The sequence below is a fragment of the Panthera onca genome, chromosome D3 (genome assembly GCF_046562875.1).
Source record: "Panthera onca isolate mPanOnc1 chromosome D3, mPanOnc1 haplotype 2, whole genome shotgun sequence".
In the NCBI taxonomy this organism is placed as follows: domain Eukaryota; kingdom Metazoa; phylum Chordata; class Mammalia; order Carnivora; family Felidae; genus Panthera; species Panthera onca.
In genome coordinates, this window is record NC_138350.1 from 72,449,524 (window position 1) to 72,593,702 (window position 144,179).

A 144,179-nucleotide genomic window follows, 5' to 3' on the forward strand; every position below is an offset into this window, starting at 1 on the left:
CTATTTCACCACTAATAAAGTTGTGAATGAAAACATCTATCTCCTTGGTTCTATTTCTGAGTTAGTAAATTTGGAGGGGATTTGAGCTATGGGCTGTGAGTTTAAAAAGAAAGTGGGGGGTGCCTGGGTGGCGCAGTTGGTTAAGTGGCTGACGTCAGCTCAGGTCATGATCTCACGGTCCGTGAGTTTGAGCCCCTCTTCGGTCTCTGTGCTGACAGCTCAGAGCCTGGAGCCTGCTTTGGATTCTGTGTCTCCCTCTCTCTCTCTCTGTTTCTCCCCTGCTTGTACTCTATCTCTCTGTCTCTCAAAAATAAATAAATGTTTAAAAAATTAAAAAAAAAAAAAAGCTTGAATTGACTTATGTAAACGTGTGGCTCTATTCTGTTACCTTCAAGGAAGCGTTGCCCAGTTCAGAGAACACATACATAATGTGGCTCATGGTGAGCTCTATTTTTTGCCCCACCCTATCTGTCTATACATACCTTCAAGACAAGGCTCTCTTCTCTGGGGCTAATAGGAAAGTATTGAGATACTTTGTAAAAAGGGCTGGGTTAACACAAGCATTTGTTAAGACCTGCAAAAAAAAAAAAAAAAAAAAAAAAAAAGGAAATTATAAGTAAAAGAAACATAAGCACAAGAAAAAGCAACAATAAATTTTAAGGTAGAAAGAAAGGGCTGATTCCAAAGCATTAAATAGAGTTACATCTGAGAACCTGATGTTAATGTGAGAACCTACCTTAGCAGTTTTTCCCGAACAGTGGATAAACGTGACTCAGGGCAAGGTGACCTACTGGATCAGGTATTTCGTGCCAGCAAATCTGGTTTGTTGCTAAAGTAGATACAGTTCTACTTTATTGAGTTCAGCACATATGTAATATTTTCATGGCATGCATTTTCTCCTCACACTGTATATCCCTTGCAATGAGGATTGTAGCAATAGTTTGCCCTGGTCGAAAATCAAAGGCTTTCAAATACTCTTGTTTCTTGAAATTTGCCTCAGATATAGAAAAACAGATCAGTAGTAACCTAAAACTGACTTTATCCTTCTCAGTTTAAACTAGTGAGCCAACTAGCGGCACAGACTCAGATGAGGCCATTTGAGAACTCAATAATTTTCTTTTTTTTTTTTAATTTTTTTTTTAACATTTATTTATTTTTGAGACAGAGAGAGACAGAGCATGAACGGGGGAGGGTCAGAGAGAGAGGGAGACACAGAATCCGAAACAGGCTCCAGGCTCTGAGGGTCAGCACAGAGCCCGACGCGGGGCTCGAACTCGCATACCACGAGATCGTAACCTGAGCCGAAGTCGGACGCTCAACCGACTGAGCCACCCAGGCGCCCCAATAATTTTCATTTTTATTATAAATTTGTTATCCATAAAAATACATATAAAATCCTGGATCTAGCCATTAAAATTTCAGTGAGGACAGTGGAATAACTCTGGTGCATGAGATGACAGAAGCCCAATTCTGACAAAAGTTTTGGAGGCCTTCTCAGCTAAGACAATTGTCCTGAACTTTGTACATTGCAGTCTTTTCTCTGATTTGACACCTAGTAATACTTGCTTATTCACTTGAATATGAAGTTGAATTAAATAGGGTACAGAGTGGAGACTTGAATCAGAACAGTCCAAAGATCTTAAATATATAAACTTTGATCCTTGCCACCTTTATCTTTCTTAAATTCTACCAGTGAGATTCTGTTCAAATGGAAGAAGAATAGATCCAGCTCAATGTTCAAGAGGGTATTCTTCCAAAATTCAACACTGTAAACGATCTGTTGCCTATTTCATCCGAAAACTATGTCATTATCCTTTTCAATAATTCCAAGTCTAAATTTTTAGATCAATTTGAATTAAACTTCAGGCAGGACCATTCCACTTTTAACCTGTTGTTCTATGTTAGCATTTTTGTAATGCAATCATTTGGAAATGATCATTGACAGCTTATGTTGTCCTTTTATGGACCCCGAAGCCAGGGCTAATCTGCTTAAGCGTAACATAGATCTTAGTTGTTGATGCTTTTACAAAACCTGCACCTCAGTGGGCAAGAATCATTTCCAGACAGATATTTCAAATAATGTCAAGTAACATTCTAAGTCATCTATAATCCTTGTGCATTTATTTTTGAACGGTTTTGCTCTTCGTAAACTTCTATATTTCCTTATACTCTGCAGAATTGGTGCTTTAAAAGTATTTGGCTCTTGGGATTGTGCTTTTCACAACATCAAAGCATACACTTGAGCAACCTGAGATGTACACCCTGTCTAAGAAGAGTTTGCTAAGATTAAAAAAGCAGTGGTTTAGGAACCAGGAAACCTGGTTCTGTTAAACGGCTCAATGCCTGTGAGCAAGTTTTTTATCTTTCTGGTTTTTAGTTTCCTTATCTGTAAAATGACCCAGTTGAATTGGATAATTTCTATGATCGCTCTGAATGGTTGAACTATAGAGTTTTAAAATATTTGGGTATTTCTTTTTTTTTTTTTTTTAATTTTTTTTTTTTTAACGTTTATTTATTTTTGAGACAGAGAGAGACAGAGCATGAACGGGGTAGGGGCAGAGAGAGAGGGAGACACAGAATCGGAAGCAAGCTCCAGGCTCTGAGCCATCAGCCCAGAGCCTGATGCGCGGCTGGAACTCGCGGACCGTGAGATCGTGACCTGGCTGAAGTCGGACGCTTAACCGACTGCGCCACCCAGGCGCCCCATTTGGGTATTTCTTATAGATCCCTTCCATTTTATCCTCAAAGGAATCCCTAAAGTAGACAAGGCAGGTCTTTAGAGGTTAGATAGAGAAGTGTGTATGATTTTAGATGTGGTAACCAGGGTTGTGGAAGTTTGGTGATTGGTAGAGATTACCTATATGACAAATAGCAGGACTGGAATATGAACTCAAGGTCTTTTGATCCTCTCAAATTTCTGTGTAGGCCACAAAAAGACATAAGAGAGAGCATAACTGTTTGGAATCACTAATTATTGATTGAGACTAATTATTGATTGGTTAGAGATTGAGAAATTAGAGGTGTGCTCTGGGTGGGTAAGTTTGAGGCAGCAGTATGGAGCAAAGTTATCATTCAGTTATGGCCACTCCTTGCCAGAAATATAGAGATAAAGTACAGGGGGCAATTGGGGAACAAAGCCATGAGTAAAGACAAGGAATTGGGAACCCCTCACTGCTCAGCTAAGTAAAATGGGAAAAGTCTTAGAAAGTATTTGAAAAACAAAAGCATATGAAAAACATAAAATGTGTACTGTGTTGGAAAGAATTAAAATTTGGGAAGGATATGAACTCAATGGTTAGATTGCAATAAAAAAAAGATTTATGAATATAAAATTATATGCCAAAATGAGTGATAGGGTTTAGGGAATACATACTGGAATATTAATGGGGTAAAGGGCATGATGTATGGTTTACCCATCTTCAAAACAAATTTTTTTCTCCCAGAGCTACCAAACTAGCTGATCTTTAAAAAAGATTTCCATTCTGGGGGTGCCTGGATGCTCAGTCTGTTAAGTGTCTGACTCTTGATTTCGGCTCACAGTCATATAATCCGTGAGTCGGCTCTGTGCTGGGCATCGAGCCTGCTTAAGATTCTCTCTCCCTCCCCAGCTTGTGCTCGCATGCATGCTCTACCTCTCTGTATTTAAAAAAAAAAAAAAAAAAAAAAAGGAATTATTTTAAATATGAATTAATGGGTTTCAATTATTTGGGGGAAGCTGTATTATATCAGAGGTTCACAAACCAGTACCCATGGGCCAAATCCAGCCTACAGATGGTTTTTGTAGGAACCAGAACAAAGAATGGTTTTTACATTTTAAGATGGTTGGGGAGAAAAAAGAATATTTTATGACTCACAAAAATATTTTTTTAATTTTTTTTAATGTTTATTTCTGAGACAGAGAGAGACAGAGGACGAGTGGGGGAGGGGCAGAGAGAGAGGGGACACAGAATCTGAAGCAGGCTCCAGGCTCCCAGCTGCCAGCACAGAGCCCGATGCGGGGCTCGAACTCACGGACCATGAGGTCGTGACCTGAGCCGAAGTTGGATGCTCAACCAACTGAGCCACCCAGGCGCCCCAATGACTCACAAAAATATTATGAAATTGAAATTTCGGAGTCCACAGATCAAGTTTGGAATATAGGTACGCCCATTTGTTATATATTGTCTGTGTCTTTGCTTACACAGGCAGAGCTGAATGGTTGTGATAGACACCAGAGAACTTAAGCCTAAAAAGTTTAGATATTTACTATCTGGTCCTTACAGGAAAAGCTTGCCAACTCCTGTGTTATATAAATAACTGGTGTAGATTATACATTTCAGGAAAACTCAGTGACTTCTGTGCAAATATTCATTTGAAAAGGAAAGTGACATTTTAGGACAGCAGGATTAATTGGGGCAAGCCCTTTAATTCAATCAGGGGGCAACAATAGGCTGCATTGACTCATTCCTGCATTATAGGTGTAATTTTTGAAGTTGGTTGTGATTGGAGAATTAAGTTTTGCCCCTTCCTATAAATCTTTCCTTTTCCCATTACACACACCCAAAGGAACTTCTACTGTCTACTCTATGAGTCCCCCAAGGGATATTGGCACTGTACAAAGGGCTCTCCCAGAACCCTTTTCTGGGGTGGGAATTCCAGACACTTCCGTAGTACCGTGGAGACTTGAGAGGGTGGCAAATCCTTAGGTAGTGCTCCTTAGATCCCACCTTTTCTGTATAAAGTCGGCTTTAGCTCCACCTCTCCTTTGATTCTCCAGACAGCCAATTTCTGCACAAAGCAGAACAGAAACGTTCTGCTTTCTATTGCTATCTGACACAATTATTCCTGGCTGGGGGGAACATCCTACCCAGTTCCATAAGGATATGGGAGATCAGCAGAGCTTATAGACTGAAAGTATTTGCCGTATTCCTGGTACTTGGCCCCATTCTTGAAGGTGATATGCTAAGCTCTTGTGTGTCTCAAGGTTTCTGTGAAAATCAAAGACTTAATAAATAAGAAAGTGCTTTGTAATGACAATGAAATAATACAAGTGAAAGCATTCCTGAGCTGTGGCAGCCAATATGACTATAATAGTTACTACAGTTATACTAGACATAATTATCATTCACCTAAAAGCAAGCCAAGGTTAGGTTGAAAAAAAAAATCATGAAACCAGTAGTCTTTTTTTTACATTACAAGCACATTACAGATAGTTTAGCTGCCTTAATCCTGATAGATACAACATCCCTTGCTGTTTTCTCTTCCCAGTGGCCCGTGAAGCATATTCATTTGTTAGGGCTGTCGCAACAAAGTATCACCAACCCGGTGGCTTAAACAACAGAAGTTTATTGTCTCATAGTTCTTGAGGCCAGAAGCCCCAAATCAAAGTGTTACCAGGGTTAGTTTTTTCTGTGGGGGAAGAGTGTGTTCAGGCCTCTCTCCTTGGCTTGACAGATGGCCATCTTCCCCCCGGTGTCTCTTCACTCTGTGGGTGTCTGTGTCTAAATTCCCTCTTCTTATAAGGACATCAGTCATATTGGATTAGGATTCACCCTAGCAACCTCATTTTCACTTGACTGTCTCTGTAAAAACCCCATCTCCTATCAAGGTCACATTCTGAGGTACTAAACGTTAGCACTTCAACCTACGAATTTGGGGACTACACAGTTCAACCCATAACATGAAGGATGGTTTATTTTGTGAATTTAGGTACAAAATCCTTTCCTTGAAGACCTAATTCTTTGATGACCCATTGATTTTAGTGAAAGATGTTCTCATTTACTTTCTCAATTTCAAGGCATGTCTCATTTTTACTGCTGAATCCATCTAACCGAAATGGCAAAGAGTAGATAAGCTTGCTCTCCGCACATTTGCAAAGGACGGTAGTGAATTCAAAGACCTACATGTGGAGTTCAGGGATACCCAACTTGGTGTTCGGTCTTTCGAGATACAGATCTTTCCCCGAGAACTTAGGAACAATATTTGAGAATGAAATCTACCACCTTCTGCAGAGCATAGAAACTAAGAGACGTGTGGCTGTGGCTGGAGTCAGTCTGCTGGCTTAGGTAGAAGATGGTGTAAGCAGAAGTCTCATGGTTGGGTGCTCACCTGCGTCAAAGGGAAAATCAAGAAGACTATTTTTATAAGGAACACATATGTGATAGGATACTAACAAATACAGGATTTCAATGTGTTCTGTTAGAGAGCAAACTGGTTAAGAAACCGAAGGCATTGAAGATGACTTTTTTTTTCTTTAAATTAAAAAAAAATTTTTTTTTTTTCTAATGTTTATTTATTTTTGAGAGAGACAGAACAGAATGAGAGTGGGTTGGGGCAGAGAGAGAGAGGGAGACACAGAATCGGGAGCCGGCTCCAGGCTCTGAGCTGTCAGCACAGTCTGACACGGGGCCTGAACTCACAAGCTGTGAGATCATGACCTGAGCCGAAGCCGGATGCTCAACTGACTGAGCCACCAGGTGCCCCCATTAAATTTTTTTTTAATGTTTATTTATTTTTGAAGGAGAGGGACAGGGCGTGAGTGGGGGAGGGGCAGAGAGAGAGTGAGACACAGAATGCAAATCAGGCTACAGGCTCTGAGCTGTCAGCACAGAGCCCGACCCAGGGCTTGAATTTACGAGCCGAGCCGTGAGATCATGACCTGAGCCAAAGTCAGACACTTAACAGAGCAAGCCACCCAGGCTCCCCAAGAAGACTCTTTTTGTGGCTAGAATATCTATAAATCTGAAAATTAGCCTATTTATTTTTAAACATTAAACTAACTTTATTTTCAGTTTTAATAAAAGCGTTCCAGCTAAAATGTTAATTGTAGCAGCTGGCCTTTTCCATTGTTCCCTGAATGCACCCCCAACGTTTAAAATATAGTCTTCATTTACATTTGTCTTGTGCTAACATGTGCCGCTACGCATCTTAATGCAGGCAATTACTGAAAATGTCTTTGATGCAGTAAGACAGGTTCTACCTAATTCTCCTCTTCTGACTCTGCAGGGTTCAATGAAAATCTGGAAGTCAAAAAAAAAAAAAAAAGAAGAAGAAGAAGAGGAAGAAGAATCCCCAAAACCTTTTTATGAAACCTTCCCCAAATTTGTATTCAAGTAGTGACCAATTTAATCATTAGCTATAGGCCTCCCCTGCTACCAACAATTGCTAAATGATAGCAAAAGCTGTGCAGGAAATTATCAGTGAGGCACATACAAGAAACTCTGAAATAGTCCTCAGGAAAGGCTGTAAAATGACTGTTGTCAGCCTCATGCCAGGGACAGTGTGAGGGAGCAAAGGCCAAAATCCGCAGAGTAACCTTTTGCAGTAGCCTGCTTTGCAGCCCATGCCTTTGTTTATTTATGGATGCCTTTCCACTGTGCAAGAGATGGAAGTGTACCTGCTGAGCTTAAATCAACAATAAAAAAACGGTGACAGTCACTGGGCTCCAGCTGAACTGAATTACTGGTACAAGGATTATAATGAGAAGGAAAGAATCTAGCATTTCCTGAACACTCACTGAGTGACTAGGTCAGTGCTTCACCAACTTTAATGTGCACGTAAATCATCCAAGACATCCTCTTAACAAGCATAGTCAGATTCAGCAGGTCTGGGGCAGCGCCTGACATTCTGCATTTTTAACAAGTTCTTAGTGACTGCTAGCTGCTAATCCCCAGATCAATGACGCTGGAGCCTGAGCAAGAGCCTAGATCCTTCATATGTAATACTTTCAATAAACTTAAGAGATAGACATTGAAGGAGAAGTTAAAAAAATTCATAAATGAGGAAACCTGAAATTTGACTGACAGCAAAGTTCTACTGTTAACCAGTACTCGGATAACACCCCACAGGAGCACCGGATGCTTTATTTTATGTTTCAAAATTTGTGTCTCAAATATACCTCATCATCTGTGACATTTGTCAAAAACTCAGATCCTCAGGCCCACTGCAATCTATTAAATTAGGAGTTCTAGAAAACATGCCTAGGAAAAGGTATTTTAATTGGCATCTGGATTATTCTTGTGATCAGGAAAGTTTGGGAAACAACGATCATTCTGGTCACACTGTAGTTTTGAAGACTCAGATAAGGAGCACTGTTGTTCTTTGTTTATTATATCCTGGGAGAGAACATTGTCAGATCAGGCAAAGAAGGACTCAGAAAGCCCTGTACTGCATTTTGATTTCACGGGTGCAGCCCATGCCTTTGTTGGGAATGAAACTTGTTGGTTTTTGTGATGTAAGGGATAGGTTTAAACCTGTATCTTGTAACACGGTACTAAAGTATAGTATCTAATTATGGCCGTTTAATTGTAAGGTGAAAGAAACAAGAGGCACAAAGTTTTCCTTTCCTCTTTATCAAGTAAATGATCTTTGTCTACCAATCCAGTTAAAGGGCATCTATATTCTAGAAGAAAAGCCAACTGAATATTTCCCATTTCCAAAGTCCACAATTAAATTTTTTAGTTGGAACTCTCAGTGAGATCAGAGTGAGGTTGGTTATTTATTTTCGCTTTGAAAGAAGGGTAACTTTGTGTCGAGATTACCCTTGATAAATTTTTCACTATAGTTCTGAATGGTAAATAAACGGCCAAAGAAATAGACTTTTGAAAGTAAACATTGAGTTACTTCTTTTAGATCACTGACCTCTTTTCTGGCTCTTAAAAAACACATTATACCGCAATACTATACTTTATTAAAAGGCACTCTAGGATCTTGATATATGTACTTATGAAATAAATAATTTGTTAGTTTTATACACTCTGTTCCTCACAGAACCTAATAACTTAATAACTAGAAGACCTTGGATTTTCTCATATATTTCTACATATTGAAGAATACATAAGGCCATTTTCAAATATGACATTTCGTCTTAAAATTCACAGAATCTTTCAAATATGTCAAAGGGCTTGTATTATTGAAATCTCACTATGACACAACTTCACTAAGAGTAGAATTTATTGCAGGCTAGGTCAACCCATATAAAAGTTAGACATTTAGAGGCAGCTCAATCTGCGTTCAAAGCCTACAGTGCGCCAGTTACTTAACTTTTCTGAACCTCCATTTCCTTGTCTGTAAAATAGAGACATTTCCTTCTTGAGTTGTGTATTAGACTAGAGAGAGACAAATGGCCAAGCATGTGCTGGGTGACTACTGAATAGTAATTATAAAACAGTATTATTGCTGAACTGCAAAAAGGACTTCCTTTTAATGATTATCACGCACAAAATGATCTCCAAGAGTGAACTCCCCCAGCACTTGATTAGCAAAATTCCTAGATATTTACTTCCTCCACTGAGTCATAATGAAGCCAAATGATATCTACATTTTACTTTTTCAAATTCAACCACGTGCACTTGACAAGAAAGAAAAAAAAAATGGAAAGAGGAAAAAAATTTCCCCCAATTTTAAATTATCTAGGTAATTTAGTCCAATAGCCCACTCAGTGAGCCAATACTCTGGCATAAATAAAAAATGATATAGATCTTTCTCTCAGTTGGTCTTGCTTCCAATGGGTCTCTCAAAGGATGGACATTTTGTGGTGCAAAGCATAATTCTGGTATCCTGAAATGTATGCTTCTGTACAAACTGTTCCTAAAGCAGAGGCCAACAACTGTACTTTGCCTGCTGCTCAACTACAAGAACAATGTTCTGTTTCAAAGCTGTAGGGAAAACCAGCTTTATCAGAATTATTGAGAAATAGTAGGTCTGTCTGAAGTAACGACTTCCTGAGGAATTTTCCCATGCAATTAAAAAAAAAATCCTCTTATTTTGAAATCATTTTAGACTTACAGAAGTTGCAAAAAAGTTACAAAACTAATTCAGAAAGTTGTTGCCTCCCCTTAATTTCTCTAATGTTTAATTTTTTTAAAATATTTATTTTTGAGAGAGAGAGAGACAGAGCATGAGCGGGGCAGGGGCAGAGAGAGAGGGAGACACAGAATCCTAAGCAGGCTCCAGGCTCTGAGCTGTCAGCACAGAGCCCGATGCAGGGCTTGAACTCACACACGAACTGTGGGATCATGACCTGAGCTGAAGTCAGACACTTAACTGACTGAGCAACCTACGCAACCCAGTTTCTCTATTGTTAACAATATAATAACCATAATAAAAGGATCAAAAGCAGGAGACATTGGTACAAAACTGTTAACTAAACTACATAGCTTATTCAAACTTTGCCTGTTTTTCCCCCCACTGTCCTTTTTCTGTCCCAGGAAATGATCCAGAATCTGAACTTTCATTTATTTGTTATGTTTTCATAGTCTCTTCCAGTCTGTCATATTTCCTCATCTTTCTTAGTCTTTCATTTTGATCTGTGCCTCCATGAAGGTAAAGAAATGCGAAGTGAAGTCAGTATTTTTATAAATGTCTTAAGTAGGAACTGATTTCTTAGGTAATGATGTATAAATCCAAAACCAGGATATTTCCTACAGTGGATTATTTATTAATTTGTCACTATACAAGTGAATGTAGCAGATGCCATTAAAGGAACAAGTGCTTTTGTCCTTGGGTAGTTACTGCCTTCTAGTAGGAGTCATTTCAGATGCTGACAGAAGAATGTGTTGGTAGTATACCGTTTGTCTCTCTTCAGATGAATTGCATATTCAGCAATTCTGACTTCAGCGTCTCATTACCACTGATTTCTTAATAATCTTTCTGGCTTTTATTCAAAGAAAAATAAGCTAAAACTTATATGACAAGTTAGAATCATCTCGTGTTGGAAACTCTTTTTATGGAGTGATGATTTTAACAGCAGTAATTATCTGTCGGGTGCCAGTATGTTCAAAAATATCCTTCAATTATAAAAATTAAATGGGCATTAACTGAATAGATAGCATCTTTTAAGTAATTTTAAACTATGGTAATAGAAATGGAAAATAATAGTTGAAACTTAGGAGGTTTAAATTTCTGTAAACATAATTCAGAAGACAGTATTTATCAATTTATACACGTTAACTAATAAAAAGGCAAAATGCTCATTGCACTTTTGAATATCAGCAGCAACATATAAGCTTTTCCCTCCAACTTTACTGACATATAACTGCAAATAAAAATTATGTTTAAGGTATGCAACATGATGATTTAATATAAGTACACATTGTGAAATGGTTACCACTATCAAGTTAATTAACACATCCATTGCCTCACAGAGTTACCTGTGTGTGTGTGTGTGTGTGTGTGTGTGTGTGTGTGTGTGTGTGTTGGGTCTAGAAGACTGTCTTTTTCATTTTTGTGTTCTTTTATTTGTAAAGATTTGAAAAAATATTAAGGTTTATTTAGATTCTGGTTTGTGATTCTCTATTTTTTAAAATAACCTTTTTATTTTGGTATAAATGTCTGTTTAAAGAAAAGTTGCAAAAATAATAGAGAGAGCTCTCACCCCTCATCAGTTTCCCCAGCCATTCGCATCTTACATTACCATGGTACTTTGGTCAAAACTAAGAAAACAACATTGATGTATTTACACAAACTTGAGATTTTATTTGGGTTTTGCCAGTTTTCCCATAAATGTCCTCTTTCTGTTCTGGAATCTAAGCCAGGATGCCACGTTGCATTTAGTTGTCAGGTCTCCTTAGTCTCTTTTAACCCATGACAGTTCCTTTTACCTTGTTGTTCTTGACCTTGATACCTTTTATGAATACTAACCAACTGTTTTAAGTCCCTCCATTTGAGTTTGTCTGAGGTTTTCTTATGATTACACTGAGGTTCTTCTGGGCAACAATTCCATAGAAGTGATACTGCACATCCTATCAGGGGTATATGATACCTACATGATCATTTGGTTGAGGCAGTGACTGCCAGGTTTCTCCACTGTAAATTTACTATTCCCCCCTTTCCATCCTCTGTTCTTTGGAAGGAAGTCACTGTCTGTCCTCCAGCAAGAAGAAGAGATTAAGCTCCACCTCCTGGAGGGGGCTTATCTGCATATATTATTTGGAGTCTTCTATAAGAAAGATTTATCTATACAGGACTTTTAAAAATCTAACATTATTAAGTTAGCCAATTCATATCAAAATAATGCCATTCATTTACAGCATGCATATTTTTTGGTATTTACCAATAAAGCACAAGGCATACTAGGTCCCTGCCCTAATACAATTTACATTCTAGTAGGAGACAGAGATTAAAAACAAGTAAAGGGAAAATAAACAGTTCCATATTTGGGTGTTATAAATGATACTCAGCATGTTGTGAGAGAATGTGATTCTGGGGGAGGCCATCTGAGAGAGTGCGGTTTGGAAAAGTCAGTTAGAGGTGTCGCTATTTGAACTGAGAACTGGAAAAACAGAACAAGCCAGTTATGTGAAAACATTTTCAAATGATAGGGTGGTCTGGAGGCTGGAGATTGTCCTGTGGTTAATTTAATGTGTTAATTTGACTGGGCCATAGGGTGCCCATGTATTTGGTTAAACTTTATTCTGGTTATGTCCATGAAATGTTTCTCGATGAGATCAACATTTAAATTGATAGAATGAATGAAGTAGATTGCCTTCCCCAGTGAGGATAGCCTCATCCAATCTGTTGAAGGCCTGAATAGTGCCAAAAGGCTAAGTGAGGAAGAATTTGCTTTCTCTGCCTGAATGTCACAGAGCTGGGACACTGGTCTGCTGCCTTCAAAGTTGGACTCAAACTGGAATTTACACCATTGGCTCTCCTGGTTCTCCGGCCTTTAGGCTCAGACTGGAACAATATCACCAGCTCTCCTGGATCTCCAGCTTGCTGACTGCAGACCAACATATATCCCCAGAATAGAAAGGGGTTTGGTGTGGCCCAAGTGTAAGGAAAAATGATAAACTGCTATGAGAAGAAGTAGAGAAGAAAAGGTCAAGTGTGCCCCAGTGGAGCCTTGAGAAACATGGCAAGAAAGGGGTTTGAATTTTACTCTAAAGGTTGTGGGAAGCCTTTGAAAGGTTCTAAGCAGGACAATGAAATTATAGATCATCATTGTAGGGCCCACAGTTGGTAAAAGGCAGACGTTAGGCTAAGCCAGGGATAACTGCACGTGGCCTGGACGCGGAGTGCGTTGATGCGTAAGCAGAGGAGTGGAGGGATTTGAGAGCACCTCTGGAAGTAAAACTGACAGACCTCATTATCATGATGTGCTTTCACGGGGTGTTTTATTAATTTAACAGGATAAAGATAACATTATTACTTAACTTTGGGGTTAGATTTGTCCTAGGGAAGGGTGGGACTCCTTCGACTCCTGACACAAAGATGTATGTACAAGGATGTTTACTGCAGCAAAAAATCAGAAATAAGTGTCCATCAATATGGAATTGTAAAACAATGCAGCCACTAAAAAGAATACAGTATATTTTTATGCATGGAAAATAAATGATGTTCAAGAGATACTAATTGAAAAAACACGGTGCAGGAAGTCTGTACAATATGAGCCCACTCATATAAATTAAAAATGATTATCACTATGTCTATCCTATCCTTAGCATTATAAGAAAAGATCTGATCCAATATATCTATATATTGTTAATAGTGGTTAACTCTGTTGACAATGGTTATATCAAAGTGCAGTGGGGATTATGGAGGATTTTCATTTTATACCTTATGTTTTTTGTTTTACTAGAATATTTTAAACAATGGATGAGAATAAAAATGATTTTTTTTTTAAATCAGAGGCACAAGCAGTACTTTCAGGATTAATAGGTACTTTAATGAAGTCTTTGAATCAACTTTAAAAATAAGTCCTAGGGGTGCCTGGGTGGCTCAGTCAGTTGAGCGCCGACTTCCGCTCAGGTAACGATCTCACGGTCCGTGAGTTCGAGCCCCGCATCGGGCCCCTGTGCTGACAGCTCAGAGCCCGGAGCCTGTTTTGGATTCTGTGTCTCCCTCTCTCTGACCCTCCCCCATTCATGCTCTGTCTCTCTCTGTCTCAAAAATAAATAAACGTTAAAAAAAAGAATTTAATAAAAATAAGTCCTATACATATAAATGTCATTTTCCTTTTTGAGTTTATATTAAATTCAAACCAAAAACATGAAGATTATTGATTAAACTAAAATTATTAACATTTCCAAGATGATGCTGAGACCATATTTATTCATTTCCCTCAAATTAACATCAAAAACAAGTAAATGTATGAAGGTTTTTCTAGGTTATTTATTCCGGCAATGCACCTCACAACAGTTTTTGTGGTTTGGTAGAGAAATAGATACAGAAATATATTTGTGAAATTAAAAAAAAAAACATTTTTAACTTGTGATTTATGAAAAGACTATTAAAGCATGGTTATCTCGGAGCATCCAAATTATGGATTGTTATGGGTTATTTCCATTTTCTTCTTATCTCCTTTCTATATTTTCCAAATTCTCCATAATCATGAATTACTTTTGCAATCAGAAAAAGGGTTTCTTTTTTAGAAAATGATTACATTAAAGGAGGTGTCTATCGATTTAATATAGTAAACCTGATCTATTTCAATGTGCTTGCATTTTCTATATGACATCCAGTAATTCTCTTTCCCTCAGTGGCTGAAGTTTGCAGACGTTATTTATAAACGAGGACCAAATGACTTGTATTATGATCACATTGGTCCCCATCTCTCTCCAGAATGACAAAGCAAGGTCCACTGAGCACAACCTGACAAGCAATGTTTTAAATGCCATTACTAAAACAACTACACAGGCTTTTCATCAGACTTCTACAGAACCACAAAGAAAGGTCAAAGCAAAGAGAAGCTGTTAGAAAAACGCCAGCCTCATATACCTTCTCATAGCCACAATCACATGGTATGAAGCAAATATTTTTAGGTTACAGAGAGAAAAATTGAAACTGCAGCTTTGGTGTGCAATGCGATGTACAGAATGAGAGAGAGAGAGACAGAGGAAGGTTTTTTCATGACAATTAAAGTTTTCATGCAAAGGGTTTGGGATCCTGGATGAAAGTTCAGTAAATACTGGAGGACATGCACATTGTACAACAGCGTGTCATAATTATAGTTTGCTTTCAACCATCTGAAGCCTTTATGTGTTTTCTGGTTTTAGCTTCTAAGCCTTATAAATTATTTCTGACTCATCAGCCTTTCACCCTAGGGGCAACTCACAAGCTCCATAAAAATGTAGATATTTTTCTTAAATCTCTTTTCTAGCAAATGCATTTGTTTTTAGCCTCAGAACGTAAATTCCCACAGTGAAAAGCAACTAAATAATACTTGTCTCCCTCTCTTATATCCCCCTTTTTCTAGAAACGTCCATTTATAATTAAAAGCACATATCTGAAGATCAATTCTTCATTATGACTGGAAACCTGAAGCTGAGGAGAGAGCTGGGAACAGGATAGTGTAAACACTACTAGTGGGCCAGAGCGCCCAACCTCGGCCCAACTGACACCTTGGGCTGGCTAGTTCTTTATTGTGAAGGGGTGCCCTGTACATTGTAGGATGTTCAACAATATCCTTGGCCTCTACACACTAGACAGATGTCAGTAGTGCAGAACTCCAATTCCGCAAACATGACCACCACAATATCTTCAAGATATTGCCAAATATCCCTAGCAGACAAAATCAATCCCAATTGAGAAACACTGCACTAGGCTAAAAACCTTACAAAACCAAATTCTCTGTGCCTTTGCCAATTCAAATTGTTCTTTTGACCCTACAGTCAATTTCTACATACCTAACTCCCTACCAACATAAAATACAGACACTCACAAACACCTTCACACTCTTTGTGTCAAAGCCCTTGAACATTGTCTAGAGTTTTGCCTTTGAGCTGTATGTAGCCAATTTGGCTAGGAGGAGAGAAACAGGCAGTGGTAACTTTCCCACCCTTCACTGACATCGGCGTTCATGCTTGTCACTTTTAATGTACATAAGTTCATGGTGTCTTGACTTCTGAAGCTTGAAAATGTCCCCAGTTGTGTTTTTTTTTAAATCTGCTAGTCACACTCTATAACCCCAGGCTCCCCATGAATATTATTTCAACCACAGTTTTATTTAATTAAATATGTTTATTCTGCCTTGAAATTCTCTCACTTTGCACTTAAATATGCAATTGTGATCTAGGCTCAATATGTTTATTTCCTGAAATAATCCTCAATTAGAACCAGCTAATTAAAATAGAGGAAGGGATTTATAGAATAAAAGAAGCACTTCCCAATTCATTCCTCAACAAAGCAACACATATTAGCTCATATAAATTGTATTTTTATGCCTCTTAATACATTTGAGGGATGTTTATTCTCCCTACTTCAAGTTATCTGATGTTTGAAGCACCAGGGAAGACAGAGGGAGTGACTTCCTCCACGGAAGAAACATTATTAACAAATCCTTCTCTATGGAAAACTCTGACAGGTGGATTTACCATTACTAGATTCATAATCTTGAGTAAGCACCTTAGTCTCTGCTGGCCTGTTTCATTTTTGGTAAAATGAGAATGACGATGCCTACCCTCTAGGGCATGTTGAATGAGATCATCTGTTTGAAGCTCTTAGTCCTATGCCTGACATAGAGATGTTTTATTAATGTCATTTCTATGCCACTTCTCTTCTTTGTTCCTAGCACCAGCTAAATAATTTGTGAGGTACAATGCACAATAAAAATGAATGCTCCCTTGCTCAATTATTATTAAGAATTTCAAGATGACAACAGCAGAACACTAAACCAAGCGCAGGGCCCTTCTAAGCATGGGGCTATCTCTGTATTACTGTAGAAGTTGTACACTCAAAAAGCCAGCCCTGGGGCACCTGGGTGGCTCAGTTGGTTAAACCAACTTCGACTCAGGCAATGATCTCAAGGTCTGTGAGTTGGAGCCCTGCGTAGGGCTCTGTGCTGACAGCTCAGAGCTGGATTCTGTGTCTCCCTCTCTCTCGGCCCCTCCCCGACTAATGCTCTGTCTCTCTCAAAAATGAATAAACATTAAAAAAATTAAAAAGTTGGGGCGCCTGGGTGGCTCAGTTGGTTAAGCGGCCGACTTCGGCTCAGGTCATGATCTCACGGTCCGTGAGTTGGAGCCCCGCGTCGGGCTCCGTGCTGACAGTTCAGAGCCTGGAGCCTGTTTCAGATTCTGTGTCTCCCTCTCTCTCTGACCTTCCCCCATTCATGCTCTGTCTCTCTCTGTCTCAAAAATGAATAAACATTAAAAAAATTTTTTTTTTAAATTAAAAAGTAAATAAATTTTAAAAAGTTAAAAAAAAAAAAGCACCAGCCCTGCGTGCTCCCTGAGGGTTTTTGAGGTTCCATTTATCTATTCTACTAAATTAAAAGCCCCTCTTCAGTTTGACAATTACAGGGAAATAAATGTAACTAACCAGATAGGGCTTGATTGTGTGTGTTGTTTTTCAATGATGGCTCACTTTTGCTTAAGCTGTTGAGTGTTACTGAGCCTAGAGCTGTTAAAAAGGAGTTATTTTAATCTGCCATGGCATTTCAGGGGTTTGTATCATTCTCAATATGGGGGAATTAAAAAAAAAATACCTTTGTTGTCTGTAAGTAATTGGACCCCTGATGATAGCCCAAGAGGCACTTAAGGGCCGAAGAGGCACTTAATTGAAAAGCTCTTTATCTACAGTTATAAAACGGTATTCACAAAGAAAGCAGCATAGCTCTAAATATTTTAGATCCTACACTGGAGAGTTTTAGAGAACTGGTCCAGATGTCTAAGGGTAAAATACCCAAAGAGGAAGACTTGGTCTTCAAACCACTGAACCCCAGTTCTGCCCGTTATTCTTTCTTTAAGGATGCATCAGCATGTCCTTTAAAAGGTTTGCAAGTTCACACATCCTTGACAAGTGTCAAGGTTCACTTGTAAGAGCGAAATTCTCTTTAAGAAAAAGGCAAAATGTGTTTGTAAATATATGTATAAATATGTACGTACACACATAAAAATTTCCAAATTTCCTCTTATGGAAAACACAAACACACACACACACGCAGAGGCACACAAGCGTCTTAACAGAAAGCAAAGACGACTATCATTTATTGAGCATCCTCTGTGTGTCAGATGTTTTACATACATTGGAATACTAAACTATATGTTTTCATTCACTTATTTAATCTCTAGACACTCAAGGCAACGGTCCCCCCCAACAGTGGAGAAACCGAAGCTCAGAGGAGTTATGCAACCTGCCCAAAGTCAGAAAATTAGCATGTTTGGAGGCTCTGGTTTGGAAATTTTATCTGATTCCAAAACTTCATATATCACGATCCTATACCCTTTAGATGATTAAGAATTCAGGGATCCAATTTGTCAGTGTCTTTGAATCAAACAACGAACAAAATGCAACAATATTTAACATACTTGCTAATCATGTCAGTTCACATGGCCCCCTTGGTCTTACCATAATTCCCACCCTTTCTCTTACCCCCCATCACCACGAATCGTTCAGTGTCTTAAGTGTTACCAGTTTTGCTTGTGACAGTTATCGAGAGAACAGGCTGGCCCCAGTTAAGATAAAAAAAGTTAAAATTTGTGGCGTGGGACTAACTCCGAAGACCTCAAGAAAAAAAAAAAAAAAAAAAAAAGAGCTGTTTGTGACGGTAATCCCTCACTTCCGGCCTCAACCGGGCGAGAAGCAACCTCAGCACGTGGGACCAAACGATTCCCAGGCCGCGCGTTCCTCCGGGCAACTGGCTGGTCGGCCCGGGCCGCGCAGGCGCCAAGGCCGAAGCGACTGGGGGCGGTCGGCCCCTGGTTTCCCTGGAGACGGGGCGGAAGCGGCCGGAAACTGCGCTGTCGTTGGCCGCGGCAGGATGGAGAAGCTGGGGGTGGAGCCCGAGGAGGAAGCCGGCCGCGACGAGGAAGAGGACGCGGCTAAGGCCATGGACCGGGCGGAGGCGGGGGAGGCAGGCTGCTCGCGCGATGCGCCGGTGCCTGAGGAGCCCGGCGGCATCCCTTGGTGTAAATGAGAAGGGCGGGGCGGGCGGAGGCCAGGGGAGGCGGCGGCGGCCGTTGGGGCGCGACAGTCCCTGCCTCGCTCTGTTCCTTTCGTTTTCACGGCTTGGTAGAGAGAGCTGCCCTTCGTTACCTGCTGTTTACAGCTAAGGACGGGGTCGGCGAATCAGTTTGTTATTCCAGGGTGCATTTGTGATCCCTCAAATAGCCGAAGAGGCGCCGGGGCTGAGTAAGGTTGCAGAAGTAGAGAACCTTGTCGCCCACTTGGCGGAGGTTGGGGCTGTAGCTTGGCTCGGCACCGAAAACGAGGCACATCTGCAGTGGCCATCTCTTCGAGGACCCGCTTTCGGCCTCTGGAAATATAAGGGCTCTACCTTGTACTGCCCAACCCCAGGGCCTGAGGCCAAGGCTCTTCCTTGCCCCCTTCTGCGCCCCCGTTTGACTTTTAATTTTTGGAATTAATTTTAGACTCACAGAAGTTGCAGAAGCGGCTTTCCCTACTGTTAATATCTTATGTCACTTATGTTGATATCTAATGTACATATGTCAAAACTGAGAAGTGAACACTGGCATAATACTGTTAAGTACAAACGCTCTACAGGGTTTGCCAGTTTTTTCCACTTAGTTTTCTGTTCCAGTATCCAGATCAGAATACCACATTGCACTTAGCCTGCCTCGTTTTTAATTGGTTAAGAGCCGGAATCTCCTCTCTCATCCCCCTCCGCACTCCATGACCTGAGCTACTTCTTCAAATTCAAGAAATATTTACTCATTCTTTTAATTTAGCGAGTATTTATTGGTAGTCTGTTATATGCCAGGCCCTGTCCTAGATACTGGGGATTCAGCATTGAACTAGATAATCCTGCCCTCATATGGGTGCCAGATAAAGTCTACTGGAACCCATAGGTCTGGATTCTGCCCTTTTGTATTTAACGATTCTTTTTTTTTTTTTTTTTTTTTTATTTAAGAACATGCCACTTAGGATAATTTTTAAGTTGGTTGAAATCAGCATTAAACTTACCTATCCCTTGCGGTTTAATCTAAACTTTATTATAAATTTCCAGGTGATAGGATTACCTCTTTCATCTTCCATTATCGATTTTTCCCCCTCAAAAGTTATTTCTAGCCTGAGAAAAATACAGTGCACAAAGAAATACTAAGTACACAGGACTGAAGACCCTCCTATAGATGGAGTTTCTCTCGTGTCGGTAATTTTTAGATGCTTTGACACATAAATCTAGGAAGAAACTTAAAATCATTCTTCATTCTTCCTTCTCAGTTACCATGTCTTAAGGGACTGCCAATTGCTCAGAGATGATAAGCAGCCTGAATATATTTTTCTATTTCTTTGCATATTGTGCATTGGTTCATGGTCAAGTGGTGCCAGAAGGAGGTTCTTCATCCAGAGTCATAGTGCATGTGGATCTGGATTGCTTTTATGCACAAGTAGAAATGATATCAAATCCGGAACTGAAGGGTAAACCTTTAGGTAATTCTGGACATTGATAATATTTTCATTTTGTATAAGAGTATTAACTATGTTGATTATATTCTGATTTATTAACCATATTAAAGATTTTGGAAGCAGTTCTTAAGGTACTTCATAGGCAGTAAACTTGGCTTCTCTAGTAGGCGTAAAATTTATAAACCTCATTTAATAAATGATGAAAATGATGAATTTTACACAAGTAGTGTATATAGCCAACTGAACACATAAACAGAAAGACCATAAGCTATTAGTCTTTTTCTCAATGGTTAAAATTAAAAAATGTCTTATTACATTCTAATGACATTTTCACCTATCCAACCACCTTTTGATTTTGACTCTTGAACTGTGTAACATGACAAAATAGTTGGATTTTGAACAGAACCCTAAATACTGAGGCATATAGAGTGTAAATTTTTCCTAAAAATGCAGGTATCTTTTTAAATAAAAGGCAAAGAGGGATTTTATGTGGAGGGTTTACTTGTATATGTTCGCTTGTTTTAGCATTTCTATTACATGTATGTTTTAAGTTGGAAAAGTCATTTAAATTTCCTAAAATTTCTTTTATGCATGTAGTAAGAATTTATCTTTTAGTATAAGTGTAAAGAACAATTCTGGTTCACCAGCTGCTAACCTCTTGTGCCTAGGTTGTGTTTGATAAATCCCAATTCAACCTAGCCTACTTGATTTACTAAAGAAGAACAAAGGGATGACTAGTTTTTGGTGTACCAATATCAGTCTAGGATTTTTAATCCTGAGGGATTCATCATTCATTCTTAGGGTGTCAAGGAATTAGGATTAGGAGCTATAAAATTTTCTGCTAAAGTCATTTCTAATTAGTAGCAGTGTAACATAAGATGCTGTGTAGGTAATGCTTAATAAAATATAGTATAATTAAGACACAGGGATGAATGATTATCTGGAAGTGAGAAATGTGATGCTGAAAGTTTCTGGGAGAAACGGAAAGTAGTCTTTCAGTTATACTCAACAAATATGTGACTATTTAACTTGGGCTGGTAACATATAGTAGTAGTGAGTCCATATAATTTAATTCTGTATTAGGAGACTACTTTTTAAGTTAAGGAATTTACCAGTCTGATTTTTATATAGCTCACTGATGAATCTTAAATCACTACTTTTGACCCAGAGCTTCTATTGTGGAGTATATAATTGGATATGTCACAAATCTTTATATGAAATAATGTTTCTTTGCCTTGTTTATAATATCAAAGTTTTAGAAACAAATGTCTTACGTTGGTGGAGTGGACATAATCTTTTTTTTCTTCTACATGTTTGTGTTTTAATGAACACTACTTTTACAGTGGTAAACAAATGGTCAACTTGTGTAAAGAGAAAAGTAATTTCAGCAATCTTAAGCCACCACTAGTAAACGAGAATTTGTGTAGTCTGTAGATGGTCATAATTTAGTCATTTTTGATAAGGAGGGGTCCCATTAATGATGCCTCAGTGCCTTATCTTTTCTGCAAATTACTCTGGGGAACAGTTTAGTAATTGCAACATTTATTGGGAGGAGATCCTTCATGCTTGTTGTAGGTTGGCACTTATAATAGAACATTGCTTTATAGTCATCGGAAAGTTTTTCTAGCAGAAACCAGTGATTAATTGTACTCAGTTATTTTCATCTGCTTTATTTTTTGGTGAAACATAGCCTAGACCTATATAAAGAGTTAATTCAGTATAAATTAATCTGGTTTCATATTGTCTGAAAAAAAATCCCTAGGAGGATTTTGTTTCTATCTTTTTGCTGAAGACTCCAGACAATATACTGATTTACTTTTAGTTTTTAAATGTTTATTTCGAGAGAGAGAGAAGAGAGCAGGGTAGGTGCAGAGAGAGAGGGAGAGAGAATCCCAAGCAGGCTCTGTGCTTTTAGCACAGAGTCCAATGCGGGGCTTGATGTCACGATTCTTGAGATTATAACCTGAGCTGAAATCAAGACTCAGATGCTTAACTGACTGAGCCACCCAGGTGCCCTGAGAATATACTGATTTATGATATTTTTTGTTAATTTTATTTATAGAACCTTGGTGAATGGAGGCTATACTTAAAAACAAATTTTTTTTTAACGTTTATTTATTTTTGAGACAGAGAGAGAGCATGAACAGGGGAGGCGCAGAGAGAGAGGGAGACACAGAATCTGAAACGGGCACCAGGCTCTGAGGTGTCAGCACAGAGCTGACGCGGGGCTCGAACTCACGGATCATGAGATCATGACCTGAGCTGAAGTCGGACACTTAACTGACTGAGCCACCCAGGCGCCCCAAGGCTATACTTGTTAACTGAATAGCACTTTTTCATTTTAATCAGAATAGATTGCTTTACAATTTAAAATTATGGAATTAGTAAATAATATATTAAGATTTTCTTTAATCCTGTTCAGTTTTCTCATAAAATATTTACTTTTTATAGGGGTTCAACAGAAATATTTGGTGGTTACCTGCAACTATGAAGCCAGGAAACTTGGAATTAAGAAACTTATGACTGTCAGAGATGCAAAAGAAAAATGTCCACAGCTGGTATTAGTTAATGGAGAAGACTTGACACGTTACAGAGAGATGTCATATAAGGTTACAGGTACAGATTATGGGCAGTACACTTTCAGCATTAATTTGTATATGGGATGCCCGTTCACTATATGAATCTGTTAATACATAAAATGCCATAAATCACTTTCTTTTTTGCTAATAACTTTTATTTTGGCTCTTGCCTGCTTTAAAAAATATAGAAGAGGATGACTTTATGTTATGAGTAATCTTGACAGAAAATGTATAGTTGTAAGAAATTTGGAGTCTGTCGTGATTGGTGTTTATAAAAATGCAAGAAAAAATGTAAAGCAAAATTTGGAAATGAGAAAATGGAAAGATATACCAAAGAAAGTAAAATTTTTTTTTAAGTTTTAATTAAATTATTTATTTTGAGAGAGAGAGAGAGAGAGCACGCGAGCAAGTGCACAAGCAAGGGAGGGGTAGAGAGAGACGGAATCCCAAGCAGGCTCTGTACCGTCAGTGCAGAGCCTGATGCGAGGCTTGAACTCACGATCAGTGAGATCATAACCTGAGCCAAGATTAAGAGTCAGATATTTAATCGACTGAGCCACCCAGGTGCCCCTCAAATATTTTTCATTTTAAATTTAAAACCAAGTTTAAATGAATTATGCATATGCTGTACTCTAATGTGCTAATAGTTGGGAGAGGCTTCTGAATGTTTGATTAACATAATTAAACACTGATTTGTTAAGAACTATTAGCAAAAATAATGGGTATCTTATTAATTTTTTCTTGGAATATATATATATATATATATATATATATATATATATATATATACACACACTAAATACTACAATATAGGCAAATTCCTCCATACTAAGGTTTGGGTTTGAATCTTAGAGTTTTAGTAAATTATAGGAACTGTGAAATATATTTGTACTGGCATATCGCAAATATATGGAATTTAAAAGTGTATAAGAACCAGCTGTTTATCTTTTCTGCTGTTGTTTTTGCTTGTTCTTAATTGTAGCAGTTTTCAGATGAATGTGTTAAGTATAATATCCAAAAGCCCTTACAAATATACAAGGAAAAGATACTTCAGAAAAATGGACGAAAGATACGAATAGGCAATTGACAAAAAGAACAAACCCAATGTCCACAATTATGTGAAAAAAGAATACTCAAATTCATTAGTGGCTCAGGAAATTTGAATTAGTAAGATTATTTTATGTCCATCATACTTGCAAAAAATAAAGAATGTGAGAAAAAGTAGAAACATAAAGTAGTACAGCTTTTAAAGAAGAAATACAGAAATGTTTTTTCAAATTAAAGATACTATGTTTTTTAACCCTGTGATATTACTTCTGGCAATTTATCCAATAGAAATAAAATCATGAGAACATATGTACAAAATATGGTAGCATGCTTTGTAATTGGTAAAAATATGGAACAAAAACAAATGCTCATCAGGATGAGAATGGCAATAGAAACTAAGACTTCTCTATGATGGAATATTATATAGTCGTTAAAAAGAATGCATTGGTGGTATACTATTTGATTCCGAGAGATATTCCTTGTTGAGTAAAAGGTATGTGTGTCTATATATAAATAGGAAATGAGGGAAACAAGAGGATATATACTAGGTTTTTAACTTAGTTAACTTCTGGAGAGGAAGTGGCAGTGGTGAAATGGGAGAAAGGGGGAAGAAAAGATAGCTAAGCAGAAAAGACAAGACTGTACTCCAAAAACGTCACTTGTACATCTACGCAAAATTGTGTGTATATGAATATTAAGATAATTTTTAGTGTACACAGAAGAGGTTACACCTTCAGTTGTGCCTCTTCATGTAACTCTTCCTCATTCTTTTCAATACCTGTGCAGTACTTCATTGTATTTTGTTCCGTACTTACTTAACCTGTCCTTTAGGGATATGAAGACAGTATGTCCCACTTTATTCTTATTGTCCTGTTATTAATAGCACCTCCTTTCATTCAAAAAATTTCTTATTTTGGAAGATAAAGTACATGGTTTCCTGATAGTGATAGATTATTAGATTGTTAACTAACTTTCTGCTCTTCCTAATATATGCTTCAGGAGACATTTTCATATAGAAATTCTGTCATACTTTTATGGAGATACCCATAGCGTAAGTTCTTAGAGGTAAATTTCTAGATCAAAGGTAAGTTGCACTTAAAATTTGGAACACTGCTGAATGTTGCACTTGAGGTTTTCCTAGCACATTGCTAGTATACATGGATGTTACATATTCTCAAACTGTAAAGATTTTGCCTGATAGGTGAAAAAAATAGTCATTGTTTTGATTTGAATTTTTCTGTGACTAAGTTTGAACATCTTTTCATATTTTGGTCATTTATACATATATTTTCTGTGAATAACCTATAGGGCCTGATTTTCATTTGGATTGCTCTTTTTCTTCTAATTGGCCTATATTATTTTTTGGAAGTTAAAGAAATTAGCTCTTTGATACCCATGTATTATAAATATATTTCCAATTTGCATTTTACCTTTTAAAATTTATTTATGGTGTCAGACTTATCGGTCTTTCCCTTATTACTTTTATGCCACTGTATTTTTCATCTTTTTCATAATTAAAATGTCATACTGGAAATTTAGTTGGTAAGTCTGACTTTTTATACTGATTTTTTTTTTTTTTTAATTTTTTTTTTTAACGTTTATTTATTTTTGAGACCAAGAGAGACAGAGCATGAACAGGGGAGGGGCAGAGAGAGAGGGAGACACAGAATCAGAAGCAGGCTCCAGGCTCTGAGCCATCAGCCCAGAGCCCGATGCGGGGCTGGAACTCATGGACCGTGAGATCGTGACCTGAGCTGAAGTCGGACGCTTAACCGACTGAGCCACCTAGGCGCCCCGTACTGATTCTTAATTTATCAAGTATCTTGAGAGAATTAGACATGCACTAACATTGGGGCACCTGGCTGGCTCGGTCAGTGGAGCATGCGACCCTTGATCTCAGATTTGTGAGTTAAAGCCCCATGTTGGGTGTAGAGATTACTTACAAATAAGATCTTTTAAAAAAAAGGCATAATATAATAACAGATATTCTGGGGGCACCTGGGTGGCTCAGTTGGTTGCGCGTCCAACTCTTGATTTCAGCTCAGGTCACGATCTCATGATTCATGAGATCCATCCCCACCTCAGCTCTGTGCTGTCAGCATGGAGCCTACTTGGGATTCTGTCTCTCCTTCTCTCTGTCCCTTCCTTGTGTGTGCGCTCTCTGTCTCAAGATAAATAAACTTAAAAAAAAAAACTCTAAGCATGATTTGTGCATTAATAAAAAGTAATTTTGTTAATTTTTCTCATAGTATTTTTTGAGTTGAAGTAGGAACATAGCTTAATAGTCCTGTGCTGAATTTATCCCTGACCTATTTATAACGTATCTTATTGTTTCATATTTTTCTAAAATATGTATACGTTTTTGTCTAGATAGTTTTTTCTCTAATTACAAACTCCTGTCTTTGGCCTTACATGTTTAGTAAATGCATCTTATTTATGAAGTTGCCAGCAAAAAACTATTAACTTCAGAAATGGGATAAGTGATTGATCCCTGTGACCTAATAATAGAACCCATATAATCAATCAATTCAGTGATTCATCAGCTTTGTGCATGATCCTGTGTTTAATTTGCTTTTCTGCTTAGTATTTAAAACCTTGTCCTTTAGTTTTCTTATGTAGTATATATACTTTCGAAAAAATTGCAGAAATTGATGTATGAAATGCAAAAGAATCCTTTTATGTGATCAAAAACATTGTCAGTCTCAGGACAGATAAATAGTTTTCCCTAGGTAGAGTGGAAGTGATTTTTGATGGTCACTGGGTCACATTATCTTTATTAATTGTTTTCTCATGATATTATCAAGTCGGCATCAATAAAATAGAGGTATTTTTAGTATTTATGTAAAAAAGCGATCTGTCTGGAATGACATAGTACTTTTATTTCTGAGCTTTCATATTATAGGACTTTGAGAACCTATGCATTTAAATTTTTTTTTAATGTGTATTTATTTTTGAGAGCGAGCGAGCGAGCAGGGGAGTGGCAGAGAGAGAGCGAGACACAGAATCTGAAGCAGGCTCCAGGCTCTAAGCTGTCAACACAGAGCCCACCGAGGGGCTCAAACTCATGAACAGTGAGATCATGACCTGAGCTGAATTTAGATGCTTAACTGATTGAGCCACCCGGGTGTCCTGCTTATGCATTTTTAAATAAGAAGAGGCTGGTAATTTGTATTCTGCCGTCCTACTGGTATCAGTAGAGATTCAGAGAGAAGTGAAAATTCTTCTCAGTGATTACAGAGTTATTAGTTTTAATCCTAAAAAGAATTAATTGTCCTTTTGAATTTATTTCACATCTTAGTTCACTTCAGTTTAGCAAGCATTTGACTTAAGGACAGGGTATTTGCTAGGTGGTGGACATTCAAATACATGTAAGTCATGGTGCATATCTACCCTTGAGGAAAAAGCTGGGGGATGACTGGTCAAAATCTTACATTGTAGTATATTTTGAAAATTAAGTGACTTTTCTTTTTGATTCAGTAATAATTGGAAGTTTTAAATTGTGTCTTTTTAAAACTCTTGTGGAAAATATAGTGGAATATATTATTACTTGTTTCTGCTTTTCTAGGCTGACTGTAATTTATTCTTTTGACCCACTGTTTCAAGATCATAATGAACGATAAGCATTAATATTTAATGTACTACAGGTATAGAAATTTTAGGTATAGGAGATTGAGCTAAATCTAGTGCTGTGAGCATCTGCCCAGGGAATGTCATTTTGGACTTACTTTGTTGGAAAATATTGCCTTTACTCAAAATGTGGTACAGAAAAAACTCCCAGTTAACTGAGGACTTTTTAAAAGATATTGTGGAAGGGTGAAATCTTTAACATACCTGATGTATTTTTAAGCATAAAATAGTTACATCTATTTTAGTTATGGCCTTAGTTAACATCTGTGCACCACTATTATTTCAATTTAGAGTTGTTGGAAGAATTTAGTCCAGTTGTTGAGAGACTGGGATTTGATGAAAACTTTGTGGATCTAACAGAGATGGTTGAGAAGAGACGACAGCAGCTTCAAAGTGATCAACTTTCAGCACTGACTGTGTGCGGTCATGTATATAATGACCAATGTAAGTCAGTTCTTTCTTTAGTAACTAAAAGTGCCTACATTTCTTAGTGTTCACTGAATTCACTGAGCTTAATGAATGGACTTTATCTTTCTGAAAATTTTATGTCTTTTGTTGGAGGTATAGCCAAATTTCAGTGGTCTGTCTAAAATGATTAAAATTAGGTGTCCCATGTTAAGAAGGCAGAAAATGAGATTTTGGTGATCTGTAGCTCAGTGGTCCATGCACTTTTCATTTCTCTGGCACAGTTTGTGTGTCACTGTTTTTAAGAGCCATACCTTTTTCAGTTATAAGAACTGCCTTGATAGTATATTTTTTATTCTCCTAAAACTGTCTTTAAGCAAATTTTGAGGTAAACTAAATTTGTCTTTTTGCTTGTTCCTTCTATTCCCCCAGGCATCAAGACACTCATGTTGCTCTTTGACTTCCTGATTTAACCCCCATGGAAGCTTGTCCAGGCCTACCTGCCATCTTTTGCAAGCTCATATTCAGTCAGTTCGATAATCTTTGCCAGCTGTTAGCAAGAAAGCAGAATGGTCCATCTCCTTCACATATTAAAGTGTGAATGACTGATGGTGTTTTCAGAGATATTTACATTTGAAAATAAGCTTCAATAAGCCCCAATGAATATCGTAACTCTGCTGGTGACTTCTGTATCGTGCCACATGGAAGACACACTACTCTGCATTTGTAGATTTGCCCTGACCTTCTTGCCCCTATATCTCAGCATGTGTGTCCTCTTAGTCTAGTTCCCTGCCTCTCTGATAGTAAAGAAAAGGAGGTAGAGCTATAGTTCTCTTCTAGAAGAGAACACGAAGCTTTTCATGTGTCTTTTGTACCTGTGCTCTGTTGTCACTTATAAGGACTGAATAGAATAATTTTTAAAGTAAATTCAGTATTTGTTAGTACATACTACAGAGAGCTAGGCTTTATATCCTAAAAAGAAAATGTAATTCTTCATGAATCCTTCCTTTCAAGATTTTGTTAAAAAATTTTTTCTAACCTACAGAAAAGTTGACAGAATAGTACTGTGAGAACACGTATTATACCATTCCTTATAGATACACTCAGTGCTATTTTGCTACCTTTACTTTATCTTGCTCCCCCTTTATTGATTGATGGTTGATTGATGAGCCATTTAAAAGTAAATTGCAGGTGTCGTGACACTTCATCTGTAAATACTGCTGAGAATAAGGACTGTCTCATATAATTCTAATACCATTTTCACCCCCAAGAAAATTTGTTTCTGTATAATTTCCCTACACTTTTCATAAAAGATCTCTCAAACTATGTACAGATTCAGAATTGTTTTCAGTAGCACATCTAGTTACTGTGTGTAATGTTTTGATTTAGGTCTTTAAAGCTGTAATCTTAGCTCTCTTATTAATGTAATACTTTTACTTTTATGCTTGCTTACAGTTAAAAATGAGTAAAAGTTTTACTAATATCAGTAGGAATTTTTTTTTAATGTTTATTCATTTTTGAGAGAGAGAGTGTGAGCAGGAGAGGGGCAGAGAGAGAGAGGGAGACACAGAATCGGAAGCAGGCTCCAGGCTCTGAGCTGTCAGCACAGAGCCTGACACGGGGCTCGAACTCACAGACCGTGAGATCATGACCTGAGCTGAAGTCGATCGCTTAACCGACTGAGCCACCCAGGCACCCCTTAATGATTAACAGATTAAGAAACTTGATCTCTCATAGAAAATTCCTACTGATGGGGTGCCTGGGTGGCTCAGTCGGTTAAGCGTCTGACTTGGTTCAGGTCATGATCTCATGAGTTCAAGCCCTGCATCAGGCTCTCCGCTGTCAGCACAGAGCCCGTTCATTTCCTCTGTCTCCCTCTCTCTCTGCCCTTTCTGCACTTTCTCTCTCTGTGTCTCAAAAATAAACAATTAAAAAAACATTTGTTAATCGTTAAGCACTCCCAAGATGCATTCACTATCGCAGTCGCTTGGAATTCACTTCTGGTAGTTATTTACAGAATTCCTATGAAGAACAAAACAGATGAGTTAAATGGCCGGCAGTATGGTGGTGTTGTGGGGGAGGAGATTGGATGTAGGTTAAGCCCTGTGCCTTTTTAAAACTCATTTCTAAAGAAGAAAATTAAGATTTTTTTGTAGTGACTTGTAATGATATTGGCTGTTTTTATAGATGTAAACCTGCATGACATCTTGCACGTCAGACTCCTTGTTGGATCTCAGATTGCAGCAGAGATGCGGGAAGCCATGTATAATCAACTGGGTCTCACTGGCTGTGCTGGAGTGGCTTCTAATAAATTATTGGCAAAATTAGTTTCTGGTGTTTTTAAACCAAATCAACAAACAGTCTTACTACCTGAAAGTTCTCAAGTTCTCATTCAGAGCTTGAACCATGTAAAGGAAATGCCTGGTAAGACGTATATATTTGAAAAGTATACATTAATTGCATTTCTTTAATTTTCAAAATTGTAGATACATGTAATTAATTCTTAGAGCCTGTATCCTTGGCTCTTGGAGGAAACCCAAAACCCTAATGTTCCCTGGAGGGAATCTGGATTAGGAAATCTAGGAAAGTGCTTTTCTAGTTTCACCTACTTTTATTTTAGTATAGTTTGAATATGATCATGAAAGTTATAACCTGGAAACGTGGTCCTTTATTTCCAGTCCCTGCTTCATATTCTTATACTGTACACTGCATTTGGAGAGGGGCATTGGTCTTTTACTAACTCTGCTTTGGGATTATATAGAAAATATTAGGGCTACAAGGGACCTTGCAAAGCATTTAGGCCAAGTTCTTGTTTTAAAAAACTTTTTTTTTTTTTTTTTAACATTTATTTATTGTTGAGAGACAGCGACAGACAGAGCATGAGCAGGGGAGGGGCAGAGAGAGAGGGAGACACAGAATCCGAGGCAGGCTCCAGGCTCCAAGCCGTCAGCACAGAGCCCGACGCAGGCGAGCCCACTAACCGTGAGATCATGACCTGAGCCGAAGTCGGACGCTCAACTGACTGAGCCACCCAGGCGCCCCTACCAAGTTCTTATTTTAAAGATGAAGAAACTAATTTTCTTGAGGCGGTTAGTGACGTATTCAGGGCATGGGGCAAATTTCTGTCTTTGAAGATCAAATACTTATGTTTTTATAGACCATTAATAAGGGATGTGTTAAACTTAATTTCTGTGGCATTGCTGGGGAATAAGATGTTATAATAGAATTCTGTGGAAATGAATTTTTAGGACAACTGAGCCTTCAGATGTCATAACTTCATATTTTTAATCCATGTATGTGTGATTACAAACATTTTTGTTCATATAGCTTGCAGTTTTCTGAGTCTGCAACAGTTAACTATGTCAGGTTGTAATAAATTAAGGACTATACTGATACAGTCATAAATAACGTTATTACTTGGCTTTATTTTTTGAGTTCTTGGATTTGTTTCTTTTTTTATAGACTTTCTCTTCCTTATTGCCAAATTGCCAGCCCTCTTTTATTTCAGCTGTGAACATATCTGTTATTCCACTTTAAATTTTTTTTTTAACGTTTTTATTTATTTTTGAGACAGAGAGAGACAGAGCACGAACGGGGGAGGGGCAGAGAGAGAGGGAGACACAGAATCGGAAGCAGGCTCCAGGCTCCGAGCCATCAGCCCAGAGCCCGACGCGGGGCTCGAACTCACAGACCGCGAGATCGTGACCTGAGCTGAAGTCGGACGCTTAATCGACTGAGCCACCCAGGCGCCCTCCTGTTACTCCACTTTAATAATTTCCCCTCCATACCAGTTGGCTTTGATTTACTTCTTTTACTGTGCAGGGAAATCAGAAGACTGTAGAATTAATTTTTTCTTTTTTTTAATTGAGAGAGGGGTGCTTGGATGGCTAAGTCGGTTAAGCGTCTGAATTTCAGCTCAGGTCATGATCTCGCAGTTTGTGGGATAGACCCTACTTCGGACCCTACTTTGGACTTCCAGTGGACAGCTCTCTCCCTCTCTCCTTCTGTCTCTGCCCTTCCCCCACTTACACTCTCTCTGGCATGCTGTCCTTCCCTCCCCCCCTCAATAAATAAATAAGTATTTTAAAAAAGAGAAATAAAGGGGCACTAAATTACCTGAGCATCTCAGGTAAGGTGATAAACTATGACTGAGTGTTAGTGCAACAACTTTTGCTAGGAGTTTTGCCAATGAGTAGATTTTTTTATTTATTTGCTTTATGGCTCTTGTATTTGGGCAAGTAAATATTGGCAGATACGACTTGTGGATAAATGTGTGATATATGCAGGAGTCAGATTAGCTAGTAAGCACATGCTAATTAGTTTTATTTAGTGACAGTCTTTCTTTGCATAAATAATAACCATGACTCTTGAATACTTCCAAAATGTTATATAACAGGTGGTAAATACTTCATTTTATCAAGACAGCATTTCTTGGTTATCTCCGTATTCATTATGTTGTACTAGGGTTGTTAGGTTTTGGAAGTGGTTCATTTAAGAGACCCTGAATAGAAGAAGGACAGCCTAGTTTTCAATAAAATTTAATCCTAGCACAATATTCATTATGGTATTGAAAGATGTGTATTATATATACTTGAATTAGCTTTATTTTAAGGAGAAAAGCTACTATAACACTGTGTATTTCTTTTTTGCCTAGGTATTGGCTATAAAACTACCAAACGTCTTGAAGCTCTGGGTATCAGAAGTGTGCATGATCTCCAAACCTTTTCATCCAAAATACTAGAAAAGGAATTAGGAATTTCAGTTGCACAGCGTATTCAGAAGCTCAGTTTTGGAGAGGATAACTCTCCTGTGACACCCTCAGGACCACCTCAGGTATGTGATAATGATATTTATTGTAATTGTTGGCACATTATTTGAGATAAAGATTTCTGGTTTTAGTACTATGTTCTTACTATTCTAATTTGCTTACTAGGTGGAGTACATGATCACTTTCCTATGAGAAGGCTAATTTATTAGATTAGTAAATATTTTTAAATTGAATCTAAGAATTAGTATTTCAGCCTCAAGTTAGCTACCTTGATTAAATGCCACTTAATTTTTAACAGACTTTATTGTATATATTAGCTAAAATATTTCAATTTTTAAGAAATCTTGTTTTCTGAGTAGTCTAATGATTTAAGAAATATAGAGACAGGTATAATCACCCAGTTAACATTGATTGATTTTTTTTTCCTATGTGACAGGCACTTTACTAAGTGCTTTACATACCTTAGCCCATTTAATCTTTACAACAAAGCTTTGAGGTAGGTAGTACTATTATTTGTTCATACCTTTTCCCTCTCTCTCATTCTTTTTTTAAGATGAGGATACTGGGGGCGCCTGGGTAGCTCAGTCAGTTAGGTGTTCAACTTCGGCCCAGGTCGTGATCTCACGGTTAGTGAGTTCAAGCCCTGAGTTGGACTCTGTGCTGGTGGCTCAGAGCCTGGGGCCTGCTTTGGATTTGTGTCTCCTTCCCTCTTGCACTGTCTCTCTCTGAAAAATAATTACTCAGTAAATTATTACTAAATAATTACAATTATCTCTCAAAAATAAACATTACAAAAAAATTGATAAGGATAATGTACTTTAGAAAGGTTAAGTAACATGTCCAAGGTTAAACTCAAATTCAGGTGGTAGGAGATTAAGAGCTTTACTGTAATCATAATCATAGAATAAAGGTTGGAGTTGGTACTAGAGCTTTTTGTTGTTGTTTATCATGAGAGAGAGGGAGAGAGAGCACGCATGCGTGCGCACACACACGTACACACGCATGAGCAGGGGAGGGGAGATGGAGAATCCCGAGCAGGCTCTGTGCTGTCAGTGCAGAGTCCGAATCGGCTCAAATTCATGAACCGTGAGATCATGACATGCGTCGAAATCAAGAGTCGGACGCTTAACCAAGTGAGCCTCCCAGGCACCCCAGGTAGTAGAGCTTTATAATTTTCTTGACTTCCAGTGAGCTTTCTAGTGGAGTACAGTAGTTTGCAGATAAAAAGAGCTCATACAGAAGCAAACTAAATGGCTCAAACTGAGCACCAGAGGTAAATTAGTAAAGAATGTACTGAATATTTGGCATCCACGCTCATAACTGGACTTGCTTATTTGGGTTTATAATAATCCCTATTTGTGCTTCTTTGGTAGTCCTTTAGTGAAGAGGATTCATTTAAAAAATGTTCATCGGAAGTTGAAGCTAAAAATAAGATTGAAGAACTACTTGCCAGTCTTTTGAACAGGTGATTTTCCATTTTGCCATATCATCCTATATATTCTGTGTAAAGTATATAGAAAGTATACTTGATGTTCTTAGAATTTATAGAGTAACTAGAGACCGAACAGTATAAAGAGTGATCATTTATCATTGAATTTCTCTACATTATAAACTGTTGCAAATATAGGGACATATACTCTCAACTAAATTTAATCCGTTTACATTAGTTTTAATTTTAGTAACATTGTGATTATCCTTTGGATCTTAAGCTGCTCATGGTTATCTAAGAGGGTTTTATGGATATCTAGAATCTCTACACCTACAAATTTGTGATGATTGAGGTTAGGAAATTATTCAGACGAACAGTGATGGAGAGAGTAGAAGAACGCTTCTATCTCCTTTGCCTCAGACTGTGTGAAAGAAAATGGAGTCAGACAAAGGAATAGCTAAGTGGGGCTATGCGTGAGCAGGGAGAGTGAGGGCGGTGTGTGCGGGGCACTGGTCTGGAAGGACATGAAAGTGTCAGCTGGGGGGTTAGGAGTGTACGAATAGCATAGCATAAATGGAACAAGATGTTGAGTTTCTGATGCTCCTTTCCTATCATATATCTATTTCTCAGTATTCCATACAAGAGTATGATCTCTTTGCCTCCCATTTCTTTGATTTCTCAAAGTAAGGTGTTAGGGGTCTAGCACTTTTGGGTATCTGTGCTTCTGTAATGACTGTAACTATGACTAGAGAGAAAGGTTTTAGATGACTGTAAGTGTCAGTAAACTGACGAGGGAAAATTTCCTACAGCTTTGCTGTCACCTGCTGTGTGGTTCTCATGTCTTGAGCAGAGCCAGAGCGCATGGTTTGCTGCCTGGGCTGTGGCTGGCTGAATGACCCAGCTCCGGTGATATAACTCAGGCTGGGCCTGTGAGTATGTTGCTGAAACTGGGTCATCCACTTTGCTTCAGCTAAACGGAGGACTGCTGTGAAATGCCGGGCCATTGGCAAGAGTTCTGCAGGTAGAGAAGCCACAGAAATTTTACAGCCCAGAAGAATCAGCCCAGAAATGAGACTAGATGCTTTAAACCTGTAATTACCACCTATGGGTGGCTCAGCCGATTAAATGTCTTACTTTTGATTTTGACTCTGGTTATGATCTTACCGTTGTGAGATTGAGCCCTGCATTGGGTTCAGTGTAGAGTGCAAAGCCTGCTTGGGATTCTCTCTCTCTCTCCCTGCCCCGCCCCCCCATGTTTTCTCCCTGTCTCTTTCAAAATAACATAAACTTAAAAAAAAAATTACTGTGAATTACTGAGAAACTGTGAACCGTTTCTCCTTATCTCTGCTTGCCACTCCCTCTACACCATGGCCCCTTATTTCAGTGACTGAGATATAATACCATCTATGTGACGGGCAAAAAAATAATTGTGTTTGTGTGAATGTGTTTTTTTTCGAGAAGAGTATATGATAACTAATGGTATAGCTATGTAAGAGGTGTAAAATCATGGAATTTTTTTATAACTTTTTTTAATGTTTATTTTTGAGAGAGAGAGAGAGAGAGAGCAAGCTCGAGCACACGCAAGTGGGGAAGGGGCAGAGAGTGAGGGAGACACAGAATCCAAAGCACGCTCCAGGCGCCGAGCTGTCAGCACACATCCCGACTTGGGACTTGAACTCACTAACCGTGGGATCATGACCTGAGCCAAAGTCAGATACTCAACCAACTCAACCACCCAGATGCCTCTAAAATCACATAATTTTTAACCCGTCCTCTGGGCACTAGTTTAAGCTTGCTTAGAATATGACCTTTTCTTAATATGTCTTAATTAGTTATAGGAACCAAGTCAGACTCTTTGAATAATGACTTAGTAGAAGACACTTAACTGGAAGGTATTTAAACTAGTAATGTGTTTACAGGAACCATTTAAGATATCTTATTATTTTAGTAAGGCAACAATCAAGTCTTGCGAAAGAAAAATAAGAGAAAAAATTATTTTTTACAAAAATCCAAATTTTCTAGTTCAGAATTCAATTTGAGTATGTTTAACAATGTACAATATTTGTATTTTGTGTTTGTGATTTTTAATACATTGCCATACATATAAAAAGGAAAATATTATTTTTTAATGACATTTATTGTAGTAATTAGATTTTCTGCTTTTTAAGTGAATTTTGTATCTCATTAAAACTTTTGTTTTCAACACTAAAACTAAGACCATTTGAATGAAACACTTTTTAAGATGCATGTACGTGTACTTATTTTCTTAAATGTGGCATATAATTGGTCTTTCAAGTTATTACTCTAATTTGCCATATAATGGTGGTATTACTGTCTCCTTGGATCTTTTCAGGGAGTGCTTTTTGACAAAATTATCTCATTAAAATTTTTTTCTTTTTGTAATCCTTTTTTCCTGTGTAAAAAATCTGTCATTTTTCATGTATTTGCCTCTGTCAGTGAATGATTCTCTTAGTTTCTTAAATTTCCTGCTGATTTTAATATATTGCTTTTAGTTATGTTTGGATTTGAATTATAAAAATGGCTTGTTATAATTATGTAATTGTATCTTATTTCTGTTCTTTTCTGATTGCCCTCAATTCTGAGTGAGGCCTGAGAGCCTTAACATTTAAGATTTCAGAGCTTTGGTGCATAGACTTGGTGACTATTCAGACACTTGTATTGCTTCCTGCCTAGTTATCAACTATGTTTATAATTGTTACGGTGATACCCTTAGGTTCAAAAAAAAAAAACTTTAAGTAATACTTTTCTGATTCCTTGTTTCCACTTTCTCTTTACTTTTAGAGTATGCCAAGATGGAAGGAAGCCACATACAATAAGATTAATAATCCGTCGGTATTCACCTGAGAATCACTGTAGCCGTGAGAGTCGTCAGTGCCCTATTCCATCGCATGTAATTCAGAAGTTAGGGACAGGTTTGGGATATTTTTCTAATAATTTAATTGGCAGATTGAACTCTTAAAAAAACAAAAACAAAAACTTTGAATTAGCAATATGGCCCAAAGATGGAGAGTCTTCACAGGGAGTTAGTTAGCTATTAAATACCTGCATTATATCAGGAATTTTCACAGAACGACTTTGTTGTTTGTTGTTTTTTAATAGATAATAAAAATAAAGCTGCAGTTAACAGTGTTCCCCAAGTACAGAGAAAACAAAACTATGATAATGCGTTACATGATTCAAGATAACTTCTTTATGGGCATTTAGGTCGTTTCCATTTTTTGGCTATTATGAAAAATGGTGCTATGAACATTTGCATGCAATTCATTGGGCAGATATATGTTTTTGTTTATCTTGGGTAGATTACAGAGAGTGGAACTGCTGGGTTGTATGTTAAGTTGAACTTTTAAGAAACTGCCAAACAGTTTTCTGAAGTGAGTATAAACATTTGTATTCTTACCAAGAATGCATGAAGGTTCTAGGCTTTCATATTCTCTTCACACTTAGTATTGTCAGTTTCTTTTTTTTTTTTCTTTCTGTTTAATTTCTTTAATGTTTCCAATACTAATATTTTTTCCAAAAAGTAGAGGAAACATCTCCATGTATTTATCTAGCATTTATAATTTTCATACAGAAATGGTAAATGCCATAGTGCCATAGTTTTAACATTAAAAAATAATTATTGTAAATTATAGTAAATTATAAAAGTATTCACATACATAATCATTATAAGAATTCAGAGTTTTACAAACTAAAATAAGAGAAAAAAGTAATTTTTTCAATTTAAATCAAAAGTCTAATATTTTAGGACGTTTACTTCATCATTCATTTATTTATACTAGTTGCTTTGGTATACTTTTAGGTTGGATAAGATATATCTTCTCTTTGTTATAGGGTATCTATTCCATTATTTTAGGTACACTTTCTTGAGCAGAATGTATGTATAATGATATAATGATTATGTATATATAATGATATACAAATTATAGCTTTTTGCATGTTAATATAAGTTGGTGTATTTTACTATAGTCATTCTTGTGGCCTTGTAGTAGTATTTCATTGTGTTTTGGGTTTTTTTTTTTTTACTTTTATGGATAATGCTTTTGGTGGTCTATGTAAAAATTCTTTGCCTAACCCAAAAGTCACAGATATTTCCTCCTGTGTTTTCTTTTAGAAATGTATAGTTTTGGGGTGCCTAGGTGACTCAGTCTATTAAGCATCCGGCTCTTGATTTTCGGTCAGGTCATGAACTCATGGTTTGTGAGATTGAGCCCACCTCAGGCTCTGTGCTGACAGTGCAGAACCTGCTTGGTTTTCTCTCTGCCTTTCTCTCTGCCTGCTCGTGCATGCTCTCTCTCTCAGAATAAGTAAACATTTAAAAACCTTAAAAAAAAAAAAAAAGAAATGTATAGTTTTAGGGGCACCTGGGTGGCTCAGTCGGTTGAGTGTCTAACTCTTGATTTCAGCTCAGGTCATGATCTCACAGTTGTGAAACTGAGCCCTGCGTCAGGCTCAGCATGAAATTCAGAGCCTGCTTGGGATTCTCTCTCACTCCCTCTTTCTTTGCCACTCCCCTGCTTGTGCTCTCTCTTAAAATAAATAAATAAACTTTAAAAAAAAAAAAAAAGGGCACCTGGGTGGCTCAGTCAGTTAAACGTCTGACTCTTGGTTTTGGCACAGGTCATGATCTCACAGTTCATGAGTTTGAGCTCCACGTTGGGTTCTGTGCTGACAGCTGGGAGCCTGCTTGGAATTCTCTCTGCCCCTCCCTCCCTCCCTCTCTCTCTCTCTGTCTCTCTCAAATAAACATTTCAAAAAATTAAAAAAAAATTATAGTTTTAAGCTTTACACTTAGATCCACTTTGAGTAAATATTTATGTATGGTGTAAGAATCTTAGTTCATTCTTTTGTATATGGATATCCAGTTGTTCCAACAGAATTTGTTAAATAGACTCCTCTTTCTCTCTTGAATTGTCATGGCACCTTTGTTAAAAACTAACTGACAACAGAAGTGTTTCTTTCTTTATATGCTTAGTCCATTGATTTATATGGTTATCCTTCTACCAGTGCTACCCTGATACTTTGTTGTAAGTTTTGAAATTAAGTAGTGTAAGTTCTCCAGCTTTGTTCTTTTTTGAAATTCTTTTGGCTATACATGATCCTGGGCTTTTGTTTGTGGGAAGATTTTAAAATAGGAATTTGATTTGTGTATTTGTTTTAAGTTTATTCAAATTTTGTATTTATTTTGAGTCAGTTTTAGTAATTTTTAATCTTACAGGAATGTATCCATTTCATCCAAGTTGTCTAATTTGTTGGCATGAAGTTGTCAGTATTCTTTTGTTATCCTTCTAATTTTTGTAGGATCTATAGTGATGTCTCCTCTTTCATTCCTGATTTTGGTGATTCACGTATTCTCTTTTTTTCTTTATCATTCTAGCAAAGGTTTATCTGAGTGAGGCCTTATTCAGGTTTTATTTGTCTTTTCTAAGATCCAACTTTTGGTATCATTGATTTCTGTGTTGTTTTTCTACTTTCTATTTCATGTATTTTTGCCCTGTCTTTGTTATTGCCTTCTTTTTTCTTGCTTTAAGTTTAATTTGCCTTTTCCCCTCTGGTTTCTTAAGATGGAAGCTTACATTATTTATTTTATACAGCTTTATTTTCTAATAATTCAAGTTTAAAATTATACATTTCCTTTTAGTAGTGCTTTAGCTTCATTCCATAATTTTTGTTGTATTTCCTTTTCATTAAGGTCAAAATTACTTCTAATATCCTTGTGATTTCTTCTTTGACCCCAATCTTGTTTAGAAATTTGTTTAATTTCCAAGTATTTGATGGTTTCCCAAATTTCATTCTGTTGTTGATTTCTACTTTAATTTCATATTGATCAGAGAACATATTTTGAGTATTTTCAGTCTGTTCAGATTTTTGAGTCTAATTTTATTGCCTAGCATATGGTCTGTCCTGGAAAATGCACCATTTATGTTTGAAATGAAGAGTTGAGCAACACTATCAAACCATTCTCTGTAACTAAAATGTATGGAAAACTCTACCAACGCAGCATTTTTGAATGACAATTTGTCCGGATATATAATTCTTGACAGTTTTTCCTTCCATACTGTGAATATACTATTCTCTTGTCTTCTGGTTTCCATTATTTATGGTGAGAAAAGAGTTTTCTATTAATAGTGTTATCAGTCTCTTTCCAATCAAGAGAGAAAAACCACACAAAAATTTGCATAGAGAAAGTTTCACAAAATTATTAAACCATGATGGGGAGTGACTCTAAAGGTATAAAGAGAACTCTTTTTTTGTTTGTTTATTTATTGTAAGAAGGAGAGAGAGAGTGCACACATCGGGGAGGGGCAGAGAGAGAGGGAGGGAGAGAATCCCAAGCAGGCTCTGCACTGTCCTTTAAGAGGTACCCAAGGACTGAGGAAAAGTACTCAGGGAAGGACAAACTTGGAAAGGAGAGTCCCCCTACCCCTCAAGGAGAAGGTGTGGTTGCAGAACATTGGATGGTAGAGAAATCCTTTGAATTCCCTGGCCCAGAGCTGGTCCATAGTTACTGGGTGAGGAGAAAACCATCCTCTGATCTGTGGATAGCTGGTGGGCACACAGAAGGAGTTGGGATGGTGGGAGCTTGCTTACTGGTGAGGCAGTGCATGAGTTGGAGTATGCAGTGTTCATGTTGGGAGGGCTTCTGTTACCAACCTTTTAGGATGCAGGCAAGCTGAGGCTAGTGGCTACTTGTGCTGAAGCAATCTGTATTCTGCTAGTGCAAAGGTGGAAGGGATGGTGCCTGCATAGGAAGAGCTGGAGGAAGCAACCACCTAAGTCAAGGCAGTTAGGTGAGTGTGTAGAATGAGTTGGGGCACTTCCTGGTAGGTATGGTGTTTGAGTTGGTAGTGCCATGGTACATAGTCACTAAGCTCAGACTTGGGCTCGAGGTTGCTTAGGGACTGGGCATTCCACATGTGTGTGATATGGCAAGCACTGTTAGATGTGCCCACATGTACTACCAACAAACCAAGTAATGAATGGAAGTAAGAAAAATTAAATGGCAATACATCCAGGAAGAGAAGCTGCCTTTCTCCTTTAGTGGTCTTCTGGTGTTCTCTAATGACAAAACTTAGTATCCTATTCAATGTAGAAAATTTTAAAGAGTCTAAGCATTATCAGAGCAGGTACTGAAGGGTGAATTTGGAGCTGAGTTGTACTGCACTATAACAACAATTGTATTGTTATTCTCCTTCATGTGATGGGTCATTTGTCTCTTTGTTTTTCAGCAGTTTGACCATGATGTGTCTAAAAGTATGGAATCTTTGTGTTTTTCTTACTTGGGATTTATTGAGCTTCTTGATTCTGTAGATGAATTTTTTAATGAAATTTGCAGAATTTTAGGCTCTTATTTCTTCAAAAACTCTTTCTTGCCCTTTTTTCCCTCTCATCTCCTCTGCGATTCTCATTGTGAATATGTTGATATGCTTGATAGTGTCCTACAGATATGTGCAATTCTGTTCATTTTTTCTTCAGTCTTTTTTCTCTCCTTTTTCAGATTGGATTTCTTTTTTTTTTTTTTTTAAGATTTTTATTTTTTGAAGTAATTTCTATACCCAATGTGAGGCTCAAACTTAGAACCCTAAAGTCAAGAGTCTCATGCTCTACTGAGGCAGCCAGGTACCCCAAGATTGGATAATTTCTATTGAGTTGCCTTCAAGTTCTCTTGATTCAGCTATCCAAACCACTGTTGCCCATCTAGTGATTTTATTTGTTTTGATTACTGTAATTTTAACTCTAGATTTGCTATTCGCTTTATTTGTGTGTTTGATTCTGTTTCCTTATGAGATTCTCCTTTCTTGGTAGTCTATCATATTTTACTTTAATTCCTTAAAATAGATTTCTTTAATTCTTTGAACATGTCCATGGTAGCAGCTTTGAAGTCTGCTAAATCCAACTCAAAGTCAATTTCTATCGACTGCTTTTTCCTCCTGACTAGATCACACTCCTGTTTCTTTATGTATTATAATATTTTGTTTGAAAAATGGACATTTCAGATAATGGGTTTTAGCAACTCTAGATTTGGATTTTTTTTCCTGTGGGCTCCCCGCCCCCTCCCCCCCCCCCCCGCCTTTTTCTTTTCTAACTTGTCTGAACTTAAGCCACAGAATCTACCTCCCCTGTGATTTGTAGCCTCTGATTTCTCTGCTTAGCTTTCTTTTTTTTTTTAATTTAAATTAAAAAAATTTATTTTGGCTTCTAGGCTACCCCTGTGTCTACATAGTTTAGTAGTTAGCCAACGACTGGTCAAAGCTTTTGCCTGAATGCTAGAGCCTGAAAGGCTTCTACCTTCTGTCAGTAGATAAGTGCATGGGTTGGAGAGCACTTTACAAAATTAAGCCATTTTCAGGGTGCTGGGGTTGCTCAGTCGTTTGAACATCTGACTTGATTTCAGCGTAGGTCGTGATCCCAGGGTCATAGGATGGAGCTCTGCGCTGAGCATGGAACCTGTTTGGGATTCTCTCTCTCTCTCTCTCTCTCTCTCTCTCTCTCTCTCTCCCCACCCCCCCCCCCCCCCCCGCTGCCCCTCTCCCCAGCTTATGCCCTCTCTCTTTCTCTCTCTAAAATTAAAAAAAAAGAAAAAAAAAGTGAGGCCATTTTCAGCTCTGCCTTAGGGGCTTTTATTTTCTGTAGCCCACTTGCATGTTCCGTGTATGTTGGTTGCCATTCTGTTCAGTCCCATGTGGAGAGCTTGGGCCTTCTCTGGCCTCGCCTTCATGTGCATGCAGTCTCCCAGTCGGCTGGGTTGGGAGGAGAGCTTATCCAGTCCCTCTATGGCTCTCTCATTTCCAGATCTCCTGGGTAAATTTTTGGCTGGTCCACTGATGTTTTTGCTCATTCCAGTCACAACTACAACCTCAGGCTAGAGTGCTATGCAGTTTCCCCATTTGTTTCCTACCAGGTTTATTCACTTCACTGGGCTTCTGCCTCTGCCTCAAATCAAGTCTGTCCTTTCTGGCAACAGAGCTGCTGGCTTTCACAGCCAGCCTCACCTGGCAGGATTGCTGCGTGAAGATATGAACAATCCCAGCCAGTAAGGTTGCTGTCTCGTACTTTCTTATCTAAGTTCTCAGTTCATTTGCCTTTCATTCATTTCCAGACCCTCAAAATGGCTGTTTTGGGGAGTTTTGTTCAGTTTTGTTTCTCCAGTTTTTTTAATTAGAGGGAGAAAAAGCATGGTGGGGGCGGGTGGAGAGAGAGAGAGACAGACAAAGAGAGAGAGAGAGAGAATCCAAAGCAGGCTCTGCATTGTCAACCTAGAGCCCGATGCTGGGCTTGAATTCACGAACCTTGAGATCATGACCAGATCCGACGTCGGGCACTCAACTAACTCAGCCACCCAGCCACCCAATTTTGTTAAGTTTTATTACGATTTTATGGGGAAATTTTCTTACCTCATGACACTTCCATAACCAGAAGTCCTGTATTTCAAATCTTTTGAAAACTTTAACTCATTTGGCATTTTGTCTTAGTGTTTAGGTTGGCTCAGTTTAGTATATAATGTCAAGGTGTTTTCAATGATATCTATTTAAGATTTTAACTTTTTAATTGAAGCAGTATACATTAGATTAAGCTTTTAATATTGATTACGATACAGTGTGCTTAGATATTGTCTTGTCAAACATTTTATTTAGGAAATTATGATGTGATGACTCCAATGGTTGATATACTTATGAAACTTTTTCGAAATATGGTGAATGTGAAGATGCCATTTCATCTTACCCTTTTAAGTGTGTGCCTCTGCAACCTTAAAGCATTAACTACTGCTAAGAAAGGGACTATTGATTATTATTTAACACCATCATTATCGACAACTTCCCGCTCTGGCAAGCGCAGTTTTGTGAGTACACTGTTTGATTTGTGTGGTTAAGTTACAAATCTAAGTTTGTGTTCCATGGATACAATTTAGAAATTCCTCCAGATAATATTGTTCAAATGACTTACTCGTATATTGTACCCATTACATGAGCATCACTGGATAAAAGAGAAAACCACTATGGAGGTTCCTTGTTTTGGGAGTGTTAACTTCCAAAAGTTTGGAGCAACCTTTCTCCAAAAACTGCACTACGGATAGCCATAAGGAACTAATAGCAACAGTCTGTCATCATGAAAGACTTAACAGAAAATCGCAAGATTCTACTGATGAGAAAATTACCTTTCCTTTTGACATTGATCTTGAAATTTTCTATGAACTACCAGAAGAGGTACAAAAAGAGGAATATGATGATTAGCTAATATGTGAAAATATTTCCAGATATTGGCAATAAAAAAAAATTATACATAAGCTACCAGTGTCCCCCCAATGTTTTGCTAAAGTATTTACATTTTCTTAGTTTTAAAATTATATTAAATTTTGATAGCAAGATTGATATAATACAACTACTGATTCTACAGTTGTAGAAATTAAGAGTGTGGCAGTAGAGAAGCAGAGGCCAGTCATATTTTCAGGTGACTAAAAACAAAAGCCTATATATATGGCCATTTAGCACACCTCTAGTTACTAAATATGGGATGTTTTAGAAAATAATCATATTTTACTAAATTGTTCTTGCTTATAGTTAACTGTTAATTTAAAATGATTTTATTATTTTCTTTGTTTTAATGTTTAATTAGTATAATTTCAGTAATATTTTCATTTACATTTAAGTTTAAAATGAGAACAGAATACTGTTACAGAAATAATGAATTAGTACCCTCTTCAAATTACTTTTTTCCTGTGGCCCTTTTATTCTCTTTATTAACTGAAATTTAAGGAGGTATTTATTTTTTGCTTCTTTAAAAAAATTTGTTTTTAATGTTTATTTTTCAGAGACAGAGTGTGAGTGGGGGAGGGGCAGAGAGAGAGAGAAAGCACAGAATCTGAAGAGGCTCCAGGCTCTGAGCTGTTGGCACAGGGCCCGACGTGGGGCTCGAACTCACAAGCCGTGAGATCGTGACCTGAGCTGAAGTTGGATGCTTAACCGACTGAGCCACCCAGGCGCCCCTGTTTTTTACTTCTTAATCTGTAGAATCAGAATTGTAAGACTTTAATTTATAGTGGTAGTAGGTAAATATAAGTGGAATACAGTAAATATAGTGTGCCAGATCTCTTCCTTTACTATTTTGTTGTATTGATGTTTCCTGAGTTATATTTGACTGTGAATACATTTTCATGGTGCTCAAAACTGGAGGGAAAATTTAAGTGAAAAACTTTACATAGAAAAATTATGCAAATTAGGGGCACCCGGGTGACTCATTGGTTATCCAACTTTGGCTCAGGTCATGATCTTGCCATTCATGGGTTCTAGCCCTGCATTGGGCTCTGTGTTGACAGCTCAGAACCTGAAACCTGCTTTGGATTCTGTGTGTCCTCTCTGCCCCTCCCCTGCTTGTACTGTCTCTCTCTCTCAAAAATAAATATTAAAAAAAAAAAAAACTTAAAAATTTAAAGACAAATTATGCAAATTAGAGCTGAAGATGTTTTTTGAATTTTTATGTAAATGTAAACAGTGTTAACATTTTAATACTGACATTGGATTTTTATCATAGAAAAATTTTTTTTCTTTCTGTTAAACGTTACACTTCAGAATAGGGATTGTATGAAAACCAGTCCTTGATTCTTTCTTTCTTTCTTTCTTTCTTTCTTTCTTTCTTTCTTTCTTTCTTTCTTTCATTTATTTATGAATGATACTCTTAGGTGAATCATTTATTTTCTAGGCCATCATTCCTTTATCCACAGAATTGGAAATGTGAAAACACGATTGTTAAGATCCTTTCCAAGTTTCCAAACACATACCTATCTTCTGGCTCAATGCTATCTAGGAAGGAAACCTCTCCCTAGAATAGTGAATAAAAATGCACACAATAGTGTGACTAATTATGGTGGATTTATCATCTCTAGTTGTTTGGAACTGGCCAAAAGAATTGAAATTATTGAGTAGGATAGAAACATGTTGGTCAGATAATGGCTATAGTCATGCTTCAGCAGTATGAATATTTAAAAGATACCAGACATCTTAAACTACTGTGTTATCCTTGTGTTCTAGAAAATGAAAGACACTCATGTGGAAGATTTTTCCAAAGACAAAGAAACAAGTTGGGATTTTCTACCATCTGGAAGAATTGAAAGTACAAGAACTGGGGAAGCTCCAGTAGATACTACACATTTTTCTAAAGAAAAAGACACTGATGAATTCCCACTCTGGTCACTTTCTGAAGGTATTGACCAAGAAGTCTTTAAGGAACTTCCAGTAGATATTCAAGAAGAAATCCTTTCTGGAAAATCTGGAGAAAAACTTGAAGGCAAAGAAAGTTTGAGTTGTCCATTACATGCTTCTAGAGGAGTATTATCTTTCTTTTCTACAAAACAAATGAAAGATAGTCCCTTAAATCCTAAAGATCATTTATCCAGTAGCAAACAGATGTCTTCTTCCTGTGAACCAGGAACATCAGGTTTAAGTAGCAGTAGTTGCTCTTCTCCGTCTAGCCAAAAGGATTATTCACATTATTTAGACAGTAGATTAAAAGATGAACAAATGAGCCAAGGACCTAAAGAATCTCAAGGATTTCATTTTTCACATACAAACCCCGCTGTATCTATTTTCCATTCATTTCCAAATTTGCAGAGTGAGCAACTTTTCTCCACAAACCGCACTACAGATAGCCATAAGGAACCACTAGCAACAGTCTCTCATCATGAAGGACTTCCAGAAAATAGAGAGCAAGATTCTACTGATGAGAAAATTACCTTTCCTTCTGACATTGATCCTGAAGTTTTCTATGAACTACCAGAAGAGGTACAAAAAGAGCTGTTGGCACACTGGAAGAGAACAGGATCAGATTTCCACGTTGTACATAAATAAGCATGTTCAGAAAAAAGGTCTAGAAAGCAAAGGAAAGGCCATTGTTCTCAGATCTGGCAGTTTATTAAGCTCCTCTAAATTAAACACTAATAGATATTCAATAATGTAGAAATCTAACATAAGATGTTCCAGATAAAAGCAAGTGTAGTAATGGGAAGTAAATTCTGGCACAAAACATAAAAATATTTATAACAGAAATAATGTAAAATGACCTTCTTATTTCTAAAGCTATTTTATATTGCTTTTCAATAAAAAGAGTATCATGGTTAGTACATTTCCCATAAATTAAGGGGTGGGGTGGGAGATATATGTACCTATATGTAAAAAATAGGCTAGCTAAATCATTGCTATAATATAGCAAATAACATTTTTTTTCTGTGAAATAATGAAATGGCTCAAGAAATATAGCCCATTAGGAAACTTCCAAATGAGAAATTCTGCTGCTATCTATTAAAAAATCAGTTATCTTTGGCTGAAGTACTATGTACTGTTTAATAAGTTGATTTTTTTAAAAAATACCAAAGCAATGTATGTTCAGTTAATGCTTCTGTGTACGCTAGAACCTACTATATTGCCTAGCACATAGAAGGCACTCAAGAAATAATGAATGGTGTGGCAGGGGCCAGGTGGGAGGTTGGGCAGGGGAGTGTACATGTTGCAGAGAACTAGAAGGAACTCTTCATCCAGGTACATTAAGGGGAGGGTGGACCCCAAAAAGGCAGTATGATAGGTTTTTTAGAATGCTAGGTAATGGAAGAATTCATTTCCTTCTGGCTAGTCTTTCAAAAAAAAAAAAAAATTTTTTTTTTTAGTGTTTATTTTTGAGACAGAGAGAGACAGCATGAGCAGGGGAGGGGCAGAGAGAGAGGGAGACAGAATCTGAGGCAGGCCCCAGTCTCTGAGCTGTCAGCACAGAGCCCAATGTGGGGCTTGAGCTCAAGAACCGCAAGATCATGACCTGAGCAAAGTCGGACGCTTAACCAACCGACTGAGCCACCCACGCGCCCCTACTTCTGGCTAGTCTTTAGAGTTTTAAAGTAATGATTAGATGTTTTTGCATCTTCTTTTTGGAGATGAGACTATGGATGTCCTACCTACAGCAGATATATGCAGGCACTAAATTGATAGGTGTCAGTTTTTCCCATTCATTGCTTTCTCCTTTTGTCTGCAAGATTAAAAATTGGGTATATAAGATTGTGGACATCCTGTAATTTGCAAGACATAAGGAAGTTTCTAGAACACACCAAAGTATACCTCAGCACTGATTTAGAAGAGGCCTGTTCTCAAGTTTATAACCTTTGCAGATATAATCTAAAGACAAAAATAAAGTACACAAATGTGAATAAAGAGTAGTGTAAAGGTGCTTTCTTCTAGGTAAGACATTTTAGGTTAGTTTTAGATTCCTTGAAATTTGAGAATTTCCTTACCAAGGATTTTTAACAGGGAGTTTAGGGTTATCAAAAACAACTTGGAGCAAAAACATCAAAAGGTACTCATAAGCAAATATTTAGTACTCTGCATCAAAGACTCTGGAATTTTCTACATGTAGTAGACAGGTAAGGTTGTTACATTGATAAAAAGAATATATATATTTTTAGATAATCCATTTTTTTAAAAGTTTCTAATAATCCTTGTATTAGTTCAGCCAGAAATTATTAGACAGCTAGAAAGGTTTAAAAGAAAAAAAGGCTAAGAAGAGTAAAACACTCTTGGCCAGTTTAAAAAGAACGTAAAGTAATAGTTAAAAGTACACCTTCTGAAGAGAGAGAACGCAGGGGGTAAATCACAGCGTTGCTACATATTCTGTGACCTTTAGTTAGTCTTTCAGCATCTTTGTGCCTCCACGTTCTGAGTTTTTAGGTTATCTTTTATTTCCATCTCCTTTTAATCTTTTAGCTATTCTATATTCTTTTCTTAAACTGGCCAAAACTGTTTTACGCCCCTTTGGTGTTCTCCAGATTTACTCTAATGTTTGGAGATGTGAATTTCCTTTATTAATCTCAGTATGTGCTGGCTTCCTGTGTCTTTGACATCTGTTCTATAAAATTTTTGGCCACTGACTGATTGGACAAATGATGGCCTCTCTTACTCCACCCTTCATGTTTGTTAAAATTTCATCTTGTTTATCTGTGCTGCATTTTGGTTCATTTCCTCAACTTTGTCTCTTGTTCTTTAATTTGTTTTTCAGCATTGTCTGATCTACTGTTTAAAACACTAATGATGGGGGTGCCTGGATGGCTCAATTGGTTAAGCATCTGACTCTTGATTTCAGCTCAGGTCATGATCTCACGGTTCATTCCACACTGGCAGTGTGGAGTCTGCTTGGGATTCTTTCTCTCTCCCTCTCTCTCTGCCCCTGCCCCACTCGCTCTTGCTTTCTCTCTAAAATAAATAAATAAACTTAAAAAAAAACACTAATGATGGCTTTAATTTTAGTAATTATATTTTTCATTTGATTCTTTTTCTCATCTTCCTATTTATTCATTATAGTCTCATATCAGTCCATTTCTAATTTTTAAAAACTCAAAAATACTTTATATTTTTAATCATTTCAGTATTTTAAATCTTTTTAAGTCTAAGTTTTTGGATATTGTCATGTACCATTTTGGCCTGTTTCCGTGTGTGAGTGGCTGAGCTTAGTCTGTGGGAAGACAAAGGACCTAGATTGTGCTTGATTCCCTTCAGATTTGATTTGCATTTGCTTCCAGTGAGTCAGTATCAATCCCTTTGGCACCACAGTAGCCCCTTCAAGGTCCTTCCTGAATGCGGTTGTCTTAGTTTGTCTTATTTTCATCTCCCTGGCCTTGCTACTGTCCCAAGGTTTTGTCTTCAGAGGTGGATGGCAGGCTGCTGTCAGCATTTGCTGTCAGGGTAAACCCCACCTTTCAAATTTGCTTTTTGCCTGATGCTTCCTGATCCTTTCCTGCTTTTGTTTCAGCTCATTGTTTTCCTCCCTGTGATTGTAGGGGATTGAGGCCGGGACATTCTCCTTACATAGTTGAATGAACAATGAGTTAAAAGGTGTGTTTTCTCCAGAATCTAGCGTTTTGTATTGGGAGAACTGAAAGTATCTGTCCCACCAATAGTGCCAAAGTGCAAATCTATTTGGATTTATTTTTTCCATATTGTTTTGTGCTTTCTGTTTTTCTCTTTTCTGTGCTATGCTTTTTTCCCCATTCTTTCATCTTTTTGGATTGCTTGAATTTTTTATTATGTATTTTCCCTTGACTGATTTGAAATGTAAACATTCTAAGTACTCTTGATTACTCTTAAGAATTTAACATGCTTAACATCCCCAAATGGTAAATACATGTACCCTCTTTCCAAAAATCACAAAGTTGTTAAAATATGTTAATTCTGGTCAGATTCCTTTAGTATTTTATAGAGTTAATGTTTCGGTTTGCACACATGATTATCTTTTTTTTTTTCCTGACCTTTTTTTCTTGCATATCAGAAATTCATTCCTGGGGCGCCTGGGTGGCTCAGTTCGTTGGGAGTCTGACTTTGGCTCACGTCATGATGTCACAGTTGATGGTTCAAGCCCTGCCTCGGGCTCTGTGCTGATAGAGCCTGGAGCCTGCTTCAAGTTCTTTATCTCCCTCTCTCTCTGCCCTACCTCTGCTCGTGCTCTCTCTCTCTCTCAAAACTAAATAAAAATGTCAAAAAAAAAAAAAAAAAAAGAAATTCCTTCAAAGTAGAATTCACTTTATAAAATTATGTCTTTAGAACTGTGGATTTCAAGTTGACTTCTTTGGGCTGTTTTAAGATGTTCACTTTTATCTTTGGAAGTCTGTAGTTGTTATTATATGTCTAGCTATAGATTTCTTTTCATCATGTTTAGGATTTAGGTACTTTCTGAATCTCAATTTATATCTTCATCAAATCTAGATTAATTTCAATATTTAAAAATATTGTGAAATCTACATACAGAAAATTACAGAAGTAAGTTAGTGGGTAATTTTTTTTTTAATGTTTATTTTTGAGAGAGAGACAGAGACAGAGCACGAGTGAGGGAGGGGCCGAGAAAAAGGGAGACACAGAATCCGAAGCAGGCTCCAGGCACCGAGCTGTCAGCACAGAGTCCAATGTGGGGTTTGAACTCATGAACCGCAAGATCATGACCTGAGCTGAAGTTGGACAACCAACCGACTGAGCCATCCAGGTGTCCCAGTTAGTGGGTAACTATAAGCAACAACTATGTAACTAGGTCGAGAAATAAAACGTATCAAGTGATCAGAAGTCCAGAGATTTTTTTTGTTTGTTTTTGGTTATGTAACTGAAATGAAGCAGTTTGCCGTAGGGGGTTCATCAAATTGAACACAACCCAAGGAAATGTTGAGAGCAAAGAACTTTTTATTGCTTGTTATAAGTGAGAAGACAGAGATAGCTCACAACTGTCTCACCATGCTGTTAGTACAGGAAGCTTTTATTCAGTGTAAGGGGTGGGAGCAAGGGAGATTGCACAGCCACTTTTGGTTCACTTGTGGATGCATATCATGTCAGGGGGCTAGTGCATACATCATATGTTCAAAAAATAGCAGAAAACTCTGCCCATAGAAGGAGATCGTAGCATTGTAATGAGCTGAATGTAATTTCAGGACAACTCAGGAGGGCTTTTGTGCTGGTCCTCAGCTCCAATCCAGCTCAAACTAGCTCAGATGAGGAGCTATCAGGTGAGACACACCTAGCAAGGGGCTATCAGGTAAAACACCTAGTTAAGCTTCTCCTTGGCTGGAACCTTTGGTTCTGCAAAACAAAACCCAGTAATCCAGGCTTTTGTCCCTTCCCACCTGCCTTCTGCTGATGGCTTTCAGCCTCCTTCTTAGAGTGACTTTCATTTGCATCCTAGCTAACAGTTGTTTTCTTTTTAAATTTTGATATAATTGACATATTCCACATGTACAGTATAATTTTTCGATATTTCTATTACAAAATGATCACCACAGTAAGTCTAGCATCTGTCACCTATTCATAGTTACTTTTTTTTTTTTTTTTTTTGTTTGCCTTGTAATGAGAACTTTTAAGATCTAAGGAAGTCCAGAGTTTTTCTTGGGGTTTCATCATGTAGGGAGGGTTTGGTAAATCATTGACTCTGTGGTTAAACTCCCATCTCCAGTTCCCCAGGCTTCTACCTTCCCTGGATGTCAGGATGGTGCAAAGTCTCACCATTTTAATCATGTGGTTGGTATTTCTGTTGTGGGCTACTGCCATCCTAAGTCTTCCTGTTGGCATAAGCTGTCCAGGGCCCCCCATGAGCCACCTCATTAGCATGCACCATGATGAATAAGAGACACATTGTTTGGGATATTCTAAGATGTTTAGGAGCTCCATGCTGAGAACCCTGGACAATGACCAGATAAGTTCTACTGCAGACTATTTTGAAATAAGTTTTGAGATGTTTTATTGCTCCAAATGTGTCCTATCTTAGTAAATGTTCTGTGTGTACTTGAAAGGAATATGTATTTTGCTGCTGGATGGAATGTTGTATAAGTGTCAATTAGGTTTAGTTAGTGTTCAAGTCTTCTGGATCCTTACTGATTTTTTTTTTTTTTTTTTTTTTGTATAGAGAGAAGAGTATTCAAATCTCCAACTATAAGTATAGATGTATCTTTTTCTCCTTGCTGTAGTATATCAATTTTTGCTTCATGTTATTTGAAGACACATTCAGGGATATTAAGTTCTGATGAATTGGGCCCTTTATTATTCTGAAATGACCTTTATCTCTGATAAATTCTTTGCTCTGAAAACCAGTTTCCTGATAAGAGCCACTATAGTTTTTAAAAAAATTGTTAGACTAGTGTCTTTTCTTATCCTTTTAACCTATTTGTATGTTTATGTAAAAAAATGAGGTTTTGGGGGTTACACAACAGATAGTTGGGTCTTTTTCATTCAGTCTGATATCTTTGCCTTTTAATTGAGGTTTTTGACTTTATATTAACATGACGACTGATGCAGTTTTGTGTAAATCTACCAGTCTGCTATTTATTTTCTACTTTTCCCCATGTGTTTGTTCCCTTTTCTTTCTCTTCAGACTTTTACTAGGATTGAGTATTTTTTTTTTTTTTATCATTCTGTCTTTTATCTTCCTTATTGGCATATTAACTATATAACTCTTTGCTCTCTTAGTGGTTGCTTTAGGGTTGATACTATATATCTCTAACTACTACTTTATGTTTAGGGGCCTTACACCAATATACTTCTGTTTGTCCCCAACTGGCCCTTGTGCTATTGTTACTATACACTTGACTTCTCCATACCTTGTAACTCCATAACATATTTTTATTATTTTTATTTTTGCTTTATACAGTCAAGGGGAAAAAGGCTATTAAATATACCCACATTTCTGGTACTCTTCGTTTATTTGTGTAGATCTGTATTTCCATCTGGTATCTTTTATTTCTGCCTGATAGACTTTAACATATTTTTGTAGTACAAGTCTGCTGGGCATGGATTCTTTCAGCATTCTTATGGCTTATGTCAAGTTTTTATGTTACCTTTATATTTTTGAAGATAGTTTTGCTAAGTATAGAATTCTAATTTGACAGGCTTTTTTCTCCTCTTCTTTAAAGATGTTTTGTTCATGCCTTTTGATTTGGTATTATTTCCAAAATGAAGTCTGCTATTTTCATTGGTTCTTCTCTAAATAATATGTGGTTTTTTGGGGGGAGGAGGAGTAAGGGTCTGGTTGACTTTAAAGTTTTCTCTTTATAACTGGTTTTAAGAAATTTTATTATGATTTTCTTTGGTACAGTTTTATTCATGTTTGTTGTGTTTGGTATTTGTCAAGCTTCTGGGATCTGTTAACTTATAGTGTTTTATCAAATTTGGAAAAATTTCAGCCAGTGTTCCTTCAGATATTTTTATGTCCCCCACTTCTTCTTTGGGGACTTGAATAAGACATTTTCAGGGTGCTTCAAGTTGTCCCATAACTCACTGGTATTCAGTTCATTATTTTTCAGCCTCCTTTTTTTTTCTGTCTCTCTGTTAACTCTTGAATAATTTTCATTGCTCTGCCTTCAAGTTCATGAATTATTTCTTCCATAATAATTAATCTGTTGTTATTTCTATTCAATCCAATTTTCATGTCAGATATTTTACTTCTTTGGGTATCTGGTTTGGGTTGTTTAAAAAAAATTTTTTTTAACGTTTACTCATTTTTGAGAGGCAGAGAGAGACAGAGTGTGAGTGGGGGAGGGGGAGGGAGAGAGGGAGACACAAAATCTGAAGGAGGCTCCAGGCTGTGAGCTGTCAGCACAGAGCCCGAAACAGGACTCAGACTCACAGAGTGTGAGATCATAACCTGAGCTGAAGTTAGATGCTTAACTGACTGCCACTCAGGTGCCCTGATTTTGTTTTTTTTTTTTTATATCTTCCATGTCTCTACTTAATGTACTCAATTTCTAAAATTTGTGTAGATATTTAAGCAACAAGGTTTAATATAGTAAATTAGGGGGCGCCCGGGTGGCTCAGTCGGTTAAGTGGCCCACCTCGGCTCAGGTCATGATCTCACGGTCCATGAGTTCAAGCCCCGCGTCGGGCTCTGTGCTGACAGCTCAGAGCCTGGAGCCCGTTTCAGATTCTGTGTCTCCCTCTCTCTCTGACCCTCCCCTGCTCATGCTCTCTCTCTGTCTCAAAAATAAATAAACGTTAAAAAAAAAAATTAAAAAAAAATATAGTAAATTAGATGCCCGTAGAACCATTGAGTTGCTGAAGTAGTGGGTTCTGGGGTTGGCCTCCAGAAACACATCTGAGAACTAGGCAGAGCCAGTCTGCCAGATGAGTTGTCATTTGAAGCCATTGATGGAACTATGAATTCAAGGAGCTGGAATTAATGTGCTGTCACCACTGCCAGGGCTTGACATCTAGAAGGCTGGAGAATAGTTACCTGCAAGTGTGTCCCAGTAACCAGGGACAGGAAATCCAGAAGATACTGCTGCCTCTGTCATTGATGTACCCACTGTTTGGCACAAAAGAATCCAGCAGGTGGGTCCTTGCTGGCCAGCAGAAACAAACAAACAAACAAACCAAACAAATAGGAAAAATGGCCTCTGCCTCACTCAACTCCCAGAAGACTTCATCCAGTGGGTGTAACCTAACACATATCCAGAAGACCGGTGCAATCAACCCTGGGGATGCATGATTTATTTTTTATTTGTTTTTAGCTTTACATCCTCTTTAGTTAGAAGCAAGGTAGAATGGAGTTAAACCAGCCAATACACAAAATCTGTCTAGTGTGTGTGTGTATAATTGAATTTTTAAATTAAAAATTTTTTAAAAAATATTTATTTATTTTAGACAGAGCATGAGTGGGGGAGGGGCAGAGAGAGAGGGAGACACAGAATCCGAAGCAGGCTCCAGGCTCTGAGCTGTCAGCACAGAGCCCGATGCAGGACTTGAACTCACAGACTGCAAGATCATGACCTGAGCCGAAGTTGGACACTCAACCAACTGAGCCACCCAGGTGCCCCTATAATTAAATTTTTAAAAAGTGGGTTACAACAGTTTGTCTCACAGTGACAGTTTTTTTTATATCGTATTAAAGACTTGTACTGTGATAAAATTCAGCCTGCGGTTGATTTATCTGAACTAGATTTATGTGGATGCAGATCTATGAGGTAGAAAAACTTGAGAAGTCGATAGAATACTTAATCTTCAGATTTAGCCGGATTATAGTATTCTAGTTCAGTGTCATCAACTTTTTTGATGTATCAACCTAGCAATGAAAAGAATGAGTAGTCATACATTCCCAGTATCCGTATATTTAACAAGGGATGCACCAAAGTTTAGCTTTAGCCTTGGTTTTCAGCCAAGTTCAGTTATTTGGTTTTGGGGCTGTTAAATAATCAACTACTTTAACATCATTTGTGGCTTTAGGGAAATTGTGCATGAAACTACTACATGATTATATAGGTTGCCATCATATCTAATCATTGTTAATGATTCTAGTCATAAAAATAAGGCATCAGATTTATTGTTAGCATTCGAATATTCGATTTCAAGTATAAGTAGGCTTTCCAGATATAACCAAATAAAATCTCATGAGCTTCCTCCTGTAATTCCATCAAAGTATAAATTTGTAATTGTTATTGCAAAGTAAATTGTTGCAGTAATTGATGAATATGAAAACTATTAATTGTATGTAGAAAACAGTTATTTTCAAATTATTGAATAGGGAAGGCGATTGATAGGAGGTGTGTGTGTGTGTGTACGTGTGTACCATATTTGTTAGCCAGAAAACATGAAATCTTGCCATTTGTGAGAACATGGACAGACCTACAGAGTATTATGCCAAGTAAAATAAGTCAGGCAAAGAAAGACTAATACCGTACGATTTCATTTATATATGGAATCTAAGAAACAAAACAAGTAAACAGACTCCGAGAAAACAGAACAAACTGGCGGTTGCCAGAGGGGAGGAAGTTGGGGAGTGTGTGAAATAAGTGAAGGAGATAAACTTCCAGTTATAAAATAAGTCACAGAGAGGAAAAGTACAGCATAGGGAATATAGTCAATATTATTACAATAATGTTGGGGACAGATGGTGACTGCTTTTATTGTGAGCACTGAGTAATATGTAGAACAATCAAATCATTATATTCTACATCTGAAACTAATATAACGTGTGTCAACTGTACTTCAATAATACTGTAAAAAATTGAATTAATATGGATATTGAGAGTGCAATCACTAACTTTATGATGAACATCCCCTCTTTTTGAGTCAGCAAAAAAATGTGTGGTTGTTTTGTGGCATTAATTTGGTAACAACTGCTACACAACTTGGTACTGAAGGTGGGAGCTGTACAACAAAATTGTAAATGATATGCTCTTGGCTCTTGGAGAGTAGCAAGTTGAGCAAACCGTTAGCTGAGGCTCGAATAATAGAAAACTACATTAAGCTGTTATGAAACATTAGCTAAAACGGCTGTTTGTGCTATCTTAGAAAACAGGAAATAGGGGCACCTGGGTGGCTCAGTCGGTTAAGCTTCTGACTCTTGGTTTTGGCTCAGGTCATGATCTCAGAGTTTCATGAATTAGAGCCCCGTGTGGGGCTCTGCACTGGCAGTGAGGAGCCTGCTTGGGATTCTCCCTCTCTCCCTCTCTCTGCCTCTACCCTGCTTGCTCTGTGTCCGTCTCTCTCAAAATAAATAAACTTTAAAAAAAGAAAAAAGAAAAAAAATAAACCTGATGAACTTTGGCTTTGGGCAAGGAGGTCTCCAGGCAAAATGTGGAAAGTGCCACCTGGTGGCTTATGGCTGCATAGTCTAAAGTACTACTACACGAAAGAGGTGAACTTTAAAAAGAAAGAAGGAAAGGAGAAAGGAAGAAAAAAAGGGGAGAGAAAGAATAGAAAGAGAAAGGAAGGAAGGGAGAGAAAGAGAAGACAAAGAAAAAAGACAAAAGGAGCTGGTTAGGTTGCAAGCAGAATTATATATAAAGCCAGAGTTACTAAATTGGAAAATAAAACTGTTGTCTTATCTCCAGCCAGCTCAGCTAGCAAAGTCTTAAAGTAAGACATGAGCACACATCAAACATCAAATCAAGATTGTGACTATCAGATATATTTTTTTATTCATATATATTTTTTAATTTTTTTATAATGTTTATTTTTAGTAATTTATTGTCAGGTAAGCTAACACACAATGTATACAGTGTAGTCTTGGCTTCGGAAGTAGATTCCCATGATTTATCATAACACCCAGTGTTCATCCCAACAAGTACCCTCCTCAATGCCCATCTCCATTCAGATGTTTTGATAATACAGTTCTGAGTTGAGTTTAAGGTGTTACTAAGTAGATCTCAAGTGGAAAATAGCTTAAGGGTGTCGTCCCACAGAAACCTGATCCAAAAAAGTAGCAGTGAGAAAATCTAAAGTGTATATTGATACCAGTTATAGATGTGGCTTTGGGATGTGTAAGGGACCCTAACCAGACAAGAAAGCTCAAAAGTTTTAAAGTGTTACTAGCGGGGCGCCTGGGTGGCTCAGTCGGTTGAGCGTCCAACTGCGGCTCAGGTCATGATCTCACAGTTTGTGAGTTCAAGCCCGCGTCAGGCTCTGTGCTGACAGCTCAGAGCCTGGAGCCTGCTTCAGATTCTGTGTCTCATTCTCTCTCTGCCCCTCTGCCACTCATGCTCAGTCTCCCTCTGTCTCTCAAAAATAAATAAATGTTAAAAAAATTAAAAAATAAAATAAAGTGTTACTAGCAAAAACACCAAATGCTTGGCCTAAATGATGATCATGCTATAAAAACATCACTTGGCCTTTGACTTTCTTTGGCATGAAGCAGCTTGAGAAAGTTACTCAGCAGCTAACAAGGATCACGTCTTCAGAAAGAATAAAGGAGACTGATGGGAAAAGAAGCACGTAGAGTAACCAAAGGCTGTGGGGAACAATGAGTCAGGGAGCAGCTCCCAGAGAGCAGTTAGAGATTGGGCTCCAGTCAGGGAACATTTCCGCATTGCCAGAACAGTAGGCCCAGTAGGGTATCGAAATGGTTAGGAACCAGAGACTTCATGCTTCCCTTTCTTCCCCCTTTCCAATGGAACTATTTATTGTGGTTATTCTGTTCCTTTTGAATTATGTGTGTGTGTGTGTGTGTGTGTGTATTGAGGCAGGGGGCAGGTTACTTATCTTTTTAGTTCATAGATCTCTGGATCAAGAGGAGGTGCATCTGGATCTGACATGTATCATGAAATCCTAGACTTGAGGGCTGATGCTGTGATTGTATGAGACTCTGGGGGTCCTGGAATGAGTGAGTGTATTTTGCATGTGGAAGGAATGTGAATATCACCACTGTGGACTGTCAAAAATCAGTTGCATTAATGGTCTCATTTCTATTACCTTTTGACTTTACCATTTGACTCCTTTACCATTTGACTCTACAGTTGGAATAAAAGGCAGGTTCTAGGGGCACCTGAGTGGCTCAGTTGGTTGAGCGTCCGACTTCAGCTCAGGTCATGATCTCACAGTTAGTTCGAGTCCCGCATTGGACTTTGAGCTGACAGTGCAGAGCCTGCTTCAGATTTTGTCTCCCTCTCCCTCTGCCCCTCCCCGTGCAAAATAAACAAACGTTTTTTAAAAGGCAGGTTCTATTTCTTTGCTTATTGATTACAAGTTTGGCCATGTGACATACTTTGCTAATGGGATGTTAGACTTGAACAAACACGATGTTTCCATTTTCTTGGTTTGCCTTCATCATAAGAACATACCTGGTCTAGGCTGCTGGAGAATGAGACAAAGCATGCTCGGTGTCTCCAATTGTCCATCCTTTCTCAGATGACCCACAGCCAATTGCTGGTCATGTCAGGGAGCCCAGCTGATCCCAGTCTAAATTACCCATAGAGTTAACAGATAAAGTCAGTTGTTATATGCCCCTGAGGTTTTTTGATTATTATATATCCTTATTGTGGCAATTGGTAGTCATACAATAATTTATTATAATATACTGGATGAATCATCCTTATCACAAAGTATATGAAGAAAGTATCAGTGAAAAAAGTGGTAGTGAAAACTCATTTTCTTCTGACTCATTAAATCCTCAACAACCTTTAAATGGAGGATAAAAAAAACAATTTATTAAAATGATTATAGTAGATTGCCTCTCAAACCTGTACATTTTATTGTATCAAATATGTATAGTGTCTGCAGGTAGTCTAGTAACAATACTTTACCCTGCATTCTGTCAAACTCTAAAGCATTGACTTCTAAATTCTTTAAGCAAAATTGTAATAAATATTTTTGGATAAACTGCAGACTTATCCTATTATCATCATTTTATGATGATGATAATAGGACCTGGCTTTGATTTGGCCAAAAACATTATTTATTATTGAATAATTGACATATAATATTGTGTTAGCTTCAGCTGTAGAACAGTGATATATTTATATACATTATGAAACAGTCACCACAATAAGTCTAGTTATCATCTGTCACCATACAGTTGTTACAATATCATTGACTACATTCCTTATACGGCAATTACATCTTCATGTCTTATTTCTTTTATAATTGGGAGATTGTACCTGTTAATCCCCTTATTTTGTCCCCTCCCCCCCCCCCCCCCACTCTGGCAGCCATCAATTTGTTCCATGAATCTATGTGTCTGTTTCTGTGTTGTTTAATTCATTTGTTTTGTTTTTTAGATTCTACACATAAGTGAAATCACGTGGCATTTGTCTTTCTCTGACTTCTTTCACTTAGCACAATAGCCCCTAGGTTCATCCATGTTGCTGCAAAAGCAGGATTTCATGTTTTGTTTAGTTTTTTCTTTCTTTCTTTTTTTTTTTGGTTGGGTAATATTCCACTAAGTAATCCTCCATTGTGTGTGTATATATATGCCACATCTTCTTTATCCATTTGTCTATTGATGGACATTTAGGAGGCTTCCATACCTTGGCTATTATTAAAAAAATGCTGCAATTGAACATAGGGCTGCTCATGTCTTTTCAAATTAGTGGTTTCATTTTCTTTGGAAAAATATTTAGAAGTGGAATTGCTGGACTGAATGATAGTTTTAATTTTTTGAGGAAGATCCATACTATTTTCCATAGCGGCTGCACCAATTGGCATAAGGGTTCCCTTTTCTTCACATCCTCACCAACACTTGTTAGTGCAGAATTGTTAAGTTGCTTTTATTTTTGGATGATGATATTATCTTCAAACTTTTATATGGAATTTTTGTTATTATAGATGGTACCTTCCACAATTCCTAGCTATTTAAAGGTAACTGAGATGGTAAAACACCATAATCTATAGGGATAATGACAGGACAAGGAGAAGGAATCAAAGATATAGTACTTATTTCTTTGGTATTATTTACATTTTACCTTAAATAGGATACAAGGTCATTAAATATATTATTTTCCTGTTTGTAAATTGGGGAAAATAGTAAATTTTTTGCTTCCTGGTTTCAAAATCATCTTTCTTAGAATATATGTACTGTATTAAAATGTGTTATTTTGAGATTTGTGTGTTTATGGCATTGGTGTATGGCTAAAAGGCTCACAGTCCTGTGAAAGTACAATCTAAATTGGAAAACAGTGAAAGTGGCATTAGGCACTCACAAAATAAGGCACAATCTGAATCATAGTATAATTGCATCTTTAATTATGTGTTTTGAAAATTTTATTAGACAAGGAAAAATACTCAGAACCCAGAGTTTTAGGGAGACCAACATCCAAGGATTTGGGGACAGAGGTCAGAGACTCCCTTTAGTTAAGCTGCTCTTCAAACTCTCAGTGGGTTTCTACATACTTCTAGCATCTTTCCCACTATGCCCTCTTGTCCCCCACCCCACCAGGTTTCTGTGCATCCTCTTAACGCACAAAGGAAGCTAGAAGGTGATTATTAGAGGAGTTAGTTACTTCACAATGAAAAATCTAATCATTCTTCATGAGAATGGTACTTCTGCATCTTCTTACACTTGAATTTTGACATAATTTTATGTGAAACATCAGAAGCTGTTCAAGCCACACTCCAAAAAGGTGTGTACCCCTTTATAGGTTTGAGATTTGGTATATAATATGTATAAACAAAAGCAGACTTTTTTGTGGGGCTAAATATCTCCTTAACAATAACTTCCATACAACCAGATTAGAAAATCTTGACTAGAGGAATTGCTTATAAAGAGTATTAAACAAGCATTTATAATGTAAATGCCTCAATTATATACTGGTAAATAATAAGATAATAGGTTATTAAAAATCAGGATTTTAAAAACAAATGCTATTGACTATGAGATAGCTTTATAGTTTATGGGGTGCCTGGGTGGCCCAGTCTGTTGAGTGTCTGACTCTTGATTTTGGCTCAGGTTGTGATCCCAGGGTGGTGGGATCAAGCCCTGCGTTGGACTCTGTGCTCAGTGTTTCTCTCTCTTTCTCTCCCTATGCCCCTCCCTCTCCCCTGCTTGTGCTCTCTCTCTCTCCTATATATATATAATATATATATATATATATATATATATATGTTATATATATATATATGTTATATATATATATGTTTGTTCATATATATATGATATATATACATACATCTTATATATATATGATATATATATCTTATATATCATATATATAATTTTATGACTCATTCAATTTTAGGGACTTGGATCGGTTTTTAATTTTTTTTCTTTTATTTTGAGTTTTGAGATAATTGTGCATTTAGATGTAATTAATAAAAAATAATGCAGAGAGATGCCATATTTCCTTCACCCAGTTTCCCCCAAAGTTAATACCTTGCATAACTATAACATAATATCACAATCAGGAAATCTACATTGGTACAATCCACTGATTTTATTCAAATATCATCAGTTTTACATGCACTAATTTATGTGTGTGTGTGTTTAATTCTGTGCAATTTTGTCATATGTAAATAGATTCATATGACCACCATCATGTCAACACACAGAACAAGTTTATCACAAGGATTCCTCCTGCTACCCTTTCAGAGCTACAGCCACCTCCCTGCTTGTCCCCGCCTTCTTGATCCCAAAATTCTAGTTCTGTTTTCCATATCCATCATTTTGTCAGTTCAAGAATGTTATACAAATGGAATAATATACCATTTAACCTTTTGAGGTTGGCTTTTTTCACTCAGCGGTATTCCCTTGAGACCACCTCAATTGTATCAACAGATCTTTCCTTTGTATGGCTTAGGAGTATTCCACATATGGATCGCTATAGTTTGTTCACCCATTAAAGGATTTGTGAGTTGTTGCCTGTTTGGGGCTATTTATAACCAAACTGTTGTGAATATTTGTGTACAGGTTTTTGTTTCGTTTTTTTTTTATGAACATTTGCATTTCTCTGGGATAAAGAGTACGTTTCCTGGGTTGCATAGTAAGCACGTTCCATTTTGTAAGACACTGCCATACTCTTTTCCGGAGTGGCTGTACCATTTTACACCCACAGAGTATGAGTGGTCCAGTGTCTCCACATCCTAACAGTTGATATAATCACTAATTTTTTCTAAAATTTTGGCCATTCTGACAAGCATGTACTGATAACTCAGTGTGGTTATTTGCATTTACCTAATGGCCAGTGATGTTGAATAACTTTTTGTGGACATTACTTGCCATCTACATATACTCTTTACTGAAATGTCTTTTGTCCATTTTGTAATTGGATTTTTTAATACTGTTGATTTTGGAAAGCTCTTTACATATTCTAGATACAAGTCCTTGACAGAAATGTGTTGCAAGGCTGTTGCTTGTCTTTTAATTTTCTTCACAAGTTCCTTCCCAGAACACACATTGTTAATTTTGATTCAAGTCATTGGCTACCGTAACAAATTACCACAAATTTGGTGGCTTTAGAAAATGTTTTATTCTCTTATAGTCTGGAGACCAGAAATCAAAAATCAAAGTGTCAGCAGGGCCACACTCCCTCTGAAGGCTCTGGGGGAGAATTGTCCTCACTTCTTCCAGCTTCTGGTGGCTCTAGGTATTCATTGGCTTGTGGCTGCAAAACTCTTCTCTGTGCATCTCTTGTAAGGACACTTATGATTAGATGAGGGCTCACCTAAATAATCCAGGAGGATCTCATTTTGAGGTCTTTAATTACATCTGCAAAGATCCTTTTTCCAAATAAGGTCTCATTCAAGGTTCCAGGGATTTGACAAGAACATATCTTTTGGGGGCCACATTACAAAGGGGAAACCATTGAAATACATTGGGTTTGCATGGAGGTGCAGCATCCTGCTGGGTCTTGGTGACACTGGGGATGAGGGAAGGGCAGTGAAGTGAATAGTAACCCAACCTTCTTTGCATTAGCTGGCTAAGTCTTGTTGCTGCCAAGTTGATGTGGGAGGGAATGCTCACTTTGCCACAGGACCCCACTGACATTACCCCAGGAAGGATATCAAAGGTGGTTCCAGGCTGGAGGCTTCTGCAGTGCCCTGACTGGAATATATGGAAGGCAATAAGGAGACCCCAACAATGACTATGCCATCCCTCAAGTGCTAGGTTTCTAGGTAGTTTGCCTTCTTTTCACCTATGCTTGAATCTCCCTATGCTTATGTGCAGTCTATTAGTTTTAAAGGGAAGGATTTGGGAGGAATGGATTGTTACATCTTGGCCAGAAACAGAAATTGATTCATGCATTCATTCAATTTTACATTTTAGATACCAGTCTTTATACATTCTATTGGAATTCTTTTCAATTTTTATGTACATGTCTCCAATAATTATCAATTTAAGCAGTAAGTGAAGAAAAAACAGAAAATTTTAACTGGTGATTTATTTTTGAGAGAGAGCGTGCAAGTGGGGGAGGGGCACAGAGAGAGAGACAGAATCCAAAGCAGGCTCCAGGCTCTGAGCTGTCAGCACAGAGCCCAATGCGGGGCTCGAACCCACAGACCACAAGATCATGAGCAGAAGTCGGACGGTTAACTGAGCCACCCAGGCGCCCCAAGAAAAAACAATTTAAAATATATTTTAATTTTTAATTAATGCTGACCTCTGACTGTGTATGCTTTCTTACTGATTCTTTTGCAGGGCATTTTCCAGGGGGAACAAAACAAAAGATAAAAGTACATTAAAGGACACTTGTTATTCACATCATTCTTATATGAGATTAAAAACTATATTGAATGCTGTTCTCTTGTACGACTGTGACTTCTTATTTTCACAAGGTGCCTTCAGTAATTTGTACAAGGATACCGTCTAGCAAAGTTTAACAGTATTTATGCACATTGACTTGGAGGTGAGTGGCAATGACTGCCATGCATGCTCTTCTGTGGCCTCATTTCTTTTTTAGGAAAGATGAGTGGCCGTTAGGATGAGATCCGTGTCCTGATGGAATTCTGTGTGCCTTTATTCCGTCCTTTGCATTGAGGATGAAGCTTATTAAGTTGGAAGGCATGGTTGCTTCAATTATTGATGGGGACAATTTTCCTTTCATTTCTGTCTGGACAAACATCACTAGTTTGGAATGTGCTGGGTTCCTATAAACAAAGGAAGCAGTAAAAATATAAAGATTTTTGGATTTACCTACTGAATTTATAATTTCATAGAAAGCAGGATCCTTATTCACCATCAATTCCCTTCGTGGTGCTTATGATAGGACAGTTACTGAAGGCGGGGAGGAAGGAAGGGCACAAAAAGGGGCAGAGTGATTTGCACTCATAAACATTTTACATAAAAATATTAAGTAGACTATATGTTACAGTCTTCAGTCAGCTTTTCCTTTTTGTCATTTTGTTAACTTTTTTAAATTACGAAATTAATATGTGCTTACAAAAATTTAAACAAAACAGAATTTTCATAATTATTCTCCTTATTGTTTCCCAGAGATAATTACTATACTTTTGATTGGATCTTTTCAGACTATTGCCTATGTATATATAAAGATAGCTTACATATATGCATATACGTTTGCCTACCCCACATATACACACATACACATTGTTGTTTTTACAAAAATGAGATGCATTTTTCTGCAACTAGTTTTATTTTCCTCTTAGTAGGACATCATGCACTTCTTTCTGTGTTGAGACATACCAGTCGGCCTAGATATTTTTCATGACTGCATACAGTATTTCATTCTCTATGTAACCAGACCTTTCTGGACTATCATTTGGGTTGTTTCTCACTTTTTGCTGCTATACAAATAAAGCAGCAATAAGACATCTTTGTAATGGATCCATTTGGATTGCTACAAATACATAAGAGTTTCTAGGTCAAAGGTTTTGTGAATTTAACATTTGGAAATATTCTTTCCAAGTGACATTAGGAAGACTGTAGTACTTCATATTCTAACCCAGTGACCTTCAAACTGGAGTACGTGAGGACTTTCCAAAGGGTGTGAGAGGATAATAACATTTAAGGGAATAAATTTTCAGGTCTCTAACCTCCACATGTACCTTTTCCCTAAGCTCATCTGAGACCATCTTTGATGGAGATGTAGGCTTCTCCTTTCCCACCAGCATGTTCATATCATCCTCTGTTGCTTTACAGAACACAAGTATACCCGTCACCTTCCCTGAATAGTACTGAGTGATACTACAGTGCTTTGTTCTGGCATGTAAAAATCTCTGAGAGGGAAGCCTGGGTGGCTCAGTTACCTAAGCATCTGACTCTTGATCTCAGCTCAGGTCTTGATCTCAGGGTCATGAGTTCATGGCCCATGTTGGGTTCCACACTGGGTGTGGAGTCTACTTAAAAAAAAAAAAAAAAAATCTCTGAGATCCCAACGGAAAAATCTGATTAATTGGAAGTGAGTTGAGTAATAAATCATGTTGTCAATTCTTTGCTTTCAATAAGATTTATGGATCTAAATTATTTGTCATTAAAAATAGTTTTTGATTAAAAAATGTTTTTGATTATAGGTCTCTATGTAATTTATGGTACATAACACAAGAGAATTTCAAAGGCATTTAATGACAGTCCTAGAATTATACTCTTTTTATTTTAAACCGCTTATTCAAAAAAAATTTCTCAGTACTTACAAAGTTGGAGTAGACGATAGTAAGTGCTATCTCATTTTATTAGTATCACCAATACACAGATAAAAGAGTGTAACAGTTAGAAGCATGGACTCTGGAGCCAGTCTGGATTGGTTTAAAGCTGAGCTTTGCTAGTATCTATGTTTAGCCATGAGAGAATTACTTAATCTCTCGAGGCTTCCATTTTCTTTTCCACAAAATGGAGATAGTAATACTACCTACTTCATAAGGTTATTGGGAAGACCAAATGAGCCAATTTAGGTAGACTGTTTATGGAGTGCCTGGCACAGAGCAAATGCTACCTAAGTTTTGCTAATAATCAAGGCATGTTTTCAGTAACAGTTGGCTTTTATATTTAATAGCTATGCAACATTTGGTAATATATTTTTATTTTGCTCTTTTAGTAACAATTTAATACAACATATATTTTGTAACATTCATTTATTTTTATTTTTTAATGTTTATTTTTTTGGGGGGGAGGGGCAGAGAGAGACAGAGACACAGAATCCAAAGCAGGCTCCAGGCTCTGAGCTGTCAGTACAGAACCCGATGTGGGGTTCGAACTCATGAACCATGAGATCATGACCTGAGCTGAAATTGCATGCTTAACTGACTAAGCCACTCAGGTGCCCCAAAATATATTCTATTAGGATCAAATTATATGAGGGAAAAAAATAAGAATGTGGGAATCAAGGAGAAAATGAACGATGTAAATTTCTGAGTGTTGAAGTTTGTATGTATTTTGAAATTGATAGTGATGGTAGGTTTCAACTTATTATGGTATTTAGAGTCTATTGGATGTGCTTACCAGAGTGATATAACACTTTTTTAAAAAGTATCAATACTTAAAGTGCCGTAAATTGCATCCTCTAAATTTAATCCTATGCAAAATTTCAGTATCAACTTACAAATGTGCAAGGTGGAGTACAGTTTTACAAAATTCTTTTGGGGGGTATGAAGACGACTGCTCCCACAAACTGTGTGAGTGTCCATTTTCTCATACTCTTCTCTATGCAGTTTAGACTATTTTCACAAAAGTGTCTCTGGTGGCAGGATTGAGAATATTCACGAGCCGTGGGTAAGGTCTTAAATTTCTATTTGAGTTTCCAGTATTTACTAGAAAAGTGCCTTTACTACTGATAATCTTTTTTTTAAGTTTATTTATTTTGAGAGAGAGAGAGAGAGAGAGAGAAAGAGAGAACGAGAGAACGAGAGAGGGAGAGGGAGCATCCCAAGCAGGCTCTATGCTGTCAGCACAGAGCCCAACGTGGGGCTTGATCTCACCAACCGTGAGATCATGACCTGAGCCGAAATCAAAGAGTCAGACATTTAACCAACTGAGCCACCCAGGTGCCCCCTGATAATAAGTTTTGTAAGTTTACTACATGACTAGTTTACAAATGTTGGTTGTCCAAAATGTTGTGCTGCGTGGCACAGAAGAATCATTTTCTATTAGTACCTTTCTCTGAGACTATGAATGAAACCATCTTTTCTCTAACAGGATGCTAGGCAGGGCTCTTGCCTGAAATGGGACATCTAGATCACCCTCTGTTCCATGTTTTTGACAGTGGAAAGTTAACAAGATGCAAGACGGGGCCTCAGGCTGTGATGCACACATTAGAGTGTGTAGCTTCCTGACTAGAATCCCCGCCAGTGGCTGATTTACCCAGTTGATTCGGAGCACTACCCCTTCCCTTGTGTTGCTTTCTCCTGCTGTGGAGAATGCAGTCTTGACCATAGCTTCAAAAATGACAGGTGGGTAGAAAGACCATGTATCACCGTCATATCATCTGCACCAAATGATCCTGTCCATTAATGTACATAATTGTGAAATTCTTTTGGTTCTCTAATTCAGTAGAGAACACGTTAAGGAATACAGCCTAAAATGTAATTTTATTTTTACTTTCTTCACATAAGTTTTTTTCCCCCTCCTATTGAGAGGTTTATATCTGGCCAATAAAAAATTTTACAAGTTTTTATGTGCTGATATATTTTACTTATATAAAATCATTTAGCAAAAATCAAACTTAAGGAATTTGTGAAATGAGCTACCTTGAATTAATGTACATACATTTACAAAATATGTGTATTTTATGTCACCATTTACCCCTAGGCTGGTCACCTGTGGGCAGTGACTCATCTCTGATTTCTCCAGCTCTTTCCAAATTTACCTACTGTACATCTCATTCTGCAGGTATCTGTAGGTGGTCCACTGGAAAGAATTCATTTAGGATGAAGCATTCATTACTGATAATAGTGAATATATTATAATTCTTGGGAAGTGTAATTTACAAAAATTGCTTAATAATTCACAGAAGTGACTCTAATGGGGAAATCTGAAGCATCAGGTGAAAGTTAACTGGGGGTGAAGGGATGGGGGGCAGGCAATGCATGTGTATGTGTGACTCATCCCAGAGACCTCACATCATACTTTGTAGGGAATTATCCATTCTCATGATGAAAACACTTATAAAAATTGTCATTTAAATTACACTTAGGGGCAATTTTCCCCCCCTAACAGAATATGCTGGCATATACTTGTACCAATGAGTTAGGAATTTAGTTAAGAATTGAACTAAAAGCCGTTAAAATAAAATAAATGCAAGTAACACTTACTCTTTCAGAGGAGAACATATATAGCCACAAGCATGGTTATAACCACGTATGTAATTTGACGATGGTGGGTATGCTGGAAAATCCACACTGTTAGCTAAGTGATTTAAAAAAAAAAGAAAGAAAGAAAATGAACCCTATTCCACAAAGATGAAAAATTCTATTTGAAGTAGTGTATTAAAAAAAATGTGTGATATAGCATTTAATTTAATTTAGTTATTGTCAGCATTGATATTAGTTTTATACCTATGTATGTATGTTTGTACATATGTATGTGCACACAGGTCAAAACTGAGAAAATGCCTGTATGAGCACTATTGTCCTCTCAAATGATCTCATTCTAGTATCTCTAAAGATGTTGTTACCTTTTACATACAAGAAAATGTGTTAAAAGTATCATTTAATTAGCTCCTGAGATTTGAAGCAAAAAAAATCACAAAGAAAAGACTATTCTATAAAGATATCAAGTTTATAAATTTTACTAACCATTTTTTATTATTATTTTTTTAGGGTTAGATCCTTTTTTTACATATTAAAAAATTTTTTTTATGTTTAATTTTGAGACTGAGAGAAACAGAGCATGAGTGGAGAGGGGCAGAGAGAGAGGGAGACACAGAATCAGAAGCAGGCTCCAGGATCTGAGCTGTCAGCACAGAGCCCAACGTGGGGCTCAAACTCACAGACCGTGAGATCATGACCTGAGCTGAGGTCAGATGCTTAACCGACTGAGCCACCCAGGCGCCCCTATATATTTTTAAAGTTTTTATTTGAATTCCAGTTAGATAACATACAGTGGAATATTAGTTTCAGGTGTACAATATAGTGATTCAATACTTACATATAAATTGTTAATCATTTTTTAAATAAAATATTTGATGTAGTTATTTGGTCTGTCAGTAAAGATGGTTTAAATGCTCTTTTCTGCCAATTCCCTGTAGCTAATTCAGAGGATAATTAAAAATCAGTAGAATTTGTTTTAAGAACTGTGTGGCATAGCCATACTGTATGTGAATGTATAAGAGAGGTGATTTGATTCTAAGTTTATGATAATTATATATACCCTTTCTGAAAATATTTTTACATTGTATTTATTTGTGTGTGTGTGTGTGTGTGTGTGTGTGTGAGAGAGAGAGAGAGAGAGAGAGAGAGAGAGAGAGCGTGCACTTGTGTGCTCATGCACGTGGTGGAGGGGCAGAAGGAGAGACTCCCAAGCAGGCTCCTGTGCTGACAGCGTGGGGCTCAACCTCCCAACGATGAGATCCTCCTCTGAGCTGAAATCAAGAGTCAGAGGCTTAACCAACTGAGCTACCCAGCTGCCCTAAAAGTATTTTTAAAAACATTTGTTTTTTTCTTGGCAATCCTTCTCTTGTCAGAGATGGTGACTTCTCTTTTAGGATTTTAACACAGGCAATCAATTCTGTGGTAAATGCAATGTAAATCACTTAATGGACAAATGAGGCTGACTGCATTTTCCCTGTTCACGGCGAGTTCATCATCTCAACAGATCCTATTGTGCTGGCTAACGGTACTGCTGGAAGTGATATTAACATAGTGTTTTTCTGTTTAAAATACGGAGATTATCCTGGTCTTTCTTTAAAACTTTTTTGGTTGTATGTCACAAACAAGTATGGATCTTTTATGAGGCATATAGTTAACCCAGAGTTTGGAAAGTCAGAAGACTTGAGTTTTAGTTCTGGTTCAGCTGCTTCTTAGCTAATGTAGCTTAATTTCTGTGAACTTTAGTTTCCTCATTGGTGAAATAATGCACACAAAATATTTAGCTCAAAGCAAGCTGCGTAGTAAGTTAAATAACAACAAAAGGAACGTTAAGAAGAAAACTCAGTATTCATCAAAAATTCATTTTAAGAAAATTGCTTAAAGCAAATTTAGTATTGATCACTGAATGACGGATTACTACTACTATTTGTTGATGTTAACTTCTTCCATACTTCTTTTTTACCTTCCCTCTGACCACTAAAAATGAGATTGAAATGGTCTCCTTCAAATACAGAAAATAACAGATCTATAATTCAGACATATAGTATTTTGTGCTGTAGATGGTGAATAAACTTTTATGCACTCTCATTTTAAAAGGAGACAACTCAATGACGACTATATGGAACTACAAGGGACAGCCACATACAAGTGATGAATATCAGGCCTTATTGCTATGCTGCAACAGAGCTGTGTTTGAGCGGGCAGAACTATGTAGTAGTCTAGTATCTGAAATTTAGAGTACTACAGACATAGAATAACTGAAACTTTGTTGGAATATAATAATTACAACACTTAATTGTCCCTACTCCCAAGTAGTTTACAATAGAGAAGATTATTCAGATAGGAATGGTGAGATTAAATTGAATTCTGGAGAAAAACAGGGCTTTAGGCTACTGTCCTACCAAAATCCCTTCATCAGGAGTTACTGTATTTATCTGAGTCCAAGTATGAACTGGTATGTGTTAAGTGAATAAAGCAAGTTACGAAAAGACTACACATTGGCATTTTACAGAGTGACACATTTTTGGGAAGGCTAAGGATATATCAAAACTTCCAATTTCTAAAAGAAATACAAGCACATTTATGTAAAGACTCATCTAATGAAAATTTCTTCAGGAATTTTATCAGTTACTGGATATGCCCTATCTACATAATTCATATATAACGTAGCATATCCAAAGATTAACTTTGTGTCTTAGTAGTTTTAAAATGTATGCTGTGAAGTTTCAGCCTACAAGTTATCTGTCTATGCTCCGTGCTGCATGGTATAAATTGCAAAAAGGCCAAGAGATGCCATAATTATTGACTGATATAAATGGCACCTCCAGAGTTGGGTAAAACTCAGGCTTGTCTATATTATACATACATTTATTGGTCTCACCAAATAAAGAGAATAACAAATTAATTGAAAGCAGTTTCTCCCAAACTGTGAGTTAAAGGAAAACAAAATTTATTAATGACTCATAGTAATTCCAAAATATGGGCAAAATGCTTCAACTTACAACTGATAATATCCATATTCCCTTCGCAGTGCTTGAAGTATACTAAGTCGATAAAGTCTCGGGGGGAAATTGAGCCCATGGCAAAACTTTGTGTAATGGTATGACATATGAATGTGTCCTGGAACAAATCAAACCGTAAAGATTGCAACAGTTACTTCATATCTATCCTTTGTATCTCTCCCCAGAGAATTTCACTGCATAACATTAGCTACTATTTGGAAAAAGAAGGGGGCTTTGAAGTTAGAAGAACATCATCAAATCTCGCATTTTCAGTGTTAGAGGAACATTAGATCTATAACCATACGCACAGGGCAACCAAAGCAAAAATAAACAAGTGGGACCACATCAAACAAAAAAGCTCTGCACAGCAATGGAAACCATAAATAAAGTGAAAAGGCAATGTACAGAAATGGGAGAAAGTAATCTGGAAATCAAATATCTGGTGAGGAATTAATGTAAGTGCAGAAAATTCAGAAAGGAATTTCGTTACTATCTACTCTTTAAATTTTTAGACGAAGGAACTGAAGCCTAAACAGATTAAATCACATGCAAAACTAGAGATAAGTACAGAACTAGAACCCATGTTCCTTATTCCCAGTGTATTTCTACCAGTCCACACTGGTTAGGTAATATATTCTGACAAATATATTGGTTTAGCACCCTGTGGTATAAGGCCTTAAAATTAAGGACCAGTATAATGTGCCGCCTTGACGTTTGCTGAAGTTGGGAGAGTCTTAAATGGCCTAACTGCAAGGTATTCTCCCCATTCTGTTCCTACAGGTAAGGCCCCTTTGCCAGGCAATGCCCCTTATCACAGGATCAGCCACAGTTCCTATTTGTCCCTGAGTGGTGGGTTTCAGTTCCCTGCTGGACAGCAGAATTGATCCAACCAATCACAGCCTCCTGTAGGAGTCAGGGGTCACCTCAACCTCTTGACACCACAATGCTGGTCTTGCACAACCTCTGGTTATTTACTCTGCTCCTGGGTGCAACTCCCATGTCACCCTGCATGGCGGTGTGTCCTTGGGAGTTTAGCTAAGCTACTCCATGGTATTGCTGCTTCAGTAAACTTTTTGTTTGGCCACTGAGCCTGTGGGGGCCTTAAACTGACACTAGCCACCCCCCCCCCCCCCCCCCCCCCCGCAAGCGCATGCCTTGGTCACCACAGTCACAAGGAAACGTCAGTTCCTGATGTAACTTCCCCAACACCCCTTCCGATCAATGGTCTCCCCTGCCTCCCACAACCTTCCCCTCGTGAGCTCCTTGGACACTTCTGGGACTTGTGTTTTACAAAGTGACCTGCTCTTTTTGGTTTGAATTGGCCAATTTGGCCTTAGCCCAGGAATCCCAAAGCACTCTACTCACAGACGCTCAGGTGCCTCAGGGCCTGCCTCTCTCTGCCTGCGGCCTGCCTTGACCTCCCCATGTGGCTCCTGGAGGCGTTCCGTGTACCTTTTCCAGGACTCGTGAGTAAGAAACTTCTCTATTTCAATTTCTCTTGTGGTCTTTTGTTGAACTGTGGCTCACCATCTGGCACCCTGTGCTCCACTTAACAAATGCCAATTTGACTAAGTTGTAACAGTCCTCCTCTCCTGGACTGTGACTAATGATTGATAAACTGGTGTTGATCTCATTTGTCTAGTGTCAGATGTCAGGTCTTTGATCACCCTCATAAACCCTAGAGTAGGAATCCCTCTCTCACCAATGCAGGTGAATGAGTCAATTAAAACATCCCTGGAGATGCATACTATAAACGTTCATAGGAAGGTATTCCTATGCAGTGTAATGGTATTCAGAGATTCTGTAGTATACTGGAAAGGACATAGAATTGGAATCAGGAGATCAAGTGTTAAGTCATGGTTCTGCCTGGTATGCGACCTTGGGCAAGTCACATAATTTCTCTGGATCAGTTAAGTTTTTTTTGATGCCAAATCTAGTTATTACAGTTGATTTGCAGCAACAGCAGGAACATATGAAGCATAAAAGGAACTGTGCGATTAGTGTCACGCAGTCATGAAAGAGACAGTCCAAACGTGTGAATCTTCATTTGTGGTGGACTATGCTTCTCAAACTGTATGTTTAAATCCCAAGAGAGTAATAGATAGGTGTTTTTTGTGGATAGGATCTTCAGGTGCTCTCTATAAAATGAAACATTTGGGGCGCCTGGGTGGCGCAGTCGGTTAAGCCTCCGACTTCAGCCAGGTCACAATCTCGCGGTCCGTGAGTTCGAGCCCCGCGTCAGGCTCTGGGCCGATGGCTCGGAGCCTGGAGCCTGTTTCCGATTCTGTGTCTCCCTCTCTCTCTGCCCCTCCCCCGTTCATGCTCTGTCTCTCTCTGTCCCAAAAATAAATAAAAAACGTTGAAAAAAAAAAATTTAAAATGAAACATTTACTTTCCTGGGCTTTTCTACAACCTCCCCCAACTCCCAGGTTTTAAAATCAATTTAATAAAAGGAGGTAAAGTTAACCTAAGTTCTGAGAAGATGATAAGGTGATGGCAGATAAGTAGGATATTTGTTTTGACGTGTGGAATATGGTTTGGAGACTCAAAGAACCAAAGACCCAGTGACCTGAAGTTTTACACGTGTAATTGTTTATGAAAATCATGAAAGTTCACTTTATGACTCGATTTTTAAAAACAGCTTATTGGGGTGTAATGTACATACCATAAAGTATAGCTGTCTTAATAAATAAGAGGTCTATAGTGTGCTGCTTTTCTTGTCTCTTACATTTGGTCTTTCCTCCCACCTCTGTGACTTAAACTTTCTACTCTAATTACCTGTACTTTTTTCTCTTTGTTTTTATTCCTCTTGTTCATCTGTTTGAGACAATGTATGTGAAAGTTCCTAAAACCACAACTATATAAGTAGATATATAGGTTTATATAACCACAATATATAGATGTTATTCCATACTATAACCTTACTCTTAAAAAAACAGTTACAGTATGTGTCTGCACTGTTCCTGCTGTCTAATGTATTATGATTAAGATAAATCTACTGACTTCCCATCAAGAAGGCATGCTTCATCTTTTTTTCTACCTAATGGAAGAGGTGAATACATAAAGTTCAATCCCCTCAAGACCAAAGGCACATGTCTGCGAGAAAGCTGGATAGATTCAGAAAGTGCTAAGCCTTTACAAGAGAATAAAGCTAATTAGAATTAAACGTTTGACTAATAAAGAAGGAAGTTTTAAGGCTTTTATAAAGATTTCAATTCAATTGAGTCTATAAAATATGAAGTGTCTATAATCATACAGGTTTAATATATTCAAATCACTAATAAAACTAAAAATATATTGATACAGTAGAAGTCTGATATCAAACAGCAAATTACCGAATCAATCTTGTGTACCATATTGTACACTTTCAATGATTTATCCCATGTAACTCTGTTTTCAGGTTTGTAGAGGAACTCAGATAGCTTAGTTGTTGATTCTGGAATTATTCCTTCAACACGATATCTATAGTTAACAAAATAGAGAAAATTCAAAATTTTACTGGTTTAGGCTTAGCTCAAAATATAATGTACCACAGTAGGCTAATTTAGCAAATAGCAGTAAAGAACACTTGTAGGTAATATCAGCAATTCAAAACACTAGTATTCAATTGGAAGTAGCCAGGTTTATTGAAATAAGCATTGCAGTAATTAATATAAATTATTTCAAGATGCATTTTTCTACATATCTTGTTTATAATGTTTTATAGTTGTCTTATTAGAGGGGCTACTTTCTTTTAGGATTTTTCTAAAATATTTCTCATAAATATTTACCTGCCATATTTATCATAAGCCAAATGCAATTGATGAGAAGTTTGTGTGTTTATACGTACAGTATCTTTTAGCCCCAATTCTTTTTTTTTCTTTTTAAAATTTTTTAATGTTTATTTATTTTTGAGACAGAGAGACAGAACACAAGCTGGGAGGGGCAGAGAGATAGAGGGGAGACACAGAGTCTGAAGCAGGCTCCAGGCTCTGAGCTGTCAGCACAAAGCCTGATGAGGGGCTTGAACTCATGAACAGCAAGATCATGACCTGAGCCGAAGTCAGCTGCTTGACAGACTGAACCACCCAGGCCCCCAGGCCCAATTCTTAATTTATGGATGTAATGTGGTCTAAAGCAGTGGTCAGCAAATTTTCTGGGAGAGGGCCAGACGGTAAATAATTCAGGCTTTGCAGGCCACATGATCTATGTTGCAACTATTCAACTTAGCTAGGGTAGCAGTAAAGCAGCCACGGACAATATATAATGAATAGGCATGTCTGTGTTACAACTGAACTTTATTTACAGACACTGACTTTTGAATTTCATTTATTTTTTGCATGTCAGGATTTGGGCAAGTAACTAACCTTTGTGTTTATCCATCAGTGAAATTAGATTTGGCTATCCATCAATGAAATTAAGACAATGTGAGAAAAATGGATTAAAAGTCAGTATTTAGGAGAAGGTTGTTGAACTAAAATGAAGTCTGAACAATATTGGCTCTACTCTTCTCCCAGTTAATCATTCTTTCCAACCTGAGGGGATAGGTTTAAGTAAAATCAAAATTTTAAACCTCTAAAAAGTTATAATTTCTGGAGGGAGTGAGATAAAAACCAAACAGTATTGTTACACTAAATAGTCATATTTATGAATGATTCTTCCTCTGAAACTTTGTTTTTATGATTTGGGAAACAAATAAGGAATTCATTAGACTATTTCTTTGTATGTTAATTTCTCTTTAAAAGCTCAGTTAGTCCTTAATTTTCTCTATAAGATATCCTCAAATTTCCTTACTATGTAATGTTTCCTTCCTTCAGATCTACAAAGTTTTAAAGAGCTTATTATGAGGCTCTGTATAAGACAATGAGAAAACAACCTGAATAATTATCAGGTCCTGTGAAAAAGAAGTCAGATATGATAACAGTTAAAATTTAAGTACAAAATTATTAAGGGATATGTATATACTACCACTGATTGCTTTTTTACATAATGAGTTATCTCTCTCTCTAGTTATATTGTAAACTTGGAGTATGAAGAGTTTTTAACCTTTTGATATTTCTAACTAACATATGCATATCTTCCTTGACTTTTGATGGGGTTACACTAAGATAAATAAGATTTGGTGGGGTTTACAATAAGCTCTCTCCATTGTGAGTTGAGAATATCTTAAGCCGAAAATGCACAATAATACACCTAATCTACATCACAGCTTAGGCCTCGCCTGCTGTAATTGTGCTCAGAACACTACTTTAGCCTACAGTTGGGCAAGATCACCTAACACAAAGCCTATTTCATTAGAAAGAGTTGACTATCTCATGTAATTTAGGGAAGGATATCTAATATACCTATAAGTTTATCAACATTTAAGGATTTGTGACTTTTCATATCTACTGTTTAGAATAGGGATTGGCAAGCTATGGCCTATAGGTCAAGTCTAGTGTACTTCCTGCTTTTGTAATTAGTTTTGTTGAAACACAGCCATACTTACTCACCATGGGTTGTTTATGTCTACTTATGTATAATGCTTTCATGCTATAATGGCGTAAAAATGTATTGTCTATTTATGTGTTGTTCTACCATGCTATAATGGCAGAGCTAAGTAGGTGCAACAGAGACCATAGTTGCTGTAAAGCATAAAGTATTTACTTATTCTCTGTACCTCCACTGAAAAAGTATGCCAACCCCTGGTTTAGACTATCTACTCAATGGTTAATATGTTTATTTCCCAGTCATTTGTAAAGGTGAGAAAAGTATAAGCTACAGGTATTATATGACTACAAGGCAGAAATTATTTATTTCGCTTTTTGGAAGATTATAAAACACAGTTAAAGCTCTGTATTGGGCAAAGGGTAGGCTACTAGTTAAAAATGACCTTATCTTAATTCACTAATTAGAGTTAGTGGCTTTAAAAAAATATGTAAATATCAAGCCTCTTTTTTTTTTTTTTTAATTTTTTTTTAACGTTTATTTATTTTTGAGACAGAGAGAGACAGAGCATGAACAGGGGAGGGGCAGAGAGAGAGGGAGACACAGAATCCGAAACAGGCTCCAGGCTCTGAGCTGTCAGCACAGAGCCCGACGCGGGGCTCAAACTCATGGACCGCGAGATCATGACCTGAGCCGAAGTCGGACGCTTAACCGACCGAGCCACCCAGGCGCCCCTCAAGCCTCTTTGAAAACAAAACATTAATGCGTCTTGGGTATCAGCATCTACTGTGTTCATGGCTCTTTCAGAGATAACAATTTTGTCATAGTTGGATCTAAACTATATTTTTATATCTATTGATCATTAAGATGAACAGTTCATTAGATATTTTACTATGATCTACACTAAAGCTTTGTGCTCATTATACATGAAGTGACCTCAGGTTAAATTAAAAATATTTTAACCGTGGTGCCTGGGTGGCTCAGTTGGTTGAGTGTCCCACTCTTGCTTTTGGCTTGGATCATGATCCCAGGGTTTTGGTATCTAGTCCCTCCTGCACCGGGCTACACACTGAGCTTGGAGACCGCTTGGGATTCTCTCTCTGTCCTCCTGCCTCTCTCCCTTGCTCATGCTCTCTCTCTAAAAATTAAAGAAATATATATTTTAACTATTTTCTCTTGTCTTTTACAGTTTCTAACCAGCTTTAGCTGCTATATGGAATAACTGATCAGTATATGTGAAGTTACACTTTATTTACAGACCATACATTTCATGAAGATTTCAGGCAGCAATGAAAACCTTTTGGTATGTGTGGATTTATATCAACATCCTAATTTTAATGTCTCTAAATACTCTATGGCCTTTTATGATTTTTGTGAATGAGCACTGCCAGAAGAGTAACTAGGAGGTTGAGGAGGAGAAAAATAATATAAAGTGTTTATTTTGGCATACTAGAAACTGTAAACTTGGGGAAGCATCTGTAAGATGATAAGACACTCACGGGCTTTTAGTGATCATATTTTCACATATCCTATGTGATATTAGAGTTGGGGGTGGGACTTCCAGAGTAGCTGTGTGAGAATTTTAGTAAATCCTCCTCCACAGTGACAACAACTGTTTCACAATAACAAACTGATGAAAATTACCTTAAAAAACAGCTATTGAAATTCTCTAGAAAATGACCAAAGGGCTTTCAGGAAATGGAGAAACATTTACTCAAGAATATCTACTAAATCTAGATAGGAAAAGTAAGAGTCTGTAGCATTTGAGCCACGATCTGCTTCTAGCCAACCCCTTTTCACACCTGGAAGACAAGGAGGGGCTCCCTCTCCCCACTAGCTCCCAGTCTAGGGCTATGGTTTTATCCTAGAGGGGTGGGTCACTGACATCACTCAGCTCATGCTGTTAAACTCTATTCCCAGTAGGCACTGATGAGAAGACTGAGGCTTCTTTACCCCACCCAGAATTTACTGATAGGAAGAGGGCTCTGTCCAGGGCACAACAGGCGTAAATACTGAGGCCTATTTCCCCTTCCTGCTACATTAAGAGGGCAGACTGAAGTCATAGCAGCATCTCTCCCCAATGTCACCCTCACATCCCCCTTCTGCTCATGGATGGAGGCGTCACTCAGCTCCAATAGTAGTGCATAGGCTCTGCTCAGGGGCAAAAGCAAGACAAAATGAGCTGGCAGTATCTCAGCTACGCCTGAGAAGATGGATTTCATTTGGAACAAAATGTGGAGAAAATTTTGAAAAAAAAAAAAATACAGATCTTGTTAGTGAACAATTAGAGGAATTACATGGAACTAGTGCAAAAGCACAAAAGACCAGCCAGAAGTAGGGAGAGAGAACAGCTAGATGAACAACATAAGATCACACTTATCCCTGGCAGGGGGGTTGTGGTGTGGAAGGCTGTGTACATGAAGTAGACTGTCCCTGCTGAGAGCAAGTGGAGTGGATGTATTACGTTGCCCCTACTCAGATATAAGAATGGATGTACAAGGATACCCTTACTCAGAACAGTCAGAGTAGGTACATAGGCTGCCCGTATTCAGAGCAATCAGAGTGTATGTACTAGGCAGCTCCCACCTAGAAAAGAGGGGATGTACTAGGCTGCCCGAACTCAGAGAAATCAGAATGCATGTACTAGGCTCTCCCACCGGAACTAACCAGATTGGATGTCTTAGGCTGCCCAGACTCAGAGCAATCAGAGTTTATGTACAAGGCTGCCCCTTCTCCAGAGCAGTAAGAAGAGACAGGCCTTCCCCTATTCAGAGCAATCAGGAGGATATACTGGACTGCTCCTACTAGGAGTTATCATATTGTATGTCTTAGACTGCCCCTATACAGAGCAATCAGGAGGATATACTGGGCTGTCTCTAGTCAAAGCAATCAAAGAAGTCAAAGCCTCTAATCAAAACAAAGGCTGTTATACTAGGTTGCCCCTACTCTGAGCAATCAGATTAGATACACTAGGTCGCAGCTATGCAGAACAAGCAGAGTATATATACTAGGATGGTCCTACTCAAGCATTTTGATTGGGTGTACCAGGCTGCCACTACTATGGGGTAATCAGAGTGGATGTAAAAGACTGCCCACTCAGAATAATTATACTGGATGTACCAGGCTGCTCCTATTCAGAAACGATCAGAATGGATGTCCTAGGCTGCCCCTCACGGGAGCATTCAATGCAAGGTATGGGTTGGTGACTTACAAGCATTTTCCAAACTGCATACAGATTAATCAACAAAGAATTGAAGCCTTACTGCCTTTAGAGACTTAAGTGTAACCTCTGACACATAATGTATCCTACTTTAAAATAAAATCATACTCTTTGCTGCTGTTCTGGAAGAATGTCTGTATGCCCATGAGTGCTCCCTCTGAGGAGTGACTGGTTACAGAACTTCCAAGTTACTTGTCCCTGGCTAAGTGCAGGAAAAAATCATAAAACTGCTGAATTGTGAAAACAGCCTGTAAACCACACACAGATCCAACTGTAAAGGGTAAAAATCTTGCTAGTTTGGGGGTCTTAAGCACAACTTGTGATCAATAAATGGCTTATGTTGATCCCTCCTATAGGCTGAAGGATAAAAACAAGGGAAAAAAATCAGAGCAGGGATTATCAGAGGCTGCAGAATAGACTTCCAGAATTAGTCTACACAAACCACCCAACTAATAAACAAATATAACAACAAGCCCTGGGTGGGTGGGTGGAATCTGTATCCAGAGTTGCCCCAGTACATGACTTAAATATTCAGTTTTCAATAAAAAACTATGAGGCATTCATGCAAAGAAACATGAGTGTGATGTATGCAAGGAAAAACCGCAGGCTAGAAAATACTTGTAGGATCTAAGAGGAGTAAATTAAACATTGAAGAAAATTATTAGCCTACTGCCTGACATATAGTAAAAGATTAATAAATGTTAGCTGCTGCTAACATTTTGGGGAATGTGTAGTGTTGAATTGTGTGCTGGTAATCTGTATTACATCCCTTGAGGGTGGAAAGAAAGAAATTCCCACCAAAGAATTGGCACTCTTCTCTTGCATATACCCAAGTGCTCCAAGCTAACCACAAAAGGAACTTTTTGGGTATGAAATTATGAAATCAAGGTGTAAGTGCTAGGAAGATATCTTTGGTTTATATTTTTGTACTGCAGTTACAAGGGAAATTTAAATACTTTCTATTTGGCAACCAATATAATAGAACTAAAGTCCGTAAGTTCAGTCAATACACATTTGCCGAGTGTCTGAGTGATAGACACTCTTCGGGTGCTAGGGACACTGTGACAAACAAAAGTGATTTCTTTATAATCTCGTTCCTATTCAGGTTCCTATTTCCATCAAGTTTACAGTATTTTTCTGTTTGTTTGTTTGTTTTTTTTACTGTTTATTTATTTTGAGAGAGAGTGCGTGAGAGAGCATGTGAGCAGGGGAGGGGCAGAGAAAGAGGGAGAGAGAGAATCCCAAGCAGGCTCCATGTTGACAGTGCAGATCCTGACATGGGGTTCAATCCCACGAACTGTGAGATCATGACCTGAGCCAAAACCAAGAGCCGGACACTTAACCGATTGAGCCACGCAGGTGTCCCAAGTTTATATTCCAATAAGACATATACTAAATGAGAGAACAAAGGAAGAAGATAAATTTCACATAGTGATAGATGCAAATGAAGAAGGTGGCAGAGTGGTGTAGTAAACAGCAAGTGGGTGTGGCCAGGAAGGTCACTCTAAAGAGCAATGAGGCTGAGATCTTGAGGACAAAAATGACATTAGCCTTGGAAAGATTTGGGGGAAGAACATGCCAGGCAAGTGAAGAGCAACTACAAAGGCTCTGAGGCGGGTTTAAGTTCATTGCATTCATGCAACGGTAGTAGGAGAGCGAGGGTGAAATGGTAGGAGAGGTCAGAGAGGTAGGCTAGGGTTAGTGCCTTGCAGAGCTTGATAAAGGGTTTGGATTTTATTTTAGATGCAATGGGAAGGCTTTAGAAGATTTTAGGTAGGGGAGTGACATAATCTGAATTATTTCAAGCATCTACTTCGGCCATTGTGTGAAGAACAGGATACGGTTGAGTAAGAATAGATCCATGGAGTCCATTAGGAGTTACTGAGCTAATCCAGATAGAGATGGTAATGGCCTACACTGGGATGACAGCAGGGAAATAATGAAAAATAAATCACTTCTCTGTACATATCTAGTCAATTAGAGCTTCTATTAGAATCCAAATCTGAGATGAGAGATCCATTATCCAGGCCAGTATTTTACAAGCATGTCCTTGGTCAAAAACATGTGGAAAAGTTAAATAGGTTTCTTTACACTAGGATTTCTCTGATCTTAAGAGTGTATTTCCAAGAAGAGAATATAGTCTGGAGTGTTTAGAAAAACTTATTTGATAATGCAACCCCTTTACCCCTAAAGAGCATTTTGAGGGATTACATTTCTCCCAAATACTAGTTTGGCAAATAGCATTAGACCATCCTATCTAGCCGAAAGTGTGCAATGTTCACACTCGGTTGCCCATTCTAAATTCATATTCATGTTTCTCACTTTGGTTATTTCCAACTCTGTAGCTAAAATGTGGAGCTCTCTTTGATGTACTGGAAAAGTTGTAAGCTTCCCTAGATTTTCCCCTTGATTTGACTGCAATTCTCACTTTCTTCTCAATCCAGGCCAGGGGAGGTCAATTTTTGACCGAGGCAGACCAACCTGACCAACATGTTCAGACAAGTTTCCTTTGTAGTAACCTAAATATCTGCCACAGCTGACACAGAATAATAGAGGTATTTTGAAAAAAACAAAAACAAAAACAAACAAAAAAAAACTGGTCCAGTCATACTCTCCTTCTGTACATAAACATGGCAAATTTAGAAGAATCTGTGGGTTGACCTTGAGAAAACAAGTATGCAAAACGGTTGCATTACCTTTTATCAAACAATTTATTTTTATTTCTTTATTTATTTTGAGAGAGAGAGAGAGAGAGAGAGTGAGGGGGAAAGAGGCAGAGAGAGAGGGAGAGAGAGAATCTTAAGCAGGCTCCGTGCCATCAGCGCGGAGCCCCATGCGGGGCTCGAACTCACAAACTGTGAGATGATGACCTGAGCCGAAGTCAAGAGTCAGATGCTTAACTGACTGAGCCATCCAGGTGCCCCCATAACCCTCATTTTAAAGCTGTGTTTGATATTTACTGGACTCCAGCGCAACTATAAAAAAGAATTAAAAGACGGTTTTCCAAAACCCGTGTGTGATAGTCTCTAACATGGCCCCCACTCATCTCCACTTCTTGGTACTCACACACTTGTGGACTCCCCTTCCCCTGAGTCAGGCTGGATCTAGCGATTCACTTCTGATAAACTGAATATTCCAAAAGTGATGAGAGGTCACTTCCAAGATTAGGCTGCAGAAAGGCTTTGGCTCCTGACTTACTTGCTCCTTCTCTTGTTTTCTCCTAGACTCCTCACTGTGAGGAAAGCAAACGTCATGTTGTGAATAGCCCTGTGGAGCAGTCCCTATGTCAAGGAACTGAGGAAGGCTTCCAGCCTAGAGCCAGAAAGGAACTGAGGCCCTCAGTCCAACAAGCCCAGGAAGATCCAAATTCTGCCAACAACCATGGAAGTGAGCTTGGAAGTAGAGCAGCCGCCCGATAAGACCAAAGCCCCAGGTGACAGCTTGATTGCAGCTTTCTAAGAATCCTTGAGGCAGAGGCACCAGGCTGAGCTACACCTGGAATCCTGACCATGGGATAATAGTGTTAAGACACTAAGAAATGGGGTATGAGATTTTTGTGCATCAATAACTAGTACACAGTGCGTATAAATTTCACTTAAAATGTGAGTGAAAAAAGTCCCAATTTTTGTTTGGTTTTGCATGAAAGAGTAAAATGCCTCTGATCAAAAATCTCCATAAAGCTTTAAAACAGCCCATTTGGAGCTACTCCTTGAATGGCTCTAGGTGTGGTAGAGTACCTTGCACACAAATATCCAAGGAGTATTGTTGAATGAATAAATAACTTCCAAGGTTTCTTTGATGCATAGGTTGCTGTCTATACTTGTCCAGTATGTAAGACGCCAACAAGCTATAATATTTTTCTAAGAGTTTATTCCTCTAGTGTCACTGGCATTGACCTCACCTACTTCCCTCCTCGGTCTGTTTTTGAAAGCGCCTCTATTAGAATCATTACTTATTTTTTTGTATTGAAAAAAATTTTGTTTAATGTTTACTTATTTTTGACAGAGAGAGAGACAGACAGAGCAGGAGCGGGGGAGGGGTAAAGAGAGAGGGAGACACAGAATCTGAAGCAGGCTCCAGGCTCCGAGCTGTCAGCACAGAGCCTGACGTGGGACTCGAACTCACAGACCGCGAGATCATGACCTGAGCCGAAGTCGGATGCTCAACCGACTGAGCCACCCAGGCGTCCCTAGAATCATTACTTATTTAGACAATGAAAGTAAGGATTATCTTCCTGATAATTATTAAAATGAGTAGGACAAGGCATACTAGTTTTGTCTTATAGTAAAAAAATTGGATTGAGACAAAAGGTAAGCAAATTTTAGTCAGATAAAAAAGAGCAAGAAATACAAAATGAAGAAAAAGTGGACTCCAAAAAAAAAAAAGGAATGGAATAAAATTTGATTTCGATAACATATGATGTGTTTGCATTAATGTGATATCATGAACAATGAATGAACAACTCTTAAGAATAAGGTTAAAAATGTCAGCCCACTACCCTCAGTGTAGTTATATCTGAAATAACAGGATCCTCAAAAATATCCTTAAAAGCAGCTTTCAGAAAACATTACATGTATCAGCAAGAGAAATGACTTGGGGAAAAAAACTTCATTTTATAGTGGCTTACTTAACGGAAAGGTGAAATGTTTGAAAGGCTGCAAAACACTACTGTTATCAAGGAAACACCAATCTGTTTTTATAGTAATTATTTCTTGATGTAGAAATTTCCTGTCTTAGTGAATTGTCTGCTTGGAAAGACTTTTTTTCCTGGTTGTCTTCAAGTATGAAAATGATTAGGTGGTACATAATTGCTCTAATTTATTAATACCAAATTTAAACTAGTGACTTAATAATTTCTATTTCCTGATTACTATCAAGCAATGTTATAGCCAGTGAAGCAGCACTGAATTCTAGATATATCCATGCCATTGAATTCAAAACGTCTATAAATAGGAAACTGTACTCACAGATTTCCATGGAATCTTTTAGAAGCCTTGCTGGAAACAGTTATCTTTTTCTCAAAGGGGAATAAAAATCCAGAAATAAATTAGCTGTCAGATACAGAAAAAAAAATGAAAAATAAAAACCAACAAACAAAAAGTAAAAATATATTTTTTTGGTTTGTAAAAGAAAAACATTTTAAAAAGTCTATATAATGAATTGCTTCTCATTAAAAAATAAACTCTTGAACCATATTTAACTTGTTTCCTTACTGAAGTCTTAACCACTTTCCAGCCTGATGTATCTTGATTGTATCCTAAAATTTCTTGAGCAGTTTCTTGGGCAAGCGTCTTATAGTCCATCTACCTGCAAAGTTGTAAAAACAGATGACTGGTAAGAATATAATCATACAAAACAATTTTAAAATGCTGTATTACATTTTAATACTATTTCTACAGTGCCTGTCACATAGTAATGAAGAATCATTACTTGTTTTTTAATTAAGTTTTTATTTAATAATTGGTCAATGCATGCACGTATGAATTCCTTCTTCCTTATTCATAGTTTTTCAAATAGAAAGTGTGGTATACTATGAAGAGCAGGCTTTGGACTGAAAGAGAACTTGGTCAAATTCTGTCTCTGCCACTAATTGTGAACCACATTATTTAATATTTCCGCTTTCCCATTTTCTGGGATAATAACTAAATGTTGAATTAATGTGAGGATTGAGATAATGCACTTAACTGTCCTACTCCATGCCTGGTACATAATAAGCATTCAATAAATCATTAGTATTTCCAAAGGCTTAATCATGCTTCCTTACTCCTGTAAAGCTGCATCATCTGATGATCAAGTGTTCTTGGAAATTAGTCTTTTTATTATTTATTCATGTATTTATTTAAAAAATACTTTTTAATATTTATTTTTGAGAGAGAGAGAGAGAGAGAGACAGAGCACAAGCAGGGAGGGGCAGAGAGACAGGGAAACACAGAATCTGAAGCAGGCTCCAGGCTCTGAGCTGTCAGCACAGAGCCCGACACAGGGCTCAAACCCATGAATCATTAAGATCATGATCTGAGCCAAAGTCAGAGGCTCAAAAGACTGAGCCACCCAGGTGCTCTGGGAATTAGTCTTTTTAAAGTGAGGGCAGTGGCATTAAATGATCTGACCCTTGGTTTCCTCTCCAAAGGCAACTCCTACCTGCCTTCTCTCCCACTCAGCTTCAATCATATTGACTTGGCTCTTCCTCAAATACAACCAAGCATCTTCCTACCTCAGGGTCTTTGTACTTACTGTTCCCTCGGCTTGTAACATTCTTCCCAAATATGAATGACAGATTCCTCTTCATTGGTATCTTGTTTAAATTTCACCTCTTCAGACAGGATCAAGTTCAAACCAGTTCAATATAAACATATTTACTAAATCCTTTACTAGGGATTAGGTACTGTGGTAGGTGTGGCAAAAACAGGTAAGATACTGTTTCTGTTCTGAATGGGTTCAGGAAACTGGAGTCTCATTGGTCCTTTGGCCCATCATCTAGTTTTCAGTTACGGGAAGCTGGTTGGTATGGTGGGAAGAAACACACAGCTGGATTCAAATCCTAACTTTGCCTCTCACCACAAGCTACATTATTTTGAATACACTGCTTAACCCTTAATTTCAATGCTTACATCTATAGATTGGGGATAGTAATACTTATCTCATGGAGTCATTATAAGGATTAAGTGAGTTAATATATGCCAACGTGATTGAAACAGTGTGGGGCTCCTTCTTGATGATCAGAAATACTAGTTTCTTTTCTTGAAATGACACATTTAAATCTACCTTTTAAAAAACTCTCCAAAGAGCTGCCTCAATAAGCCTTCTGAAAGTTTAATGATCAGAACCATGTCTGAATTAGTTCTCACCTAAAGGTCTAGGTTGGATCATAAATCCACCTTCTCTTATTTTGTTCTCCAGCAAGGCATAACACCTAGTTGACATCTATATTTGAACAGCTTTAGTAAACCATTACAACTCCTTTTTCCTAGTAGACTTTCAGTTTCTTTACCTTTCCTAATAGATCTAGTCCAGAATTTTAATAATTATTGGGGCTCTTCTCCAAATCCTTGTGGAGATCTCCATATTTCTTAACCTGTGAAGGAACAAAGAAGAATTATTTTGATCCATGAATTAGGTCAATATATTTGATCATTTCCTTAATATTTTCTCAGTGTTCTTTATTTTCACTTTATACCCTCATTAGGACACATTTGCTATATACGCCCATGATGAAAGAAAACAGTAGTAAGAGAAGCGTTAATAATACTGTTTATGAAAGGAAACGTTAAGAAATTATTTTAAAGAAGGACTGGTTAAAAAGACATTCTGGTGGAAAGTAAATAAAGATGTCTAACTTTTTAAGCTCATGCCATTAACAGTCCTTGGCTGGTCCGTGATCTGTGCTTGCCCCAGCATATATAACACAGCTCCTTATTTCCTATCAGCAACATATTTGATACTGACTGATTTAAAGAAGCACAGATTATTGGAACATAGCACTAGGGTGTAAACTCCTGCAGGGACTTTGACTTACTCATTTTCAAAGCACTAGCACTTCCTGCCACAATAAACGTGTTTAATTGAACCACTCAATTGCATTTTATAGCTCGTGGACTTTTTCGTTTGCCAGGAAAAAAGGAAAGGTCACGTTTAGTGGGCTAGAGAGGGTGCAAAGAAGAAAACAAACAGCAGGACTACAGGGCCATTACCTTGTGATGTAACATCGGATGAACTGGAACATATTCCGGTGGAGTAATGGTCAAGGATATCTTCACCCACAGGGTCAGTGGAAAATAAACATAAACCAATATTGAGATGACATCTTTTTTTGGATACACCACTTGGTTGAAACTGGATTCTTCGCACCTCATATCCTGTCCCAGCCTCGTATACAGAATCACGTATGTTGTTAGTGGTCTTTACATCTGTTTGTATATAATCTCCCTTTTTCTGGGCTGCCTGACTGGGTCCCCAATCCCTGCTGGGTCACTGACATTCTTCCCTGGGAATCAAGGTCCCCAGGGAATTTGTTAAATCCCATCCCTGACCAAACTCCCTCCTCCAATCTCGCATCTGCTCTATTGCGAGGGGCTGGCTGCAAGCCCAGAAGGACCGGGCTCAGGGATGGGATGCGGAAGGCACCGAGGAGGGAGGGAAGGAAGTGGTCCGGGGAGCTGCCCCTCCACCACCGGCGGAGATGGTGTCTCATCCTGGGAGGGGGTGCTCTGAAGGCGGGGACGCCGAGATCAAACCGGCAGCCGCCAGCGTCCCCGAGTCTCCTTCCCCACCTCGTCCCCTCACACACTCCCGGGGAGCCAGCCGAGGGAAGTTCAGCCTATCATCTGCGCGGAGTAGCCGCAAAGAGTGGTGACCGAGGCGGGGCGGGCGTGCGGGGCAGCCGGACGAAGCTCTCCGGAGTCACCCAACCACGCCCTCCGCTCCCCACCCCCCAACCCCATAAAGACGAGGACGAAGAAACTACACTTCCCGGCTGCGAGTGCGACCTTACACCCTGCCGCGCCCCCTTTCCCCTGCGGCCTCCGCCCCTCACCCAGCTGCCCCGGGCGCCGAGCGCCACGCATGCGCACCGCAAGCCAGCGCCATGTTGGATCAGTTTGAAAGCGAGCGCGGGCGTCGCGTTCCGCTGTGACGGCGCAGCTGGCTTCGAGCTAGCGGAGCCTGAGGCGGGGCGGTGTCCGGGTCGGGGATGCTGTATCGCGTCTCCCGTCCGGTAACAGGCTCAGGCTTTGGGTGGAGAGTTGTGGAAGTGTGCGGTTTTTTTTTTTTTTATCTCTTTTGGAGACTTCGTCGGTGAGTTCGGCCCGAAAAGGGGCTGTAGTTTCGAGGGGCGCCCCATCCTTTGACGGCCCGTGGGAGAAACCAGAGAAAGAGTGGCGTGGAGGGAAGAGGAGGACGTCTGCTGAGGGCGGGCGCGAGTGGACATTCCCCGTGGGAAGAGAACGTCTTTAGCGGGAGGCTCCCGAGCGGGGGGAGAGTCGCGGAACGGGACGGAGGGGCCCTGACGTGGGCTTCGGGAGACTCGAGGCGTCTATTGAAGAGGGCGGGGCGGAAGGGGGATTGGGCCCTCGGGGCTGTCACCTCGGAAAAACTCCGTCCGCGCCCAGTGGGGCTCACGGCTGCTGCCTAATAAATGACTTCTGGGTGGAAGTAGCTAACTAAAGTGGTTGTGACCGCCGGGGGTGCTGGAATCCTGCAGGGTGGGTGACTCCTACGTAAAGGGCGGAAGGATTGAAGCCAGCGCGTCGAGAGGGGAAAAGATGCTCTCCCGCAGGGATGCCAGCGATCTTCGCTTTCCGGGTCCATTAATTCTTGTCGTTTAGCTGTAGAATAAACAAAATTCGGTGTCAAAACGTAAACCACAGAGCTGTTGTTTCTAGGAGTTCTTCATTGCGCGCGAGCTGTTCCTATTGGTTATTTAACAGTGACCATTCTGTTCTTGAATCAAAGGTAGTTGAAACTTGTTGCCATTCGTGTAACATTTCATTCTTCGGAATGATGGATTTCCTTTTGGAGATAGGAGCGGAAGTGTTTACGGAAGAAATGGTGAGATAATGGGATTTGCTTCCAAATAATCCTGTGGTGGAAGTGCGGAGAAGTGGGGGGGATAGAAAGTTGGGGTGTGTGGGTGATTGATTGAAGCAGGGTAATGGGTGCAGGGGGGTTTATTAAAGTGTTAATTCTGGGGGCGCCTGGGTGGCTCAGTCGGTTAAGCGACTCCGGCTCAGGTCATGATCTCGCGGTTCGTGAGTTCAAGCCCCGCATCGGGCTCTGTGCTGACAGCTCGGAGCCTGGAGCCTGTTTCGGATTCTGTGTCTCCCTCTCTCTGACCCTCCCCCGTTCATGCTCTGTCTCTCTCTGTCTCAAAAATAAATAAATGTTAAAAATAAAATAAAATAAAATAAATAAATAAATAAACGTTAAAGTGTTAATTCTACTCTTGTATACTTTGGGGAGCTCTCCCCAATAAGAATTCAATTGTGGCTTTTCTTTCTGCCCTCCTATGAACTAAAATAAATGTTGTTACCCACTTACTGAGAACTGTAATCCAACAGCTTTACCTTTTAGGGGTTCGTTTTTGTTTTTGTTTTTTATTTCAAGTTTTTATTTAAATTCTAATTGTTTAACATATGGTAAGTTGGTTTCAGGTGTAGAATTTAGTGTTTCATCACTAACATATACACCCAGTGATCGTCGCAGCAAATACCCTCCTTAATTTTTTTTTTTTAATGTTTATTTTTGAGAGAGAGAGAGGGACACACAGATACAGATGGCGAGCAGGGGAGGGCACAGAGAGGCAGAGACAGAATCTGAAGCAGGCTCCAGGGTCTGAGCTGTCAGCACAGAGCCCGACCCGGGGCTCGAACTCTCGAGCTGTGAGATCGTGACCTGAGCTGAAGTCGGAGGCTTAACCGACTGAGCCACCCACACCCCACAAATACCCTCCTTAAGGGTATATCACCCATTTAGCCCATTCCCTGCCCACCTCCCTCCATCAAACCTGTTTGTTCTCTGTACTTAAGAGTCTCTTTTGGTTTGGTTTCCTCTCTCCTTTTTTGGTCCCTTCTCCTGTGTTCCAGTGTCATATGAGTGAAATTGTATGGGGTTTGTCTTTCTCTGACTTATTTCGTTGGAATAAGGGAGAAAATGTTGGGTCAAGCCATATTTACTTGAGAAAATTTAAACATCATTAGTGAAAGCGGTAAAGAAAGAGCCCAGCTGACTTAGTCTAGCCATTCTTTGGAGGCAAACCAACATCACAGTATTCAGGGAAATCAAAGAGGCTAATTAACCGTTATCTTATGTTCTGTGGCTGCAAAGGCAGATGCATGCTCTAAAGCTGAGGCAGGATGCTGTTTTACTCTTCTTTAAATGGAAAACTGTCAATATTTTAAAGTCAAATTTGGTAGTTCTTAAGATTACATTAAAAGTTGTTCTAACTTAAACATTCCCAAAATTATAGCCCAAAGTTGAACATATTAACTTTATAACATTATAGCATGTGTTAAGTCCTAGACATTAATGTTTCCTTTTTAGTACAGAAAAAAATCCATTTCCACTGATTTAATTTTTAAGAGTATCATATCGTACTGAAGTAACACCTGTTTGTTACTTTTTAGTTTTTCAAATGATCCTATTTGAAATAGATCCTATTATTACTAGTCTAAGATGAGTATGTTGTCAATTTCCAAATTATCTAAGTCTCTTTTAAAAGAGAGGTAGGTTGAATCTGTGTAACATAAGAAGTGAAAATGGTAAGTGTATTGCCAAAAATGAAGGTGAGAAAATGATTAACAATAACGATATTATCTTAGGAAAAGAGCATATTGCTAGCTCAATAAACTTGTGGTTTATTTCTTTATAATAAATACTATTAATTACTTTATTCTCAGTTTTTTTTCCCCCCAGGAAAGGGCTGGCTAAAGTTACATATTGGCATTTACAACATTAAAAGTGGATATTCTGTTCTTGCTTCTTGTTTCTAATACCTCATTTGATGCCTTTAAAAAGTTATTGAGCACCTACTATCTGCAGTGTATAATAGTAGGCTTATGAATTGAAAAATAGTCTGTATAGGGGAGTGTTAGGTATTGTGATGTCATAGAATCTATTCCCATAAGAAAAGACTGCTCATCAGTAGTTTTTAGGACTTTGAAATAGTGAGTACTCTTCTCTTGGTACTCTTCTCAGATAATTATGTGTACACAATTCCAGGCACATAGTAGGTACTCAATAAATGTTTTCTAAATCAATGATGAAGGAATTCACAATAATTATAATAATAGAAAATCAATGTGTATTGCCTAAAAATTATAGAAATGGATTTTATTCTTTAAAGAAGATTATAAAAAGTTTACAAATTTAGTAATTTCTCTCTATATGGCTATTATTCGCTTTAATGGAACCTTAACCTATTGTTTTTGTATTACAGTTTTTAAGAGAAATGAATAGAAATAACCCATTTTGAGGAAGCCATGGCAAAATCAATTACAAAACACAGAGTTTGTTCTCGGGAATCTTCAGTATCTTCTCTGCTAGCAAGCTGCAGCCTGAGTGGTAGCAATTCCTCTAACTCTGATGGCTCTTTTCAATATAAGGATAAACTGTATAGTTCTGCCTCTCAGGCTCTACAGGCCTATATTGATGATTTTGATTTAAGCCAGATGTATCCTGGTGCAAACACTGGAAAGATTAACAACAATAGGTGTTCTGCTCATATGCCAGAATTCTCCAACTATATTTGTAAACCAAACAATGGTATGCTTTTATTTTGTGTGTGTGTGTGTGTGTGTGTATGTTTTCCCCGCACTGATTTAAAGCATTTGAAAGATGTGTTGTAGCCTTGAAAAACTAGACACTTTTTTTTTTTTTTTCCCTTTGGGGTAAAAATGACTTATGTAATATGGAGGTCTGGATATTTTTCTTAAATGATTCTGTAATTCTCTGGTTCTCAAGAATTTTCAGCTAAGATCTTCTTGTGACCTTGGAGGGGAAGCTGATGAATGTGACTAATAATAGCAGGTGGTTGATCCTAAACCCTTAAGCCATTTTATTTTAGCATAATGGAAAGAGCATTGACATGGTGGTTCTAAGTTTCATTAACTAGCTTGATGACTTCAGATAAATCTCAGTCTTTCTGAATTTATACTTGATCAATCCCAGTTGACGTGATAAGACTGTCTTCTTGATCTGTATTCTATGGGACAATAATATAAGATGTTAAGAGTTTTTCCTTGATGCAGTTCCCATGAAGACAACTTTGGAAAATGCATCTATTGATAACCCAGTTAACACTTTACTGAAGATTTATGGAATAGCCCTAGTATGGAAAAAATTTTCATTCAACTCTTAGAAGTATGTGAGCAATATATATTCCAGAAGACTGTTAGGACAGCTATTCTTTTTGTGTTAATGCTGTTGCAGGCTTAATTGGCAGAAAGCAAATTATTTTTCCACATAGTTTTTTTTTTTTTTTAAAAAAATTTTTTTTTTTTTCAACGTTTATTTTTTTTATTTTTGGGACAGAGAGAGACAGAGCATGAACGGGGGAGGGACAGAGAGAGAGGGAGACACAGAATCGGAAACAGGCTCCAGGCTCCGAGCCATCAGCCCAGAGCCCGACGCGGGGCTCGAACTCACGGACCGTGAGATCGTGACCTGGCTGAAGTCGGACGCTTAACCGACTGCGCCACCCAGGTGCCCCTATTTTTCCACATAGTTTAATAGCATATTTTTCTTCTATGTTGCAGCTAGTGTCAAGTGACCAATAATAATATGAGTGTATTAGTGCACTGGATAGGTCTGGATGAAAAAAGGTTAAACGGTAAATAAAGAACAAGGGGAAATTTAGAGGTTGGAGAAAAAAGTATACAACTTAGTGAAGAGATGTGAGAAAACACATTGTATTTCATCAACCTTACTATTTATACTTTTAATCAAACTTTAGTGAAGATAAAGGGAAGCAGCAAAAATGACTCTTAAATTCTTAATTCTCATTTACTGTTAAATATTATGAAGTATTGTTGTATGTGATTTAGGGAAATAAACAGAACTATGCTTTGTTTTTCAGCTTTTGAAAATGTTGATCACAAAAAAAGCTCCTTGTCCTTATCCTGTAGAAGAAAGACTGTTAATGACATAGACTCCATTAGCCTAACAACTGATGATCTATTAAAACTTCCAGCAGATGGATCATTTTCTTTTGCTTATGTTGGATCAAATCATCGAATTAGCAAGAAAAAGAAAAAATGCATTGGAAGACTGAGTTCATCAGATACTGAGAAGAATAAACATTTTCAAGAACCCTTCACTACCATATGCAAGGATAACTTAGTTACTCCCGTTGTATACACAAATATAAATGGAAAGCAATGTGGTAGGCTGAAAAACCCAAAACTTGTGAGTAAGACTAATAAATGCGTTTCTGAACCATCTTTACCTTTTTCCAAGAAATTGTCTTTCGAGGACAGTTCAGAACACAATCTTGAAAAGAATTACCCAAGATGGCTCACTAGCCAGAAATCGGACCTTAATGTTTCAGGGATAACTAGTATACCTGATTTCACCTACCCAGTGTGGCTCCACCATCAAGACTTGCTACCTGATACAAATAGTCAAAGGATATATAAAATATTTAAAGAAGATCAGTGTTCCCCTAAACATAGTTACCAGGCACAAAGAACTTCTCGACTTATGAATAAATTAGATTGTTTTGAATATTCTTTTGAACCCTCAAACATTTCAGATTCCTTGAATGATGATAAAGGATTGATTAATGAATGTAAATGTGATTCTCAACATAGCCAGTGTCAATGTGAGAATCCAGTTCTCCCAGGACAAACCAAAAAGCCATTCAGTGGTAATTGTTTTGTTTTATTTTTAAGAACCAAAGAAAGTGCTATAAATTTGACCTAATGTCTAGGAGCTTTTATGTTACATTCTTGGTGTAATGAACAGATGATAAATCTTGAACACATGATGGTCTTCATTTATGTATCATTTTGTGCCTAGAAAATGTCTCTTCTCCCCTTTTTTCCTTTGAAATGTCATTAAAAAATTTGTTACAGATGTGTGTATATTCTAAATTATCTGAATTCTTGTTTGTTGCCTTTGAGATTTTGTTGTGCTCTGCATTTACTTTTTTTCTTGAATTAATTTAATCTTTTAAATTAGGTGACAAAATTGAATTGCTTATCCTGAAAGCCAAGAGAAATCTAGAGCATTGTGCTGAAGAGTTACCGAAGTCTAAGAAAAAGGATGATAGTCCTTGTTCATTAGATAAACTTGAAGCAGAAAGATCATGGGAAAATATCCCTGTTACTTTGTACGTAAGTTACAATGGAAAAAGTTTTTAGTTTTCCAAGTGAAAAATGTGTGAACAGTTAATTTATTTAATTTATTTATTTAAAAATTTTTTTTCAATGTTTATTTATTTTTGAGAGAGACAGCCAGAACAGGGGACGTGCACAGAGAGAGAGGGAGACACAGAATCTGAACCAGGCTCCAGGCTCTGAGTTGTCAGCACAGAGCCGGATGTGGGGCTTGAACTCACGAGCTGTGAAATCATGACCTGAGCTGAAGTCAGATGCTTAACTGACTGAGCCACCCAGGCGCCCCAGTTAGTTTATTTTTTACATAACTCTGTGATAATTGACAATTATAGTGACATGTTAATTCTATAGAATGTTGCCTTTGTGTTGTTTCTTTGAATTGCATTTTTCAGTTGTTACCACAAGATGGTGTAATGTTGCATAACCTTAGGCACATTATACAACTTTTGTCTTTATGTGTTTTTTTTTGTTACACTGTAAAATACTGATTTTACTGGTGAAAAATCACAACCAAAAGCAACCTATTTTGCAGATGGAGAAGTGCTATGAAATTCTTGTTTTCTTTTTACTTTTACGTTTTTTTCTCCCTCTATATTCTTTCCATATATGGAGTTATGCAGTTATCCATTTTTTTCGTTTACATTTTATTTTCTCTTAGTCGTTATTTTCCTTAAACAGTGGTGGTGTTTTGGTATGGTCTATTGTAATACATTTTTGTAGTTTCTAATATTGTTTTTATTTGTGTGCTTAACCTTGTTACAACATGGTTTCTCAGAATAATTTAAACTGTCTACATCGATGCCTATGAATGTGGTGTGGAGTAAGAATTGAGCTTAGGTAGGAAAGCTTTTTTCCTTAGTGATATTATTGTCTGAACTCATAAGAAATGCATTCTTGGTAACCCTATATCCTGCCTTACGCTCTGATAATTTATTATCTTCTGTTGTCTAAACTTTTCATTTTGTCATACTCTGTTATAGACAGAGTCTGTTAATTGCTGGATCCATTTTTTGATCACTTCTCAGTTGAACATCGTATTTTTTTTTTTTAATATGGACATTTACTATAATTCTGGTTTGGAATCGTAGCTCTGTTACTTTTTTTGTCTTTTCTGACACCTTATACAAGTTAAACTGTTTTGTACAAGACCTTATATAAATTCTCTACTTGGGGTTGTTGTGAGGATTCATTTGATTAGAGAATATAAGGTACTTAGGACAATTTCTGACTTATGATGAGCTGTCTTGTAAATTGTTAATAGTGGTGATAATTATCCAGAATATTTTTTTTTCCTCATTTAGCTTTATTTCTCAATTGTTGCTTCAATAGTATCTTTATTTTTTGAAACTTGGGTTAATAATTAGCTCACTTAATTCTTAAACTTTTTTTCTAATTTCTTATTTTCTTGTCAGTTGGTCTTGGTAATTGTAAAGTACCATAGTATGAATACTTTACTTTCAATTGCAACCAACAAGAATGGGTGAGCAAATAGTATCAGAGGTGTTTAAGAATAAAATTTTTGAATGCTTTTAGTGTATTATGTAATTAGATACTATAATTTATGCTTGTATAATTATTATTATAATCGTTGGTTTGGCCCAGTACCTTGCATATAGAAGTTGACTTCTGGAAGATTGAATTCATATTGTGATGGGTATGTTTGTACATAAAATGAATGATGGATTGTCAGAAGGAATAGACCTGACCTTAGTATGGTGTTGACAAATTATTGTCAATCTACCATCAAAACAAAAATTGACTAGGAAGTAGTCAAGGTAGTATACTGAAAGGTAGAACACAACCACAATAAGATAACTGCTTTTTTTTTGTATTTGTTTAACATTTTTATAATGGAAAATTTCCAAGAAAGACAAAAGTGGAAGAATAGTATAATGAATTCTTATGTATCCCACACCCATCTTCAGTAATCTGGTAAATGCTTTTTGATGGTGGTAGATGGATGTGCAAACTCCTTTGGTAAAGAATGTGAGAAAAGACTACATGGGAGTAAGAAAAACCTCATAGTGAGTTACAAATCAAAGGAGTCAATAATGAAGTGCTGCTAATTATTAAGAAAAAATTAGAATTGTGACATTTATATGTTAGGGAAAGATTCTTAGATATCTGATTACTTGAGTTAGAAACACATTTTATGTTGATATATAAATGAGAAAGAATGACTTTGTTCTCTGTGACTAATAGAATTTGTTTTGGGAGAATTCTGACTTTTGCTGGGGTTGCCCTACTGTCCCTTGAAACATCAAGAAAGAAACTAATATTTATTGTGCCAGGTACATAGAGTTAATTTATGCAATACTTCTGTGAGATAAATGGGACTACTAATGTAAAACTGAAGTTTAGGTAAATAAATTATATAAAGTCACATAGTGAGTGGGATTGAGGTTTGAACTCAGGAGTTTTAATTTCACAATTGATATTTTTCCTACTATAATCTGTCCTCTTTATTAATGCCAGTTCTGGAGGGCAAGACCTGTTGCTTTGACGTGGAAGAGCATGTAACTATCATCCCAGTAGAAACTCATATATTTGTGGGGTTTTTTATTATCATTGGGTAACTGTTTATTTGGAAAAATGTACTGCTTATTTCACACAAATGAGCTTTTGGAGTGTAGCCATAGTTCAAGGCTTATTTGTTTGAGGACTAATGTTTTCACTTGATAATTTTTTCTTAAAGCTTTAAAGGAGAGGGGCACCTGGGTGGCTCAGTCGGCTAAGCCTCCGACTTCAGCTCAGGTCACAATCTCACAGTTCAGGAGTTGGAGCCCCTTGTTGGGCTCTGTCCTGGCAGCTCATACCCTGGAGCCTGCTTCGGATTCTGTGTCTCCCTCTCTCTCTGCTCCTCCCCTGCTCACACTTGTTGGCGCGCACGTGCTCTCTCTCCCTCTTTCTCTCTCTCAAAAATAAATAAGCTTAAAAAATATACATTAAAAAAAAAAAGCTCTAAAGGAGAAACAAGGAGATAGGGAGGGTGAGATTCTAATATCAGTTTAGAGAGATAGGGAATCACCAAGCAAAATCAATATGAATTGTATTCACAATGGTTGTTTCTTGGTGATTATTTGTATTTAAATGATAACCATTCAGTTATAGACTAATTTAAAAAAAAAATTTTTTTTAACGTTTATTTATTTTTGAGACAGAGAGAGACAGAGCATGAATGGGGGAGGGTCAGAGAGAGGGAGACACAGAATCTGAAACAGGCTCCAGGCTCTGAGCTGTCAGCACAGAGCCCGACGCAGGGCTCGAACTCACGGACCGCGAGATCATGACCTGAGCCGAAGTCGGACGCTTAACCGACTGAGCCACCCAGGCACCCCTAGACTAATTTTTATAAATTGGGAACTTAATTACTTTCTTGTATCCTTAAATCCTATTTAGCAAATCTCCTGTTCCTGTTAACTCTGATGATAATCCTCAACAAACTTCAAGGGCAAAGTGTACTAAAGGGTTTCTCGAAGATTTTTTAAGTGATAATCAGGTGGGTGAAATTAAATCTTTTTAACTTCTTAAAAGAGGATTTTTTTAACTTATTAAAAGGATTTATGACTACAGATTTTAATTTCTGAGTTGTTAAAAAACAAAAAAAAAAAGATTCAAATCCCCTCTTCCTCAACATAAATGCATAAAAGCATCACTCCTAGAATTATTCATAATTTTATTTTAGTATTTTAAAGTAGAGGGACCTGGGATTGAACGCTACAGAGAGCTTAAATTATGTTTTTGTTTGTTTGGTTTTGGTTTTTTTTGGACAATGTATAAAGCATACCATTATAAAGTAAGTTATATTTTCCCATAGGATGGTTGATTATTGAGAGTTGTGTTTCTAACTAAGAAAAAATTATAGACCTCTTTAATTAAAGAAAAGTTTTTTAATGTTTATTTTTGAGAAAGAGAGGGAGGAGGGAGGGAGAGAGGAGCAGAGAGGGAGACACAACTTGAAGCAGGCTCCAGGCTCTGAGCTGTCAGCACAGAGCCCGACGTGGGGTTCAAGCCCACAAACTATGAAATCATGGCCTGAGCTAAAGTCAGATGCTTTACTGACTAAGCCACCCAGGGGCCACATAAATCTCTATAATTTAAGATAGGAAAATTATTACCCAGTTTTGCAAAATCAACATATGTGCATCTTGCATGTAACCCCACAATAAAAAATAATGTGTATGTATGCACGTAAGGAATTATATATAATTTGACATAGAAATACAGCCATGGCTGTTAAATATTGAAACCATACTTTTGGGATCTTAAAATCTAGAAGATTTGGGAGGTTGAACACTCAAAAATTAACTGAAAAATTTAATAAACTGAGTTCCTTCAATGAAATTTACTAGAAAAAGTAGAGACTTTCATAATATGTTTGATCTTAGAACTTTGTGTAAGATACTGTAGCAGATGTTGGGTAAGTGAAGCTTAATTATTAAATATTTATTTGATAAATATTTGAGGGCCAAGCACTTCTTTAGGAACTGTCTCCTCAGTAGTGAATAAGACGGAGGAAATCCTTGTGTCTTGGATTTTTTATTCCACTTGGAGAGACAAACTAAACAAATATATAGTATGTGACACATAAGGGAGTACTGTAAGTATTATAAAGAAAAATTAGTTGGGATAGGAAAATACAGGTACAATTTTAGATAGGGTAGTCAGGAATGATCTCTGTTGAGGTGATACTTGAGCAAAAATCTAAAATGAGTGAATAAGCCAGATATTCCTGAGGAAATAACTTTACATGTAAAAGTAATAGTAATTGCAGAAACCCCAAGGCAGAATTGTATTTGGCATGTTTAAGAAATATCAGACTCTAGTAGTGTAGCTCAGTCAGAATGAACAAGAGAGGGATGGTAAGATGGAGAGATAACCAGGAACCAGATCATGTAGCGTCTTACAAGTGATGGAATGAAGATTTTTATGTTTTATTTAGGTGAGATGAGAAGTCACTGGAGTGTTTTGAGTGGAAGCGTGAAATGATCAGATCTACATTCTAAAATATAAAATGGCAGCTGTATGGAGCATAGACTTAAAAGGAGCTGGTGAAGGAGCAGGGAACCTAGTTAGGAGACTTTTTCAGTCTTTTGGGATAGGATTGGCTTAGGATGGGTACATTGGACGTAGTCAGAAATGGGTAGACTTGGCATATATTTTGAAGATAGACCTAGTAGGATGGAGATAGAATTCAAAGAATGAATTTCAGATGTTTGAGCCAAGCAGCTAAAAGATTGGGTGATGCCATTTACTTAGGTAAAAAGCACTAGTAGAAGAACAAATTTGTAGAAGTTCTTTTAAGTTTGAGATGAATGAATGTTAAATACTAATCAGTGGTCCCTTTTCCCCTGCCAGTACACACGCAATCTCACTACCAGGGTGTTTTTGTTTTGTTTTTAATAATTTTAGATGCACCCAAAATTCCTGTCACCATTCTTTCAGCTTCCCTAATGCTATCATCTCACATACTGTAGAATAATGATCACAGACAGGGAATTAACTTAGGTATAATTTTGTTATCTAAACTATAGACCTTACTCTAATTTCACTAGTTTCTCTACCAGGGTCCTATTCCAGGATTCAACATTGCATTTAATTGTCATGATTCCTTTTAAAATAGTCTTAAAAAAATTTTTTTTTAATGTTTATTTTTGAGAGAGAGCACGAGCAAGGGAGGGGCAGAGAGAAAGACACACACACAATCTGAAGCAGGCTCCAGGCTCTGAGCTGTCAGCACAGAGCCTGATGTGGGGCTTGAACTCACAAACCATGAGATCATGACCTGAACCAAAGTAAGATGTCTAACTGAGCCATCCAGGTGCCCCCAATTGTCAGTTTTCATTAATCTACATCAGTCTGTGGTAGTTCCTCAGTCTTCCCTTGTCTGTCATGATCTTGACACTTTTGAAGAGTACTGGTTGGTTATTTTGTTGATAGTTCCTCAGTTAGGGTTTGTCTGACGTTTTCTCATGATCAGAATGAGGTTATGCATTTTGGCAAGAATGCAGTAGGAATCATGCTATGCCCTTCTCAGTGCATCATATCAGAGGGTTCATGTTATATTGATATCATTGATTTGTGTCTGATATGTGTCTTAGTTGGGCTACTTTAATAAATATGCCATAGACATGGTGGCTTAAACAGCATGCATTTATTTCTGTTGGCTGAGCAGTCCAAGATCAAGGTGTCTGGTGAGGTCCTGCTTCCCAGGATGCCATCTTCTCCACATAATTTCCCATGGCAGAGAACAGGGAGGAAGCAAGCCCTCTTGTGTCTCTTGGATCAGGGCACTGATCCCATTCATGAAGGCTCCACCCTTATGACCTAATTACTTCACTAAAGTCCTTTCTCCAAATACCATCACATTGGGATTAGACTTCAACATAAGAATTTTAGGGGAACACAAACATTCAGTCCATAGCAATATGTTAATAATATATTAATATACACAATTATGTTAATACTTGTGATGTTAACCTTGAACACTTGGTGTCTACTGGCTGTCTCTTTAGTAAAATTACAGTTTCCCCTTGTAATTAATAAATGGAGATATTTTGAGACTGTGCACACATGCACATCTATATATTTCTATATTTGTATATGTGTCATAGTTTATATGTATGTATAAAATCGTGAGTTTATACTTATACCTTTGACTCCAGTTCAGTCCTGCATGGCTTGTTTTAGCCTTTCTTGTTACTTATTTGTAACTTCTTTCTCCACTGGTAAGAATCCTATTATTATCCATAGTCTCTTAACTATTTGTTCATTCTTAGCATACATATAGTTTGACAATTGCTAATCCATATCCCTGTAAGGAACAAATTTACTAACTAGATCACATTATTTATGTATAGTTCTTTTTATCTTTAGCCTTACAATACCCAGTCAAATTACTGTTTTCCAAAGTTACCTTGGTTAATTATTTTCTTCCCAACCCTTCAGTATGTTCATGTTGTTCAATTGTAATACTGTTAGGTTGTTAATTTTTATTGTACTTACTGGGTTTAAACCACATTCTGTTTGGTTTAAATTGTTTTTTGAATATGTGAAACATTACTATAGTTCTGAGAGAGCTATACAAAAAAGATCTACTCCAAGACATTCACTCAAGTTTTAATGACGAGTCTCAGGACAAATTCTGTCAGACATACCAACATTTATTAAATGTTCATTAGTGAATTGCACAAATAGTTTATATAATCTATTTCACAGTTTTCTTTTTGGAACTCTGATCACTAGTTTGCATGAAAAATCCACTCCAGGCTTTTGTGACCCTTATGGTTGGCATCAGGCAACTAGAAAAAATTTTTTTTTAATGTTTATTTTTTTAAGGCAGTGGCTGAATGCATGTAACTTAGAGATAATGCTTCAGGTCTGTCTACAAGAGTCAGGAGGATAAGGCTAATTGAATCCTTAATCCTTGTTTATTTTTCTTTATTTTTATCACTTTTTAAAATATTTGTTTATTTTTGAGAGAGAGCGCATGAGCAGGTGTGAACATGAGTGAGGGAGGGGCCAAGGAGGGGGAACAGAGGATCTGAAGCAGGCTCCAGGCTCTACACTGATAGCAGAGAGCCTGATGCGGGGGGCTCTCAAACTTATGAACTGTGAGATCTTGACCTGAGCCAAAGATGGAAGCTTAACCAACTGAGCCACCCAGGCGTCCCTATTTTTCTTTATTTTTTAAATTTTGGTGAAATATGTGTAACATAACATTTACTATTTTAACCATTTTTAAGTGTACAGTTCTATGCAGTAAGTACTTTCACATTGTTGTGCAGCCATCACCACTGTTCATATATAGAACTTCTTCATCTTCCCCAACTGAAACTATACTCATTAAATACTAACTCCCCGTTCCTCTTTTGCCCCGCCTCTGGCTAGCACCATTCTGCTTTCTGTTTCTATGAATTTGACTACTCTAGGAACCTTACATGTTTTATTAGTCGGCTGTGATAACAAAATACTTTAGGCTGGGTGGCTTAAACAGTAGAAATTTATTTCTCACAGTTCTGCAGTTTGGGGAATCTAAGATCAAAGTGCTAGCTGATTCTGTTCGTGGTGAAGGCTCTCTTCCTTGCTTGTAGGCAGCTGCTTTCTCACAGTGTCCTTCCATGGCCTTTCCTTGAGCTGTCAGGTGTCTTTTATTAGAAGGACACTAATCCTGTGGTATGTGGGCCCTACCCATATGACCTCATTTAACCTTAATTACTTCCTTATGGCCCTATCTCCAAATATAGCTGCATTTGAGGTTAGGGCTTCAACATGAATTTTTGTTGGGAGGGGTACAGTTCAGTCCATGGCATCATGTAAGAACCATACAGTATCTGTCTTTTGGTGACTGGCTTATTTCCCTTAACCTAATGTCTTCAAGGTTCGTCCATGTTGTATCATATGTCAAAATTTCCTTCCTTTCTTAGACTGAATAATACTTCATTGTATGCACCATGTTTTGTTTACCCATTCATCTGTGATGGATACTTGGGTTGTTTCTACTTTTTGGCTATTGTGAATAATGCTGCTATAAATATGGGTGTATAAATAATCTGTTTTGAGTCTGTACTTTTATTTCTTCTACCTATATAGGCAGAAGGGGATCATAGGGTAATTCCGTGTTTAATTTTTTGAAGAATTGCCATACTGTTTTCCACAGCAGCTGCATCATTTTACATTTCTATATCCCATTTCTTATACTCTATTCATGTAATTGTGGAGAGCGTGCTTAACTTTGAACCTCTTCACTAATGAGATTCTATTTCTAATATTCTTGTGCTTGTCAACAACTTCCTCTAGACTTGAAGTTTAAATAGTATGTCAGTTATATTGTCTATACTGAAATATATTATTATGTGGCCATTATGTGGTAGCTACCAGAACACAACAACTCATTTGAAAGATATAAAAATAATAGGTTGGTAAGAAGACTTGAAAAAAAGCTTTAAAAAATATCCCTTATGGATTCTCTTAAAAGAATCCTGATCATGTTATTTAGTGCTGTTGCCTTCTTTGGATGCACGTAAGATCAGTTGATAATTGAGGTTTGAGTGTTTTTTTACATAGCAAGGAATGTGTGACCAATGAGTAAGTGAAAAACTAGCATTCTCTGTGTGAAAACATTTAAAAGTGTTTAGAGAATGCTGTATTTGAAATTCTGGTTCTTGTTCAGCTAATAACTAGCTTTATTTACATACCTGAGAAAGAGCATGTTGGCCTACCTGAGCTCTGAGGACCTTCCATTTCTAAAAATCTGTGATTTTAAATGTATAAATGAAAGCATTGCAAATGTGAACATGTACTGTTCATTTGAAAAGAGCAGGGACTAGAAAGGATGTGTCAAACTTCATGGTTGTCTCTAAATAACTTGCAATTGGGTAAGGGGAGGCGTTGAGTTACAATAATGACTTTTCAAAACACATTATTGATTTGAATTTTTGCATTTTATATTGTGGGGAAAATACAAAATAAAACTTTTTCCTCCATGAATTTGCTTGGTTAATCATTCATCTGTTTTATGTCAGAGCTGTACCCTTTCTGGAGGGAAACATCATGGTCCTGTTGAAGCCCTGAAACAAATGTTATTTAATCTTCAAGCAGTACAAGAAAGTTTTAATCAGAATAAAACTGTAGATCTGAAAGAAGAAATTAAGCAAGTAAGCACAAACTTGATTTGTGAATTGAGATCTGTGAATGTGAATTAAGATCTGTGGAGATATACGATACCTTCCCAGATCTTTTTCAGTTTGACCTCTAGTTTTATGTCAATAAACATGCCACATAACTCATGTTCTAGAGTTGTAATACTGTTATTTTTTGTAAAAATTAACTCAAATTTAATACTGTTACATTTCTGTAGCTGTATACCCCTGAATAGATTATCCTCTTTTGTTCATGGTTATAAATACAGCATCTTGTTTAGATATGACAGTGTTACAATTATAGTTATGGAAGGATTGTAGGAATTGTTTTTTAATGCACTGCAACATTATTGGTATAACCCAACTTTTTGTATTTATATTTGAGGAGGCCTGGAAATCCTTTTCAACTTTGGACTTCTCTACATAACCTATGTCTGCTGAAATTTTATTGTTACCATGTGTTTGACTTTTCTTATAGTTAATGTAAAATTTTATTTCAAAACCATTGTGTTTTTATGTATTGCCTAGGAATTTCGAAATCTCTTGGTGCTTTGGACTGCTATTCTATAGGGGTAGAGTTTTCTTCACAATAGTACAGTATTTATACTCTCACAAGTCTGATTGTAAATTCTAATTCTGCCACTTAACTAGCAAGTGCAGTATTTGTACAAATCTCTTAACCTCTTTAGTTTTAGTTTCTTCTTCTGTAAAATGTGGTTGTTGAAAAGATAAATTGAGACAGACTACGTGAAGTACTTATATAGTGCTTGGCTCCTGATAAAAACTTAATAGCTGGTAAATACTTAATAAATATTTTTATTGTCATTGCTTTGTTATTCTTATTCAGTGGAGCTTTATGAAATTCAGTTTAAATTACAAATGAATTTGTAATTCTTGGAAACTGTCAAGCCTGAATTGTATTTCAATTTTCTATACATTTTAATGATTATTACAGTAACATATAGCGTGTAATGTATCCCTTTTCCCCCTCCTGTTAGACATCATTGAGACATAACCTTGTTCATTATAGTCTTAATTTGAAGCCAAGGTTTTATTTTTATTGGACATATAATTTAGAAGCATACTTGAAAGATGAATAAGTAGTAGTTTTATTTTTAGAATAAAGAAAATATTTAATGCTTTACTGAAAATTATTTGCTAGAATTATTTCTTTGGAAATGTAGACTGTTTTTTAATGTTCTCATTTTTCACATACTAAGTAGCACTTAAGTTTATAGTTATATAATATTTTCAATATTTTGTTATATTTGGTGTTTTTAATAATAGGTTTCAGAAGACAATTTCTCTCAATTACAGTTGAAGGAAAGTATGGTTCCTATTACTAGATCACTTCAAAAGTAAGTATTCTCTACTAATTTCTTAAGATGTTATGGATACAAATCCATTTTAGTCATCTCTTTGAAATCAGAAGATTCCAGGAGAAATTAAGTAGTTCTAAGAATAGATAGACTTGATATTTTTAAAAATGCTAATTTTTAATTTATATTCAAGTTAACATATATTACAATGATGATCTCAGGAGTAGAATCCAGTGATTTATCCCCTATATATAACACACAGTGCTCATCCTAACAATTGTCTTCCCTAATGCCCATCACCCATTTAGCCCATCCCCCCTTCCACAGCCTCTCCAGCAGCTCTCAGTTCTCTATATTTGTCTCTTATGTTTTGTCCCCCTCCTTGTTTTTATATTGTTTTTGCTTCCCTTCACTTATGTTCATCTGTTTTGTATCTTAAATTCCACATATGAGTGAAGTCATATGATACTTGTCTGTCTCTGACTAATTTTGCTTCGCATAATACACTCTAGTTCCATCCATGTTGTTGCAGATGGCAAGATTTCATTCTTTTTCATTGGTGGGTAATACTTCATTGTATATATATACTACATCTTTATCCATTCATCTGTCGATGGACATTTGGGCTTTTTCCATACTTTGGTTATTGTCGGTAGTGCTACTATAAACATTGGGGTGCATGTGCCCCTTTGAAACAGCACACCTGTATCCTTTGGATAAATAGCCAGTAGTGCAATTGCTGGGTCGTCAGGTAGTTTTCTATTTTAAATTTTTTGAGGAACCTCCATACTGTTTTCCAGAGTGGCTGCACCAGTTTGCATTCTCACCAGCAGTGCAAAAGGGTTCCTATTTCTCTGCATCCTCGCCAACATCTGTCGTTGCCTGAGTTGTCAATTTTTAGCTATTCTGACGGGTGTGATATGGTATCTCATTGTGGTTTTAATTGGTATTTCCCTGATGATGAGTGATGTTGAGCATTTTTCCATGTCTATTCATGTCTTTTGCTCATTTCTTCACTGGATTATTTGTTTTTTGGGTGTTTGATAAGTTCTTTATAGATTTTGGATACTAACCCTTTATCTGATATGTCATTTGCAAATATCTTCTCCCATTCTGTCAGTTGCCTTTTAGTTTTGCTGATTGTTTCCTTTGCCGTGCAGAAGCTTTTTATCTTGATGAGGTCCCAGTAGTACATTTTTGCTTTTGTTTCCCTTGCTTCCTGAGACATGTTGAGTTAGAAGTTACTGCATCCAAGGTCAAAGAGGTTTTTGTCTGAAGTTACTGCATCCAAGGTCAAAGAGGTTTTTGTCTGCATTCTCGAGGATTTTGATGGCTTCCTGTCTTATGTTTGGGTCTTCCATCCATTTTGAGTTTAGTTTTGTGTATGATGTAAGTAAGTGGTTCAGGTTCAGTCTTTTGCATGTTGCTGTACAGTTTTCCCAACAGCATTTGCTGAAGAGACTGTCTTTATTCCATCGGATATTCTTTCCTGCTTTGTCAAAGATTAGTTGGCCGTACGTTTGTGGGTCCGTTTCTGGGTTCTCTATTCTGTTCCATCGATCTAAGTTCTGTTTTTGGTCAGTACCATACTGTCTTGATGATTACAGCTTTGTAGTACATCTTGAAGTCCAGAATTGTGATGCCTCCAGCTTTGGTTTTCTTTTTCAAGATTGCTTTTTCTATTTGGGGTCTTTTCTGGTTCCAGACAAATTTTAGGATTGTTCTAGCTCTGTGAAGAATGCCAGTGTTATTTTGATAGGGATTGCATTGAATATGTAGATTGCTTTGAGTAGTATCAGTATTTTAACAATATTTGTTCTCCCAATCCATGAGGATGGAATATTTTTCCTTTTACTATGTGTCTTCTTCAATTTCTTTCATAAGCTTTCTATAGTTTTCAGTGTATAGATTTTTCATCTCTTTGGTTAGGTTTATTCCTAGGTATTTTATGGTTTTTGGTGCAATTATATATAAATGGGATTGAGTCCTTGATTTCTCTTTCTGCTGCTTCATTATTGGTGTATAGAAATGCAACTGATTTCTGTGCATTGATTTTATATCCTCTGATTTTGCTGAGTTCATGCATCGGTTCTAGCAGTGTTTTGGTGGAATCTTTTGGGTTTTCTGTACAGAGTATCATGTCGTCTGCAAAGAGTGAAAATTTGACTTTCTCCTTGCCGATTTGGATGCCTTTTATTTCTTTGTGTTGTCTTGATTGCTGAGGCAAGGACTTCCAATACTATGATGAGTAACAGTGGCGAGAGTGGACATCCCTGTCGTGTTCCTGACCTTAGGGGGAAAGCTCTCAGTTTTTCTCCATTGAGGATGATATTAGCGATGAGTCTTTTGAATATGGCTTTTATGATCTTGAGGTATGATCTTTCTATCCCTACTTTCTTGAGGATTTTTATCAAGAAAGGATGCTGAATTTTGTCAAATGCTCTCTCTGCATCTATTGAGAGGATCATGTGGTTCTTGTCCTTCCTTTTATTAATGTGATGTATCACACTGATTGATTTGCAGATATTGAACCAGTTCTTCATCCCAGCTGTAAATCCCACTTGGTCATGATGAATAATTCTTTTAATGTATTGTTGGATCCAGTTGGCTCATATCTTGTTGAGAATTTCTGCATCCTGTACTTGGTATTTTTAAGCTTCATGGAACATATTGTTTAATCCTCAACTTTTCTCTTAAACTTGTGCTATTTCCTTTAATGTGTTCTTAAGACCTAATGAGATAACCTTAGATACCTAAATATAATGGATATGAGTGGCTTAGAGAGATTCTCTTTTCATTTGTGTAACAGCAACAATTTGACATAGTATTGTTATGGATATCATGGAAGAACAACTTGTTTATGAAATGTGTTTTTATGTATTCCCTCTAGAATACATATAATAATGATAAATCTGTCATTATTTGACATCTCTCTATAGAAACCTAAAGTGGGCATAATGTCCTGGATATAAAGATAGGTCTAAATGCCTTGAGTGGGTTAATCCGTCTGTTTTCTTAGTTACGTTATCTTAAGCAAAAAATGTGGAGATGAATGCAAATCTTTCCTATAGTCATGGTATTTGCAGAGGGCATGGTATTTATTTATTTATTTTTATTCTTTTTTTCTTTCATAATTGAGTTTTTATTTGTTGTTCCAAGGATCAGTACAGACAATTCAATTTGTACATAATTCTTAACGTATGTACCGAAAACCTAAAAAAACCATGTAGCTGTGGTTCTTTTCTCAAAGTTATTCCAGTGACCTTCCAGCTTAAAATTTGGAGGCAAATTTCCCTTAACAGTGTATCAAGTACCGGTATCTTCAAATGTTGATATGCTGTTACATATCACCTTAATTCACAATTTAATGTCATATACGCTACATACTCAAATTTTCAATCTTGCACAGCACATTAACAAAGTTACTAGGAAACTGGACTACCACAAGGAATGGTATTTATTTATGGGTTTGGTTGTGTGAATGTTAAGTGCCCTCAGAAGATGGAATACTGAGCTTTAGGAAATGCTAAGATTGAAAGTTTTTACTTTAATAACTCCATTTCACTTGGCTAGAAGTGGGGCTAAACAAATCTTGTCTACCTTTTGTCCTTCAGAATGTGTTTAGAATTCTGTTATCTAAGGAAGTGGTGGAAAAGTGAAACACTAGACATGTAAACTTTTGACTCTAATTGCCGTGATATTTATGTGTATGTACGTGCATGCACACACACTTTTTTTTTTAACTTCCATAGTTTAAAAATATATGCATGTATGATTTTTTCCCTGTGACTTTATAATTTATAATTTTCTGGGTAGAAATAATGCCTTACTTTACAGTTTGCCATAGTATTTTGGTATAGTATTCCTATCTGGTAGGAGTCCGTAAATAATGATAATAACATTTTTTGAACACTTAACCAAGTGTCAGTGTTCTTAGTGCTTTTGAGTAATTCATGTGATCTTTACAACCCTATGAGGTTGTATTATTATTTTCATAATTCAGATCAGGTAATAAAATTCAAGTAATTAACTTGCCCAAGGTTATATAACTAGTAAGAGGTAGCACTGGGTTTCAAATCAGATGGTCTGATTCTACAGCCTATGTTGTTAACACTCCTTTTATTAATGATAGCGGTACATTATACATTTGGACTGGTGCAGGGCCTCAATTGATTATCTAGTATAAAGACCTCATTCTGCCTTAAAATTTAAAATAAGATGACTTCAAGCTTTCCATGTTTCTTAAAAGTATTTATATTGAACTTGTGTCATAGACTTAAATATGTTTTCTAAGTACATAGCCTGGAAGATGTTTTTGTTGGTGAAAATGAACACTGGGCCATAAGTAATTAAATGAACACAAAAATTGGTACTGATTGTAGGGGCACTTTTACCATTAGCTGAAAGTTTTTTTTGGTAGTAGTAACTTTTTTTTCTGGCTTAGACAATCAGTAATCTTGACTAGATATAAAATGCCATTTTCAGAGTAAGATTCATGTTTGCAGATGGCTGTTAGCTGTTGATTCTGTTAGATTAGCTGGGGCAATCTTGATTTGGCTTTTACTTTACATTTCAAAATTATTATCAGTAAAGTACTGATATGAAGTAAGTTTAAACTTTTAAAAGTATGTTAGTACATGTTTTCTTTATTTTTAGTGTGTAGATTATTTTAAGGACAATTTGAAATTCAGATTTTTCTGGTTAGGTTTATGGCCATCTTTTCATATTTTAAAATAAATAGACTCAGCTTTTTCAAAAGTTGCAGATTATACCTTGGATGCTTTAATGACCTTTCCTAGGATGAAAATCCTATTATGTCTCTCTCTATCCCTCAAATAAAAGTTCTTGTTTTTAACAGTTTGACTGCTAACCAGTTTTAAAATGTCTTTCATTAGGCTCAGGAAACACTAAGCTCTTAGTATGGGTTCTGTTTACTCTGTTGTACACTCAGTTTTCTTATATTCTTTCATTAGAAATAATTGCTCTCTAGGAAGATTCATTGGACCAGAAGTATAAAAGACTGAGTAGCCTAAGATGTTGTTTTTTTCCAGAGGGATTTTGCTTTGAATAGGAATCTAAATTGTAATTGTTTTGTATCTTTATAATTCTTAGCTTTGTCTTATGCATTTACATATTAGGAACTTGATAAAAACGTATTAACTGAAACCTCGAAGAGAGAAATTTGCCATCTTTAAGCAAATGAAAAAATTGTAGTTTTTGAACACGGGCCTTTTCTAGAACTTGTATGTCATGTAAGCCACCAGCTACTCTGTCTAGGCTGGTTGTGAAGAATGAGCGATAATTGTATTGCTCATACACTATAAAGGTGAGCAGTAGGAGACGATTGCAAAATCATCAGTCATCCAAAAATAATTTGTACTGGCTTTGGAGTATATTGCTTTATATATAATTTGGAAATGAATGTGTAAGATTTTATGGTTTTCAGCAAGTTAAAGGCCTTGCTGTGAAGATTTAATGATAGCTAGAAAGTTGTCCTGTTTCTCACTTCTCTTTTCCCCGCTGTTTTCTGATCTTCATTCTATACCAGAGATAGATAGAATTAACCTCTCAGATTTGTAAAACATGATCCTAGAGCAAAAATTTTTCTTTATACTAATGTTCTCTGCTAAGATCTAGGGAGTGGTAGGCATTTTGTTTAGTTGTTGCTGGATGCGAGCCTGAATATAAGCCAGTAAACATAATACTTAAGAACAGCCAGTATAGCAGTACTAATAGAAAACCAGAGGCAAGGTATCAATGAGTAAATTAAAATACAGTTTGATTGCTTTCATATAATCAGTCTGTTATTAAGTTTCTATGGGCTCATTGATTGATACATTCTCATAATAAGACATGCATCTTTTAAATTTCAGTTTTTTCAAGGTTTTTTTTTTTTTTTTTTTTATTTATTTTTGGGACAGAGAGAGACAGAGCATGAACGGGGGAGGGGCAGAGAGAGAGGGAGACACAGAATCAGAAACAGGCTCCAGGCTCCGAGCCATCAGCCCAGAGCCCGACGCGGGGCTCGAACTCACGGACTGCGAGATCGTGACCTGGCTGAAGTCGGACGCTTAACCGACTGCGCCACCCAGGCGCCCCTTAAATTTCAGTTTTTAAGGTGAATGACTATTCAGTGTTGTAACATAACTCTTAAATTTATATTTTTCCCATTAGCTTGCTTTTTCACTTTTTTAAAGAAGAAACTCGAGTAATTTCCTTATATAATTTTACCCCATGCTTCTCCCTACACATACCTTTGAAATAATAAATCACTTTTGGTGGCCTCTTCTCTAAGTAGATTGATTGATTGATTGTCTTGTTCTAAGCAGGGCAGATAGAGGTTAAATAAAAGGAAATGAAAGCTGTTGTGTGTAGCTGAGGTAGGGGGACTGAAGAGTTCACATTACCGCTTAGCTTTTTCATTCATTCCCATCATACCACACCCCTCCCTTCCCTTCCCATCCTTCTTTTTTCTCCCTAATACTGTTTTTTAAAGACATAAAATAGGACGAGGAAGGAAACCAGTTATATTGAGTTATAGTTATGAAAATATTAAAATAATTTCTAATTGCTAATTTCTAAAATAAATTTCTAATTTCTAAATTTCATATGCTTCTTACTGCATTTAAATAAGACATTTAAAATACAGGTAAGTTAAAATTCATTTAGTAAAATGGCCTTTTGCGTAACTTAAATAAAAGCATTAAACCATGATGTGGTCTTTTACTTAACGTTCACATGTTGATCAGCAAACAGAGAAAGGGAATATTGGAAAGCACCAGTGGGTCACCACTGAGACTTCACTGTTTGCTGGATGAACAACAAGGCTCAAAGTTGTCTAATAGTTGGCCAGTTATGTCATATGAACTTTTGGATTGTAGACAGAAGGACTGAGATTACATGTGTAGTACATGTGTTTAGTAATTAATGTAATTTTGTAGCTATTATATAACTATTGTAATTTTGAAGTCGTGGTGACTATAAAAGAAATTTTGAGGTACCTGCAGTGACTATAATGTAATAGAAAAGATCTCTGATTTCTCTGGCATATGAGGTCACAGATTTGGGTCTGTTGTTTGCATTCATAATGGAAGGAAGTGCTAATTTACAGGTAGCATTTAGTGAAAATAAAGGTGAGAATATTTTCCCACATTAAATTTTGTAGATTCCATAAATGCAAGGGATCTGTGGCCCTCAGAGTTGTAAATAGATAAGATTCTAGCCACTTGTCCCTCGCTCCCTCCATCCCTTCCTCTCTTTCTATTCTTCTCCCTCCCTTCCTTCTTCCCTTCCTATTTTACTTTTAGCAATCACCGCACCCAGTGTGGGGCTTGAACTCACAATCCCGAGATCAGGAGTCATAGGTTCTACTGACAGAGCCAGCCAGGTGCCCCTCTTTCTTTTGAATCATAGGTTGTTAAGTAATAAGCCTGAAAAAAAGGTAGATCTAAGTCCAAAGTATATTCACAGATTATCTTCTGTCTCATAAATGTGTGTCTCTAGGAAGAAAATAATTCTTTAGGTAAAGAGATTTTACTATAGGATGTAGAAATGATAGAGTCTAGTTAATTTTACCTCTGATTGCTTAGTAACTTTGGGTGAGTTATTGTCGTTTAGTTGATAAAGATACAAATCTCAAAAATTAACTGAAGTTGCCAAAACGGTGGTAAAATCCAGATTCCTAATGTTATTGAGTAAAAGTGTCCAAGAAGTAGAGTACAGGGAAAAAGATATAATGTAGTAGTAAGTAACAGTACTGGTTTCTTCCATCCCCTTGTCCTGGGTAAAGTGAAAGATGTATTTTATGTAATACATACTTACCGAACCCCGAACCTGTGTTAGAGACTGTAGAACAGGCCATTGTAGTCACCACCTTTCAGCTCACCTTCGAAATAGTAATTTCTGTTAGTAAACAGGTTAGTGCACATCCTAATTGCTACATTACTTGCTTTTCTTGGTCCCTTATTAATAAGAGGTCTGAAATATTGTTGATTAACTGATGTTTTCTGAGTGGTCCTTGAGGTTCTGAATGAGTAATAGGGAGGACAAACTGGAAGAATATTTTTAGAGGAAAGTTAAGGGCTTCTTTTTTCTTAGTTTGTTTGAGGGATGATTACATTTTGTCCAGAGACCTGACCTAGAATTTTAGCTTTGTTTTAGAGAAAACAGATTGTTGATATAATACCACGTAATTGTCATTTGTTTCCCCCCATGCTCAATAAAAATGAGTTTTCCTCAACTGTGACTGATATTTCAGTGCTATTTTTAAAATTTTAGCTATCTTAAATGTACATCTTAATGAATATACTTTCTTTCTTAAATAATATACACTGTATTCCAAAAGAAAGGGTGTAATTTCACAGTTATTGTGAAAATTACATGAAGAATGTATCTTGTTAAGTGTGATACAAATAAACCTATTATTAAAGTTCTTGGCAAACTTTCAAAAAAAAACCCTTGAATGTCAAAAAATATATATTTTTAAAGTAAGTGTTTATAGAATTTAAATGAATTATTTTAGCCTTCAGTTACTCAGATCTCAAGGTTTTATAAAGAAAAATTCCAAATGTTTGATACTTATTTACAAATCATTTCTCATACTAATTTTGAAGTTAATAAACAATATAATCACCATTTGTTGCTGTCTGCATTGTCTGCTCAGTCTTTAATATTGGTTTATAATGTGTTTTGTACTTTTCAATGAAGGGCTTTGCACCATTTATCTCGCCTGAGAGACCTGGTTGATGATACCAGTGGGAAACAGTCACCGAAAACATGAAGAGGAAAATAAAACATTCCAACCAATAAATAGTCACCACAGAACAAAAATGTATATTTTTCCTATTCCTTAAACTGACAAAGAAATTATAACTCATACATTATTCTGTGATTGGTTCAAATATTATATGTTTTTTTTAAAAACCAAACTTGAAAATGTGCATAGATTTTGTGACCTATTCTCATTTTATGCCAAAATGCTAGAATGTGAACTTGAAGGACCCACACTGTGTCCTACAGTCTGATTTTGGTTTTCAGGCCAGCATATGTCCTATATTCAAAGGTGGATGATTTCCGTTCTTGAAGCTTACATGGATTTAATCTTCTTGAACATCCTCATCATTTTATCATCTGTTTCTGGATTATTAACAAACTCTTCTTGGTTTCTATCCAAAATCTCTTAAGTAGACTTTTTGATACAAGTAACATCTACTTTTAAGTAGCTTAAAGGAATATCAAAGTTGTTATGGTGTATCTTATCCATATAGAGTATGTTACTTTTAATTTTCATAAGTATTTAAGATATGTTGTATTTGCAAATAACATTAATTTAATAACGGGGTGACGCACTGCTAAAGGAACGTTGTTTTATATTGTGAAATCCAAGAGAAAACCTCATTTAATTGATATTTTGATTTTGATTCTGTGTAAGATAATCTTGGTCTTGATAGCTTACAAAGCATTTCAGGGGTGTATATTTGAGAATTTAATATTTTGATACTGATTATTTCCCAGACTTTAGTTTTGGGGTTAGCTCAAACTAATAAAAGCTATGAGATCAGTGACCAATCACTTCATGCAATTTGATAAATAAAATGAATATGGAAAATCCAAAAGCAACTCTGTATTATGAAGCTATTTTGTAAGAACTGAACTTTCTTTAAAGCAATCTGTAGTCTAAAGTCTGTCTCTAGCTGGAACTGAACTGAGCTCTGTAATTTTGCATTTTCTACCAAGTAAACTTCTAATAAGCAAGAAAGCATCTTTACCAACAACACTAGGAATTAAGTCATAAAGCATATTTTAAAAGCCTGATGAAATGAAAGAATATCTGTGTGTTTATACAAATAGTACATTTTAACATGTCCAAATTGTAGCATCTTTGTTAGGTAGTTTTACTGTCAGATAGGAATTTCTAAGTACATTGTGTTGAAGAATTTTTTCCCCCAAATTTAAATATAGACCTTTGCTATAGAACTTACACATCAAAGACTATAGAGGGAACGTTGTCATTTTTTTTTTTTTTTTTTTGACCAAGGAGTCACCACCATGAAGTTGTTTTTTTCCAGTTTGAGAGTCACTTGTCATTAAGTTTGTTTTGTTTAGTCTGTGGAGGTATTTCTGACATCAACATTCTATTTTCTGATTATGATCTGCTTTAAAACAAATAGTTTGCATACACTCAAACAAGGCATTACTTTGATGATGAAAGTACAATGGATGTTAAAAATGTGGATTTTAAGTAGGTGAACATGAAGTCAATTTGGGTTGATCGTGTTCCAGTTTAGCTAAATCTTCTGTTAGACAAATTCCAATGGAGGCAGAAGAGATGAATATATCATCAGGTAATAAACTTCTAATCGCATATATGTTGATCAGACCTAGTATTTAGTATTTGCCTATAAAGCATTTCCAAAGAGATTCTGCTATAATGACTGAATCGCACTGATTTGATTAGTGCTGCCATTTGCAAGAAAATAGCTTCAATGCGAAGTAAAACAAGCCTTCTACATTTTTATAACTAGTATTTTAAGAAACGGTTGATTCTACTCGATTATACTTGCAAAAGGAGTATTTTTCCTTTGTGTTAAATATGGAAGCTTAGTCATTTTAACCTAAAATGTAAATTAACTTTACTAAAGTGATTCCAACTTAAAAAAAAAATGTATAGGAGAGTCAACTAAGAAAAATCTAAATGATAAATGTTCATGAAATTCGCTACAGAATTGATTAAATTACATGTTAAACATTTCAGTATTTTTTGAGTTTTCCAGGAGTGAGAGGAAGGCAACAGTATTAAGACTGCTGAATTGGAAATTTAAAGAAGATAATGTGCACAATTATAGGTTTTAAAAGTTGCAGTGTGAATATAAATTTTTATCAACCCCTTTCTTTTAGGTATATTTAAAAGTGTTAGGTAGAAAAAGAATTTTAATAAGACGTTTCAGATTTTTAGTTGAGTATGAAAAAAATTTAACCTAATTCCAAAATTTTTTTGAGATCAAGGGATAAAAGTGCAATGAGTATATGAAGACTCAAAACTCAACTGTATTTTCTTTAATACCAGTAGGAGCTTTACTTTCACTGTTCTCTGTGTTAGCACATTTCTGTGTCATAGAGATTTCTGACCAAATTGAGGAACACTGTCTTGGGTTTGTTTGGATTATATGTCTTTCTATGTTATTTCTTGTTGAAATTTATAAATGTGGATTTTTTTTTTTTTTTTTTGGTATCTAAAGTTTAAGCTAACATCTTGTTAACTTATATATAGTTATACCAAAATGTGTTTTGAAGATAAATCATGACAAGATTCTCCCTTGCCCCATGTTTTGAATACATGGAATCACTCATAGGTTTGAATTTTTGTTTTATCTTTCCTTTTCCAACGTGTACTGTGTGTCTCAAAACCTATTTGGTGGAAGTGCTATGAAGAAGTAAACTTGCCAAAATGATGCAAGTACTGTGAAAAGAGACAAAAGAAGCAAAAGGCCAATAAAATTGATGATTCGTGAACAATTGAAGTTTCTTGAAATGTGAAAGAGTGTGTATCATTCTGTTCCATGTACCAGTTGGATGTTTTATACATGGTTCTATATCGTGTTCGTTTGTGGTGCCGATCATACAATGATTGGTGCAAACCTGGTTCTGAATATGTGAACGAACACATATTCAGGTTATATTGTTAGATTTTTTTCCCATGACATTTGAAATTATTCCTTTTCTGTTTCCCTATTTTCTTTCTTCTTTATATTCATCTGTGGCTAAGATTGTTTTCCTTTTTTGAACAAAAATACCTTTTTGCCCTCCCAGTTTGTTTTAGACCAGACTTCTGTAACCACTTTTCTCACAATGTAGCAACTTTTCTAACGATGTAACAGATGTATCTGTCCATTCTTCATGATCTTAACTAAGAGGAGTCCATTTGTCTAATACCTATTTATTTTTTAAATGTTTATTAATTTTTTGAGAGAGGGAGAGCACAAGTGGGGTAGGGGCAGAAAGAGAGAGGCCAAATCTGAAGCAAACTCCAGGCTCTGAGCTGTCAGCCCAGAGCCTGATGTAGGGCGCGAATGCCTGAACCAGGAGATCATGACCTGAGTCAAAGTTGGATACTTAATCGGATTGAGCCACCCAGGCACCCCTGCCTAATACCTATTTCAACCTTTAACATTCCTTCCCTCACTTTCAGCCCTTACATTGAAGAGTGGCTGACCGGTCTGCAAGACACTGTTGTAACACCAACACTGTAACATTACTAATCTACTTCAGAAATTTGCTGTAAATTGCCTTACTCATTCTCCCAACTTTCTACATATATTCTCACCTTTGTGGATGTTATTTCCCATACTTGAAATACTTAGTTTTCTTTCATTCTGGTTATGTAAAGCTTACTCCAGAATTTCTTTAAAGCTCTAACTGAATGTTGTATTTTCTTTTCCAAATATTCTAACGTTCTTTCAAACTGGGTAGGTTGGCTTTCCTTTTTCCTTTCCCATCATTCATTTAGCTATTATATTTCTTGCTTTTGTTATGAATAATGTCTCTCTACCACATTGTGTCCCTAGGGGAGAGAATGTCTCAAGAGTTAGAGGATTGATTTTTATCTCCTTGATAAGATAGTACCTCTTAACATTACATTGTATAACCAGGAACGTGTAAACTTAAAGTCGTGATTGATAATTTTAAGCGTAGTTCTCCCTATAAGAGTGTAGGCTCAAGAAAGGACAGATCATACTGTTTTATGTGATGTTCTGCAAATCCTTAAAATGAAGTAAATTAAGCCTATTTTTAGATGTTGCTGGTGCTCTTTATCAAATAGGATCAACATTTGTGTACTTTGGATGACGTCTGTAAGCCTTCGAACCTCTTGAGCTCTCAAAGCTAAGATTTTTTAGTTTTTATATATTTTGTATTTCATCACATATACACATTATTTTACAGATCTAGGGCTATGTCTAGGAAAGCTTTCAGCAGCTGGTTTTCATTGTGTTCTTTTGAGCTTGGCTTGATGGGAAACTAGCATTCTGGGTCCAATCTAGAAACAGGAATGACATAGTGATTATAACAAGAGAAATTTAACATGAAAAAGTTTTAAACTGTGACAAAAGAAATATGAGAATTCTATATGGTACCCCAGAACTGAGGGGGAGTACCCAAGGAAAAGGTACCCTTGGGTACCTATTGGAAGTAAGGGGCTTAAGATTTGGATTCAGATCTCACTGAAGAAGGGGTAGCTGTAGCCTGCTGGATGGCAGAGAAGTTTACTGGTTTGGCCAGCCCAGAGTTGGTCTTCAGTCACTAGGCAAATAGGAAGTCACCCTCCAAAGTTCAGGAAGGCTGTAGCTAGTTACTGGGTGTGTAGGCACACAGAGGCAGGAAGGGGTCTCAGTGTTGGCAGGACACCTGAAACATGAAGTGTTTGTGTTGGGAGGGTTGCAGGAAGGTGATTACCAGCCTGGTCCAGATCTGTGAGTGCCAAGAAGACCCATAACATTCTGGGATTGTGACTGGGGGAAGAGATCAGATGTCTTCATACCCACCTGGTTTGCTGATGGTGCAGTTGCCAGAAAGCAGTGGGAGAGCCCCTTCAGGGTGAATTTGGAACTGACAGACTGTAAATTCATAGATTTTGAAAGGTTTTGGTGGGAGAGAACACATATGGAAAATACAAAATGCCTCACCTATCTCTGCCCTCTGTTTTGCAACATCTTATATAGCCTATTCAAACCAAGAACTAGGCATAAAGGTAAGGTAGCAAGAATGTCAGGTCATTTAGAAAACAGGTAAAATGAGAGAACATGGGCCAGTGTTTTAAAAATCTAATGATCGGTGCCTGGGTGGCTCAGTTGGTAAAGTGTCCAACTTTGGCTCAGGTCATGATCTCATGGTTCGTGAGTTCCAGCCCTGCGTGGGGCTGTGTGCTGACAGCTCAGAGCCTGGAGCCTGCTTCGGATTCTGTGTCTTCCTCTTTCTCTGCCCCTCCCCCGCTCACGCTCGGTCTCTAAAAATGAATAAAATGTAAAATACGTAAATAAATAATGAATTTGGTAACTTTATAAAATAGTTCTGAACTAATGAATGTTTCTGGAAATGAAGTTTCCTGAAATTGGAATGCTTTGTTTTATAGTATATTTTTGCTTTAATTAAACAACTTTTTGCTTTTCTGTGTCTTCCCCGTATTGCTCTTAATTTTTCCCCTCAAGATCATCTCACATGCATATTCAGTCTTCCAAGTATTGAAATCAACAAGAGTAATGCTCTTTCCATCTGTCAGGCTAAGTATATCTAGTTTCTAAAGTATTTCTTTAGACAAAGTTTTCATTATTGTCTCACTTTGTGGATGTTCCCTAGCTTTCAATATTTTGTTGTTTAAGAGCCTGGCTTTATTTTACAAATGATCCAGAGCCCTACTTAATAGCAAAACTAGAGTATATCCTTTATTTTTTTTTTAAATTGAGTTATAACTAAAAGTTTGATGTGTACAGCACGATGATTCGATATTTATGTATGTTGTGAAATGTTCACAATAAGTCTAGTTAACATCCTTCCACTTTTTAAAAAACTTTAAATTCTAGTATAGTTAATATGCAGTGTTACATTAGTTTCAGGTGTTCAATATAGTAATTCAATTCTATCACCCAGTGCTCATCATCAGTGCACTCCTTAATCCCCATCACCTATTTCATCCATCCCCACCCACCCACCTTCCCTCTGGTAACCATCAGTTTGTTCTCTGTAGTTAAGAGTCTGTTTCTTGGTTTGTCTCTTTTTTTCACTTTGTTTTTCTTATTGCCACCTGTAGCTAGCTTTTTTTTCTTTGCTGAGGTATATAACTGATAAATAAAATTGTAAGATATTTAGAGTGTGAATTGTGATGATTTGATATACATTATGAAGAGTGCCCCCATCTAGTTACTGCACCCACCATCTCATATATATCTCTATTTTTTTTCTTTTTGGTGAATTATTTTTTTTCCAATGTGGCACCAATATGCAACATGCAAAGAGTAGAATGGAACCCTACATTCGATTCTTTATTACTCCATCCGGCTAGCATTTATTTGGCTCCTGGCTCTGTGCTAGATGTGTTTGGAGGTGGATGGAGGAGAGGGGAGTGCAGGGGTGGGAGAGGCGATGAATAAGAAGGCATGACTGTCATGAGGAACTCATGGTAGAAAGATGTAAACGGACACGATTACACTACAACCGGTAAGGGTTGTTTCAGAGGACTGAACAGCTGCTGTAAAGGCACAGGAGAAGGAACACCTAAGTGGTCTGGGGAGATCAGGAATTCTTTCACTCAGGAGGGAAAGCTGATCTGGAAAAATGAAGTTTGCCATCAGAGAAATTGGGTGGAAGGCATTTCAGACATGGGTGTAATGTGCAAAGACTTGAGCGCTAAAATGGTCTGATACAGGATTCATCGACTCAGAAGAGAATGTTGTATGTTTTAGTGGGAGACACTTGTGCTTTAGTATCAGGCTTCTGATTCTGCCGTTTATTAGCTCTTTGTTGTGAACAAGGTACTTGACCTTGCCCTTGTCTTTTGTTTTCCTTCCCATTTGTAACAGCTACTTTATAGCTTTGAGCATTAAATGGTGTAAGTTATGCCTGGCATATATGACATGGTGAATACTAGCTACTTATGTGGTAACGCATCCCGTTGAGGGAGGCACTAGGAGTAAGACGCAAGGCTGCTTCTGTCCTCATGCCTCCCGTTCTAGTCTCCATACTATTGCAAGACTTGTCCTTTAAAAACATGTCTGAGATGTACCTCTTCCCAGAACTCCCAGTGGCTTCCCATCTCAAAAGTAAATGTGAAGTTTCGACTATAGCCTAGGAAGTCCTGTGTGGTGTGCCAACACCTCTTCCCTCAGTCCCCCAAACCGGAACATTTCCTACCACTGGATTTGCTCTCTGATTCAGTCACAATGGTCTTGTTCTCAGGTAACTACAAATATGCTTCTGTCTCCAGCTGTTGCACTGTATCCTACATCTGTGTGGTCTTTCCTCAAATACCCCATGATTCTCTCCCTCAGGTGTCTGCTGAAATATTTTATCACAGAGGCCTACCCTAACCCCCGCCACTCCCTATGCCGTTATTTATTTATTTATTTAGCCTCTTTACTCCTTTTTTTTTCTTAAAGTTGAGGGCAGAGACTTTGTTTTAATTCACTGTTTTCTTCCCAACAACCAGAATTGTGCCTAGGATTAAAGTGATACATAAATATTGTTCTGTGAATGAATGAGGTGAATGAATGAGGGGTCCCATCTAAGACCCTTGGAATACTCAGCTAAGAATTTTTTCCAGATACTAAACCAAATATTTTCCTTCTTTCCAGTAGTTAGTCCATATGACTTGATACCATCTTAGCGATTTTTTTAATTTTTTATTTATTTAAAATTTTTTTTCCAATATATGAAGTTTATTGTCAACTTGGTTTCCATACAACACCCAGTGCTCATCCCAAAAGGTGCCCTCCTCAATACCCATCACCCACCCTCCCCTCTCTCCCGCCCCCCATCAACCCTCAGTTTGTTCTCAGTTTTTAAGAGTCTCTTATGCTTTGGCTCTCCCGCTCTAACCTCTTTTTTTTTTTTTTCCTTCCCCTCCGCCATGGGTTTCTGTTACGTTTCTCAGGATCCACATAAGAGTGAAACCATATGGTATCTGTCTTTCTCTGTATGGCTTATTTCACTTAGCATAACACTCTCCAGTTTTTAGTTGTTTTTTTTTAAACATTTTTTAAAAAGTTTATCTTAGAGAGCAAGCTCTAAGGGGAGGGGCAGAGAGAGGGAGAGACAGAGAGCTCAAACTAACAAACCATGAAATCATGGCCTAAGGCAAAACCAAGAGTCCAACCCTTAATGGACTGAGCCACCCAGGAGCCCCTAACTTGTTCAGAGGTATACAACTACTTTTACTGAGGCTCCTATGATATTTTAGTGTAAAATAAGTTCTCAGAATATAGGTTTTATTTTTTTTATAATAATGCTTAGAGGGCTATTGATTTATTTGTATTAGGTTGCAATAGTAGATGCTGTTTGATTTACTGAATAATTGGGTTTTTGGATGAGACTGTAAGACAACAACAGAAATGAGCACAAAGAAGTCTCTTGGAAGGGGATTCAGAAGCTCTGATGACCATTATTGTGCGTAACTTGGCTCATCCAGGGTTAAAAGGAACATGATCATGCCCCTGACAAACTAATAATTTAGCACCCCTTCAAATAATTTAAATTTTGAAAAATTTGGGAGAGACTTAGGGGAAATATGAACAATTTTATTCATAGACAGAGTTACTGGGGGTATAGCTCAGTGGTAGAGCGTTTGCATAAACAGTTACTTATTTCATCGTTGCAAATTAAAGCATAATTGATATGCTATTAAAAAGGAGTGAAGAGTAGCAACTGTTTCCCAAATTTCTGCTGTAGTTCTTGGTTGTATGTGTGTGAGCATGTAGTTTTGAGTCAGATTTCTTAGGACAGTTTAAAATTTAAAGGTCATAAACCCTCCCTCCCCTACTTTGTTAGCTGTGGTGCCTTGGGCAAGTTGCAGCTTTAAATGAGGTAAAACTTGTAAAATGCTTACTTATTAGCACAGTGCCTCACACATAGTAGGTGCCCAGTGTTAGAAGCTATTGGTAAATACAATTTTTTCAGAATTTCAGCTGATCATAATGGTTGTCATGTAGCTGCCTGTGTGTGGATATTTTGTAGAAATAGTTATGGGTCCGTGTTAGTAAGGACTGCTTAAAAATTTTCTCCCACTAGAGGGCACTGTCTTCTTTGGCAATAACAAGATTAAGAAACTGGCCTACTGCCCCTAATCTGGCTTTGAGCTCCAACCCATGGCTCAAAGTTCTCCATTTATAACTCTTAAAGATTGTGCTAGAATATGTTAAGAAATGATCTTTCTTTCTTATCTTCCCTTTCCTTCCCACTTAAAGATACGTGTTTTTTTTATTTATTTATCTATCTATTTATTTATTTATTTATTTATTTATTTTTGAGGCAGGAGAAACATCTTTCTCCATTCTGTAGACTGGATATATTCTTTAGACTTAAGACATTATGATTCTGGGGAGCCTGGGTGGCTCAGTCGGTTGGGTGGCCTCTTATCCTTGATTTCAGATCGGGTCATGATCTCATAGTTTGTGAGTCTGAGACCCACATCAGTGCAAAGCTTGCTTGGAATTCATTCTCTCTCTCTTTCTTCCTCTCTCTCATGCATGCATGTATATGCTCTCTAAAAATAAATGAACTTAAAAAAAGATATTATGATTCAGACCCTGACTCCTCTCTGCAGCATACTTCAGTCCCAGGATTCTTGTTAGACCGCTAATAGACTTGCATTGTACGAGGTCTCTCCCTTGTCACCCTCCTCCAAATTGCATAATGGAGGAGTATTTGGGCCTTGGCACATGCTTATGTCATTGTAAAGGGTTGGCTCTTGAAAGAAAAAATTGGCTTTGGGTCTTGAAGACACAGGCTTGACATCATGAACTGGGAGTAGAGGTTCAAGGGAAGTACTCTGGTTACTTATCATCCTTGAAGCCTCTTCCTTATACATATGGTTAAAGCAAACTTAGCTAGTAGACTAAACCAGTGGCCATAGCTTCCCCAACATCTCTTCATTTCAAGTCAGGGAGAAAAGAGAAGAGGTGAGGTGGTGAAGGAGAAAAAAAGGTGGAAAAGGGGCAACAAAAGGTGAAGTACAAAGTTTGAAAACCTCACTATTTTGAACTAACACCCTGCTTAGGTTAATCTTTTCATGGATTAGTAGAAGTTTCTGATTCCTACCTGGTAACTATGCCTACAGAGTAACTTTGCGAAGGATGATATAACATCCATATCCTAGTCTGTATGTGACTTATCGTTTTCTCCCTTGGTTCAATCTGTATGCAGTGGTATGTCAATGTGAGGGGCCCAGGGACTATGTCAGGCCTCCACTTAGTGATGGCCACAAAAGGGAGTCCCCAAACATGAAAAGGTGAGCAAGGTATAGAGATAAGGGACTAGGAGGAGAGTGGACAATCTGCCAGGATGACTGGGTTGCTAAGAATTCTCTAAGGCCCAGTGGGAATAGCCGGGGTGGGGCTGGTGAGGAGGGCTCCCATTTGAGTTATCTTTGTATGGTCCTGAGTTGTAAAATCCTCTTAGGAGCTGGAGCACCCGTAGCTCAGTTTTAGGTTCTAGAAATATCTAGATCTCATAGCATATTTTTTCATAGCATTCTCTCTGACCCATAGTCTCAGATTCAAATGAAAAAGACCAAATTTAGCATTAACTGCATAGCAGGGGTTTCTCTGACCTCACTTGTCAAGAATCCCCCAAACCAGGGCTTTGGTTCAATAATTTGAACAATATCTCATCCAAGGACTACACATTCTGACGTCAAATGAAAAGGGCAAAGTAGGAATACTTTTAATATTGACAGAGTTGAAATAATGGCTAAAATCAGAGACAACTAAGGAGTTTCCTGAAAGCTGACCAGTTGTTCAACACTGGTTCTGTAGGAACTAGCTTATACACAATCTAGTAGAAATAATCATCCTTCTAATGAAGCAGGATCTACCCTTCCTGGAGGAGTAACTAATAAATGGTGATTAACTGATTCTTAACACATACCTTTCTAATGATGGGGAGAATTTATATCTGTGTTCTAGACTGTGACTCACAGGTCAAATGTAGTGTGCTGCTGGCTTTGGTACAGTCCACAGCTAAGAATTTTTTTTTTTTTTTTTACATTTTTAAATGATTGAATAGAATTTAAAAGATGAATATTTTATGACACATAGAAATAAAAAAATACAATATACATCAACATTACTAGCCTAAGTACTCATCACAATATTTCCAATTCATAGAAAAGCAACAAATTAGAAAAAAATTGTAATAATCACAACAGAATTTCTTCACAAAAATAAAAAAATGAAAATGAGGCTGAAGCCGCGGTGTTTTCAGTGCCTTACTTGTTAGCCAAGTAAGCTAAACTGTTTGTTGATAGTGAGTTAAATTGTCATTCATTACAGCAACTGAAGCAATGTGTTCACAGAAAACAAACTTGTTTAAGACTATTAGCTTTTTGGGAAGAATAGCTGATCAAAGTGCTGATGGCATTGGGAGCAGTATCAATAGTCAATTAAAAATCAGGGCAAACAATTTCAGTGGCTTTTCTTGGTTCTTGATGAGTCTAAAAGGTGTTATGATACCAAGTTGCTTTTATTCCAGAAGTTAATGCTGAGCTTGAAGTGACAAAAGAATTAGCCTCTATGAATGGTCTGTTTTTAATTTTTTTAAATGTTTTATTATTTATTTATTTTTGAGAGAGAAACAGAGCTCGAGCGAGGGAGAAGCAGAGAGAGAGGGAGACACAGAATCCAAAAGCTCCAGGTTCTGAGCTGTCAGCGTAGAGCCCAACGCAGGGTTTGAACCCATGAACTGCAAGATCATGACCCAAGCCGAAGTCGGACACTTAACCGACTGAGCCATTCAGGTGCTCCTGAAATTTTTCTTAATAAGAACAAGCCTCAAACATAATGGAACACTGAGTGGCTTTGGAAGTTAGGTATTGAGGCAGACCTCATAATGTGTCTTAATGAATTCAGGCTAAAATTGCAAGGTGGAACATCAGGTATATGCCAGTCTTAGACCTTGGTAAAGTTGTTTTGATGACAACTAATGTTTGAATCTTAAGTCATGTCAAACGCTTCTCGTGCTTTCAAATGTTAAAACAAGAAGCAAGATCTCCACTCCTACACACGTTTGCAGGGGATGTATTTTTGAAGTTCAAGCTAGTTTCAGCAACAAGTTTTGGACCTCCCTGTGACTACAAAGGGGATTTCCATATTTAAAAAAAATCCAGTTAGGTGTACAATTGAAGAGATTTCACCTTACTTTCACTTGAAGGTGATTAATGTGAGGACACACTAAAAAAGGAAAATATCAAGTGAAGAAACTCATAAAATTCTGTAAATGCTTCCCAAATGATAAATATGCTCAACTAAAATAATTTGCTTCTAGATCGGTATCAGTGTGTGTCACTAACTGTGTGAAAAGATGTTTTAAAAAATGAAGTATGTAAAATCTCATATGGGTCAGCATTAATAGATGAACATTTGCAATTGGTTTTGATGATAAGGAGCATTAACTTTGAATCCCAATGAAGCAAAATGTTATTTCCCTCCAAAGAATTCAATTTTCTTCATTAATAGACTTGGTTATAAAAATTATACATATTATTATATTTTAATTTTATCAAAACATTGTTTGAAGTTTATTTTCTTTCTTGGTATGTAAGTACTTATGTAATATCTTTGATTTTACCTCTGCTTCTTGGACCATAAAGACTAAAATATTTACTATCTGGCCCATTATAGGAATTTTTTGTTGACCCCTGCACTAGAGTTATGTTTCTGCAGTATTGGATTGAGGAGTAACTCTCTAAGTATATATTGAATCCCTACAGCCTTCAGTGGTAGCCTAAGGCCACAGTGCCTGAGCCACTGTCCTGTTATATTTATTGCTGTGGTGTGTTGGCGTTTTAAAAAATGTATTCATTCCTTCAAGGATTTTATCATAGTTGGTAGGACCATCTAGAAGTTTTTGTTTGTTTGTTTTTTTCTTCTGTGAGATGAGCATTGGTTCTGTAATTAAACCTTCTCTTTAGAAATTTATCTAATTTAGCCCTTTGGAATCCACAGGTGAGCCCTTCTTTTACTTGGTAATTGTGTGTAAGCACATGTACTGATTAACTGTTGAGCCCCTCTTTCTTCTAGTTCTATATGTGACCATTGATGCTCTCAATCCTTCTTCGTTTGGGTATAGTATCTGCTTGCTCTAGGATTACTCAGTTCACTCACTGTTCCCTTCCCTGTGTTTACTGTGGTGTCTACAGAGAAGTAAGTATATATCTATAATTAATCAATTAATTAAAAAGTTTATTTATTTTGAGAGAGAGAGGCAGAGAGAGAGGGAAAGAGAGAACCCCAAGCAGTCTGCACTGACAGTGCGGAGCCCGATGCAGGGCTCAATCTCACGAACTGGTGAGATCATGACCTGAACCAAAATCAAGGGTTGGACACTGAACCCACTGAGCCACCCAGGCACCCCAGTATATATGTATAATTTATAAACATATTATTAGTAGAATAAACAGATCCCTATGTATTACTACTCTTCTACTTATAAAAATATAGAATACATTCTATTTATCCTTTTATATTACTTTTTATCCTTTGAGTATCATTGTAAACTTAGAGTATCATTAAACATTTCACAGGTTCCATATATTTCAATTAACCACAACAGAACTTATTTGAAGCTGAAATTATCACAGTCTGGCTCGTGAAGGCTCGTGAAATCTTCCTTTGTGTTGACATTCTCGAAAACATGATTGCTTTCTGGAAACAGAAGGATGTTCCAGACCCTTCTTATTTTTTCCTGCCATATGATCTAGTCATAACCTCTTTTCAAGGAATCAGGAGTTCTTGTTCCTCATGGCAGAGAAGTGTATTAGGGACCAAAATCTGGACACTAGGGAAGAACACAAGAGTGGATGGAGGGCAAAAGTACAGATACTACAGATGTCATTGGACTGTTAGTAGCGATGGAGCTGGAAATGCATACATGAGTTCACACTCATGTTTCTTATTTAGCTCATCACATTGCTGTACCATACCTGTTTTCTCATGCTTTGTTTTTTTAATACTGTTCTGTATATGATTTAATTGACTGCTTAGATTTCCCCCGATTTAACATTCTGGAAGGGTAAGATAGGGGGAGACTGATGAAGGCTGGGTGCATTGGTCACTAGTAGGTAATGGTTTCGGGGAAGAGATATGATTGTATGGAATGTAAAGATCATGTAAGAATAAATTCATTCATTTAAGCCTACTAAATGCCCCAAGTATTATGCTAAGCTTTGATGACAGCGTCTCTGCTCTGTGTAGTCTATAATCTGGCAGTGGAGGCATTCAAGTAACAAATAATTTTACCATGAACTGAGATGAGAACTTCATATGAAGCATAGAGGGTGTTCTGAGAATGTATTATAGGAGCACTTACCTAGTTCTGGGGTGTTAGAGTAGATAGAAGGGACAAGGAAGTGGCACTTGGCAGGTGAATGGGGAAGAACAGTGAACCATGTTCAGAAGGAGCTTGCTGTTCAGAGACATTCAGGGCTCACACAGGAGATGAAATTGTAGCTATTGAAGGCTTGTTGTTTTTTAAGAAATAATTTAAACTTTTTTTTCCTTTGTGAATTAAAAGAAAAAAAAGGGGGGCCATAGGATCAAAGTTTATGGACTACATAAGTTCAGACTGTTAAAAAAGAAAACCACAGGTCCAAAATGGTATCCCTTAGGTTAAGGCCCCAAGTCAGTAAATCAAGACTTAATATCTAACCTGACTGTAGTTTCAACCCCTCAGGAATGTAACCTTTAAGCAATCAACATGGAATTTCCTGGCCAAGACTAGGAAATATACTTATGGACACCTTTGGTTCCCCTTAGGAACCTTGCCTAAAGGATGGAGTCCTTGTGAATAAATTTCTTCTTTTTTAAAAGATTTCTTTTAATATTTATTTATTTTTGAAAAAGAGAGAGAGACAGAGGGTGAGCAGGGTAGAGGCAGAGAGACGGAGGCACAGAATCCAAAGCAGGCTACGCTCCAGGCTGTGAGCTGTCATCACAGAGCCCAACGTGGGGCTCGAACTCATGAGCCATGAGATCATGACCTGAGCTGAAGTCGGACCCTTAACCAACTGAGCCCCCAAGTGCCCCAATTCCTTCATTTTTTAAATGCCCTTTCTGCCTGTAAAAAACCTTTCTTTTGTTTTTCTCAGTGGAGCTCCCCTCTATTTGTCAGATGGGATGTTGCCTATTTAGGAGTCATTTAATAAAGCCAATTAGATCTTCAAATTTACTCTGTTGAATTTTTTTCCCCTTACCAACACCCACATACCCTAAGAGTAAGAAAGACACAATTTCTATTCTTTTCCTATGGGCACATAGCTTGGCACCAATAAAGCTGAGCCTCCCTTTTCTAGGAAATTTTGATCACCTTCTTAAAATTGCTCCCTCCCAAGCCACACACTTCTGCCTTTCCCTGCTTATTTTTTCCCCATAACACTTACCATTTTCTAATGTAGAATGTGAATTACCACTTTTTATTCATCTATTTGTTTGTTCTGATCCTCTTCTAGAATGTAACCCACATGTGGGCCGGGCATTTTGTCATTTTCATTTACTGGTATATCCCAGGCAACTAGAATGACACCTGGCACATATGGGGCATTTAGTTAATATTTGTTAATTGAATGGATTTGAGCTGTGTTGGGAGAAAAAACATTTCCTCTGCCTTTCAAGTTTATTCTGGCTGGTCTAAGAATTAAATTAACATGAGACAGAAATTAAAAAGAGAAAAATCAAGCAAAAGTTTGTAATAACACGTATACCTCCAGCATATATGGGAGAGACTCAGGAAAAGTAAGTAACTCCCATAATGGCCAAAACCATCATCTTAAATACCATTGTCAGCTAAAAATAAAAGAAGATGCTGGGATAGGGAGTCATTTATGGGAAGTTACCAGGACAAACCCAGTAAATAAGAGTAAGATTTTTATGCAGATTTAAGCCCAAGCCTTCTTGATAGGAGTTTCTTGAGATTGAGTCATCTCCTCTCTTTCTGACATAAGGTGGGAGAAACACCCTAACTAATGATATTTCCCTTAGGGGAACTTCTACTTTGTTTTCAGAGTTTCTCTCATTTCTGCTGTTTCTTAAAAATAACCAGCTTAAAATAATCAATAAGCCAAAGAGTATATCTTGGGGTGGCAAAATTTGCTCCCCTTCAGCTGTAATGGTTTCTGGAGTTGGACTCAGCTAGTTTTTTGTTCATATAATCACTCAGTGGCCTTCCTGGAGTTATCTTTCTCTGTTAATATGTTTTTAGATTGGCACTATAAATTATATATGAAGCAACTTAATTTGGGGAAAAATAACTGCAATGTTGAATATCCTGAATCATTATGTCCAAGAAATCTTGAAAAAATGGGAGTGTTGGGAAGCTAGCAGTCTAATGCTTTTTCTCAAAATAATTATATCCTCAATTCAAGTGTGTAGAGCTAGACTGTCTTAAGTCCATTTAGTCTAGCCTTAATTTTATACATATGAGGAAACTGACTTAACAAGGTTAAGGAAATAGTCCAAGATCAGATTGTCATGTAGAATTGAATGAATAGAATATTTTCATTTTCATTTCCTCCCTTCCTCCCTTCCTCCCTCTTTAGAGAGAGTGAGCACAAGTGGTAGCTGAAGTGATAGGAGAGAGAATATTAAGCGGGCTCCAGGCCCAGCCCAGACCTGGAGCTCAGTTGAGTGGAGCTCAATCCCATAATCCTGAGATCATGACCTGAGCCAAAGTCAAGAGTCAGACTGGCTTAACTGACTGAGCCACCCATGGGTCCTGAATATTTTCATTTTCTTAATTTCACAAGTTCAGAAATCATTCCCAATGGTCTCTGACAATTATTTTAGAAGCTCATACCCACGTAATTCCTGTAATATTAGAGTTCTTCTTGAGAACCTGTTGGAATGGATAATGGTGGAGTATGGGAGCAGGGGGAGTATGTATTGAGCCTTTTTCCATTAAGATCTGGAATTTAAATGGATGGCATTGATTTTGAGGATATAAAATATTTAAAATAATTGCTTAAGTTTTCTCTGTGGGGCCAGTAAGGTGATTTCCTCATCTCGTTGACAGGGTACCATAAAACTTTATGTTTTTCCTGTTTGATTTTCCTTGTGCATTTGTTAGCTGGAATGAATCATTATATTGTAGAGTCTTTGAGGCAAGGGCCTATGTCATCTATGACTTTTGTGATCTCTGCAGTGTCAGGTTTATAGTACATCCTCATGTATCTGTGGTAGCCAGTGGTCATCTGAAAGTTGAACACCAGATAAGAAACATTTACATAATGAAGGCATTGATCATTCTTGTTACTGGTAGAGACTTCAAAGGAAGTAATCAGAAAGAATTCCTCAACATTGTCTTATCAATCTATGCCACATGAACAATTATAAAAGGCAGATAACCTGGAGATGGAGGAAGTTGGGGAAACGTTCTTATTGGAACCTAGAACTTCCCTGCTAGTCATGTCAGCTCTAGTTGGCCCAGTTTAAGTAAAATAGTATTCTTTTATGATTGGATGTGTTCCAGGAAAATAAATTCAAGTCACTTAATGAAGAGTTATATCTTAATATATATTCAGTTTATCTTTTTGATAGATATTGCAATCAGCAGCTCTTAACACTTGCCAAATATATTATTCGTAAGCTCCTAGCCCTTGGAATGGAGATAAACATTTAAAAAATAAAGCTGGCAGCAAACCTTAGTGAGAATAATGGCTGGAGATGGTATAAATATGTTTGTTTTAGTTTGTGGTAACAAATAGACTGCCCAGATGTATACTGGTGAAATAGAACAGAACTTTATTATTTGTTTATGCAAGAATTTGAAATGAGAGTTCTGGTTGGTAAGTGGGTTTTGTCTACACAGTGAACTGTGGGCTTAGGCTCCTTCCCTCTCGTGGCTTTGCCATCCCCAGGCTATCTCTGCATCCAGCTGGTGAAAGGCAGAGGGGGCATGGTGGGGGCTTACTCTCTTTTGTTTTTTTTTTTTTGTCTTAGCTTGGAATAGAATTTCTGCTCATATGTCATTGACTAAAACTCAGTTACATGGCCACATCTAACTGCTAAGGATGTTGGGAAATATAAACTAGTCTGGGTCCAGGAAAAGAGGTAATGGTTATTTTTCAGGATTTTCTTTCTCTCCCTCTCTCTTCTTGCTTTCCCTCCCTCCTCCTCCTTTCTTCTCTTCCACCTGCCCTCCCTCCCTCCTTCCTTCCTTCTTTTTTCCTCTTCTTTTTTCCTTTTTATTTTAAGATAGTCATACACTTCAGACCTTGGCATTGCAGATATTCGCTGAATGGTTAACATCTACATAACCATAGAACAGCTTTCAAAAGTTGGCACAATACTATTAGCTGAACTTATAGACCTTATTCAGATTTCACTAGTTTTCCCCCATAATGTCATTTTTCTGTTCCAGCATCCAGTCCGTTTAGTTGTCATGTTTCCTTAGTCTCTTGCCTTTTATGACCTTGCCACTTTTGAAGAGTCAGTAATTACGTAAAATGTCACTCTGGGTTTGTTTTATGTTTTCTCGTGATTAGACTGAGGGTAATGCATTTCCAGGATGGCTACCATAGACCAGAGATAATCTGCCCTTTTGGTGCATCATATCTAAGGGTATATGATGTCAGCATGTATCACAGATGATGCTAACCTTATTCACTTGGCCAGGATGGTGCATCCCAGGATTCTCCACGCTGAACTCACAATCTGCCCTTTTGTGTAATTATCGAGTATTTAGGAGAGATACTTCAGGAATATACAAATATTCTGTTTTCAGCTTAACCTTTCAACCAGTAATTTTAGCACCCATTGAGGGATCTTGCCTACAGCAATTATTACTTTGATATTTTAATGGTGATTTTCTATTTCCTACATTAAAAAATGGATTTTTGTGGGGCGCCTGCGTGGCTCAGTCGGTTAAGCGTCCGACTGCGGCTCAGGTCATGATCTTGCCTTCAGAGTTTGAGCCTCACATCAGGCTCTGTGCTGACAGCTCAGAACCTGGAGCGCGTTTCAGATTCTGTGTCTCCCTCTCTCTCTCTGCCCCTCCCCTGTCATGCTCTGTCTCTCTCTCTCTCTCTCAAAAACAAATAAACATTAAAAACATTTTTTTAAAGTAAAAAAAAAAAAACAGATTTTTGTTAGATATCTGATGGTTACTGATAGATATTAAAGATTCCTGCCTTCTTCCCAGCACTGCCCAGTTTGGAAATTAAAGTGATCATGGTTTAAATAATATTAAGTAGATTAGAAGAAGATGAAGGGGTTAAAAGAGAATATAAATATAAAAGAGAATATAAAAGAATATAAAAGATTATATTGCTTCTGCTTTGTAGTACTTAGATATGGTCCCGATAGGAAGCTCCTTGGAATGTCAGTAAGAAAACCTGGGTTTTAGTTAAAATTCTACTAGCTTAATGTAAGCAGATCTTTTTACTCTAATTTTAAAAATAAGGACAATTTACATATTGTTCAGGGTAACAGGTGAGAATGTAGTAATTTGAATTATTATGAGGGGTCATAGATGGTTTATGAGCTCAAGTGTCCTTATGCTATGGTAAAGTATAGGTATTACAGTGAGTCTACTTGTACTTATTAAAAGGAACCAGATGAACATTAATTGGGTATGTACTGTATGCAGGCACTGTGCTAAGTGCTTTATGTATATTAACTCGTTTAATCCTTTCACGCTTTTACGAAGGCAACATTACTAACCCCAATGAATGATTGAAGAACTTGTGGCACAGCAAGTTTAATTTTTTTTTTTTCAACGTTTTTTATTTTTTATTTTTGGGACACAGAGAGACAGAGCATGAACGGGGGAGGGGCAGAGAGAGAGGGAGACACAGAATCGGAAACAGGCTCCAGGCTCCGAGCCATCAGCCCAGAGCCTGACGCGGGGCTCGAACTCACGGACCGCGAGATCGTGACCTGGCTGAAGTCGGACGCTTAACCGACTGCGCCACCCAGGCGCCCCGAGGCACAGCAAGTTTAAATGGCTTGCCCCAGGTCACACAGCTAATAAGTGCAGAGTTAGGATCCAAACCTTGGTGGTCTGGCTCCGGAATGTGCAGTCACCATTCCTCTATAAACTCGTGCTCTGGTTGTAACTATGGGCAGGGCTGATGTTCACCTAGCACGCATTCATCTAGTGATCATGGCAACTAACGACTCCTGTTCTGACTGCTCAGTGCCTGTGCCCTCGAGATGGTTAAATATTTTGGGTACAAACCTGGCCACTGATGAATAAAAATGTTTGCATTTCCTAGTCATGTTTGAATTGGGCAAGTATTATAGTTGACAGCATAAGTGAACCGTAGGAGATATTTGCAGGTGTTTATGTTTGGAGGCACACTAGCTTCATCATTTTGAAGTCAAAACAAAAGTATGGGGCATGTCTTTGTTAATTGTTATTTCCAATTTTGAGATATTGACCCATGTTTGTCTTTGGCCACCACATATAAGTAGTATGGCACTTGTTTAAAAGTGATTATTACATGTGGGATTGGGTGTATTAGAAAAAAATGGGCTGTTGGAAAAGTGGGGTCACTAATGTTCTTCTCTTTGTGGAACTGCTTGGTGATTTGGCTGCTATTTGCAGACTCTGGTTCAGTTTGCAGTTCTGCCTACTTTCTTCCTAGGCTGCCAAGCATTTCTGGTCTGGCAGAAATGACCCCACTTCTGTGGGTGGTGTGAATGGCTAGCATACCCACTACTGAGGGGTCTCTGGGCTGCACCACCCAGTTAACATTCACATGTCTTAGCATGATTTTGATACTATTCCTGCTTTCCACTGTTTTGCTTCAATTCACCTTGAACTATGTGTACATGTATCAAAGGCATGATGTTCCCTTGCAGCAAATAGAAATAGGAAAATCTCCGGCTGAAAGTGGGAGAGCTGGGCATTTGTTTTGGCTCTGCCAGTGACTTACTGTGTTACTTTGGGAAAAATACTTAGCCTCTCTGACCCCCTGTTTTCTTACCTGCAAAGATCAAAAGGACCCCATCCAGCCACAGCATTTCTGGTTTAGTGCTGAAGTGTTTTCATATAGCCTGGTGGATGATTTACTTGTCTTGCCATTTAAATAAATGCTAAGTGTAGCTCCCAGAGGTGACAGAGGACTGTGTTTTCATACTTCCAAGAAAGAAAAACAGAAAAATATAAAATCGTGTAAAACTTGCTTTGAAGATCCGTGTAGTATACCATTTGTCGATAAGACCAAGGAAAGTGGCAAACTTTCACTGAGTCTTAGAGAGCACTCATTGCAAGACACAACCCATTTTCAGAGATGTTAAGGTGTGGAATGGATTCCAGCTAACAAACGCACAGGGAAAATCCAACAGGAAAACATTGTGTTTTATGGTACCCTGAAAACAAGATGGCATCACCTTACTGGCCCCACAGTTAAAACAATTGTTTTAAATAAGTTATGGCTTCAAAATCAGTGCCAGTTTCCATGTCTTGGCTGGAAAAGGCTAAATTAGTATGATGCAGGGCTGCATCTTACATTTGATGAGCTATGATAGGAAGGCCATAGGGTCAACTCTCCATCACTTGAGCGTAATGACAACCCTCATCCGTGTTGGATCCTGAGCTGCCTGGCCCAGAGAGGGTTTACATTTTTACGATATGGAATGTTGCAGAGCTGCCTATAGACAAGCTAGAAATATGGAATAGAATGTAATTAACTGTGCCTTTCTGCTGAAGCCGTGTTGGGACTCCAAGGCTCAGCTCAGAATTATGACTTCAGAGAAGTTCCATATCAGACACAATCACTATCTTCTCTCTCCTTGCAGGAGAGTCTTGTACATACTTCTAGCATAACACAGCACAGTCTTTGGTAATGGTTTGCTTTCCATTTCTCCTGCTAGATTATGAGCTATTCCAAGGCCTCGTGCCATTATACAGGAGTGGCAGACAGTCTGGAATATAGTAGGCATTCAGTCATGTTTATTGAAAGAATACAGATAGGAAGATAGGAAAGAAGGATGGACTACTTTGTGGATTATAGGAGTGGTTTTTTGCATTATTCAGGCTACCACTCATCACCAGGAAGTATGATGCAAATGAATTTCAAATGAAGATTTAACTGTAACAAAATTCTTCAAGAAACCACATGGAAAAATCAGTCCCATTGTTTAGAGGCAGGACTGATTTGGGTGAAATAGATTGCACTAGACTAACCACCCACCATGAAACTGCCAAAAACCAGTGTCCTGAAAAATCTTCAAGGGTGCTTTGCTCTGACATTAAAATTAGCTGCATGATTTTGGGCAGTTACTGCACTCACTCTCCATGCCTCAGTTTCCTCATCCACAAAATGGGAAGACTCATGGTACCTGATAGAATTGCTATAAGAACTAAACCACAGAATGTATGTATGCAGCACTTAGGACAGTGCCTGGCACGTAGCAAGAGAAGGAAATAAATGTCATTTATCATTATCTGTGTATGCGTCATCAGTGGGCAAAGAGTTGAGGACCAATGGAAGTGTTTTATTGGACTCTAATTTGGCAATTCTCTCTAGGTTTTTTTTTTTTTTTTTTTAACCAAGATTATAGTTTAAGAGACAGCTTCCTTATTTCGTTTCCTTTCAGCTGTATATAAGGACTCCCTTACTTAAGAATTACCATTCTTCACCTCTCAGGGATCTCCCCATTTGCTAGAGCTACATTCTTCCCCTTTTTCTTTTTCAGTGAATTGGTTGCTTGTTTCTGGGAATGGACAACTCAGCATTTGAAATGCATGAAGATGCCATGCAGAATACTTTGCCTGCGGGGAAGATGAACACCATCTTCAGAATGGTAAAGTGAAGATTTATATCCTGAGATTAGCTCACCTCCAACCTTTATGCGGACCTTAGGAAAGAATCCCTCTTTAGACCAGCTTTCCTCAAGTAACCCTCTTTGGAAAGGTTACATCTCCTGCTCTGAGCATTTCTTGATTTGCTTTCTCTCATAAACTCTTAGCTCACAGCTGCATTAGCTCTGTAACGGTCCAGGCCTCCATAAAGAGTTGTTTATGGTGCAGTATAATGTCGTGATACAATGTTAAACTGGATATGTTGATACATGGTTATGCTATGTAAAGTGTATCATTTAAGAATGTTGATGTACTCACATCTGTGTCAGAGTTGCTAGTAATCAAAGATATGCCTGCTCAGAGAAGAAGGAATTCAGAGAACAGTGGACAGGAGACCATCAGTACCTACGAATGCCATTGTAGTGGTCAGAGGAGTGAGGGCAAATTGATCCAAATGTTAGGGTGTGTGTTCTCTTCACAGCTCTCAGTAATGTGGATTTTAACTCACAGAAATGATACTGTTGGCTTTAGCATATATTTGTGATGTGAAACCAGGAAGTAGTAACGTGGAAATGCATGGAAATATTGTGCTCAGACTTGGTAGATGGGTTAGTAACTCATATCGGTAATACACTGAAGGAAGGGGTTTAATGAAGCTATTTAAATGAAGGAGGGAGGGACAAAGAGGCTGAGACTTCTCAGACCTGTTTACTAGTATGTTACTTTTCTCATGCTTATTACCTGTACATGTAAATGCATATGTACATTCTGGAACTAAAAAGTTCACAGAAAATAGTCTTTATAACATCTTTAATTTTCAGGTGAAGAACCTGGTAAATAGGAACTAATTGGCTGTGCTGGAATACATTTGATATACAAACTTAACTGGCTACTTACTTTCCTAGGAATTTATTCTGTGCCTCAGGTTTTCAAATGTTTAGTTTTTTTCTTGTTTATTTGGTGTCAGCAAGGTATATGGGGTGTGTGTGTGTGTGTGTGTGTTTATTTATAACATGTATTATTTTACTGAGTATATTTATTCCACACATGCATTTTTTTTAAATAAAAGAAAAAAATAAACCAAATTAAGAAAGGAGGCAATATTTTTAATGCATCAAGAGTAGAGAATAATGGCTTCATAATTTCTCTTAGGAAAAGAAGAGGCAGTGGTCATTGATGGACATTTTCCTGGTATGTCTCTTGGCCTGTACCATCACCACCGCAGTAGGAGTACTGATACTTTCCTTGGTTTATACTCAGAACTCTCAGCCACATTCAGAAGTTCACTTAGGACTCGAAGCCCGGCCTCTGCAAACAACTCCTGTAGTGCAAAAGGCTGTGGATCCAAAATTCCAGTTTCTTAACCATTTACCTAAGTCCAAGGTATGAATCATACATTTAGGAAAAAGAATCCTCTATTGTAAAGGGGATTTCAAAACAGAGTTTCCTAAGCTTTGTGCCTGTTTCCTAAGCTTTGTGCCCTCCTCTTTGGAAGGAACCAGTGGGGGGCCGTCTAGCTGAGGGGAGGTGGGCAGCAAGAAGCATAGGAGTTGGGTTGATGGGCTCGAGGCAGAGATTTTCTGTGGTAGATACAGCTCTATGTCGGGCGGGAGGGGAGAACTGCAGACAGACACATGCGAAGCTTCGATTCTCTTGTCAAGACAGGTGTTCTTTGCATGTCTCACAGGGACTAGACTGACAGCCCTGGAAGCCGCTGCTGTCATCCCCCAAGTCTTGCAGACCCGTTCTTCCTCTTCCCTTCTGGGGCTCCAGTATTTGCCTCACCACCACTGCCTTTTCTGTTTTGCCTCCCTCCTACTCTGTACACCACAGAGGCCTCGAGTTCCTTGGGAGATGGCCTCCGTGTTGATGGCTGTTTGCTCGTGCCTTTTCAGGTGTTTGAATTCCCCGGTGGTGCAATCCAGTGGGCCCGGTATAGGAACGATGTCAAAGACTATCTCAGCATCGAAGAAGAGGCTTTTGGCAGCAGCTTGAACAGTCAGAGATCACACATGACTCTGGGGACCCTGAGGATAAAAAGCAATGGCCTCCGGGCCCCTCACTGGCACTTCAATGCTAACGAACACGGCTATCTTGCACAGGTACAACCAGCTTGCCCGGCATGCTGCACCCGAGTATTTAAGCTGTGTGTCCTCAAGCTATTATTTTCGTTGTTGCAGAGCCTTCTTAACTCCGTGACAGACGGCATCCAGGCTTTGGCTGTGTGTTCAGTTAGATCAGTTAGCAGTGCCTTCAAGCATTAACCTGTTTGTTGTAATTATTCTTGGCATCACTTTGAACTTTTCTTCAGTATCCAATCATTTTTCATCTGCTGTTGTTAAAGTAAGATCACTGTTCCATCCTTTGAGCCAAAGCTAAAACTGGTAGCTCTGATCTAATGATCAAAGAGACGGCAGCTTTCTTCTAAAGAAACAAGCGGATTGCTGATTTTCAGCCTGGAGTCCCTAAGATCAGGCCAATTGGATGTCCTTTTGTGGTTCACACTTTGTAGAATTGTCTGGAAGTCAAGTGAAATAGAGCTGGAGGTAAAATGTGTGTTCTCCCTTGAATTTCAAATAATTCATGAATTCTGAAATGCGTGTATTGTTGCATTCTGTATTCCAAACACAGGGGAAACTGTAGTGACTAAGTGCTCATGGCACTTTCAGAGTTTGGTCCTGCCCTGCTAATCTTCTTAATGGATCAGACAGTCTTACGGGACACATTTCTGTTGTTCATAAAACTCCTTTTTTATACTTGATAATTCATTCAGTTTTAGAATTTATAACAGAAAGAGAGATTAGAGTTGCATCTGAGACCAAACACTTCTTTTAAAAAGAAAAAAAAAATTTAATGTTTATTTATTTTTGAGAAAGAGAAAGTGTCAGCGGCAGAGGGGCAGAGAGAGGGAGACACAGAATCTGAAGCAGGCTCCAGGTTCCAAACTCTCAGCACAGAGCCTGACGCGGGGCTCGAACCCACGAACTGCAAGATTATGACCTGAGACGAAGTTGGACGCTTAACCGACTGAGCCACCCGGGTGCCCCTGAGATTAAACACTTCTTACTTCTTATGAGAGAACAGAGGCTCAGATAGATTAAGTTTTCTGAAGATAAACTGTAGTTATTGGTTGGCCTGGGACAAAATCCATGTCTTCTGACTTCTTGTCTTTTTTCCACACATGCCAAATATGTAAAAGAGAACAGTCTCCAAAAGGCTGGTTTCCATGGCTTCGGCCGAGTAGTGGCAGAGTGGTAGGAGGAAGGAGAGGCAGATAGATGCAAGGGGACCCTTAAAAACAAACCCCAAGCTAGGGAGATTAATGTGGAACATGTTCTGGTGGATAACAGGCCTGGACTCCAGCTCAGTCTGGGGCTGCTGTTCTGGAAGCCCAGAGAAAGTTTATAATCTGAGCTTCTAACTGTGGGCTAGAAGGTGGCCAAAAGGTACAAACTTCCAGTTATAAAATTAGTAAATCACGGGATGTAATATATAGTATGGTAACTGTAGTTAATAATACTGTATTGTAAATTTGGAAGTTGCTTAGAGAGTAGATCTTAAAAGTTCCCATCATAAGATGAAAGTCTAATGAGGGTGATGGATGTTACAACTAGGCTGGTGGTGATCATTTCACAATATCTATAAGTATCAAATCTTTATGTTGTGTACCTGAAACTAATAAAATGTAAGTCAATTATATCTTAATTACAAAAATACAAAAAGAATTCAACTCCATAGGAAATAAGTTTGGGCTAGAATATTGTTTAAGTCCCAGGAAAATGGTAGGACCAATCACTCACATGGTAAGGAACCAATCAGTAGGATGTGAAGGAAGTCCCTCTACTGTGTAGCCACCCATAGAAGTTGCTTTTGTTTCTGAGTGTTTTCACAAAAACCTTGGGAGGAGTGGCCCTGAGAGGAGCTGTGCAGCGGGGTGGCCAGTGTGCATGGCCCTGCGGTGTGTGTCCCATCGGCCACTGTGCTGTCTCTGCGCCTGGAGTAGTTGGTTCCGTGACGTGACTAGATACACGCTTCTGCTATTCCCCACCTGTAGACCTGGAGAGAACTCTTTAGAGGTTCACCTTTCCCCCACATCTTTAATACCCGTCTGGAACATGTTGTACATGTCTGTGCAGACACAGTAAAGACTGCTTGTGGATGCTTCCCTAATGACCAGGAGTTTCTGGTAAAACTCTGGAAGAAATAATGTTGCCTTCTCTACTTACTTGGCAACATAATGCTGGGGAAATGATTAGAGGATGAGAAAAAGGATTTTGTATAAGTGGAATCGAAGTATGGTGTCATATGGATTAAGAGTGTAGACTTCTGCCCCCACCCCCAGCCTCTGGCAACTATCACTCTAGTCTCTTCTTCTAGATATCTTGGCTAGATAGTTAAGTTTTAGGGATCTTCTTTACAACATTGTGCCTGTCAGTAACAGTACTGTATTGAGCACTTAAAAACTTAAGAAGGTAGGTCTCACGTTAAGTGTTCTTACCACAATTTAAAGAAGTGTAGACTTTGGAGCTGGACTGCTTACGTCTTAATCCCAGCTTTGCCATTGACTGGCTGAGGAACCTTGGGAAAATTGTACATTCTGTCCAGATTCCGTTTCTCATCTATAAAGTGAGAATAATAATGGTATTTGCTTTATAGGGTTGATACAAGGAACAATGGAGGTAAGGCAGATAAAGTGCTGAGAAGAATATCCGGACACACAGTAAAAGCACTGTGTTATTGCTATCAGTATTATTGTTAAAATTGTATATAGACCTTTTATCTAGAAAATTCACTTGCATCCATACGCATAATGTACATGCATGTCACTGTGACCACTTGTGAACATCCATGTGCTTGGAAGTCTTTCCAAACTCTGAAGCATGAACTTAGAACTCCCAATTCTCAATGGGGGGCGATATTACCCCCAAGGGGGCAAAAGCTGGTCCTTGGAAGGTAAAAAAACCTTACTCTTTTTATGTACAAAGCACAAATATGTGTATACCACATACGCAGTATGTACGTACAGTTTACAGATTTACTGCATCTGTAGTGTTAAAATTTCATGGGGTCATAGGGTGGTAATTGATTAGTAAAAGAAGACTATAATGTGATCTGATAAGAGAGGTAATGAAAAAAGTTTGAGAGACTTTTCTCTAAAGTGATGTTGCATGTACTTTCTGTTTATATTTCAGGGGACGGCGTGGATTGGGGTGGTTGACGATGGTGGTGTAGTTACCACGTACAATGTTACAGCTGGCCAAGTGATCTTCTTCCCTCAGAATACTCTGCACTGGATAAAGAATGTGGGGGATGAAGACTGCTTTTTCTTGCTCTTCTTTTCCACACATGATGAACTTCAGACCCTGGATGTTGATGATGTGTTTTTTTCGATGCCTGAAGACATTGCTTCCAGGTCACTTAAGGTCTGTACCACTGCTGGAAACAAATCCCTGCACGAGGGTATGCCATACACAGGCACAAAGAAAGCAGGAGTACTTGTGTTTCTAGGGTGGCAGTCAGTAGGGTAGGAGTTGGCTAATAGACTCAAGAGCATAACTTGAGTTCCTGCTAAAGACATAAAACGTGTTGAAGTTGAGTTACCTTTTACTTTCCTTTATGAAGGACTTCTGTAGGAAACTATACTGAATTGGCCAAATAGTTTTGATAGCATTAATAAAAATTACTATAATTTACATCCCTGAAAAGCTATAAGCTCCTCCAGGGAAAAGTTGGCTACGGATGATGTAATTGTGTTTTCCTAACCTAATGCAGAGAAGCCCATAGTTTTCCTGAAGGGAAGCTACTTTTGGTCTCTCTAAATAGTTACATTATCATGGAGGGACTGTGCATACTGCTGGGTGTAGAGGGAGAGGGCCAGATGTAGATGCTGACAATATAAATGGGTGATCAGAAGAACTGGCGATGGCCTGTGAGTGGCAACTGGAAGGGGTTCTGTGGTAAATTTAGAAGTCTATCTAGTGAGGGTTTGAGATTTATCTCACAGCAGATCCTGGATCTGATGTTATAGGGAGAAGTGGAAAAAAATGAGTTATTAGGAGAGTATTGGTAAGTATGAGTACCAGAGTATATTTTTGTAGGATTATAAAACACCAACACACACACAAAACAAAACAAAACAAAACAAAACAAAACAAAAAACACCAACACATTTAAAGCCAAGTGCCTTGAAAACTCAGAAGATTTTC

At 37.6% G+C, this 144,179-nt stretch overlaps 4 protein-coding genes across 10 annotated transcripts in view; 3 read left to right on the forward strand and 1 right to left on the reverse strand.

Moving 5' to 3' along the window:
- Positions 1-18,543: 18,543 nt before the first annotated feature.
- Positions 18,544-52,153, forward strand: POLI (DNA polymerase iota). Of its 3 annotated transcripts, XM_060613887.3 has the most exons (10): positions 18,548-18,824; positions 20,197-20,307; positions 22,735-22,899; positions 27,828-27,980; positions 30,129-30,365; positions 32,596-32,774; positions 34,083-34,174; positions 36,941-37,071; positions 43,792-43,997; positions 46,183-52,153. In XM_060613887.3, exons 1-10 carry the CDS (start codon positions 18,677-18,679, stop codon positions 46,996-46,998), a joined length of 2,238 nt encoding a protein of 745 aa, XP_060469870.1. In that variant the 5' UTR covers positions 18,548-18,676; the 3' UTR covers positions 46,999-52,153. The 3 variants fall into 3 exon arrangements, with proteins under 3 accessions (XP_060469873.1, XP_060469870.1, XP_060469872.1); XM_060613890.3 differs by lacking the exon at positions 43,792-43,997 and having other exon boundaries at positions 18,544-18,824; positions 46,183-46,387; XM_060613889.2 differs by lacking the exons at positions 20,197-20,307; positions 22,735-22,899 and having other exon boundaries at positions 18,718-18,824.
- A 12,276-nt stretch (positions 52,154-64,429) lies between these two features.
- On the reverse strand, positions 64,430-89,317 carry STARD6 (StAR related lipid transfer domain containing 6). Of its 5 annotated transcripts, none has more exons than XM_060613895.1 (9): positions 89,253-89,317; positions 88,374-88,433; positions 87,674-87,757; positions 85,896-85,989; positions 85,650-85,699; positions 75,392-75,518; positions 72,057-72,174; positions 69,061-69,154; positions 64,430-64,944 (listed from the first exon to the last, which is right to left on the reverse strand). In XM_060613895.1, the coding sequence occupies exons 4-9, from the start codon at positions 85,983-85,985 to the stop codon at positions 64,743-64,745; spliced, it is 681 nt and encodes a 226-aa protein (XP_060469878.1). In that variant the 5' UTR covers positions 85,986-85,989; positions 87,674-87,757; positions 88,374-88,433; positions 89,253-89,317; the 3' UTR covers positions 64,430-64,742. The 5 variants fall into 5 exon arrangements, with proteins under 5 accessions (XP_060469878.1, XP_060469876.1, XP_060469874.1 ...); XM_060613893.1 differs by having other exon boundaries at positions 89,216-89,288; XM_060613891.3 differs by having other exon boundaries at positions 88,374-88,666; positions 89,216-89,280.
- A 49-nt stretch (positions 89,318-89,366) lies between these two features.
- On the forward strand, positions 89,367-115,400 carry CD3H18orf54 (chromosome D3 C18orf54 homolog). Its single transcript, XM_078435223.2, has 9 exons — positions 89,367-89,475; positions 90,133-90,228; positions 92,615-92,940; positions 94,253-95,041; positions 95,356-95,506; positions 98,913-99,012; positions 105,038-105,169; positions 106,442-106,512; positions 115,180-115,400. The coding sequence occupies exons 3-9, from the start codon at positions 92,658-92,660 to the stop codon at positions 115,250-115,252; spliced, it is 1,599 nt and encodes a 532-aa protein (XP_078291349.1). The 5' UTR covers positions 89,367-89,475; positions 90,133-90,228; positions 92,615-92,657; the 3' UTR covers positions 115,253-115,400.
- Positions 115,401-137,752: 22,352 nt separating this feature from the next.
- The window catches only part of LOC132666015 (oxalate decarboxylase OxdC-like), a 14,133-nt gene continuing 7,706 nt past the window's right edge, over positions 137,753-144,179 (forward strand). Inside the window, exons 1-4 of the mRNA XM_060613897.3 lie at positions 137,753-137,975; positions 139,126-139,356; positions 139,869-140,075; positions 143,166-143,396. Of these exons, the coding sequence (XP_060469880.3) occupies positions 137,892-137,975; positions 139,126-139,356; positions 139,869-140,075; positions 143,166-143,396 (753 nt within the window). The 5' untranslated portion in view covers positions 137,753-137,891. The remainder of the gene's footprint in view (positions 137,976-139,125; positions 139,357-139,868; positions 140,076-143,165; positions 143,397-144,179) is intronic.

Coding starts and splice junctions, on each gene's coding strand:
- POLI (XM_060613887.3), top strand. CDS start 18,677: ATGGAGAAGCTGGGGGTGGAGCCCGAGGAGGAAGCCGGCCGCGACGAG. Junction 20,308..22,734: donor ACTGAAGGGTAAACCTTTAG/GTAATTCTGGAC, acceptor TACTTTTTATAG/GGGTTCAACAGAAATATTTG. Junction 27,981..30,128: donor TCATGTATATAATGACCAAT/GTAAGTCAGTTC, acceptor CTGTTTTTATAG/ATGTAAACCTGCATGACATC.
- STARD6 (XM_060613895.1), bottom strand. CDS start 85,985: ATGGACTATAAGACGCTTGCCCAAGAAACTGCTCAAGAAATTTTAGGA. Junction 75,519..85,649: donor AAAAGATTCCATGGAAATCT/GTGAGTACAGTT, acceptor TGTTAACTATAG/ATATCGTGTTGAAGGAATAA. Junction 69,155..72,056: donor GAATATGGATATTATCAGTT/GTAAGTTGAAGC, acceptor TAAATCACTTAG/CTAACAGTGTGGATTTTCCA.
- CD3H18orf54 (XM_078435223.2), top strand. CDS start 92,658: ATGGCAAAATCAATTACAAAACACAGAGTTTGTTCTCGGGAATCTTCA. Junction 105,170..106,441: donor TGAAAGAAGAAATTAAGCAA/GTAAGCACAAAC, acceptor TTTTAATAATAG/GTTTCAGAAGACAATTTCTC. Junction 106,513..115,179: donor ATTACTAGATCACTTCAAAA/GTAAGTATTCTC, acceptor TTTTCAATGAAG/GGCTTTGCACCATTTATCTC.